Below are 144179 nucleotides of genomic sequence, written 5' to 3'. Positions count from 1 at the left end.
AATAAATACAATTACATTGCAATTTCTAGTGATTCACTTTTGCAAAGAGGACCTTTACTATATTCTGATGGTCTCTTAGCTGTCTGTAACTAATCAGGAAAAGATCTTGGGAATATAGCCGATTTCCCAATAAAAATGTTGACTCAGTATCTGGTTACTGTGAAAAGGCAAATTCCATGCTACAAATAATTAGCAAAGAGACTGGAAATTAAAAAGTCAACATTGTGATGCCCTTACACAATTCTATGATGTACCATGTACAATTCAGGTTATTCAACTATAAAAGCAACTGTTGTCAACTTTGTGTGTAGGGGGTGGAACTGAAGTATTTTCTTTCGTGAACTCTGGCTACGAGTCGCATATGGAAGCTCAGTAGGTGAATTTTCCATATAATCATCATGTCTAGTAGCCATTTATAGATCTCTTTTCCACAAACCAAGCAGCTATCTAATACAGTGATACCTTGTATTACGAACTTAATTCATTCCGTGACCAGGTTCGTAAGTAGAAAAGTTCGCGAAACGAAGCAATTTTCCCCATAGGAATCAATGTAAAAGCAAATAATGTGTGCAACCCCATCCCAAAAGTCACCCCTTTTGCCTTGCGCTGCTGGGAATCCCCTCCTCTGGATTTCCATTGCCAGCCAAAGTACCCATTCTTGCATTGCTGGGATTCCCCTGAGCCTCCCCTCACTGATGCACTAGTGTTGCAAATTGCCATAATAGGGAGACAGAAAGCATGATTCTCTGACTCTGCTCTCTCTGTTCTTTCTGCTGATTCACTGGGACTGATGTAGTAAGCTCTGTGTTAGTTGATGTATTTGTAAGCTTCAATGTATGTTTGATATGTAAGACAAAGACAAGCTTGATTTGAATGTAAAGACTGGACTGTATAACTTGACTGTGCTATTTCTAAAGTAAACACTATTTTATACACTGTAATGTATCTGTCTTGTATGATTGAATAATTACTCATATCTCCTGGGTATCTGCTGGAATCCCACGTTTCCTCTGTGCATGCCCTTGATAACTCAAGGGCTCTGCACACCCCTTAACACTGTGCATGCGCAGAAGCCGAGCTTTTGGTGCAAAGCAGTGTGCCCACATGGAAGCAAACCAGTGGCGAGGTAAATTAGAACCCACCCCACGTGTACAGTCAGGCTCATAAAGAGAAGAGTTGAGATTTGATGCACTTCTCTGATATCTTCGGGACCACCTCCTGCCACACGAATCCCAGCGACCGGTTAGGTCCCACAGAGTCGGCCTTCTTTGGGTCCCGTCGACTAAACAATATCGTCTGGCGGGACCCAGGGGAAGAGCCTTCTCTGTGGGGGCTCCGGCCCTCTGGAACCAGCTCCCCCCTGAGATTAGGATTGCCCCCACCCTCCCTGCCTTTCGTAAACTCCTTAAAACCCACCTCTGTCGTCAAGCATGGGGGAACTAAAACATCTTCCCCTTGCCCATGTTGTTTTGCCATTTGATTGATTGACTGTGTGCCTGTTTTTTATATATATTGGGATTGTTTTATGAATTTTTTAATTTAAAATTGTAATTAGATTGGTGGGAATTGGATTTGTTACTATGTACTGTTTTTATTATTGTTGTGAGCCGCCCTGAGTTTGCGGAGAGGGGCGGCATATAAATCCAATAAATCTAATCTAATCTAATCTAGTGTTCTGGATCCAAGTTTAATCAGATAATCCAACCAAATAAATAAGCAAGGGAGAATGTCTCCAGTGGTTTGTTCCACATAACATCATGGCAGATTCTAATACACATGCTTTATGATAGATCTCTTCCAGAAGCATCTTATTTTAGCATTATAGAGTACTAAATGTTTAACTGCTCCCCATGTCAGAGTTTTGCTTGCTTACATGGTCAGCCCTTCAGTTGAAGGCTAGCTCTGATAAAATTATTATTTTATTTATTTATTTAGTCCAATACATAATACACATTGAAGAGAATAGATATGTACTAATATAACTAAAGAAACGAATAGAAGAAAAGATATAAAAGTATAGCTGAACAAATTTGAAAGGAAGAAAAGAAGAAAAGATAAATGAGATAAGGAGAGACAATTGGACTTATGCACGCCCCTGTTCCTGAGGTGTTTTTTTCCCTATAAGAAAGGGAATTTTCTTTCCCTTCTCAAAGTTATGGCCAGACTCTACCCCACTCTACACCTCTGCAGTTTGCACTGCCTTAAAATGTGATTATTATTCCATCCAAACCTTTTTACCTTTACTTTTTCTCATCAGGCAAACAGTGACTCTGTCTTTTTCATTAAAATATCAGGCATCTTAAACTAACAACTATATTATCAAATGAAACATGAATGGATCATAGCCCATCATCAGATGCATGGTCTAGAGCAACATTTTAAGGGTGAGGAGATTTAATCCTGCCCCAACCTTCTTATGTGTTGGAGAAAACTTTGGAAATATTATAGGAAGATTTTTACAGCCTGTTTTTCATGGTGGGTGGAGGAATAAATAGAAGCAAGAGGCATATGAGAGGAAAACTACTTTCATTTTTCTCTTTCAAGTGGCATATAATCATGCTGTCAAATGTTGGCTCCTAAATGGGTGATTGTGATGATGTGATTTCAGTCTAATTTTCTATGCAGAGGTTTTAACCCTTTATTTTGCACATGGATGTTTATATATACACCCACAGGTGTACACACACAAGAGAACTCAATAACAATCTTAGGGTGGGCACTTGGGTGAGCTCTTGTTCATATCTTTGGTTTGCAAGGAAGGCAGATATATTCTGCAGAAATATTCATTCAGGTGAATGCCTGTTCACAATGTTTATATAGGGAACTATTGGATTTGACAAACATAATGCAGGGAAAAGCTTTAACTGATCACTTGGAATTTTGATTAGTAAATATGTCTTCTGATAAATCAGATCATCTTCCTTTCAAAAACAATATTTGAAAATGAGCAAAGTAGGTGATTTTGAAGTCCAATTTCCCCCCATGCTTCTGTGGCTTTATCCAGACATAAGGAAATTGGAGCTGTCCCAACTTACCGGTAACTTATCTCACTTTACTTCTGTACATAGTTAACAAGAAGTAGGTTATAAATGAGTCCATATATAGGTCTCCAGAAAGATGCACCAACTTCATGAGGCCTGCTGGACTATAAACAAAGCAAATTGTAGGGGTTCATAAGTCATGTTAAGCTTCCAAACAACGACAAGAAGTTAAAATTACAGTAACCAAGCTTCAGAAGTTGTGGCAATGAGGTTACAATTAATAGCCTAACTTGTTCTCTGAACTCATCTTCCTTCAGTTATGGACAAAGAATTGTGTAAATATACTAACCTCAACAGTAATATACTTCAACCAACTGGCTAAAAACATAATATCACATAGATAATCTCAACTCAAACATAGATGAATAAGAAAGTACACATACAGGTTGGCTAAAAAGGAATGCATATAATCGCCAAACCTCTAATTTCTTGCTGAAAAATCGTAGTCTGGTATTCAGTTGTCAGAAGGCCAGAATAAAGTCTTTATTTGACCCTTACAGTGGACTAAAATACTAAAACCAGTTGAAAACAAAAATACTATCTGTAGGTGTTAAATACTCTGTTTATGCCTGAGGTAACTGTTACCAGGGAAAAAATGCTAATAGCCAGCGCCTGATTGGTTAAGGCGCTGACAGCTTGCTTTGGCGGGAGGAAAAAATAGTATAAATACAGCCGGTTTTCCATTGCCCAGCTGAGACGCGTTCCAGCTGATTGTCACTTGCAAAAAGAGCTTAAATAAAGAACCGTCTCGTAGCTGTGTCTCAAGACTCTTCACCTGGCGACGAGAGAAGAACGAACCTACGCCTGCTGAAATGGAATCCCTAGCTGTCGGGAGAGCGCCGGAATACTTCGATCCGGAAAAATCTACTTGGGACGCCTACCTCGCGAAATTCGATGTTTTCCTCGAGGCTGCCGGCATGAGAGACGTGGTCGACGATCGGAAGAGAGCGATCTTCTTGAATTACTGTGGAGCAGAGATGTTCGACCTCGCGCAGACACTCACCGACCCGGCACCAGCGAATTCGGTTTCCTGGGAGGCTTTGAAAACGAAGCTTTCGGCTCACTTCAAGCCAACAAAGCCGGCGATCGTCTACAGGCACCAATTCTCCAGAATGGGCCAGACTGAATCCGAGAGCATCAACCAATATGCTACGCGCTTGAGAACCGTGCTGTCAAAATGCCGCTTCGAGAACCCGGAAGCACGCCTAATAGATGCCCTTATCTTTGGCATGCGGAATGCAACCGTCAGAAACAAGCTCCTTACTGAGGAAGAACCTTCCCTACAACAAGTCATCAAACTCGCTCAGACAGCAGAAGTGGCTGAGTCTGCAGCAAAAGAGCTGAAACAGAACGACAAGCAAGAAGTCGTGGCCCACATCTCTTCCCTGAATCAACCGGCCGACTCTCCGAATGCAATCAAATCGTCTACCAGCTCTGAAAACGACTGCTGCTTTATCCGACAAGCTTTTCCTCGACCTTTCAAGCAAGCACAACAATCTCTTCCGTGTTCTGGCTGCCGTGGCAACCATTCCCGTCACCGTTGCCCATTCCGAGATTCAAACTGCCACCGTTGTGGTCGCCGAGGGCACATCGCTGAGGCTTGCCGAGCCTCCCTACTGGAGGAAGCCTTCTCAACTCCTCGAGCTCCACGCTTCCAAAATCAACCGCGCGAAAACAAGGGGTTCAAAACTTCTAGTCACTACAATTACTCCAACTCTAACCGCGACTACTTAGGAGGTAACAGGGGAATTTCCATTAACAACACTGTAACTGCTAACAAATCTAAAATTAACATTTTTTTACTTTTAAATTCTCAACCTTGCCAGATGGAACTAGACACTGGCTCTAGCTATAGTATTATGCCTTGGTCTAAGGTCAAAATGTATATGCCTCATGTTACCATATCTGATTTATTGTATTCTAATGTACTTATTAAGGATTTTCAAGGGAAAATTATACCTGTTTTAGGCATGTTACCTGTTCCAATTGTACACAAAAAATTCGCAGCTACTCTACCTTTATTAGTAGTGTCTGGGCCCACCCACTCACTTTTAGGGTTAGACTGGATGTCTCCCCTTGGAATAGAGATATCTGGCATTCATAAAATATCTAATACTATGGTTCCAGATTTCGTCAAGGAATTTCCTGACGTTTTTAGTCCTGCTTTAGGGTCTTATAAAGGTCCCCCAATTTCTTTCTCCATTGATCCTAGTGTTCCTCCTATCCGACTAAAACCTCGTAGGGTTCCTTTGCCTTTGCTTCCTAAACTTGATGCAGAACTTGATAAGTTCATCCATCAGGGAATTTTGGTCCCTGTAGACCAAGCTCCATGGGAAACCCCTATTGTAACTCCTCTTAAGCAGGATGGCTCCCTGCGAGTCTGTGCAGACTATAAGTCCACTCTAAATAAAGCATTAAAACATCACCCCTACCCAATCCCGGTAGTGCAGCATTTACTCCATTCCCTTGGGGAGGGTAACCTATTTGCAAAGATTGACCTCGCGCAAGCTTACCAGCAGCTTCCCGTAGACGAACCTACCTCTTTAGCCCAGACTATTGTTACCCATAGGGGAGCTTTCAGATGCACCCGCTTACAGTTCGGTGTCAGTGTGGCACCAGGAATTTTTCAGAGTTTTATGGAGCGTTTATTGATAGGAATTAAGGGAACCTTGCCTTATTTTGATGATATTCTTATTTCAGGTAGGGATCAGGCCCAGCTAAACTCAAGAATACGGGAGGTGTTAACTAGGCTACAAGACAAGGGGCTTAAGGTTAAACCTGGGAAGTGTGTTTGGGGTACAAAGTGTGTCCAATTTTTGGGATATAATATAGATGGCGAAGGAATCCATCCTACAGGCGATAAAATCAAGGCAATACAAGAGGCCCCAGAGCCTAAAAACAAGACAGAACTGCAGGCTTTCTTAGGCCTCCTTAACTTCTACTCTGTTTTTTTAAAGCAGAAGGCCACAGCGGCAGAACCACTACACCGTCTATTGCAGAAAGAAGTCCCATGGAGTTGGGGGAACAGTGAGAGTAAAGCCTTTTCTCAAATAAAAAACCTTTTAACTTCTAAGAGTGTAGTGGTACAATACAGTACTTCGCTTCCCCTACGCCTCACCTGTGATGCTTCACCTTATGGGGTGGGTAGTGTTTTGGCTCATGTGCTGCCTAATGGCACTGAGGCCCCTATAGCATTTTTCTCTAAAACTCTGTCAAGCGCAGAAAGGAACTATAGTCAACTTGACAGGGAAGCTCTGGCATTGGTAGCAGGTGTTAAAAAGTTCCATCATTATATTTTTGGTAGACATTTTGATTTGATTACAGATCATAAACCGTTATTAGGACTCCTAGCCCCAGACAAACCAACTCCACCATTCATGTCCCCACGATTGATAAGATGGGCCATTTTTTTATCTGCCTATGATTATACCTTAACTCACAGGGGAGGAACTAGCATTAACCATGCGGATGGCCTTAGCAGATGTCCTCTTTCTGAGTTAGTACAAGACCCTGCCCCCTCTGCAGATGTATTGCTCATTGAGCTAGAGGATAAACCCCTGACTACTGCCACGGAGGTGGCAGAACATACCAAACAAGACCCTATCCTCATGAAAATAGTAAATTGTGTGCTACGGGGGTGGGATGCCGAGTGTAATGGGCCAGATATTGTGGAATTCAAAAACAAAAGGTTGGAATTATCAATTGTTAAAGGTTGTTTATTATGGGGTGACCGGGTCATCATTCCCAAATCTTTAAGACAAAAAGTGTTAAAAATGCTGCATGTTGGACATCCGGGTATTATAAGGATGAAGGGTTTGGCAAGGGGCCATTTTTGGTGGCCAGGACTGGATTCTGAAATTGAGAGATGAGTGGCAAGGTGTGACCCCTGTCAGGAGTCTAGGCCAAGGCTCCCTAAAACCACTCCAATGGATTGGGACCAACCAAAAGGGCCTTGGTCCCGAATTCATATAGATTTTGCTGGCCCCATTCAAACTAAGTATTTCCTAGTAGTGGTTGATGCATTGTCGAAATGGGTTGAGATTATTGTTCTACCAAACATTACTACATGTGCTACCATAAGAGCTCTACGCCATTTGTTTGCCACACATGGCTGCCCAGATGTTTCTGACAATGGGCCCCAGCTGACCTCCAGGCAATTTGAAATGTTCCTGGACCAATTAGGGATCAGGCATGCGCTCATATCTCCATTTTCCCCGTGGGCTAATGGATTGGCTGAACGGTATGTGCGTGTTGCCAAGGAGGCTTTAAGAAGGGCTGGCCCAGGAGAGGTGCAAGAGCACTTAGATGAATTCCTATTGGCTCAACATATAACCCCAAATGCCATAAGCCATAGAAGCCCTGCTGAAATTCTCATGGGCAGAAAACTCAGGTCTACTTTGGATAGATTGCACCCCATGTTCTGTACAACTAATGCTATGCCTGTTGATTCTGAGAGACATATGTTTATTGGACAATGTGTATTTGCTAAGAATTTTGACAAAGGCCTTAATTGGCTCAAAGGGACTGTACTGCAGCAAAAAGCTCCAAAAACTTTTGAAATATTGTTGCACGATGGCCGAGTTTGGACTAGGCACATCGACCATCTGCGTAAATGCCCTGAATCCGAACTGAATAGGGCTGCAGGAATTCCTGCAGGAGACAACGCAACACCAGCCGAAATCGAATTGGAAATGGACTCACCACTTCGTTGCAGCTCGCCCAGCCCATCGACCTTCCCTTCGACAGCCGAGAACAATGTGGTGCCCACTTGTGCTGTTCCAGAAATTGGAGCGCAGCTAGGCCCACTGGAGGTTCCCGAAGGAACCAACGATCCAACATCCTTCCTCGCCAACAGCGGAGATCCAAATGAACTGCGCAGGTCAGCCAGGACAATACAAAGACCGCAGCGATTGGCTGACTATGTCACATGGCTCTCTGTGTAATTGTATTTTTTTTATCTGAAAAGGGAGGGGTGTTAAATACTCTGTTTATGCCTGAGGTAACTGTTACCAGGGAAAAAATGCTAATAGCCAGCGCCTGATTGGTTAAGGCGCTGACAGCTTGCTTTGGCGGGAGGAAAAAATAGTATAAATACAGCCGGTTTTCCATTGCCCAGCTGAGACGCGTTCCAGCTGATTGTCACTTGCAAAAAGAGCTTAAATAAAGAACCGTCTCGTAGCTGTGTCTCAAGACTCTTCAGTAGTGTTTTGGGTTTTTTTAATAAGAGGGGGAATCCTGTTCCTTTCCCATTTGTGATATCTCCACTGGTTCCATCTTATTCTCTCTATAAGCTAAGGCTCTTTAGGCTTTTTCTTGAATATAATTTAACAATATAATTAATAGAATTAACAAAATAACAGAGTTGAAAGACACCTTGGAGATCTTCTAGTCCAACCCCTGCTCAGACAGGAGACTCTATACTATTCTGGACAAATGGCTGTCTAATCTCTTCTTGAAAACATGCAGTGATGGAGCACCCACAACTTTTGAAGTCAAGCCCTTCAACTGGTTAATTGTTTGTCAGGAAATTTCTTCTTAGTTCTAGGTTGCTTGTCTCCTTGATTAATTTCCATCCATTGTTTTCTGTCCTACCTTCAGATGCTTTGGTGAATAGCATGACTCCCTCTTTTTTGTGGCAACTCCTGAGATATCAGAACACTGCTATCATGTCTCCCCTAGTCCTTCTTTTCATTAAACTAGACATACCCAATTCCTGCAATTGTTCTCCATATGTTTTGGTCTCCAGTTCCATAATCATCTTCATTGTTCTTCTCTGCACTCTTTCTTAGGAATCTGGAGAGGTCAACCGTAGATAATCTAAGGGTAAAGTGTTGGGGGTTTGGGGATGACACTATGGAGTCCGGTAATGAGTTCCCCGCTTCGACAACTTGGTTACTGAAGTCATATTTTTTACAGTCAAGTTTGGAGTGGTTAATATTAAGTTTAAATCTGTTGTGTTGTTGTGGTTGAAGCTGAAGTAGTCGCCAACAGACAGGACATTGCAGCATATGATCTTGTGGGCAATACTTAGATCATGTTTAAGGTGTCTTAGTTCTAAGCTTTCTAGGCCCAGGATTGAAAGTCTAGTCTCGTAGGGTATTCTGTTTCAAGTGGAGGAATGAAGGGCTCTTCTGGTGAAGTATCTTTGGACATTTTCAAGGGTGTTGATGTCTGAGATGCGATATGGGTTCCAAACGGATGAGCTGTATTCGAGGATGGGTCTGGCAAAGGTTTTGTAAGCTCTGGTAAGTAGTGAAGCCTGCAAATGTGAAGCCTGCAAATGTGTTTTCAGCTACGTCTGGTCCAAAAGAATCACATCTGACTAGCAGGTACCTTAAATGACATTCTGGAATGCTTTCCTTAAGCACCCTCTTGCTTTTTGTTCTTCACCTTCTCTGTTTCGTGCTGCCAACGAGAGGCCCTTGGATCTGAACAAACATGTCTACTCTAATGAGCACCCTGTAAAATGGATCCTATAGCTCTGCCACCCTTATTTCCTCACAAAATCAATGGCACAGTAGGCTTACTATTTGAAGTCTCTTCTCCGAGGTCTTTTGTTCTGCTAGTCTGTTAAATTTCCCTGGTCTTCAGCCCATTCATGATGAATGCTTATGCCACTGTCAGAGAGCCCCCAGTCTGTGCTTTTATTGCTCAGATGACTGAGGTAATGAGGTCCAGATTTGCTGTGAAAGAAGATGAATGGCGTTTTGTTAAGTGGACACATATACAGAATGCTCAGACTGCAGACTTTGCAGGAAAATTACTCTCCTACTCAAAGCAAAAGACTGACAAGCATTTGCTCTTCTGCTCTTTAGATATTCCTGGGAAAGAAGCCAAAGATTCCATTGCCCCATAGGACTTCGGCAATGGAAACAAATAACCGGGTTGAACTTTGTGGCATATAAAAACTTCTCTAAGTTGTCAAAAGGTTACATTGTACGGTGATTGGTGAGAAAAAAAAAAATCTGTGAAAAGGTAAGATTTTTCATTACACCTTATCAACCTACCCAGAATTCTGTAGCTCAAAAAGCCAATTTATTTAAGTCCATTTGATATTATTAATTCGCTATGTTGCCAATTGTTGCCTAGTAAGCCATTTTTGACTTGTGCCTTCTTGCTATTATGTTTCATTCATTCATTCATTCATTCATTCATTCATTCATTCATTCATTCATTCAGCCATTCATTCAGCCATTCATTCAGCCATGTATTTCATTCATGTGATTCTGGGCAACTCACAATACAGTATATTTAAGACATGAGTTACTAAGAGTAGCATCTTTTCTTGCAAAAACAGTTGCAGTTGGTGTACAAGATGAAATGCCATGGAGTCCTTACTGGGCACAGATGCCACATGCTTATTGAACAGCAACTGTGAGTCCAGAAAGGCTCCCAAATTGCACCAACTCTGTCAGAGAGAAGGGGGTACAATCCCATCCATAAGAAAAAAAATGGTACATACCTAGATCCAAGAGAGTTCTAAAATCTAGAGTCACTCTGTCTGTCTGGGATTGTCTTGAAATCTGTTCTTCCCCATCCAGACTCTCACAGCCACCAAGACCTGGAAAAGAATCTTAATGACATAACTTGGGTGATGTAGGTAAGTAAATGAGTATTAGTTGCATACCCTGTGGTTTAATGTTAAATGGGAGAGGGCAGAGAACTGAGAACCTCTTGAGGTTGGGTTGTATACCCACATGTGTGGTTAGAATGAAGGAATAAGAGTAAGGGTATCCTATTATTCATTAGTATTACTCCCTGAACTACTGGACCTGGTTGCTATCCCAGTTTCAAGTACAGCTCAGGAATTCATGGACTCCATGGCAGCCATCAGCTTGTCCCAAGCCATCTTGTTTCTAATGATGTGGAAGTCACATGTTAAGTCTGTTTCTTAAAAAAAAACTTTGAGCAGCTGTTGCATGATCTGGATGTGAAGGACATTACCATTTGTCATATGTCAGTGATTTATTGCTGCTCCCTCTCTCCATAGAACTAAATTCACTCAAATGGTGTGCCTTGCCCATAGGGTTTCCAATAGATACTGGATGAACCACCAACAATCTGGCAGATGAAATGACCTGGTTCACCATTGGCAAGAAATATTATCTCAGACTTTTGATCTGGTCACCACAGAGTAATCCCTTGGCTTTCTGAGATCCTTTAGCAGATGTGAAGTTACAGAAGCCATGTCTGAGTAATGGATAGGTTTTAATTATGATTCATTATCTGCTGTTCCTCCCTCCAGGATTCATTCAACTACCTATCTTGTTCAAATGTCCATACAGACATTTGCAATTGATAAATTGTATCAAAATCAAATAAATTAAATTAAATTAAATTTATAATTACAACTTATGATTACTCAAGGAGAGAAGCAATCTAGAACTAAGAAGAAATTTCCTGATAGTTGTGCAGGATAGTTCCTGATACTGAACAGCTTGTCTCTAGAAATTGTGAATGCTCCAACACTGAAAGTTTTAAAGAAGAGATTGGACAACTATCTGTCTGAAATAGGTTCCCTGCCTGAGCAGGGGGTTTGATTAGTAGATCTCCAAGGTCCCTTCCAACTCCGTTATTCTAATTGGGACAATTTTAAGGGTTGCGATCACCCAATTTTGTGGCCCTTTTTTTGCTATGGTTGTTAAGTGAATCACCTGCAGTCATTAAGCGAGACACTGTGTTATTCTGACTTTCAATCTCCTGCCATCTTCCCCATTCACTTGCTTTGTTGAAAACTGTTGGGAAAGCCACAAATGATTGTAGATTGCTGCAATTATTGTGAATGAAAGCCAGTTGTCCAATGTCCAGATTGTGATCATGTGATTGCAGGGATATAAGTGTAAGGACAAGTTATAAATAGTTTTTTCAGCATAGTGGTGACTTTGAATAGTCTTAAATCGAGGAGGACTTGTAAACTGCTCATCCATACTCAACTGCAATGGGGAAAGGACCTGTGGACAGTCAATAAACACAGTAATTGGTTGGTTAGCTTGGATGCGTTTTCCTGAGGTTATAAAACATTCAACATTCAAAAAGCAATAGCAGTGGATCAATGAAAAAATGCATGAGAAAAAAATCAATAAAATTTACAGTAAGCCACAATCTGAGGGAAAATTGGTACAATTTGTTCTTCTGATGATAAATAACTCTGTCAACAATTTGCCAAAATGAATAAACCATACAGCAATAAATGTTGGAGATGCCACAATGAAAAAGGAAACAAGTTTTATCATATGTGGTGGTTATGTAAAAAACAATAGCAAAAGCCCCAAAGTACTGGAAAGAAATATATGGAAACAGCCAAAACATTCTAAAAATAAAATTTGAATTACTGTGTAGCCACAAATATTTTTATTAGGTATGATCGTAGAGAACAAATGAAAAGCATCAAAATATATTAAGATATATTGTGACAGCAGCAAGAATCAAGCTGTATTTTAAAAAAAGAATCAAGCTGGCACAATATTGGAAAAGAGAAACATTGCTGTCAATACAGGACCAGGAGACAAAAATTGAAAAATATGCACCAATGGAAAATCTGACAGTAGACATTCATAGCAGAAGTCTAACAAAATTCAAGCAGGAATGTTTCCCTTATATCCCAAACATATAGAAAAAGAAAGCATTTGGTTTTTACGAAAAAGAGAAACTGTTTTAAAGAAATAAGAATAGTAATATAAGCCTAAATAATATTGTCAAATTAAATTGAATAACAATGTTCAAAATAAACATCGAAAGAAACAATTAGTGCCTGCATGGGGGGAAGACAGACGAGAATGAAAGAAAGGAAGATTACCAGAATGATCTTTTTACAATTTTTATTTTTTATTTTCCTCAAAATTCATATACATATATGTCTACAAAATCTTTTTCTTTTTTTCTTTTATGTTTTACATAACTAATAAAAAACACAAAAGTTTTGGGAAATACCAAAACTTCAATAGTTTTTTTAGTTTACATTTTTTAAAACAAGAAATAGTATTTAGAAATTATCTTATTACTTTCAAGTTGTTGGAGCTGTATTGAAATTAACAATTTATTCCTTTCATTAATAGGTAATTATACGTACTAACTCAACTTTGAGATTCAATATTTTTAAATGTATATATTTAAAAATAGGAGAAGGGTGGCATAGAAATTGAATAAGTAAGTAAGTAAGTAAGTAAGTAAGTAAGTAAGTAAGTAAGTAAGTAAGTAAGTAAGTAAGTAAATAAATTATTTCAGTCACATGGGATTTGATAAAGATAAAGGAAATGGATTGACAATAAAAAGATGCATTTGTCAGCATCAGAAAAACAAACATTTGGCTCCATCTTTTCAGCAGTTTGAGGAATTGATTAATAGCTCAAACATGAATGACTATAAGGAATCATGGCCTCAATTAATTGATGAATATTCACCCTGTAAATATATGCTTTGTATGCTTATAAGTTTCTTCCCTCTCTTTTTCCAGCTTTTAAAAAAGTTATACATTTTTGTTTCATTTTTGGTACAGTATTTAGGTTATTGAAAAAGAAATTGATTCAAAATATGTGTTCATTATAAATTTTATTAATTTTGAAATGTCTTATATTCTATGAGGATGATGCAATGTTTTCAAATAAACATTGAATAAAATTCATGTTAATTTAATATTGTTTTATTTTTTTTGTATTGCTTTCTATTTCTTCTTCATATTTATTTAAATCACTGTAATGCATGCAGATTATTTTTAGCCACAAGCTCACTGGCATATTTTGTAATAGTAGCAAACATAGTGGTAGTTATTTTTCATCAATTAAAAACTTAAAGCTAGGAAGCAAAGTACCATATTTTTCGGAGTATAAAATGAACCTTTTTCCTCTCTAAAAGAGGCTGATAATTTGGGTGCATCTTATATTCTGAATGTGCCCCCCCCCCATAACTAGCTGCTAACAATCTTCCAAGCCCTTACCTTGCAGGCTCTTTCATTGTTTCTCTCTGCAAAAAATGTTTTCCAAGCCCTAAGTCTTTGCAGGGTTTTTTTTATTGCTCTAACTTGTTCTGAATAAGTTTCTTTCCAGCCCTAGCCAGGTGCTAACAATGTTCCTAGCTCTTATCTGCTTGCAAGCTTTTTCATTGTTACTCTATGCAAAAAATGTTTTCCAAGCTCTAAGTCTTTGCAGGTTTTTATTCCATTGGTCTAACTTGCTCTGAATGTTTCTTTCTAGCCTAGCAGCTAGCTAACAATGTTCCCAGCTCTTACCAACTTGCAAGCTGTTTCATTGTTACCCTCTCCAAATAAAGTTTTTAAACCTCTAACCAGGGGATAAAATAATGTGCTGAAGCTGATCAGACTAGGGATGCTAGCCAGATGAATACCTGGTAAGCAGATTCTTTTCCCTATTTTCCTTCCCCAAAATTAAGGTGCGTCTTATACCCTGGTGTACTTTATATTCTGAAAAATATGATAATCCTTCGATCAGCTTGATTAACACAAATCTAGCCATTTCCCAGCTACTGAACTGGACAGGATACAGCATTATGAATGTTAGGCTTTGTACAAATATTATGCTAAAATATGAATAGCTAATCTATGACTCAATGCACTATATAAATATTGTTTGTTACTTTAGGATTTTTTGATTTTAGCCAATTGGCTACTTCAGTAAGCCATGGCTTAGTGTGTGCATGGACCTAGCCATTATAGTAAGACACGGATATCCCAAAACGACAGTAAAGCATTTCATTTAAGCTTGTGTTTGCAAAATTTGATTATTAGTATGAGCTGGTCATCTGGAAACACTCTCAGCTAGGGGATTCCCCTGCTACCACACCACTTTTCTTTAAATGCAGAAGTCTTTTGAGTTTTTCATGACTGACAAGGTCTTCAAGACTGTGCTCAAAAGTAAAGATTTGAAGCTGAAAAATAACTGACATAAAAATGTCAGCATGAGTTTGCATACAACCTAAATGCAGAGCTCACGGCATTCCTTTTACTACAATAAACCATATAAAGTAAATATGGCTAGGGATCAATGCAATACTGTACCAATCTTAGCTAAATTCAATTTGTAAAGCTTCATGCTAAGCATTTGTTCTACTTTCTGCAGCTGCATTTGCTCCAGCCCAAAATGTAACCGGGTAAAGAGGGGATGCGGGAACAGATAGGGGAAGAAAGAAGCACTACAGTTGTCTCCATTAAAATTTAGATGAGAGGGAGGAAGCTGGAATGAATGGGAGTCTGTCAGGGTGATTTTCTCTTACCTTCCCTACTGGTTTGGAAGTGCACACATTGCATTGGGTTACATTCGGGTTCTGACCCTCTGCGCATGCACAGAAACTTTTGTTTTTCATTGCCAGCCACTTTCAAGCAGTGGCAACTGGGGAACTGGTTCGGGGGCATGGCAAGCGGTAAACGGGACCAAATTTCCGCCACCGGCTAGCATGAATCGGTCTGAACCAGTAGCAACCCACCACTGGGGTCTACCTGGCTCTTGATAAAAGGGAATTTCTGATTTTGTAGGAAAAAGCATAAGAGACCACCACCTATATTTCCATGCCCACAGAGAAGGCAAAGAACAACCATCCATAGAAGCTAAAGCAATCCTGTCTCCTAGCAAGAATGGCCACAGGTAACCCCAGTTAGAAGACTGAGACTGGCTGAGTTGACAGGACTAATGATTAAGTCATAAAATTCAAAGCCACACAGAATTTACATTCCCTGTCTTCCCCCAAGGATAGCCTTGACCTGGCTACCACCCAGTAAAACAAATAGGGACAATTAGAATACAGAATTTCACCAAATCAAGTAAACCCACCACGCACCTCAATCTCAAAGATCCCAAAAGGTATAAAAATCATCTACTTCCCATGCCATACTGTCAGCTGCCCCAGAACCGATTTCACTTCTGATTCCTAAATAAACAGAGACCTCCTTTACTGCAGCTTGCCTACAAATTCATGATTTCTGCATCTTTCTCCTGGCTTGGAAATGGACCGGACTTTTCTTCCAACACTATTCTGATTTTTTAAGTTGCTGGCACAGAGGGTATATGGAGCTGAAAGTAAGAAACCTTCAGCTGCTTTTGAATGAACACATAATAGTCCTATTTTATAATAAACTGATTCTGAGCAATTATTTGAAGTCTAAAATGACTTGATCCCAGATGATTGAGGGAAGAAGCGGATAATTTAATGTTCCTCCAAAGCAGTGTTTCCCAACCTTGGTCACTTGAAGATATCTGGACTTCAACTCCCAGAATTCCCCAGCCAGCATTCAATGGCTGGGGAATTCTGGGAGTTGAAGTCCAAATATTTTCAAGTGGCCAAGGTTGGGAAACACTACTCCAAAGGAATGCCTCAGTAGTAAGGGATGCTCATTGTTCCAAGGGTCGGAGATATCCCATCGTTCTTTTGTACACAATTTGAGATCTGGTGGAAAGGTTTTCCATGTCCCGGGAATGATGGAAGAGGCCTTAACAGGAGCAAGACAAAGACTCTCTATGGGAGCCTCCATCACTTGTGCACAGTGAGGGAAACCGTGAGGTAGGTAAAAGGCAACGGCCAGAAGCAGGCAAGGAATCCAGTGGGTCCAGAGAGAATTATGACAGAGACCCTGCAGCTAGGCACCCCACAACATCACCTGACCTATCACAAGTCTCACTGATGACTCACAGCTGACCCATCACATCAAAGGATCTTCACGTGACACACCCATACCTGAAGCCCTTATAAACAGAAGAACATTGACATCTCCTAAATTCCACTGCCGATGTTACCTAACCAGGTGACAAAACATTTGGAAACCAACCCAGAAGCTCAGAGAACAAACCTCTGCCCTCCCTCTCAATTGTGCTGTCTAAATATATGGAATTTGTCCATTTATTAAAGCAGAAGTGAATAATGGTGGCTCTTAGATGCTTTGGATTTTAAAGCCCATCAATTTTGGTCGGTGGGACCCAAAAAAAATGATTTGGTGCAACCTCCCTATCCCAAATATCTTTGAGTTCCCTATCTTTTGTGTGGAAGCAAAAATATTGCCAAAATCTCATGTGTGTGTGTGTCCTCTCATGCGTAGGAGCAAAATCTCACTGGGACACATGCACATGACCCAAAGCTGAGTATGCATCACACCAGTAGCGGCGGCAAGTAGCAAACCCCGCCTGCCACATACATATATGTATATGACATTAGATTATGTGTGTGTGTGTGTATATATTACATGCGCACGCGCGCACACACACTCATTTTATTGATAAAGAAATAAATGGGGACTAATATAGATCTATTTCAAGCTATTTAGCTCTCATTGGCTAGCCCTACCCTTCTGGGATTCGAACTTGGGCTGCTTGCTTATTAGGCAGTTACTTTAACCTCTAGGCCACAAGTTATTAAAATAGATCTATACTAGACTCCCTTTATTTCTCCTAAAATGTAAAGTTGGCATGAAAGTGATTGCCTGCACGGCCCTGGTGTGTGGATAAAAGGTGAAAGGAAGCAGTATGCTGCATCCCATATTTGGGTATACCAGGTGGTCTAGCAAAAGAAAAAAAACCCATTATATCATAATATATGATATATAATATTACAGAGAGGGGCGGCATGCAAATCTAATAAATAATAATAATGAGTCTTTGGAGAGGGGCGGCATACAAATCCAAATAATAAATAATAAATAAATAATAATAATAGAATAGAATAGAATTTTTATTGGCCAAGTGTGATTGGACACACAAGGAATTTGTCTTGGTGCATATGCTCCCAGCGTACATAAAATAAAATATACATTTGTCAAGAATCATGTGGCACAACACTTAATGATTGTCATAGGGGTCAAATAAGCAATGAAGAAGCAATATTAATAAAAATCTTAGGATATAAGCAACAAGTTACAGTCATACAGTCAACATGGGAGGAAATGGGTGAAAGGAATTATGAGAAAAACTAGTAGAATAGAAGTGCAGATTTAGTAGAAAGTCTGACAGTGTTGAGGGAATTATTTGTTTAGTAGAGTGATGGCGTTCGGAAAAAAACTGTTCTTGTGTCTAGTTGTCTTGGTGGGCAGTGCTCTGCAGCGACGTTTTGAGGGTAGGAGTTGAAACAATTTGTGTCCAGGGTGTGAGGGGTCAGTAAATATTTTCCCCGCCCTCTTTTTGACTCGTGCAGTACACAGGTCCTCAATGGAAGGCAGGTTGGCAGCAATTGTTTAATAATAATAATAATAATAATAATAATAATAATAATAATAATAATAATATATGGAAGTAGATATCCTACTGATATCAGGTACCATGGATTTCTTACTAACAGACAAAGCAATAAAGAGCCATCATGCAAGTCACATATTATGAGGGAGAAGTTAAGTTTCTCCAGATTATTCCTTGTTAAGGGGGGAAAATGTGATTATACAACTTTTGCTAGTTCATAGCAGTGGTTCAGAGCAGCATTGAATCATCTTTCAGAGCTCAATCTCTAACGAAGTGGCTAAAATCTACACCAGTTAGGAAGGAGTTAATCAAGACACAGTTAAATAAAAAATAATACATATTAGATTCATGAACAGTTATTTAGGGCTATGTAGGGCATCCAATGAATTCCCTTGTGGATAATTAGGCCTAGGCATTGTACAGCATTTGTCCCATTTAATGAGTATTTTTCTTTTAAGGTTTTTTTTAAAACCACACAGAAAGGAAAGTTTTGGAATTAATGTTCTGAAAATGGCAGACCATTTGCAAAGTTTTAAAAACAATACATTGGGGGGGAAATGCCCACTACCTCCTGCATTGAAGAAACAGGAATTATATCCTTAATTGTGATTCTGTGATTCTGAAACCACAAGAAAATAAACCCCAGAAGTATCTGCTTTAGTGGTTATTTTAATTAATTGGCAAACTCTGTGGTTTTGCAGCACATATTTGTCTAAAAATGGGGCTGCCTGAAGCATGCTTCAATTCACCAGAGATCAGTGTGTTGTGTAAAGAGAGCAGTTGATTTGTCAATCTCAACTTTCTCTTTAGGAGGGGAAAAAAGGCTTTAATGAAATGCAAGGGCATCTGCAGAGGAAAGGCAAAGTCAAGTGGCAGCTCTGACCATCCAACCAAAGTCCCACCCCTTTTATGTATGTTGTAGTGCTTCAATTGCTTGGTTGTGGCTGCCATCTTGAACTTTTTTGACACCCATCCCATTGGAGGCCCTTGGTGAAATGCCTTATATCTAGTGATGGGCGAACTGAACCCGCACAATTCAGGTCCATACCGAATTTTGCGGTGTTCGGTATGCTGAACACTAACCCAAATTTTTTTCAAACTTCGGGAAAAGTTCGGGGTCGTGTTCGGCATTCGGAGCTTTGACGTCACTGGCAGGTTGGTAAGGACGCCAAGGTGATCACTTCCTGGATTCCATTGAATCCAGGAAGTGATCACCTAGCATCCTTAGCAACGTGCCAGTGACGTCAAAGCTCCGCCCCCGGAATCTCTTCATGGGAGGGATTCCCCAGCTCCTTCAAAGGGAGGTCTTCATGTAAAAATAAACATTGTTATTTTTACGGAAAAGGACGCCGCAGCGGCACTGCAAGCAAAGGGCGGTCCTTTCACGTACAAATAAATGGTGATCACCTTGGCGTCCTTAGCAACCTGCCGGTGACATCAAAGCTCCGCCCCCGGGATCTCTTCATGAGAGGGATTCCCCGTTAGGGTTCGAGTTCGGGTTCAGCCGAATTTTGCATAAAGTTCGTCCGAACTTGCCAAACCCGAACACCATTGGATTTGCCCTTCACTACTTATATCAATTGGGAGGCCGCTCTCGTGAATCTTGGGGTTTCTCCAAACATTAGAAAAATAGACAAAACAATGGAAGCTCTGTTAAATGCTGCTTACAAGGTGCAATTTTAGTTGGCTGGTGGGTTAGATTGCATTCCTGCAAGAATGAATGCAAGTGTTCAGAAATAACTGACTGTATTCACAGTTAGTGACAATGTGGCTTGCTTTTATCTCAGAGCATAGAGGAAAACTGTTGTGGTTAAACCCAGGTTGATGACTTACTTTTCTGCAAACTGCAATCAATTATGGCTTATTCAACATTGTGGTTAAGTAAACTATGATTTAGTGCAAAGTTCAATCTAAGCTTTCAGGGAATGGCTATGTCTAGAGTTGAGTTGCCAATTAAACAACAAAAAACCTATCAGTCACCCCTTTTGGGGATTGTTTTGGAAATATGAGGCATTTCAAGGCAGAGAGATAAGCACTGTCATGGAATTAGAAGGAGCCCCTTAGACCTAATTCAGTACAGAATCTGAATCAGAGCATCATTGACAGATGGCAGTCCAGCTCTGTTTGAAAGGTAAACCAATCACTTCTTCTACAGGTAATTGATTCTGTAGTCAGACAATTATTTCTTTATTATGATGCTATAAAAAGAATAGGAAAATGGGATGAAAAAAATCTGGCAACATTTATGAAGCTGTTACAGATGCCACTGCTTGCCAATATATAGAATTGAAACACACATTGACAAAATAATAGGGTCCAGATACTTTAGCAGCTTCAGGGGCCTCTGGAATTCTAAGATCCTTAAGAAATACTGTCCTTGAAGCAAAGGCAAACATTTGGTTTTTATGTGGAATTAAAAAGTAGGATGGTTAGAATTTGCAATATATATGAAATGTGGAATTAAAATATTCACTGTTGGAAAATTAATGGTTCCAAGTTTCCAGGAATGTAAAATGTATTTCTTATGATTTAAGAATGATGTTATTGATCAGGAAATATTGCTCCATTGTTAACCAGCTTTTAAAAATGTTTGTTTTAAAACAGTTGGGTATTAGCAGAGGTAAAATGCTCCCGATTCGCTTGCTCCTGTCGGTTGTAAAAGAGCCAGACACGAAGGGAGCATGAGGCTCTGCCCACCCATCCAGACACCACCATTTGAGTTCTTTTGCCCTCTGCACATGCACAGAAGGCTTAGCGCATGTGCAGAGGGTAAAATAACCCAAATGTTTGCTCAGGTGGGTGGAGCCTCATGCTCCCTTCACAACCAGCATGAGTAAGCTGGGAGCATTTCACCTCTGGATATTAGATTGTGTGTGTGTGCGTGCGCACGCGCACATGTGCATTGATATTGCAAGTAATTTAAGGGGTCTTTGCTTCACATAATTTCATCTTGTCCACTCTTCTGTTTTAGTTTCAAGTTATTGAACCCAGTTATAGGAAAAATTAATAACTAAGGATATAAACGTGTTCATACTGCTTAAATATGGAACGTGACATTTTCTAAAGAGTTTTGATATTAAAGAAAATAATTTTGTGTAGATGTCTTTTCTTGATGCTAAGAAGTGGATTATGATTTGTATTTGCTACCAGTTTTGAAATCTATTTTTCTAGTTTCTTTCCCTCCTTTGTTAAGTTTACTATGTAGATTTTTATAAATATTGTAATCATGGATATATAGTTTTTGTCATACCGTAGTAGTAAATATTTAAAATATATAAAAGCTCCGAGTAGCTTTCTATGACAAAGTCATATAGGAGTTATGTGGGTCCATATAAATAGGTATAAGAAACTCAGGTAATTCTTCATAAGCCAGAGCTTCAAATGCTGGTGAATTGGTGGGAGGTAGAATATCAAATCTACCTGATGGTTTATGAGGGATATTGGATAACATGGTTGACTTTCCATTGTTTTACCCTAACATGCAGTAAAAGAGTGTTAATATGGCATGCCTCTTCTCCAAGTTTACACAACTCACCGGAGTTTTCATTAATAGCCTGACAAGATTTTCCATAGCCCTAAATATAAACAACTGACACAAACTCCTGAATGTTGTTGGAAACTGGATTTTGGCAACCAATCAAACATCATCTTTCATGCCTCAGGATTGGCTGAGGGAAAAGACCTTGTCTTGTAAAGCTGTCACTTAGAAGGTTACCATTGATGGAGGGCCACAAAGTCTTGAACCCTTGACCTTGTCTAAACCCATCCGTTACAGCTTCCCTGCTCCCTTTTGACAGAGAAAAGGGGATGCTTCGCACAGGCCAATCTGTACTGCAGAAAAAAACACATACATGTGGTGACAAGTCAAGCGATTCACGCTCTATTCTTGGCTCTGAAGTTCACTATGTGACCTTGGCACTTTTTTGCAAATCATTTTGAATGAGTCACATCTAACCTGCAGGCATTTGCAAAATGGATTTAATAAAAACTGGGGGAGGGAAAGTTATTGCTGCTAGAATAGCTGAGGGAACAAGAAATGATTAGGCAGGTTGAAGTTTTGCAAAATAAAAAAAAAAAGGAAAAGGAAAAAGATTTTCCCCAGATGAAAACAAAATCCTCAGCAATGTGGCTTGTTGTGTCCAGAGGACAGTTAAGTCTTGTATCCACCCCCTATGCTTTGGGCGGGAGAATACCGTAATGTGATTGGTTGGCTGAGCCTGGCAGCCGGGTATATATATAGCTGCCAGGCACGGCCATGTTGTCTTTGGTTTAGTTCAGTAACCGTTATTCAATGTTAAATAAAGAACCATTACTCACCATGAGAGTGCAGTCCTTCTTCCAGTAAGGATTCAACATCTGGCGACGAATGTGGGATGCAGAGAGAAGGTAACCTGGGATTCCCCTCAGCCACTTTTCACGGCACCACCACCGAGTTTCTAACTGCTGGTTGGCCACATAAATTTCTGGCAGCCAACCAACCACCAGGCCTTAATTGTACCAACCAAAGACCCTCATCACCACTATGGCGGGCCACGGCGCATTTCCTGCTTCCTTCGATCCATTTGACCCCGGTAACGACACCTGGGAAAGTTTCCTCGACCGTTTTGAATGCTACCTCAAAGCGCAAGATCTTAACAAACTTCCAGAAGCTCGCCGTACAGCATGTTTTTTGAATGCCAGTGGCAAACCCATGTTCCGCATGGCACGTGCCCTCGTGGCACCACAGGTGGTCCATGAGGTTCCGTGGGATGAGTTGATGGACAAACTTAAAAAACATTATGCTCCCGCTCCATCTTTCATTTCATGCCATTTTCATTTCCGCCGTCGCATCCAGGCAGAGGGGGAGTCAATCACTCAATACGTGGCTGCCCTCCGGGATGCAGCGCAGGACTGTGATTTCGAAAATCTGGAATGTTCCCTGTTGGAACAGCTGGTTTGCGGGGTGCGAGACCTTCAGCTTCAGACCTAGCCCACTCCAAGCTCACCCTAGCCATAGCCATTGATGACGCCTGTGCTGCGGAGACGTCATTTCACTCGTCCGCTGACATCCAATGCCGTATTCCGGAAACAGTGAAATCTCCTCCACAACCGAGCATTCACGCGACAACTTGCCCTTCTACTGACAACACCAACCAAGGTGAAACAGTCGCTCGACTTCGTACCACCACCAACCGCTGTGGCACACCAACCCATGGAACCAACCAGAGGACCACACCGACACCATGGCCGTCTTACCCACCGTGCCCCAGCTGCGGAGATCCACACCCACGCTCATCCTGCCAATTTCGCACGGCAACCTGTTACAGCTGCGGAAGAGCGGGTCATCTAGCAAGAGTCTTCCGTACGACCCCCAACCAAACCGCCAACTGTGCCACACCACCACGCAACACAAACCAACACCTGCCAGAACGCCGTGGCGACTGCTTCGCCACAAAACCTGATCGAGAGCTATTTGATGGAGAAGAAGAAGTGTTTTTAGCAGCTAGAGGTGGGACCAAAAAAATCTCTTTGGTTGTAACTATTGAGGGGTCACCCCTAGAAATGGAGGTAGACACCGGATCTGCCAGAAGTTTGGTTTCCTGGGACACATTTTCGCACCTTGTTGCAGACCCGTCCCAAGCCAAATTGGGCCCAACAAGTGTAAAACTGAGGGACTATCAGGGAAACCTAATTCCAACCAAGGGGAGAGGAAATTTCATGTTAAAAAAGGGGCATATTCCGGAATTCTCCCATTAATAATTGTAGCTAATCCCCTACCATCTCTTTTGGGGCGGGACTGGCTTACCAAACTAGGGTTGTCTGTCTCGGGAATTCACTCAGTGACCCCTGATGTATATTCTTGTATATTTGATGAGTTTTCTGATGTATTTAGCAACACTTTGGGTTGTTATGTGGGAACACCAATATCCCTTAACCTAGACCCCAAAGTGGCCCCCATTAGACTAAAACCCAGACGAGTTCCTTTTGCACTCAGGAAAAAAGTGGACGTAGAGTTGGACAAACTCATCCAACAGGGGGTTCTAGAGGCCACTGATTATTCCAAATGGGAAACACCGCTGGTAATTCCTGTCAAACCCGATGGGTCTCTCCGCCTATGTGGAGACTACAAGGCGACACTCAATCATGCCCTAACCTCCAACCCCTACCCGGTACCAGTGGTACAGCACTTGCTACATTCCCTCGGCCAGGGGTCAATTTTTGCCAAGTTGGATATGGCGCAAGCATACCAACAACTCCCGGTGGACGATGCCACTGCGGAGGCTCAAACCCTGGTCACCCACCGAGACACTTTCCGTTGTCGCCGCCTCCAGTTTGGCGTAAGTGTGGCTCCTGGCCTGTTCCAGAACATCATTGAGAGGCTGTTATACGGACTACCTGGCGTAACGCCATACTTTGATGACATTTTTATATCAGCCACCTCACAACAACAATTACTCACATGTGTCAGGGGTGTCCTATCCCGTTTTCAAAAGGCAGGCCTTCGCTTAAAATGTAGCAAGTGCCACATAGGAGTTCCCCGTGTTGATTTTTTAGGTTACACCATAGACGCTGCCGGCATTCACCCAACACAGGCTAAGATATCAGCTATCAAACAGGCACCTGCACCTGTGAACAAGTCTGAATTACAGGCTTTCTTAGGCCTCCTCAACTTTTACAACACCTTTTTACCACACAAAGCAACCATAGCTGAACCCCTATATAGGCTATTGGGAAACGACAGACCATGGGTTTGGGGAGACGTAGAACAGGCCTCATTTAAGGCAGTCAAGGACTTGCTGTCATCTGACGCAGTCCTTATCCAATATAATGACCAATGGCCATTGGTACTGGCTGCAGACGCTTCTCCTTATGGTATAGGTGCCGTTCTCAGCCACCAATTATCAAATGGCTCCCAAGCCCCTTTAGCATATTTCTCACGAACATTGTCCAACACCGAGAGAAATTATAGCCAGACGGACAAGGAGGCCTTAGCCCTTGTCGCGTCAGTAAAGAAGTTTCATGACTATTTGTATGGCAGACCCTTCGTTTTGCAAACGGACCACAAATCCCTATTGGCCATAATAGCGGGCACTAAAGAGTCCCCTCAATTTACATCCCCCAGAATGACCAGGTGGTCAGAATTTTTGGCAGCCTATACATACCAGTTGCAATATCGTCCTGGAAAAGATATGGCACACGCAGATGCCCTTAGCAGTTGTCCCCTACCAGTACCAGTTATAGACCCCTCACCTACATCACAGGTCCTCCTTGTAGAGGAACTTCATAACTCATTGTCTGCATCTGACATAGCTGCCCACTCCTCTTCCGATAACACCATTTCTCAAGTCATAGACTGGGTTAAACGCGGATGGCCCACAGGAGTTTGGCCCAGCGGATTTGCTCCATTTAAAACCCGACAGAGTGAGTTATCTACGCATAGAGGGTGTTTACTATGGGGATCACGAGTCATCGTTCCTCCTTCTCTACAGGATGTAGTGTTGCGCCTCCTCCACGAATGCCACCCAGGCATTGTTCGGATGAAGGCCTTGGCTCGCAGCTATGTCTGGTGACCAGGTTTAGACCAAGCCATCCAAACCTAGATCGCTGTTCGGAGTGTCAGAACTCCAGGCCCATGCCTCCAGAAGCTCGTCCAAGACAGTGGGAAATACCTAGAGGGCCATGGTCCAGAATCCACCTCGACCTTTCCATGGTCATCAGTTTATGGTACTAGTAGACGCTTATTCAGGCTGGGTAGAAGTAGACATACTACATTCCATGACATCAGAGAGTGTAATTAACATGTTATCTTGACATTTTTCCACGCACGGGTTACCCGACCAGTTGGTAACTGACAATGGACCCCAGTTCACATCCTCAAAATTCCAGGTATTTTTAGCCACCTTAGGAATCAGACAAATTTTAACAGCCCCTTGGCACCCTAGTAGCAACGGCAGGGCAGAACGGGCCGTGAGATCCACTAAAGAGGCCCTCGGCCGCCTCAAAGGTTTGGACTGGAGGAACAAAGTAAATCTTTATTTAATAACTCAGCATTCAACTCCCTGCCCCACCACAGGCAGGAGCCCAGTGGAGGCCCTTATGGGCCGACGCCTGCGTACTAGGTTAGATAGGATTCACCCCACATATACTTTCAATACAGACAGGGACACACCGAATTTCACGAGAGCATTTGTTCAAGGAGATCTCGTGTACGCACGAAACTATGGGGGAGGAGAACACCGTTGGGAACCAGGTTGGGTTTCTGAAGTAACAGGCCCTTGTTCTTATAGGGTCCAATTAAGTGATGGACGGACCTGGCGTCGGCACATAGACCAACTTCGACGCCGAACTCTAGAAGCTGCCACGCCGCCGTCACAAGCACCATCCCTTCCGTTAACCTGCACTACACCATCCGACTATACAGAGATCACTTCCTCCATAGACAATCAGTATCAAAGACCAATACCGCAACCACTACACCAGGAAATACACACAGAAGATCAACTACAACCGTTGTCTACAGAAACAGAATCACCCTGTCCTCTATCAGGGGCCGAACCCCGCCGTTCAGTACGGACACACAAGCGTCCCGCTTATTTAGAGGATTTTGTGTGCACCAACCAGGTGGGAAGGGGTGTTGTGTCCAGAGGACAGTTAAGTCTTGTATCCGCTCCCTATGCTTTGGGTGGGAGAATACCGTAATGTGATTGGTTGGCTGAGCCTGGCAGCCGGGTATATATATAGCTGCCAGGCATGGCCATGTTGTCTTTGGTTTAGTTCAGTAACCGTTATTCAATGTTAAATAAAGAACCATTACTCACCATGAGAGTGCGTTCCTTCTTCCAGTAAGGATTCAACATGGCTGGCTTACACATTACACTGAGCCACTGATGTGAGTTACTTGGCATGAAAAACATATGTAAGTGATGGCAAACCTATGGCATGAGTTTCACAGGTGGCACGTGGAGCCATATCTGAGGGCATGCAAGGCACTGCCCTATAACAGCTGCAAAGCACATGTATGTGCTGGCCAGATGATTTCTGGCATTTTTTGCCATTTTCACTCTCCCCAGGCTTCAGGAAAGCCTCCTGAAGCGTGGGGATGGTGAAAAATGGGGCAACAGGCCTACTGGAAATCTGGAGGCTTTGATGAGGCCTCTGCACATGCATAGGGGACAGCGCAGGGGTTGTGCATATGCACATAGGTGGAGGGCACTGCATAATGGGGGTGGGCACACACATGTGTGCTATCATGCACACATGCACCCTTTTTGCACCCAAGGAAAAAAAGGTTTGCCATCACTGACATATATGAAACTAGACAAGTCTGTTTCATTAAGCCTCCAATTTACAACCATTCATTTAGGCACCAAAGTTACAAATTCACTGCAAAAGTGACATGATTATGAAGTGCACTTTCCAAACTTCTGGTTTGCTGCTATGCTGTTCTTTCCACTCCAGAGCTTCAGGAAGCTTCCCTGAATTCTTAGGGGTGCAAAAAACAGCACCATGGCAAACAGGAAGTGAATTTTCTGAGCTTGCAGTTTGTCTGTTGTGCTGTTTTTTCCACTCCGGAGCTTTAGGAAGCTTTCCCGAACCCTTAAAAGTGCAAAAAACAGCACAATGGAAAACCGGAAGTACATTTTCTGAACTTAGGGTTTGCCCATTGTGCTGTTTTTTGTACTCCGTAGCTTCAGGAAGCTTCCCTGAATCCTTAGGGCTGCAAAAAAACAGCACAATGGCAAACGGGAAGTGCATTTTCCCAAACTTTTGGTTTGCCCATGTGGGCATTTTTTCCACCTACCAGGCTTCAGTAAGGCCTGTGCACATGCGCGGGGCCCAGGATGGGGTGGTGGTGGTGCGCATGCATGGGGAAGAGGCAGGGGTGGGCTACGTCCCGGACAGGGGGGAACGCAGTGGGGTAGCAAAAATGGAGCTCCACCCCAGAGCACCCAATTTGCACTGAAAGATGTTGAAAGAAAATGCAGGGTGTCCTACATAAGCCATGCCCACAGTGTGGTAGTAAAATTTTTGGTAACCCTTCACTGGGAAGAAGGAAGGGGTGGGGGAACATGCACACACACACCTTTTGGCATGCAAACCAAAAAAAGGTTCACCATCACTTACAGTAGGTAGTTTCTTCTACGGCAGATACCTCAATCAAACCAATAATAACATGATATAAATAGAGAAAGATATTTTTCCCCTCAGATTCTGTGGTATCAATTTGTGGGTCAAAAAATAAAATAAAAAATAGCAAAGAAAACAACAACAGTTAGCAGGACATGTGAATAAAGCAATATTGAATTTTAATGTATTATCTGTTAATGAAAGTTGTTGTCTAAATTCTTCACTATTCTTTACACAGCAGGATTTCTCAACCTTGGCAACTTTAAGACATGTGAATTTCAATTTGCAGAATTCTGGGTCAAGTTCCGTATGTCTTAAAGTTGTGGAGAAAACCTGCTTTACAGGCCAGTAGCTTCAAATGTATTAAACGGGAACTCCCAAGACTCCAGTTAAAAATACAGAGAATTAGAGTCCAAGACTTCGGGAGAGCATTACTATAAGTACCTAGCCAGATCCATTTGTAACATATATACTGTGGCTTAACAAGTGGGAAAATAGCCACCACAGATAAAATTTCAACTTAATACCTGCACTGCACCTTAAGCTACTTCTGCTCTGTACTCATGCTGGCTTGAATCTAAGCCAGTTTTAAAGAATCCTGTTTAGACTGAGATACTTTAGCAACAGTTTGCAAGATATTCAGTCCAGATTTTGCAGACTGGAGGAGCAAATGTTTTCCCACTGAACAAATCCTCTCATTAGACATTTCACCTACTGCTTAGTTGTCTCACCTTCTCATTACAGGAAAACAATGGCCATTTGTCTTCCTTCTTATGGGCAGGTGTTCCTAGAAATACATACCTCTCTCTCACATACTCACTCACACTCACACATACACACACACAGAGAGAGAGAAAATACATACATACACACACACAAAATTATTCACATATATACATAAAAATATAAATATTTAAAATAATGTTAAATTCACACGTGCATGGTTAAAGCATTTTTGATGCAGTACAATCTCTTGGAAAATAAAAATTATCCCATTGCCACTGTGTTGTGCTCTTCTGCAGTTTGATGGATCACTCATTAAGAAGCAATACACTCCCATCCTAGGAAAAAATAAAAATGTAGAAGAATGGGACTTCAGGTGGTGATGCGTTTTGAGTTTGAAATTTTGGCTGCCGCTATAAACATGACTGAGTGGTGGGAAAAAGGAGTGGCAGTATATGTACAAAGAGAGATTAAATCTAAAGAAATAAAGGTCGACCCTAAAAAAGAGACATAACAATAGAAAGAGAACGAGAAAAATATTGTTAGTAAATACAGTGATACCTTGTCTTACAAACTTAATTGGTTCCGGGATGAGGTTCTTAAGGTGAAAAGTTTGTAAGATGAAACAATGTTTCCCATAGGAATCAATGGAAAAGCGATTAATGCGTGCAAGCCCAAAATTCAACCATTTTGCCAGCCGAAGCATCTGTTTTTGCACTGCTGGGATTCCCCTGAGGCTCCCCTCACCTCCAGACTTCTGTGCTTTTGCAATGCTGCAGGGAATCCCAGCATTGCAAAAACAGGTGCTTCGCTGGAAACGGAAGTCCGGAGGAGGAGGTTTCCAATGGAGGGGAGCCTCAGGGGAATCCCAGCAGCGCAAAAACGGGTGCTTCGCTGGCAACGGAAGTCCAGAGGTGGGGCATCCCAGCGGCGGCGGTGGGTTTTGTAAGGTGAAAATAGTTTGTAAGAAGAGGCAAAAAAATCTTAAACCCCGGGTTTGTATCTCGAAAACTTTGTATGACGAGGCGTTTGTAAGACGAGATATCACTGTACTTATGCACCCAACAAAAACCATTTTTTTAACCAACAGTTACATGAGAAATTGGCAACAATTAATTATAAAAACATGTGCTTAATAGGAAATCATAATTAACAACAACAACCACAACAACAATAGAATTGGAAGGGACCTTGGAGGTCTTCTAGTCCAACCCCCTGCTTAGGCAGGAAACACTACATTACTTCAGACAGATGGTTATCCAACATCTGCTTAAAAATTTCCAGTGTTGGGGCATTCACAACTTTTGGAGGCAAGCTGTTTCACTGATCAAATGTTCTGACTGTCAGGAAATTTCTCCTTAGTTCTAAGTTACTTCTCTCCCACCCATTGATTCTTGCTCTACTCTCAGGTCCTTTGGAAAATAGTTTTCTTTGTGGCAACCCTGAGATATTGGAACACTGCTATCTTGTCTCCCCTGGTCCCCTATAGAATTAATTATATAATTAATCTTAGGAAAGATTATATGATGGGGTAAAAGGAAAAACTAAATAGATTTAACAATATTCTAGAAGAGCTAAATTTGCCTGATATATGGAGATTAATGCACCCTAAAAGCAAACTATACAAATTCCACTCAATTCCACACCAATCCTTCTCAAGAATAGATATGGCTTGGATAAGCAAAGAAATAAGTAACCACTTATTTCCAAAAAAATAAGAGACAATGTGAGATGAAGACAATGATATGAGACTATGAAAGCATACAAAATATTGTATAGTAACAAACAGCAACATTGAATAAAATTGGCTGTGGATCTGTTTTTAAAAAGTTTGATGTTTAAAGATAAACAATATTTTTTTAAAAATGTGGAAGAATGCATCTGTGCAATGTGTCAGTTAGAGATGAAGAAAATGTAACAACACGTACTTAGAAAGAGATAGGAAGTTACAAGATTTGGCAATCACAAGAGGATGAGCAACAGAAAACCTCAAGTAGAAATGAAGGACACCTAAAATTTAAGCAAGATATAACTCTATAGGGGCAAAATGACACGTAAGCTCAGTCGAGGTGCAACTCCATATGCAAAGGGACACGTAGGTGTAAATAGACACGTAGACTAAAAGCAAAGTAGAACTCCAAAAAAGGGAATAGATTTGTGAAATGTTACTTCCCTATTTCTGGAAATCAACTCGACAAAAGATTGTGCTATTCTATTGTTTGGGGCCTCAGTTCCCAAATTGGACTGGGACTCTTTTGCTGAAGTGTTTTGCAAAAGCTGTCTCTCGTGTTTGGCTCTGATTGGCTTCTGTGCCAGGCTGCCAATTTTTGGACAACAAGCTTGCCATTGAAGGAGTTCCATTGAAGGAGTTCAGTAATCATGACTTTTAAACCAACAAACTTTGATATACCAGGCTAAGGTCGCAATCACTCTGCTATTTCAGCATTGCTGCAATAGGGAATCTCCAAAAGATAGGACAGCTATTGGCTGAGTTCAGCAGCTGTTCTTTCCCCAGTGAGTAGAAGAATTGGAGAGAATGAGTTATCTTATGAGAAAGTAAGGTGGACAGGAACATTCAAGGGCTTTAAAAATTACAAGAGTAAAATGTCTTTGGGGGACAGTTTTATAATGTGGAGATGGTAAATACAATGTAAGGTTGTCCATTTTTGCCTTATACTAAGTTGCTGGCTGGCAACAGGCCAGTGAATAGGCCTTGTTGTATATGGAGCATCCCAAATCCAATCTTCAGCATTTGTAAAATGTTTAGTAAATACACCATGAGACCCAGGGAAATTAATATTATTAATTAGTACTAGAAAAAAAAAACAAAAGTAAAGGGAATCCTCATTTGGCAACCACAGTTGGGACCAGAAACTCGATCCTTAAATGAAATGGTCACTAAGTGAAACCAGAACTGTGATTGCAATCTTACTTCAGCTTTCCTTTGCTTTGTGGACCAGTGAAGATTGTAAATGCAAGAGTTGGCCAAAAGGCTGTTTTCTCATCACTACCAGAACTGTGAGGGTGGTAGTGTGCAAGTCACTTTTTATATAGCAGGGATGTTAAACTCAAGGCCAGATTCAACCTATGGGGTGCTTAGATATGTCATGAGGAGCTGCCCTAAAAAGAGTGAAGGCTTGCCCCTAGTGCCTCTGTCATCAAAAATGGAGAACAGGAGGGTCTTATGTGGCCCTCTTGAGCTTAGTTTTTGCTGACAGAGAGTTGCATGTGGCACAAAAATGGATCTTGGGAGCTCTGGCAAAACCCTCAGTCCACTACCTGTGCCTTCGACATGAGTGTCCACCCTGGCCAAACCTACCCTGGCCACGCCCACCCCAACTCGTCCTGCCTGGACGGGGGGGGGAAATACAGGGGGGGTAGTGAAAAAGGAGCTCCACCCCATAGCACCCGATTTGCACTGAAAAATGTTGAAAGAAAATGCAGGGCGTCCTGCATAAGTAGTGATGGGCTCCTACAGGTATAGTCAGGTACGCAGTACCGGTAGCAAAATTTTGGTCAGGTACACACTACCTGTAGCAAAATTTGGATTTTGGTATGTTTTTTCTATTGCAGTAAATGAGTATGAATGTGTATAATTTTAGAAAAGCTGTGTGTGTGTGTGTGTGTGTGTACATACACTTTATATAGTAGATAATCAGGGATGGGGGAGAACGCAGTGGGGTTAGTGAAAATGGAGCTCCAGAGCACCCAATTTGCACTGAAAGATGTTGAAACAAAATGCATAAGCCACGGCCACAGTGTGGTAGTAAAATTTTTGGTAGCCCTTCACTGCCCCTGAGGTAAAAACAACCCTGATGTGGCCTTCAATGAAATCAAGTTTGACACCCCTGCTATATAGGAATAAAGACAGGTACAAAACAGTGAGGTAACTATGTATTTGAGGGGAGTGTATGTACACCTATGCACAAACCAGCATTGCAGGGTATATCCCAAATGATAATTTGAAAATTAATTTAATTTAACTTAATTTAATTTATTAGATTTGTAAGCCACCCAATTCCTTCCGGACTCTGGGTGGCATACAACAGGTGAAAACAATAGAAAACAGTTAAAACCCCTAAAAATAAACTCATTCATTTCTTCTTGGGTCAGAGCTAGATGGTATTGCTCAATGACCTAAGGCCTGTTGGCAGAGACACATTTTAACAGCTTTCCAGAAGGCCAGGAGGGTGTGGGCAGTGCGGGTCTCCGGTGGCAGTTGGTTCCAGGGAGCTGGTGCCACCACAGAGAAGGCCCTCCCAAATGACATTGTCTAGCTGACAAGATCCAAAGAAGGCCAAGTCTGTGAGCTCTAATCTGTTGCTGGGAGGTATGCAGCAGAAGACAGTCCTGTAACAAAATCCTTAATTTGAAATAATGGTTTATGAACTCTGCAAGAGAAGATTCCATATCCTTCCTCCCCATAGGTAAGAGGCAAGTTAGGCCTCTGGTGGAACAAGAGAGTAACATTCATTATCAGCTTCTAGTAACTTGGACCTTCAATTGAGTTTTATTAGCTACTTTTTAATGGAAGCTAGCAGCTAGGAGCCAAATCTAAGCTCTCTTTTCCACCGAGGGAACCGGGAAGCAAAGAACCTTTATTACAGTTTGAGTCCCAGACTGTGTATATAAAAAAGGGTTCTGAAGATACGTACTTATAAAACTGACAACTATTATTAGGGAGGCGAAAACCTGGAGCTGCAGGTGTTCTCTCTGGGTCCCCAGACTGGGGTAATCAATCAGAGTCTGGCCCAGGCTCCTCCACCTGTTTCCTTTCTGCCAGCCTGCAGTACAAGAAAACTGATTTTTAGCAGAGGGGCTCTCCTGAAGTCAGAGCTGATCCAGGGGACAACTGCGTTGGCCGGGGGGGGGGGGGGGAGCGGGAAACCACAGAATTAGGCCCAACATTTGTTTGCCTTTTTTTCCCTGGCCTTAGCATAGTTTCTGCACTGACCACAATCCTGTAACCTGTTCTGCAGATGCTCTGACTGGAGACTAAATTTATAGCCAGCAGAATATCACAGGATTTGGGTGGGTGTGGTGTGGTGTGGTGTGGTGTTGTCATTTCTGATTGCTTTCTTCCAAGCCCTAATGGAAAAAATGGAATCTATTCTTAACATTCTCTAGGAAAAGAAGCACCTACTTAGTACTGAGCCTCTGCTTTCTTCTCTGAAGTTTTAGGTTACCTGTGGGAGAGAACACTGTACATGCTCAGTGATGGGAGAAGGGAGCTGGAGATTTGACTGGCTTTGGCTTTGGACCGTGGGCTTATGTTGCTCTGTTTATTCCAATAATGATAATGATGATGATGATGATGATGATGATGATGATGATGATGATGATAATAATAATAATAATAATAATAATAATAATAATAATAATTTATTAGATTTGTATGCCGCCCCTCTCCGAAGACTCAAATGGAAGAATGGAATAATAGCCATTAAAATGTTCTGAAACCATTTTATTGATCAGATCCAGAAGTACTGTAACTCGATCTGATGCCATTCATCTCCACAGCCTTCATGGAGTCAAAAAAGAGGCAGCAACTCAGTGACAATACATCTCTGTAATGTTGTCTGGATCCCGATGGTCTTGGAAATCTTGAACGTTTGAAAGAAATATTCACAATAAAGCTTAGATTGCGAATAGCGTCCATCTGTCCCCCAAATAAATGGAAATAAAAATAGAAGAATTGGTATAATGTCTCGTGCTTGAGCAGGGGATTGGACTAGATGATTTACAATGTCCTTTCCAACTCTGTTATTCTGTTTTAGTTCTGTTCTGTTTGTTCTGTTCTGTTCTGGACATCAATTGCACTATAAAATGCAATTTGAACTGACGTTAGATGATCAAAAGTACAAAAGCTCTAATGACGTTTTCCGCACAAATCCAACCCACATTGCCACGAGAGAAAAGCTCTTTCACACGAGAACACCAAAATCCTGCTGACCAAACCACTGGCTCCAAACTGAGTCTGACAGTAGAAAACATTTTGCGTGAAAATCATTCTCTACTTTCCCTTCTCAGGATAATAACTTTACTTCCTTGGATGGCAGTTTTCTCAGCTGTGACAGGAAGATGATGGACTACCGCAGTCCCTGTCTAGGTTTACTGACCCATTTCACTATATGACAGTGTCCACTCAAAGCAATCCGGCCATTATTATCCATAACATGATTGTAAATGAGTTATCTGAAAATTACTGAGATGTCTCAATAATTCCCTGCTCTGGGATAAGAGAAGTAATTTTCATGGGGCTCCTGTTAAGTCTTACTACAGCCATTCCAATTCTGATGCCTTTAAGATCAGAAGTGGTATTCATTCAGTAAGGACCAGTTTGGGTGAACTGGTGGTGCTATGCCATCCTATTTAGGCAAGTTTTGAAGCAGTGCTCGCGAGCAAAGTGCATTCGCAGAGGGTGTGCACACAACTGAAATGAGCGAGCATGCATGCTCACATTTACGAACCGGTAGGGAAAATAAGCAAATACCAACTCTGCTTAAGATGTATATTGGACTCAGACTTTATCATCTCCTGCCAGCACTCCAATATATTTCCAGTTAGTTTTCTTCCCTCCAAACACACAGAGGCAGCATTCCAGATCAGTTTTTGCAAGGGGGAAATTTTTTCTTTGGCAGTCTTGACAAGGAGCTGGCAGGTTGAGAGTAGTTTAAATGTTTACTCCAGAGCAGATTTCTCTTGCTGATGTAGTGTTTTGCAATGAAGAAGCCAGCTGTAAGATTTTCTCACATGTATTATTATGTATAGTCACTGAAAAGTTAATTGTTCCTTAGTTCTAATGCTCTTTAGATAATGTTCCCTGTTTCTAAGATACCTTTTAAAAAAAGGTATAAAAGGTATTAAAAAAACATCCAGAGTCATTTCATCACGAGATGAGTGGTAAATAAATTTAATAAATAAATATTCAGGTAACTGTAACTTGCCATAGTTAAAGCAAGCACTTTTTGTCATTTTCAACCCAATAATCCACTGGATTTTTGTTTCAAGACCTATTTCAGCCATACAATTTTGCCACAATATATTCCTTTACTAGAGAAACCTCCAGCACACTTTGTCTGAAATGATTCAGGATTTACTGGTTGTGCAGGGTGTTGGACTATTAGAAGATCTACAAAGTCCCTTCCAACTGTGCTGTTCTTTTATTGCCATTCTATTTATTTATTCATTTATTGATTGATTGATTGATTTTGTCCATTGCACAATGAGAGTTATATTGGGTATACATATAGTGAATATATAATAAAGTTTATAGAGGATATACTCATAGTAAAATGTATCTAAGAAAGAATAGAATAGAAGAAATAGGAATAAAATATATCAGCGAAAGAATAGAATAAATATAGGAAAGAAGAATGGTATAGGAGATATAGAAGAGCAATAGGACAAGGGACGGAAGGCACTCTAGTGCACTTATGCACACCCCTTACTGACCTCTTAGGAATCTGGAGAGGTCAACCGTGGATAGTCTAAGGATAAAGTGTTGGGGGTTTGGGGATGACACTACAGATTGACAGGAATTTGAATTAGTTCCTTTTTTTTGTTTCTATCACACACACACATTTTAAAGCCATAAATATGAAGGAGCACTCTGTCTTGTATCACTCATAACATCACCCTATATGACTAGTTCCCATTTCTATTCAGTCTAATCTTGATCTGACTGCCCTTTCATTCATCCCTTGATATTTCAAACTATCTAGGCATGTTAATATTCAAAATGTTTTACTGCTGGTATTTTTGCAATACAAGTATTGGAGATGTATGTATCCTTGTGAAAATTCTGAGAATGAAATATAAATATAAGAAAAAACTCCCCTCCCCCATTGGTAAAACACAATTTGAAAAAGGCAACAAGATCTTTTAGATAGATAAGATGGAAAACGAACTAAAATTAATACTATATGGTAACTATAACATGTGTACCTCACATGCAAAAAAATTCAGAAGTAACAATGTTTATTCAGAGATTAATTACTATAGAAGCAATTTATTGGAGTCTGGTAGCATATTTGTAGAGTATAAGATTTATTTTCACAACTATTTAGGCAGACATGAATAATTCATAGCATTCACATCCCAAAATTCCTGTTCCTCATCCCACTTCAGGAGAACTGACAGTCTTCCGTAGAGAGGAAAACCACTTTGTCCTTTATTTTTCAGTTCCAATCCAGATTGATTTGAAATGAACAAACTCACTCCTTTTTGGCCTAGTATCAAAACAAGAGAGAGGTCTCCCTCGACATGAAGCAGGCTCTCTGCCAAATTTTAGTTTTGTTTTATATTTCTTTTTTACTTGAAAAGCAAACAAAGGAGGATCTGGCATGTTACTTGCATATCACCTTGATTTCTATCTCAGGTTGAATTCATAGGCATTTTTAGAAAACAAAACTTGAAGGTGATTGCAGCTCAGTTTTTGGAAAGTTGTCCCCAAAAGAAAAAGTAAGAGCCAGTTTGAACCTGGGAGATTGTGAGTTCTAGTTCCACATTTAGCCATTCATTCTCTCTTAGCCCTAAAAAGCAGGCAATTGAAATCACTATGTAAATCTTGCCAAGAAAACTGCAGTGATTAGTCCAGTTGCAGCACTGACTCAAAGGCACCAAAACCCAAACCAAGCAAATGGAATAAGGGAGCAAAACTGAATAGGCAGAAAGCAAGAACACTAGAAAGCATTCTGATGTGTGATTGGCACAAATCAAAAACTATCCACAAGACAGTCATATCTCAAGAGGCTCCTGCTGTTCTGTTCGGGTCGTATGTGACCCGAAGCCAAGTTTGAGTCCCTGTAAAAAATTTTCCCTGCATATCTGAAACTTGAAATTTCATGCTGGTTCATCATTTCAGGGGTTCTCTCTATGAGAATTTTTTTGGGGGGGTGGGGGGCTTAGTTTTTGCTGGGCAAAAAAAGTTACAAATCTTATGTTCCTGGGTCACCCTGACCCGGACCAAAAACTCTTCATTTGCAGTGCTTATGTTTGGTCTTTTTGAAAGCTTTTTTCACTTGGAAAGTAGTCTGAACATTTCTGCACACAATGATATGAAAATTGAAATGAAAAAAGTAAATCTTATTGGTTTATTTTGCGGATATAATGCACGCCCCCCCCCCGTTTTTGTGAAAAAAATTTCAATTTATGGATAGTTTTGCTTGCAAAATGCATTCTATTTTACTAAAGTTGGTGTGGGATTGGTAGCTTGAACATTTCTGAATATAAGAAAAATATAAAGGAACTGAAAAAAATGATTCTTATTGGTTTTTTAACATCAGAAATAAGGCCTCCCCCCCCCCCTTGGCTGCTTGCAACCATTTTCACTTTTTATTTTTTTATGCTCCAAATCCGAAATATTCTTTAAAATATTAGGCATTCATTTACTCAATTTAACAATGCTGATCATCAAAAAATATTTTTGGGGTGGTGGCTAATTGTTTTCTGGGCAAAAAAAAATCATAACTTTGAATCTGTTTCTGTTCGTATGTGACCGGACCAAAAATATTTTTTTTAGGTACTTGAATTTGATCTTTTTGAAAACTTTTTCAACTGGAAAACTAGTTTGAACATTTATGAACATAATGATATGAAAATTGAACTGGAAAAATTGAGACTTATATTTTTATTTTGATCAAAAAGCCCCTCCCCCCATCCTTTTTTAATTTCGTGTCAATTTCTATTTTTTAAGGCTACAAATCCCTAAGGAATTTTCCCCCAAAAGGTTTGATATACTAAATTGAACATTTCTGAATATAAGAAAAATATAAATGAACTGAAAAAAATGGTTCTTATTGGTTTATTTTTGCCACAAAAGGGCCACCCCCCTCGGCCTTGCTGTTTGCCATTATTGTCACTGTTTATACATATTTGTCTAGAAATATTTGGAATATCCTTTTGAAAATCAACCACATTGTAGCCAGAGAACTAATTTTATGAAACAAATCCATTTTACTAAAAAAAAGTATGTAAGTTTGAAATTAACAGCATAATTTTTATATAAATTGAAATAATTGAGGCATACTTTATGTGCAAAATAAACCAATATGCATCAATTTTTCCAGTTCAATTTTCATATCATTATGTTCAGAAATGTTCAAGCTACCAATCCCATACCAACTTTAGTAAAATAGAATGCATTTTGCAAGCAAAACTATCCATAAATTGAAAAAAAATTCACAAAAACAGGGGGGGCGTGCATTATATCCGCAAAATAAACCAATAAGATTTACTTTTTTCATTTCAATTTTCATATCATTGTGTGCAGAAATGTTCAGACTACTTTCCAAGTGAAAAAAGCTTTCAAAAAGACCAAACATAAGCACTGCAAATGAAGAGTTTTCGGTCCGGGTCAGGGTGACCCGGGAACATAAGATTTGTTACTTTTCTTAACAGAACAGCAGGGTTAAGACATACAGATACTCTACATGGGGATACCTTTGAAGAGTGTCCGGAAACTTCAAATCATCTAAAATGCAGTCGCGTGAGTGGTTATGGGCCTTCCAAGTCATGTCTCTATTTCATCATCACTCCGCGGACTGCATTGGCTGCTGATTGGTTTCCGGGCACAATTCAAAGTGTTGGTTATGACCTATAAAGCCCTACGTGGCATTGGACAAGATTATCTCCGAGACTGCCTTCTGCTACATGAATCCCAGCATCCGGTGAGGTCCCACAGAGTTAGTCTCCTTAGGGTCCCATCGACCAAGCAATGTCAGCTCACGGGGCCTAGGGGAAGAGTCTTCTCTGTGGGTGCCTCTGGAATCAGCTCCCCCGGAGATCCGCACTGCCCCCATCCTCCTTGCCTTCCAAAAGAGTTTAAAAATACATCTTTGCCGCCAGGCAGGCCTGGGGACATTAGACCTTCCCCCTGACCAAATGTCGTTAGTGTGATTATTGAATGAATAGAAAAGAATGTTTTAAACTTAGAACTTTTAATAATCTTTTTAGTATATTAATTGGATAAACTGTATTGTTATGTTTTTGGTATATGCTGTGAGCTACCCTGAGTCCTTGGAGAAGGGCGGCATACAAGTCCAATTAAACAAATAAAATAAATAAATAACTTTACAACAATTCATTTAAGGAACGTTCAAAGTTATAATGGTGCTGGGGAAAAATGACTTAGAAAAGGTACACATGACTTTTTCAGCATCCCTTGGGTCACATGATCAAAATTCAGACACTTGGCAACTGATTAATGTTGGTATTGGTTGTGGTGTCCCATGATCAGGTGATCCCGTTTGGTGACCTTCTGGGTAGCAAAATCAGTGGGGAAGCTAGATTCACTTAACAGCCGTGATCCTAACTTAACAACTGCAGGAATTCACTTAGCAAAGTGGCCAGAAAGTCATAAAGGGGGGGCAAAACTCACTTGGCCATAGGTTGAAGACTACCTGTAATTTAAAATTTCCAATATGCTCACTAACACAAAATAACTAAGGATCTTGTTATAGGACATCTTCTCCCCTGGTAATTCTTGATATAATTCTTCTGTATGTGCGGATATGATTGAGCTAGTATGGTTGCCATTCCTTTTTCATGTTTTGAGTGTCTTAGCGTGGTTATAGTTAGATCTATGAAAACAGGTCTCTACTGGCTGGATAGGATAAGTTGGATAAGGACCAGAGAGACTTGATTCAAATCCAAACAATCTCGTTCAACCACACAAACTCATTTCATGACTTTGAGCAGATCACTGCCTCTTAGCCCGACCTACTTTGTGGGGGGGTGGAGGGGGAGCAGATTTGAAGAAAGGAGTATTGTATGCATTGCCTTGAGCTCTTGAAAACTAGGAGATAAAAATGGATCTGTTTTGCTATCTCACATTACTAGACAAGACAAGGCAAGATACTTTATTGGAGGCATAGCCCAGCTCAAAAACAGAATGGAAACTAAATACAAATTGCAAATTTTGAAAGAATCCAGGGATATTCAGTCAGACTAACCCCTCAAATTATAACACTCAAGACACAGAATATACTTTTAAGAATAACAGGACATTATATTGTTGGAAGAAATGCTCCGCTATAGTCCCATATCCTAATACAATTCCTTTTCAGTTTTGTCTGTTTGGAATTTCTTTTAAAATTAATTTCACAAAGCAACCCTGAATTCTCTCAATTGGAAAAGCCAGCACTTGCTCCCATGTCCCATCTACATGATATTCTCTACTCTTTTCCTGGATTTCCACCCCACCCACCCTCTCTTTCTGAAATGCTGGTATGTTGTGTCTATCAACACAAGCCCAAGTGGGTTTTTTTCTTCTCTATCCTTCAAACAACTTTTATCTTGATTTCTAAACTGGGCTTCTAATCCTTGCATAATAAATCATTTGCCAACACTCATGTTCACTTAGGCAGGCAAGGCTAGTCCACGTGGGGAAAAAATTCTGGACATTCCTATAAGCCAGCTTCAAGAAAAGGGGGATGGTTGCAATGTTATGAACTAAAAAGGATGCCTCCCTTTGCACTCCCCCTCCATAAAATTTTCAGTAAATCCTAGTATAATCCTACAACCCTTGGAGGACTTGGAAATGTCCCTGCCCCCAAATCTCTAGCATTTTTTCCCCATATGGCCCAGCCTTGTTTTTATCATTAGTGGAACCCTTCCATTTACCCACATATTATTAATAAGAGCAAATAGCAGAGATACAAGGAGGTGGTGTATTATTTCATGCATCTGTGGTTTATCACGGGGAAGGGGAATAACAGTTTCCGGAAAAAGTTTTCCCATTTGAATATTGGTTAGAGTATTATTACTTTTAAAATATTGTATTTTTTCCACACGAAATTCATAATATAATTTAAGACTGCAGTCTTATAATGGGATTAAGAGATATTAAGCTTCAAGTAATTAATCTTTGACAAGAGAGAGAGAGAGATAAAATATTGTATTGCCCAATATGTCAAAGTGGAAATCCTCTTAAAGGTTACCTGGTATAATCCTCTGCCGATATAATCATGAATTTTCTGCAACACCCATCTAGGATTGGTGAGTTAAACAAGACCTCAGAAATTACTAAATCTAAATGAAAAGCCTTTAGAAATAATGCCACAATCAAACAACAGAAATGATTATTGTACATATTTGACTGACAGAGAGGGTTTTTTTAAAAAAAACACAGTATATCAATATTATAATTGTAAATATGTTTGCAGATGAGTTCAAAAACAAAAGGAGACACAACTATTTCTCTCAAACCATTTTCTCCTCCAGTTGCTCAGGATTTTAATAGATTCACCGTAGCCTCTTTATTTCACCTGGCAGATCCTCAAGGGATACTTAGTTCCTTTCCTTTAAAGCAAAACCTCCATCTACAGAGATGTGGGGGGGGGAGTACAATTTTTTGAGTGATTACAGTATTTTGCTTGAAATTTGGGAGCCTCCCTTCTCTTAGAAAAGGCTATTATGCTTGCAGATTTCATTCACCCGCACTGGCAAAAGATAAAAAAGTTTAATGTTCATTATCCCATGTAAGCCTATATGGAGTATGCTAAGTTTCAGTATTTCCAAGTTAGCTGCAGTTTCAAATCCCAGTCAAAACAAGGCATGCTTGAATAGTCTGGGTTGATTGCCCCTTCCCCTTTTTGAAGTGCTGAAATCATATCCTTCCATGCATAAATGGTTTGTATTTGGTCCTATTTCCATCTTTTCCTGGGTACTTTCATCCCTTAATCAGTGGGGCTGACTGAATTTCTATATGACCATCCTGCATTTACGTCATTGTTACAGTACTGACTCATATTCTCTGGCTACTTTGAATTTTTTTAAAAAAGTATAATTGATCCACAATGGAACCAGTGAAACACTTGTCTTGAATACAAATGCCCAGAAGGAATAAATACCTTTTTCAGATCCAAAGTGGGTTGTGAGGAAATGACAAGTGTGCTGTATATTTTGCCACTAATTTTTATGCTGTAAATGATCTTGTCTGTGCCCAGTGATATTGAGCATCTCATTGCATAGCAATTACCACAGGTGAGGATCTTGTCATATATGCATTCAGAAACATTCTTTTACATCTTCTTTTCTCAGCAGTATTTCTCTCTCAGCCCCTTTTGCTAACAGGTGCTTTCTGAACTTCAAAGCCAGTTGAAGGGCATCTAAAGTGTCCTTTTTATTCTTATCTTTAAAGGTCCCTTTCCTTCTCTCCCCCCCCCCTGCATGATTTACATTACAAAACACAGAAAAAGGAAGATTTTTCTCCTCTTTCCCTTTTCCCTGTGTCACCTAAAGATGTATAATTGGGAGCAGCAGGGTAGGGATCAGACTAGGTGCAAAGATAGGAAGAAATTGGATGCATTAGAGCAATTACTATGTATACAGTTGAAATTTGAAAATGAGATAAAATTGATCTCTGAGCCAGGAATGAAAACAGTCTTTAAAAACTCAAGAACTCAGTAAAGAAAACTATGTATCAGGAAATCAGGTGGTATAATCAAAGGTTGGAAATTCAGACGGTAAATTATACAGTGGTACCTCTACCTCAGGACACCTCTACTTACAAACTTTTCTAGATAAGAACCAGGTGCTCAAGATTTTTTTGCCTCTTCTGAAGAACCATTTTCCACTTACAAACCCGAGCCTCTGAAACTGTAACTGGAAAAGGCAGGGAGAAGCCTCTGTGGGGCCTCTCTAGGAATCCCCTGGGAGGAAACAAGGCCAGAAAAGGCAAGGAGAAGCCTCTGTGGGGCCTCTCTAGGAATCTTCTGGAAGGAAACAGGGCCGGAAAAGGTGGGAGAATCCTCCATGGGGCCTCTCTAGGAATCTCCTGGGAGGAAACAGGGTCTTTACCCTCCCTATGGTTTCTCCAATCGCATGCATTATTTGCTTTTACATTGATTCCTATGGGAAAAATTGCTTCTTCTTACAAACTTTTCTACTTAAGAACCTGGCCACGGAATGAATTAAATTCATAAGTATACCACTATATATGGCTGGATGCACCATTGCACAGCAGATGTCATTCTGTGCTTTATCATACAACTGCAGAGAGATCTGACCCACATGGAAGGAGAGGTGTCAATACACAAATTTGAGAATTTGCTCTTTTGCTAAAACCCATGGATGCACCCCACCTCCAAGGTTATCTTTTAAAAGAGTGTGTTTTATGGAAACCTGAGGCTGGAATTGTAAAGATAGTCCTCTGTTTGGAGAAATCCAAGGGAATTAAAATAAATCAAATACTATATTTTTGATTATAGTTCAATTTTACATAGGGAAACAACTGGTCTTCCTAGTTTAGGATCTACACCTTGCTCTATGGATGACCATTGTCAGCACATGTACAATTTTGCATTAACACACTGAAAGGCAGCAGAAGGGAACTGGCTGCGCTGTAGGCTTTTTCTTACCTATTGAACATATTCATGGATTCTTTTTAATTTAAAGTTTCATTTATTATGAGATGCTTGGTATTCTGAATATACTGCCATGTTCTGATAGTCGCTAAATATAAATTATCAATCTGAGGAAAAATAATTTATGGGGGGTCCTTGGTGCTTTCTGAGCCTGTGTGGTTTGTGTGTGTTTGTGTGTGTGTGTGTTTTGCAGATGTTTCATTACCCTAATTATGTAGCATCATCAGTGCTAGTAAGGAGTGCTGTTTATTGTCAGTTTATATTCTTGCCTGTCTGTGTGAGTGGGGGTGCTCTTAGGGATTCTTTGGTTGGGCTCTTTACTGATGGCTCTTGATTGGGGTAAAACAATTTATGTCAAAATAAAGGTGAACTCCCAACAGATTTTCACTTTTCACAGCCAGATGTGGGCTGCAAAAACCCAGGTGGCCAGTTGATAGATAACCTTTCTCTATTTCTTTACTGCCATCTATCTCCCTGTTTCTGATGTCAACCATACCAAAGTACATGTCACTGATGGGAGACACCTCCTTTCATTCTGTTAAAGGGAAGAATTGCAGTCGATCAGCAAGTCTTTGTCTGCAAATTCGACTAGAAAGACACGAAGGAATAGGTAGTGCATGTCTCCATGAATGAGGTTGCTTTAGAGACCTCTACATATTTATTTTAAAGTTCTAGAAGTTAAGTTTAAACATGCTCAACTTAATGGATTTTTGTGTTTAGCCACATCTATAATACAGGAGTCTGAAAGCTACTTTGTCTCCAAGCAGAATCTCTTCAGCTCCAATAGAATATATTCTCACCCTACCTTCTAAAACCTCAATAGGAATCCTACGTGATGACCCACCCCCATCTTCTTGGGACATTTAACAAGTAGAATATAATCAGAATAAGTTTTGGACAGTGCCTTTTGTCCCCTTTCCTATAGTCTCTCCTATATCTCCTATATCTTCTCTTCTATCTCTATAACCTTCATTGTATATTATTGTGTATTGGACTAAATAAGTAAGTAAGTAAGTAAGTAAGTAAGTAAGTAAGTAAGTAAGTAAGTAAGTAAATAAATAAATAAATAAATAAAATGGAGATGAATATTGCTGTCTAGAGTCTGACATGACAGCACAGGGGACACTTTTACCTTACTTTTAATTCTAATCAAATTCCCAAAGCATAGGCAGGTCTACACTGACCTCAGGGGTGGTGAAAGTTGCGACCCAAGGATTACATTCGGATTCAATGCAATTGATTTCTATAAGTGAAACAGCTAGTAGTTTATCTTGGTCAGCAAAATGGAGCTTTGCTATGTTGACCCTCCCTAATGTAGTTATTTTCAACCCATACTATTTTTCCTTTTCCCTTGTGACTCTCCATTTTTCTTCTTTGAAGAAAACCACTGCAATGGGAACAACTTGTTGAGAGAAATCATGAAATAAACTCTGGAATATCTATCTTATTAGTTGAGAGGGAACCCCCCCCCCCAAACAAACTATGAATGAAGTATGGCTTGGTCCTTGGGGAGTACTTGAAAGTGGAAAAGTCCATATGTGCTTTTTTTCCTTGCTGAGGAGATTACAGATGGAGGAAGGTGAGCTGCAGCTATTGAGCTTTTGTTGTCCAAAAGCAACAAACCGATCTCAATGATGTAGGCAACAAGTCAACCAGGAGTTGGATACTTTCTGTTGCTTTGGTCTAAGCTGAATTTTGATGACTTTACAGCAAAGCATTTTTCCTATTAAATACATTTCCATCCACAACAGCCGGTCAGTTTGGAAAGAGACAAGCATAGATGAACATTGGCTTGCAAAGAAATGGTTGATTTATTTACGGTATATTCATTTCCAAAAAGAAATGGATGCGGAAATATCTACTCTGGGACTATTCAGGGAATAAATGAAGCACTGGTGGATCAACCTGAGAAATTAAACTGCCATCCATCATCCAGAAAGGACAGTGTACAGCTGAGAGCAGTGACTGTGGAAGCTGACAAACATGTCATAGGTCTTAATGTTGCATATGAGACTGAGAAACTTTAAGGAGGAAAGGCTGGGATTTCCAATCTGTTTTTAGAATAAGCTTTAGGTGATTCTAAGGTGAAGCCTGAATAAAATATACTGCATTTTGAAGTGTCTGTTAAGCATTCCAGTTAATTATGGATATTTGGTTAGCGAGATGGGTGGAATGTAAATTTAATAAAAATAAATAATCACCTTTCTCAACATTTCCATTCTGTTTCTCCATATTCCATTCCTCCCCACCCCTCCAATTATCTGTCTACACTCTGGTCCTCTTGAATATCTTTAAGCTCCGCTGAGTTATTTAGCAGAGATCTTCTAAAAAGTTTCTAAACTATAACAAAACTTTAAGATTTTTATTTTACAAATAAAATTACAAATGTTTTGCTAAGAAGGATTTATTTATTTATTAGATTTGTATGCCACCCCTCTCCGAAGAATCAGAGGATAGTGCTCTGAGAATCAGGTCACTCGATAACAGCATCTTGCAACTAAATCTTATAATGTGTCTTTGGTCTGCCTCTTTTGCTTAGGGGACTAGTGAGACAGACAGACAGACAGATGGACGGACGGACAGACAGACAGACACGACATTACATGAAGAAATGGCAGTACATAAAAGCATCTCTTCAATGGGGATTTTGCAGTCTGACAATGTCAACAGGCAATGACAAAAGTTTAAATATTTAAACATTTAAATTAAATTAAATATTTAAATATTTAGAGATTGTGATGTCTACTGTTTCTTTATTTATAACTATACCTGGAAATTGCAATTTTAGGACAATTCCAGATGTGTGTGTGTGTGTGTGTGTGACATATTTTTTGCTGATAAAAATATTTTTTTATCAATTTGCTCAACAAAAAATCACACACACACACACACACACACAAGAACTTCCTCTTGAATGTTGATCTACTTCTATGTGTATTTACAAAGAATTACTTTTGACTATTGAAACATACAAATACTTAGCATTAAAGTTGATGGGGTAGTAAAAGGTTTCTGAATGAAATTCAGTGTATGCTCGGTTTGGTCTGGAAGGAGGCATAAGTAGACAATTTGAATAAATTGTTTTCTGCTGCTACATGAACTGTAAGAGAGGTTAACTGTGAATTGTACTGCAAAGCTATTGAAAGCTACTTTTTCAACTCAGCCTTCCTACATTGCTTTTAGAGCTATTAATAATGAAATACACTGCCAGATTATGTTGTGTACCTCTCTAGCAATTAAATCTGCAGTATGGGGCTAAAAGCAATGGATACTATCACAAAACTTAGCTGATCTTCTGCACGATACAGTTCAAATATTGGTAAGCGACACAATGATTTCTGAAAAACACACTAGGGATTTGATAAGCAATTATTTTCATTTCAACTCTGTTGCAAGTCTGGCATAAACTGCTCTCTTCTAACCTCATCTCCTTCCAGGGTGGCTTTGTAATTTAAGAAAACAATTTTCAAAAGTTTCACACTAAGCAAGAACTAAGCATGAAAGAATAGGAAACTCTCTTCACTGGAAAGGGACTTGTTGCGAATAAAATGATGCACAGTCACAGCTGTGCATGTCTAGACTCCCATCTTTGAGGAAAGTTTGAAATAGTTTCTCAGTGCGAACCACAAAATTATCAGTGCAGATGGTGAGAGATTTCTTTTCTGACCCTTTTTATCTCTTTCTTCACCTCAGTTGCTTCATTCCATTCCTCCTCCCACGTAGTTGTCTCTTTTCTCCTCTGCCTCACCACCTGAAGGTTTGTATAATCAAATCCTTACTACTAGCACAATTCCCACAGCAAAGCCCTAAAAAAAAAGTTAGGCTTAAATTATCTCTGGTTTTACTTTTCTTCCACCTTGTCTTCTAATATTTTTATCTCCCTTTATCTTGGCCTCAGCATTCTTTAGAAGTAAAGAACCAACGCTGCATTTTTTGCAGAGAAGAATGGACGAAGTAAGCATAGATATTGGGGTTTTAGCTTGTAGTTTTTTTAACTAATTAGATTTGTTTGTACGCATTGTTTTATACTGTATCTTGTGAGCTGCCATGAGTCTTCAGAGAAGGGTGGCATACAAATCTAAATAATAATAATAATAATAATAATAATAATAATAATAATAATAATAATAATGATAGTGATAGTGATAGTGATAGTGATAGTGATAGTGATAGTGATAGTGATAGTGATAGTGATAGTGATAATAGTAGTAGTAATAATAATAATAATAATAATAATGGTGGTGGTGATGATGATGATGATGATGATGATGATAATAATAATAATAATAATAATAATAATAATAATAATAATAATAGAGTTATTGTGTTTCTGGGCATACACTTGCTGTACAAAATACTACCTTTAAGGCAGGAGAACACCCCTCCAACCATTTTTAAAAGAGAAAACACAGTATCTAAGAGCAGTTATATTTCATGTAAGGTGATCAGATTATAACTTTGGTAAAGCAGGACACCATCGGGGGGTGGAGAGGGGGAGAAACGACTGAAAAATCTCTACAGACTTTTACCTCAACGTTTGTTTTCGTGTATTGCTTCCCAGTCTGGCACTTCTATCAATTTATTATCTTTCCCATTTTTGAAAAGCATAAAAACAGTAAGACAAGGGAAGAGAGCAAAGTAGCTTGCCTGTTCTGCTTTCAGGCTGCTTCGTATACTGGAAGCAGCACTCTTTTCCCCCCAACGCCAGAGAGGGGTGCACTCGGTCTCTTCTCCAATCCTCCAATCTCTCTCTCTCTCTCTCTCTCTCTCTCTCTCTCTCTCTCTCTCTGTTGGGCATGCTCAAAGCAACATGTAGCCTGGACTTTATTTGCTCTGGACTGCCCAGAGTTGGTTTATGGAATTCACTTCCAGAAGAGGTCGTGACAGTTGTCAGCCTTGATAGCTTCAAGGCAGGATTAGACAGATTCATGGATGCCAAGTGTATCGGTGGTTATTGAAATGGATGTCCATATGCCGCCTCTATGTTGGTTGAGGCAGGCAGGGTTCCCTTGGGTGCCAATGTCGCTTGGCGGGACCCAGAGGAAGAGCCTTCTCTGTGGCGGCCCCAGCCCTCTGGAACCAACTCCCCCCAGAGATTAGAATTGCCCCCACCCTCCTTGCCTTTCGAAAGTTGCTTAAAACCCACCTCTGCCGCCAGGCATGGGGGAACTGAGATATACTTTCCCCCTAGGCCTTTACAATTTTATGCATGGTATGTATGATTGGTTTTTATATAATGGGCTTTTAACTGATTTTAATATTGGATTTTGTTATATATTGTTTGATTGCTGTTGTTAGCCACCCCGAGTCTGCGGAGAGGGGCGGCATACAAATCCAATAAATAAATAAATAAATGAATGAATGAATGAATAGATAAATAGATAAATAAATAGATAAATAGATAAATAGATAGATAGATAAATAAATAAATAGATAAATAAATAAATAAATTTGTTGGGGGTTAAGGGAAAGGGAGGGTCTTGCCTTCTCTTTCTGCTCAAGATCCCCATGGACAATTGGTGGGCCACTATGTGACACAGAATGCTGGACTCGATGGGCTTTGGCCTGATTCAGCATGGCTCTTCTTATGTCCTTATGTTCTTTCTCTTGGTGCTGAGAGGAGGAAGCTTCTCCCACCGCCCAGAGAAAGGAAACACTTTATTTACTCTGGGAAGACCAGAGGAAGGAAAATCAAGACTTTTTAAAAACCCTGCGGGATGCAGGACAAGTTATTAAAAATCGGGACTGTCCCGTCAAAAGCGAGATGTCCGGTCACTTTAATTTAATGGAGCTGGCTCTTGGTAAGTTAAGGGTGAGTTAAAGAGACAAATCAGCAGTAGTTTCTCTCAACTATCCCCTGAGTTTATCCAATAAGGGGTAAGCTCTGTGGAACATGAGATCCAGTGCAAGTTTCTAGTTCTACTTGAGAATGCTATAAGCAGGAAAAAGTGAAGAACACAGATTCCTCTGGAAATAGCACTAAGATTTTAGTTTGCTAGCTGTTGCTGCCTGTAGGGGGCAGTGCTCATCTCCATTTTTTTTTGCTGTCTGAACACAGTCATATGACCAGCACACAGAGCAATGTTTTTTCCCACAGAAATGGTACTTATTTATCTATTCACCTTTGCATGCTTCTGAACCGCCCCGAGTCTTCGGAGAAGGGCGGCATACAAATCTAATAAATTATTATTATTATTATTATTATTATTATTATTATTATTATTATTATTATTATTATGTTGGCAGGAACTGGAGCAAGGACAGAAGCTCAATGTGTCGTGTAGTGCTCGGGTCTTGAACCGACAAACCCAGCATCTTAACTACTGAGTCAATGTGCCACCACGCTAAAAAAGAAGAAATCAGACTAAATCAATTATGCTTAATCAATTTAATGAACTGCCTTAGGAGATAAATTTGATTAAAACACCAAGTAGAAGAAGCCAAGGATCCCAACAAGAAACTTAACTAAAAGTGGAGAATGTTTGACAAAAGCAGTCACCCTCGCTTCCTTGGTTTTCTTCTCCAGCAGTGTAATCTTGCTGGGGGTAAAAGGCAGGGAGCTGGTCAGAAATAAATGAGTCAAGTCGCTCTTTTGACACCGTGGAGAGTGGCATATATGGCTTGGGAGAGCTCCTGTTACTCTTGCTGCCCCACTCTAATTTGCCCACAATGTAGACAGGCTTGGGTTACCAACCACTAATGGATTTGTGACTGTATTGACAATTGTCCCTTTGCTATAAGACTTTATCTCTTATTGCTGTTGCTGGCTAGGGCCGATAATGGACAATGGTGCTTTTGCTATAAGCATTTTCCAGACTTTGCTGACAACTCTGTTAGGAATGTAATTTGGGCTTAATTCATTTCAGCTGGTGAGGGAGGGGACAGGGGCCATCCAGATCTTGGGACGGGGGGATCTCTTTCCAGACAGTAGGTACTATTACAGTGAAGGTACACTTCACATAACCACTGTTGTTCAAAAGAGCCATAAATTAAAGAAAGTATATCATGATTCTAGAGATCAGTATATATATTAGTATATGTAAAACTTTGTTATAATACTGTGTTCAGTTCTCACCTACAAAACGATATTGATAAAATTGAACTGGTCCAAAGATGGGCTACAAAAATGGTGGAAGGTCTTAAGCATAAAACTTATCAGGAAAAACTTAATGAACTCAATCTGTATAGTCTGGAGGACAGGAGGGAAAGGGGGGGGACATGATCTAAACATTTAAATATGTTAAAGGGTTAAATAAGGTTCAGGAGGGAAGTGTTTTTAATAGGAAAGTGAACACAAGAACAAGGGGGCACAATCTGAGGTTAGTTGGGAGAAAGATCAGAAGCAACGTGAGAAAATATTATTTTACTGAAAGAGTAGTAGATCCTTGGAACAAACTTCCAGCAGACGTGGTTGGTAAATCCACAGTAATTGAATTGAAACATGCCTGGGATAAGTATATATCCATTCTAAGATAAAATACAAGAAATAGTATAAGGGCAGACTAGATGGACCATGAGGTCTTTTTCTGCCATCAATCTTCTATGTTTCTATGTTTCTATTACTTTTAACTTATATCCATGCTTTGGAAACTAATATTTAACAATAATATTCAATACATTAAAACATAATAAATAAGGAAAATTGTGCAAATATATACATTTTGGTAATTATGAAATTCAAAAGAGTCATGGGTTGACCTTCATATTTAAAAAGAACTGTCAGAACCGTTATTGCGGGACCGCCTCCTGCTGCATGAGTCCCAGTGGCTGGTGAGGTCCCACAAAGTCGGCCTTCTCCTGGTCCCGTCAACTAGACAATGTCGATTGGTGAGACCTAGGGGAAGAGCCTTCTCTGTGGGGGCTCCAACCTTCTGGAATCAGCTCCTCCCAGAGATCTGCACTGCCCCCATCCTCCTCGCCTTCTGCAAGAGTCTTAAGATTCATCTATGCCGCCAGCTTGGGGCCATTAGACCTAGCCCCCTGACCAAACGAATGTAGTGTATGTTTGTTGTATGAATGGCATTGATTGAATTTTAATACTATTAGGGTTTTAGATTAATTGGATTATGATGCTCTTTTGTTTTTATATGTTGAAAGCCGCCTTGAGTCCTTAGAGAGGGGCAGCATATAAATCCAATTAATAAGTTAATAATAAATTAATAAATTATTAGAAAAAATTGTAATAGTTTTTGCTTTAAAACTTTGCAAACCAGCTCTCCTTTAGCCGCTCAGAGTCCATTTCAGAGTGAGTGGCATATAAATGCAATAAATAAATAAATAAATAAATCCACATAAGCGATTAATCATCGAAATGAAGGTATGGTTATTTATCATGGGACTTGATTGGTTTTGAAATCCAGTAACTGAGTGATTATTTTTCCTGAAAACTTCCCTAAAATTTTAGGAATTGTTGAAGTTTTAAAAAATATTTATGACTTTAAACCATATAGAATTATCAGTTCTCTAGGGCAGTGATTTTCAACCTTTTTTGAGCCGCGGCACATTTTTTACATTTACGAAACCCTGGGGCACATTGAGCCGGGGGGGGGGGGGGGGCTAAAAAAAGTTTGGACAAAAAAAATCTCTCTCTCTCTTCCTCCCCTTCACTCTATTTCTTTCTCCCTCCCTCTTTCTCTCCCTTCCTTCCTCTTTCTTTCTCTCTCTCTCCATCCTTCTTTCTTTTTCTTCCTCCCTTCCTCTCTTTTTTCCTCTCTTTCTCTCTCCCTCCCTATGTCCCTCTATGTCTTTCTCTCTCTCTCCTTCCCTCCCTCTCTTTCTCTCTCTCTCTCACTTTCTTTCTCTCTCTTTCTCTCCCTCTTTCTTTCTCTTGTTCTCTTTCTCTCTCTCTTGCTTTCTTTCTCTCTTGCTTTCTTTCTCTCTTGTTCTCTTTCTCTCTTGCTTTCTCTCTCTCTTGTTTTCTTTCTCTCTTGCTTTCTTTCTCTCTGAGCTTCGCGGCACACCTGACCATGTCTCACGGCACACTGGTTGAAAAACACTGCTCTAGGGGGTCACATAATAAAGACGTTTATATAATGAACAGGTCAAATAGAGAGCAGCTGCTATATTTTCTGTTCTTATTTTACTCTTTATTTTAAAGAGTTATATATTTACCCATATTGTAATCTCAAACCTCGGCAGCCCTCTCAAAACAATAAAAACAGCAAACACCCTCCAAACTATCAGAATAAAATCCAATAAAAGCTGAATGAAAACTTAGTGAGTTTCTTTTCTCTTTGCAGTTCAAGTACACATAGTCAAATCTAATTCAGGAAACGAACTGAAGGGAGAGGAAAGTTTTCTGTTCATATGATGTTGTACTATTCCAATATGTGATCTATTACATTATGGTAGCATTCCTACAGGAATATCCTTGAAACAGTCTCTGTAATTGCATTTAATCGTTTTTAAAAAGCTTAATAAATGTTCTCCTTATATAGCGATGCAGCTGGGCTGAGACTGCTGGGAGTTCTTGTTCAAAAACACTCCAAAAATATTTTGTCTTGAAATGAAACTTGTGTGCCCCCCTCCCCATGAAGACTTGAAGTAGATAACAGAGGAGCTATATGGTCCTCTATATGAAAGACAACCATTCTTTATGCTAAGACAGTTTTTGTTTTCCTTGATGTCAAATTTTCTTAGACTGAGGCTATAATTTTAAGTTGACTTAATATGCCTGTGAGAGCTTCTCCAGATCTTTCAGATGGGGGAATGAAAGGTGCCTGGACTATGTTCCATGCACATCTAACAGTCAGTTGAGAAACTCTCGATTCAAAAGTATTTCACTGGTAAATATAGGCCAATGTGGGAAATACAAGAGCCAATACAAGAGAGTCCAAGGCAATTTTTGTCTCTCTGAAGCCATCACAGGCTTCCCACACTCTTAAACTATTGTTTGCAGAATGAATCAGAATTGATTGAAAGCTGGCTCTTCAACCTTGTGGTAATGAAAGATCCTTAATAAAATGTACAAGCCATACTTACTGACTAAACCAGGAGTGTCAAACTCATGTTGTGGGTGGAGTCATGTGATGTATCGGGATTCCCACCCGCCCCTTTGTTACACCGGGCGTGGGCATGGCCAGTGAGTGACATATCTGACCTGCAGGCAGGGAATTTGACAGCCCTGGACTAAGCTATTTGAACTAAAGTGTCCCGGAGTTGCCTGATAATGAGATGGGTGGCATATAAATTTAATAAATAAATAAAATAAAGTTTAGCTTTATTATAGTCTTCCAGATTGTGGAAGTAAGGACTTCTATCTGGCTTTTTTTAGTATTGCCACTGGTAACTTTTCTGGAAACAGAAGTTAATAATGCTCAGATTATAGCATAAGCTGAAATAAAATGATGGGCACTTAAAATATATTTTTAATAAATTTATTTATTTATTTATTTATTTATTTATTTATTCATTCATTCATTCATTTGTCCAATACACAAGTACATAGGAAGAAAATAGACATGTGATAATATAAAAAGGGTGAAAGTGGGCTTAGAGGAGAGGAAATATGACAGGAAGAGAATATATAAGATAGGTGAAAGAAAGGAAAGACAATTGTACAGGGGACGAAAGGCACACTAGTGCACTTATGTACGCCCCTTACTGGCCTCTTAGGAATCTGGAGAGGTCAATCGTGGAGAGTCTGAGGGAGATGTGTTGGGGGTTAGAGGTTGACACAATTGAGTCAGGTAATGAGTTCCACGCTTTGATAACTCGATTGTTGAAATCATATTTTTTACAGTCAACTTTGGCGCGGTTCGTATTGAGTTTGAATTTGTTGCATGCTCTTGTGTTATTGCGGTTGAAGCTGAAGTAGTCATTGACTAGTAGGACATTGCAGCATATGATCTTGTGGGCAATACTCAAATCATGTTTTAGACGCCGTAGTTCTAGGCTTTCTAGGCCTAGGATTGTAAGTCTATTTTCGTAGGATATTCTGTTTCGAGTGGAGGAGTGAAGGGCTCCACTGATGAAATATCTTTGGACATTTTCAAGGGTGGTGATGTCTGAGATGTTTTTGTATACTACTTTGTTTGTTTCTAACTTATTTTCCATTCAAAATTGAATTATATTACCATATGTGTGAGATGAATACAGAAGATTCAGTCTTTTGGGGATCTAAAATCAATAGATAGATCACTGAATACTGTGTAGGTCATGATTTGCCATAAGTCAAGGGACAATACCATGCTCATCACTGTCTTTTCATCAAGGCCATATCATCATGTGTTAAAGTTTTATCATAAGTTCAAAATAAAGGGAATTATATTTCAAACTGCCATTTGAAATATAAAAGGAATTACCAGCCATCTTTGGACTGTATGAACCAGCAGATGGATTCTGCAGTTCTAATTGTGTTTGCACACTTGTTGTACCACCCAGGCACACCCCTACGGTAGAAGGATTGAAAGTGGAGGGGGGGGAGTTTCAGTCACTTACAAGCATGAAGATGATTTATCCTTTCAAAGATTTTGCTCAATATTTATTTTCCCACAACTAATGGCAGAGGGAAATCAGAGAACTCCACCTCAGTCAAGAGAGAGGGAAAACCGTTGATTTTGAAAGATTATGGTGGAGGAAGGGGGAGAAAACCTATGGTCTCGCCTTTCAATTTGGTGCAGATTTTTTTTTTTTGCCTGCCGCCAAGTGATTCAGCCCCCCATTCTTCTTCATATATCTACTAGTTTTTCACAGGGCTAGTTTAGTGTCATGATTAAGGCATCTGTATAGAATCCAGTTCTGCTCTTGCCTTGGGCAAAAAGACAATTAAGTTATGGTGGACCAGTCATACCCTTTTAGCCCTAGCAAAGAGGCAAGAACAAACTTTTTCTGAAAATGTTTACAAAGAAGACTGCAAGGGACTGCCCAGGCAGTTGCCAGGAGTGAACAATGATTTGAAGGTATACACATACAACCACAAAGTTTCCTATACTATTCAGAGTTAGAAACCAGTGATGTACTATATTCCATCCTGGAATGGAATGGACTGGGATGGGATGGGATGGGATGGAATGTGATAGGATAGGATAGAATAGAATAGAATAGAATCAGATTTGGAAGGGATCTTGGAGGTCTTCTAGTCCAACCCGCTACTCAGACAGGAAAACCTATGGTTGCCCAATCTCTTCTTAACAATTTCCAATGTGGGAGCATTCACAACTTCTGCAGGCAATTTGTTCCAAAAGAAAAAAGATTGAGGCAGAATTGCAGTGGTTCTGGGAACCAGATGTGCACTAAAAACAGAGGATTATCAGTCATATTCACCTGCCCTTAAAGAACAGTGCTAATATTGGAGAGATAGATTATGACTTGGCTCTGTTAAAAAGTGCTGTTGCTAACATGTTGTAAGCCTGAGTCTAAGAAGAAGGGTGGCATAAAAATCGACTCAATCAATCAATCAATCAATCAATCAATCACTGATTGGAACTGCTCACAGAGGTAGGAATAACATGACATGAAATTATGGCCTTAGTCCCTGCAGGTGCTCCAGTAGGACACCATGACTGATGCTAACAAATGCCTCCAGAGAGTTTAATAGAATCAAGAGGACAAACTCCTCTCCATCTAGGCCAGTAATTGTGAAAGTATGGCATAGGTGCCACAGGTGGCATGCAGAGCCAGACCTGAGAGCATGCCAGGCATTGCCCTATGTCAGTTCCAGCTGATGCCATTTTCACCCTTCCCCGCCTTTACGAAAGCCACTTGAACCCTGGGGATGGCAAGAACAGCCCAACAGGACAACCAGAAGTCTGGAGGCTTCAGTGAAGCCTGTGTGCATGGATGGGGGGGGGGCAGTGCGAAGGGTTGTGCACATGCATGGGGCAGTGCAGGCGTTTTGTGCATTCATGGGGGAGGGCATTGCATTATGGGTGTGGGCACACACATGTACGCAATCGTGTGCATGCACATCCTTTTCGCACCCGAGCCTGATCTAGGCTCAACAAAAGTCATCAACCAAAGCAAACAATGCCATTTCAGACCTATAACAATGTAAGATCCTCTGTTGCTTCAGGCCTGCATGTTCTTAATACAGCTTAAATCTCAAGATATTCTATATTGCAAGACTCCAGAAAAATCTATAGTTATGTATGTGAAAAGTAGCCTTAGCATTTCAACATTTTTTTGCAAAGATATAGGTAATTATCAACCATTATGATAGTCCCAATCAAATCCAAATTTCCAAATTAAATAATCAGTGAACCTGCCTGGGGTTTTTTTGTATCTAGACACAAGCCATTTTTTAAACCATTTTTAAATTTTTTTACCATTTCTATCTAGTTGAGAACATGCCATTGGTTTTTTCCCTCTCAATTATAAGGGTAATATCCACAAATGATGTATTACTATGGTTCCTATGGAGAGGAAAGGATAACTGTGCGATGATAGAGCCGGGGTGGCGCAGCAGGCAGAGTGCTGTACCACTAAAAAGCTGACTGCTAGATCTGCAGGTCAGTGGTGCAAATCTCATCACCGGCTCAAGGTTGACTCAGCCTTCCATCCTTCCGAGGTGGGTAAAATGAGGACCCGGATTGTGGGAGCAATATGCCGGCTCTGTTAAAAAGTGCTATTGCTAATATGTTGTAAGCCACCCTGAATCTAAGGAGAAGGGTGGCATAAAAATTGAATGAATAAATAAATAAATAAATGATTAGTTTCATGAATGTTTTTATTAGAGAGAGATAACTTTGGGAGGTGTAAAAGCCATATTAATCTTGTGTGACCAAACAAAATTAAGATGCTATATTTCTGTTCATTGAATATAAGGGATTTTAACCATAAGATTTTGATTGATATTTTCAATTATCTGTATTTAGAATAATATTTGTAAAGGAAATCATAGCATGCTTTCCATGCCAATAAAGGATCTTGATTTTTAATTTGGCTGAGTGCCTACCATCCCTTTTTAACTTTTAACCCAGCCAAATTACACAACAGCACAAAGAATGTGCAGCAAGGAAATACACTCAGTGTATTCTTCGAAGATTGCTCGAGTCATTCCTTCAATTAATTAAGCAGTGGACTAGCAGACATTGTTTCCAATCAGGAAACGTTTTAGCAAGTATTTTATCATCCTCAGAGATCCTGTAGAACAATTGAACATTGTACAGGTGGAAGAATCCTCTGATCCTCAGACTCACCCTTGCTCTGTTTTCAGACAGTAAAGTGATCCTTGTACAGAACTTGGCAGATTCGAAGACACCAGGCTCGGATCAACTTTCATGCAGCAAGAAGTGACAGAATAAGAACCTTTGGGGACCAGACCCAAACCAAGCATAGCTTGTAAACAGATTATAATCTGACCAGGTTAATCATTTTCAGTCCTTCAGAATTTGAAGTTATAACTACTTTAGGATAAGGGAAGCTCCATCATGTCTGTCAGCTTGCCTCTGATGGGACTGAGAGAGCAGTAATCCTAGGTCTGGTTTTTGTTATCACTACTACTGCACAGTTACTATAGCAACACACTAGGGCGCAGAGCAGATTTTCACTTCATTATGGTATATATCTGAGGATCAGAGGCACAATTCCATACTGAAAGTACTGTTAGACTATGGGATCCATTTCCTGCCCCCTGTTTTTCTTTCTTGATTAGTTTCCATACTTACAGACATCATACGCCTCACTATTTTTGCTTAGGAATTCAGAGAAAAGAGGTATGTTTATTCCTTAAAATAATAAAATCCATGACTTGTAGATGAGCTCAAGAAAGCAATTAGTGCTGGATATCTGCAGTTCCAGTCCATATAGGAGATCCTGAGAGATTTTTTTAGTCTATTATGACCACAAACAGTTCATATTAAGAATCCTGGATGTGAACATCCATAGCAAAGCATTGAATTGATTTTGAATCGATTCACACACACACACACACACACACACACACACACACACACCTGATTGATGCTGATATAAGCTGATATGGGAGGCGAGCTTGTAGCCTAGAGGCTAAGGCCACTGTCTTACAAGGCAGAGCCCCAGGTTCAAATCCCAGTAAGAGTGTGGCTACTTGATGAGGGCAAATAGTAGTCTCCCTTCCTTTTCATTATCAGCAAAAATATGTTACATACACACATACACACGTTTGTATGTATGTAGATATAGATGTAAATCCATATACTGTATGTATGTGTGTGTTTGTGTGTGTGTGTGTATGTGTGTATATATATATATATATATATATATATATATATATATATATATATATATATATTCTCGTAGATTTTCACAGGTACAGGTATGACGGTCTTGGTATATTCGGGTTTCTTCCCGTGTAGGATTTGGAAATTTCTGGCGACGTTTCGACGAGGTCTCACTCGTCATCTTCAGGCTGGTGTTTCTGTCCTTGTTCTCAGGCGAACACTGCGAGACCTGGGCTGCATTCCTTCTATAAATACTGGTGGCTGGGTGTGGTTTGATGGCTCAGCAATTGCCTGCTGTGTAGAAACTTCCTGGTGAGTCAGTGGGGTAACAATTGGGGTCGTTGATGTAGCTGAGGTATGCTGATTAGTTAATGGTTGTAGATTAGGCGTGATATCCTGAGTAGTTGGAACTTGCAGGCTACTTGATTGTTTTACAATGTGTGCTCTGAGTCTGGTTTCTATGGCTGGGATACGTTTGAGGGCTGGTTTCCAGATGTCTGGTAAGCGAGAGGTATCATCCCGCTTGTTTATATTTTGGGGATGTTTTTTTATCTCGATGGTTTCCATGATTATTCTTTTGCTGTAGTGTTCTGTTTTGGAAATTAATTTGGTACTGTCGAAATCAATTTCATGTCCTGTAGTTTTGAAGTGTTGGAAAAGGGAGGAGGTTTTTTCTTTTTTCTTTAATGCATTCTTATGTTCTGCAACACGTGCATTTACTCTCCTGTTCGTTTGTCCAATATATGTGGCTGGGCAGATTTTACACGGTATTTGATAAACTCCCTGGTTTTCTAGTTGGATATTGTCTTTCGGGTTTCTTAGGATGTTGGCTATTTTTTTATCTGTACCAAAGGCTGTCTTGATGTTGTGTTTGCGGAGAATTTTACTGATTTTATCTGTGGTGCCTTTGATGTAAGGGAGGAGGGCGATGCCATTGTCCTGTTCTGTGTCTTGGTTCTTGGGGGGTGTCTCTTTTTGGATTAAGTTGTTGATTGCCTCTCTTTGGAATCCATTGGAAATTAATACATTTGTGAGACTGTGTAATTCAGGTTCCAGGTGGTCTTTGTCGGCTAGGCGTTTGGTTCTGGAAATGAGGGTCTTGGCTACGGAATTGATCTGTGCGGGGTGGTGGTGGGATTTTGCGTTCAAGTAGCGGTTGGTGTGTGTCTTCTTCTGGTAGACGGTGTGTCCTAGGGAGCCATCGGGTTTTTTGTAGATTAGGACATCCAGGAAGGGAAGTTTGTTGTTGGTTTCTATTTCCATGGTGAATTGTATTTTGGGGTGTAGGCTGTTGAGATGTGTGAGAAAGCTGTCCAGTTTTTCTTTCCCATGTGGCCAAATTACGAAGGTGTCATCTACATATCTAAGCCAGAGTTTGGGTTTGTATTCAGATTTGTCCAAGGCATTGGTTTCAAAATATTCCATGTATAAGTTTGCGATGACGGGTGACAGGGGTGATCCCATGGGGGCTCCTTCTATCTGTTTGTATCTTTGTCTATTGTGGATGAAGTATGTATTCATCAGGCAGTGGTTGGTCAGGTCTAAGATGTGCTTCGGGGGGTTGTATTTGTTTTGGATGGCTGTCAGGGCTTCTTTGATAGGCACTTGGGTGAAGAGAGAGATGACATCGAAGCTTACGAGAAGGTCACTGGGTTGTAGGTTTTGTTCCTTTATGATTTCTATGAAGTGGAATGAGTTTTGTACATGAGACATGATGGATTCTGTGTAGGGCGGGAAGAAACCCGAATATACCAAGACCGTCATATATATATATATATATACACACACACACACGTATACATACATACATACATACATACATACATACATATATACATACTTACATACATACATATATACATACATACATACATACATACATACATACATACATAGAATTTCAGGTAGATTTCTAAGTACATTTCCATGGCAGGAAGTCCTATTGAATTCTACTGGATATAATGCTGAATATACTATCTGGCCAGGTTATATATTTTTAAATTTAAACTTAATTAAAGAAATCATCTCAATTCACTTGATGAAACCTAGGTTTTAAGAAAACATTGGCATATCTTTTTGCTGTAAAAGAGCTCCTAAATTTTGAATGATTTTTGCCACATTCATTAGAATCAAACAAGAAAGAAAATAACCCAATATTGTGGTAAGTGGCAGTTTTGAAAGCATGCTAAACATGTAGAAAGGAAATAATTGTCACAGAATTTGTTACCATACATCAAGAAATGGAACTAGTTTCTTAATATGATATAAAATAAAAAGAAAACCCTCCATTTTTCTGATTACTAACCTCAATCTCTTCTTTATTAAAAATGTTTCATGGATGCAGACTTAAATGGAAGTAAAATTAAGGATTAATAAAAGACATTCTTCAAATGTATAATAAGCCATAGTGTTAATTTTATCATTTTTCTGTGAAACATTTTCTAAACCATAAATTCTATTTCTTGTCTTCTTTTAAAAGAAATTAGGTTAGGTTAGGTTAGGTTTAGGTTTATTGGATTTATATGCCGCCCCTCTCCGCAAACTCGGGGCGGCTCACAACAATAATAAAAAACAGTACAGTACATAATACCAAATCCAATGCCCACCCATCTAGTTACAATTTAAAATTAATAATCTCATAAAAACAGTATATATAAAAAAAACAGGCACACAGTCAATCAATCAACAAAACAACATGGGCAAGGGGGAGGTGTTTTAGTTCCCCCATGCCTGACGGCAAAGGTGGGTCTTAAGGAGTTTATGAAAGGCAGGAAGGGTGGGGGCAATCCTAATCTCAGGGGGGAGCTGGTTCCAGAGGGTCGGGGCCCCCACAGAGAAGGCTCTTCCCCTGGGTCCCGCCAGACGACATTGTTTAGTCGACGGGACCCGGAGAAGGCCAACTCTGTGGGACCTAACCGGTCGCTGGGATTCGTGCGGCAGGAGGCAGTCTCGAAGATATTCTGGTCCGGTGCCATGAAGGGCTTTATAGGTCATAACCAACACTTTGAATTGTGACCGGAAACTGATCGGCAGCCAATGCAGACTGCGGAGTGTTGGACTGATATGGGCATACTTGGAGAAGCCCATAATTGCTCTCGCAGCTGCATTCTGCACGATCTGAAGGTTCCGAACACTTTTCAAAGGTAGCCCCATGTAGAGAGCGTTAGAGTAGTCAAGCTACTGTATTAGCAACAAAAATATAAATTTACCTTACATAGTGTACAATGGATAATGTTTTTAATCTACATACTATTAAACTCCCATTGTTATGACCGTTACTTGGGCAAAACGTCCATCATACAGCAACAATTTCTGAATCACGGTGCCTCACTTAGAGAATGTCTCTAAAATTTGGGACCCATGATTCCCAAGGGCATAGAAATTGTGACTATTTCAGGGCTACTGGCTGTTCTTGTGCTACTGTAGAAATTTCAGAGGCTATCTGAGGGCCTGCCCCATTCTCACCTGGTTTCCAGCAGCTACACAGGATCATGTCTCATTTTTTTGTGTGGGTTCCACAGGTACCAGAGGCTGTGTGGTACCACCTCACTGAAATCACTTCAGAAAACCCTCCAATGCCCCAGAGTTGCCTTGAATACCCTGTAGGGAGTCTCAAGAGAAGAGGAAAAACCCCTGAAAGTAAGTGGCACTTGGGAGTGGCAGGCCAGGTAGGAAATCATGCTGTTTCCAAGGTTTGTGTATCTTTGAGGCACCATGAGGTGCCTGGAGGCTGTTGGGGCCTGGATGGGTGTCAGCAGACTCAAACTCAACCCAGACAAGACGGAGTGGCTGTGGGTTTTGCCTCCCAAGGACAATTCCATCTGTCTGTCCTTCACCCTGGGGGGCAAGTACTGACCCCCTCAGAGAGGGTCCACAACTTGGGCATCCTCCTCGATCCACAGCTCACATTAGAGAAACATCTTTCAGCTGTGGCGAGGGGGGCGTTTGCCCAGGTTCGCCTGGTGCACCAGTTGCGACCCTATTTGGATCGGGAGTCACTGCTCACAGTCACTCATGCCCTCATCACCTCGAGGCTCGACTACTGTAATGCTCTCTACATGGGGCTACCTTTGAAGAGTGTTCGGAAACTTCAGATCGTGCAAAATGCAGCTGCGAGAACAATCATGGGCTTCCCTAAATATGCCCATGTTACCCCAACACTCCGCAGTCTGCATTGGCTGCCGTTCAGTTTCCGGTCACAATTCAAAGTGTTGGTTATGACCTATAAAGCCCTTCATGGCACCGGACCAGAATATCTCTGGGACCGCCTTCTGCTGCACGAATCCCAGCAAAAGGTCCCACAGAGTTGGCCTTCTCTGGGTCCCGTCAACTAAACAATGTCGTCTGGCGGGACCCAGGGGAAGAGCCTTCTCTGTGGTGGCTCCGACCCTCTGGAATCAGCTTCCCCCAGAGATCAGGATTGCCCCCACCCTCCTTGCCTTTGGTAAACTTCTTAAGACCCACCTCTGTCATCAGGCATGGGGGAATTGAAACATCTCTCCCCTTGCCCATGTAGTTTTTGTGTATGATTCGATTGTGTATTGCTTTTTATATATTGGGATTTCTTTTTTTTTTTGACTTTTTAATCTAAAACTGTAACCTAGATTTTTAAATATTAGATTTGTTACTATGTATTGTTCTTCGCCATTGTTGTGAGCTGCCCCGAGTCTGCGGAGAGGGGCAGCATATAAATCCAATAAATCTAATCTAATCTAATCTAATTTCTGAGCAGCAGTGGCAATACTAGGACTGAAGTGGAAGCCTAGAGAAGTGGCAGCTGCCTGAGGCCATTGCCTCTCTTTCAGGCACATCCTAAGTATTGTTGCCGATTGCTGCTGTTCAAGGCAGCCTAGATGAGGGGGAGATAGGCAGGAGGGAAATAGATAAAGTGATCATAAGGAAGGTACATAGTCAAGCAAACAAATGTTGACCACATGCTCACAAGGGTGCTGCAATGTTTATAATTTCAGGTAAGGTTCATAATTCACCATCATCATTTTGAATGGTCGTTGAATGAATGCTCCAAAGGCAATGACCTGTAAGTGATTGCAAAGCAATCTTTCTTGAATAATTTCCATTGATGCACCAGAAAGAATGGGGAAGACGTTTGTTACCATCTTGATCCCCACTAAAGTTAGGGAAGGTGTAGCTATTGCTGCAGAATCATCCCGTTGATGATCGATGTCTGGTGGCAGAACACCACATTCAGGATTCAAGATAGCTCTCAGTGAATGAAAATGTGCATTGCAACATTGGGGGGGAAAACCCTTCCTTATTGTAAATTAACTACAGACCAATCTCTCTACCGTTCCTGTCCTAATGTTCCCTCTTATCAGTGCCCATCTTATGTATAGAAATTATGTTATATCTATATATATTACCAATACGTACTTTACAAATAAATAAGAATAATTGTGTCGACATGCAAGGCTTATCGTCAGGGATATAAGTCCCATGATTAATAGATTTGAAACTGTGGGTTGGTCTGCAATATATGTGGCAAGAATGAGGTCATTAGGGAAATTTTAACCATTTGCTGTGGTTTCCTTCAGCTTCTACTAGTTGTGAAAGGAGGAAATGATGCCGATGTGAAGAATTCAGGCTTTAAAAAAAAGCATAGTTTGCAGTTGGAGAAACTTTGTCAAGTTGCAATTGCAGATGATTGTGAAAGAACTTCACAAAAATCTCACCGTAGCAAAATGAACATTGGTGCATTCAAAAATGGCGTTGCAATTATTCCAAAGATTACACTCATTTTATCAAAAAGTCATGCTTTGCTCTCACTATATATAAAATACAAAGACAGGCCATGGAGAATGTGCTGATTTATCTGGATAAACTAGTATTCCAGCATGATCAGCTATATGTCACCTTCAGCTGAAAAAAAGAAGAAGTGAAAACATTAGAGCATTCTTAAAGAATGGCAGATCAACCACAAATGTTATTATAAAAAGTGTCCTTTGTTAAATGAAAAGCATCTATATCTGTCTAACTATGCATATTTCTTCTTTAATAAAACAATGCTTTCTTTCATTTTTAAAGCCAAAACAGTAACAACCTATCCATGCTAATTTCTGTTTCTCAGTTTAGGTAAGGAAATATCTCTAAAAGTATTAGCCAACAGGTCATAGGTTGTTTATTCATCCATAAAATTAGAATAGAATAGAATAAAAGAGTTGGAAGGGTCCTTGGAGGTCTTCTAGTCCAACTCCCTGCTTGGGCAGTAGACCCTACACTACTTCAGACAATGGTTATCCAACATCTTAAAAACTTCCAGTGTTGGAGCATTTACAACTTCTGGAGGCGAGTTGTTCCATTGACTAGTTGTTCTAACTGTCAGGAATTTTCTCCTTAGTTCTAAGATGCTTCTCTCCATGATTAGTTACCACCCATTGCTTCTTGTCCAACCCTCAGGTGCTTTGGAGAATAGCTTCACTCTCTCTTGTTTGTGACAGCCCCTGAGATATTGGAACACTGCTATCATGCATCCCCTAGTCCTTCTTTTCATTAAACTAGACATACCCAGTTCCTGCAATCGTTCTTCATATGTTTTAGCCTCCAGTTCCCTAATCATCTTTGTTGCTCTTCTCTGTATTCTTTCTATAGTCTCCACATCTTTTTTACATCGTAGTGACCAAAAGTCAACACAGTATTCCAAGGCATTATAAAGTGGCCTTACCAAGGTATTATAAAGTGGTATTAACACTTCCATGTGATCTTGATTCTATCCCTATGTTAATGCAGCCTAAAACTGTGTTGGCTTTTTTGGCAGTTGCTGCAAATGGCTGGCTCATATTTAAATGGTTGTCCACTAGAACTTAAAGATCTCTGTCACAGTTACTACTATGGTATACCACATATACCATACCTAAGCATTTTGTTTTACTTGCCTTGATGAACATATCTTTTCTTTTATGTACACTGAGAGCATATGCACCAAAGACAACTTCCTTGTGTGTCCAATTACACGTGGCCAATAAATAATTCTATTCTATTCTATTCTATTCTATTCTATTCTATTCTATACCATTCCATTCCATTCCATTCCACTCCACTCCACTCTATTCATCCCATCCCATCCCATCCTGTCTATTACTTCTTTTTATACTTTGTGCCGTTCTATTCTATTCTATTCTATCTTATCCTATCCTATCCTATTCTATTCTATTCTCCATTTGCACAATGCAGCCACACTTTTAAAGAAACTGATCAAAGGAGCTGTTGCAGGACTAAACCAACCAGATACAGTACTGACTAGTGCTTGGTTCTGCATTATGTACCTTAAGTACAAGATGGTGCATCTTCATCTGCAAGTTTTTATGGTTGAAGACAATGAATTCTACTGTATGGGGCAATTATACAGTGCATTAAGAATAAAATCCCTAAGGTATTTTCTGCAGAAAATTTTCAGCAGGGAAAATGATGGTGCATATCATTCTAAAATAAATGGTTAACAAGCATGGTTCTTTTTTCTCATCATTCCTTTTGTTGGTTTTATTAATTTCCACACAGAAAATGAAACTAGAATTCCTAAGGTGAAATGTGTCTTATTAGTGTTTCCCCATGGATGATCTGCTGTTACCTTAGGTTGAAATGATTGACTGTTTTTTCCTGATTATCCTTCCCATTCTTTATTTTGTTTTCCCCCATGGCTCCCTGAGCCCTTTTTCCTCCAGGGCTCCCTGATCATCCCAGTTTCCTTGGTCAAGCCCCAGGCTGATGATGTTCAAGCTGACTTTGTGCCTGTTTATTTATCTTACAGCGAATGTCACTAGTTTTTATTTGAGAGTATTCATAGGTTCCAGGATTTCCGGAGATTGTAGAAAGAGATTGTAGCTGTACTGGTGCATATATCTTGTTTCAGTGGTGAGTTCCTATCGGTGCACCAAGGAGCACCATTCCGGTAGGTCCCCGTGGATTGCGCAATGTCAGCGCAACAGCTCCAGTGTTGTCTTTGCCGCGCCATGCACACCTTCTTTTTTAAAAAATGTTCGCTGTTTTCCTCTCTCTGCACATGCACAGAAGTAAAATTGTCCTTATGTGCATGCACAGAGAGCCGAAATTGTGAGAGGATGCGTGCTCGGTGGCAATGGGCACCGATAGTGAAAGGTAAGTGCAACCCACCCCTGCCTTGTTTGTTTCTAATTTAGATTATTACTGTAGTCTCCTGGGCTTCTTCCTTTTTCTTTCCTCCATATCCTGATTGTAGTTTGGAATAGTACCATTCAGACTGTACTCAGTGAAGGGCTACCAAAATTTTTACTACCAAACTGTGGGCGTGGCTTATGCTGGACGCCCTGCATTTTCTTTCAACATCTTTCAGTGCAAATTGGGTGCTCTGTGGTGGAGCTCCATTTTTGCTACCCCACTGTGTTCCCCCCCTGTCCGGGCAGTAGCCCACCTCTGGCTATACTGGATTTTCTACACAATTATTATGACTTGCTTTAGGGGTTCATTGGTTTGCTATCTGAGCCATAGTTCAGTTTAAGCTATTCATGTTTATCTTTACAGTCCATTATTATTATTATTATTATTATTATTATTATTATTATTATCAATTAGATTTGTATGCCCCTCTCTGCAGACTCGGAGCGGCTCACAAGAAAAACAGTACAAATCCAATACCTAAAAACACTTAAAAACCCTTAATATAAAAACAATCATGCATCTCATACAGACCATACACAAAGCGGAAGCAGCCCAGAAGAATCAATTTCCCCATGCCTGGCGACAGAGGTGGGTTTTGAGGAATTTGCGAAAGGCAAGGAGGGTGGGGGCAATCCTAATCTCCCGGAGGAGTTGATTCCAGAGGGTCAGGGCCACCACAGAGAAGGCTCTTCCCCTGGGTCCCACCAGACGACATTGTTTCGTTGACGGGACCCAGAGAAGGCCAACTATGTGGGACCTAACTGGTCGCTGGGATTCGTGCAGCAGAAGGCGGTCCCGGATATATTCTGGTCCGATGCCATGAAGGGCTTTATAGGTCATAACCAACACTTTGAATTTACTCATGTACACCAGGATTTGGTGGCTATTTACTCCTCCATTCTTTCTTTCTATGGCAGGAGGAAGAATCTCTTTCCCAGAGGACAAAGAGTCAGGAGAGAGTAAAATGTCTGCTAGGCAGGAAGAGGGCAAAGGCAGATCCTCCCTAATATTTATGCAGATAGTTGTTTTAGTATGGCAAGATTCTATTAACAGGTAAACAACAATAAAGAACTACTCATAAGTAACTCCATCTGCTGTTATTGGTGCCTTAGGCCTTTAAGTATAGCTACTGGTACCGATACTTTCACATTTTTTAAAATAATGCTACTCTTCCTTCAGAGGTGGGCTGCTAAAGTGGAACGGCAATGTGTGCTTGCCCCCCATGGCTCTGAGTGCTAGCAGAGTCCAGTGCAATTATGCTACTGCACCTGGGCAGGTAGCAGAATTGTGTGCAGGAGACGCAGGAGATGCCCATGCGCCCGAGACACAGGTGTGCGCACAGAAGCAAAAAACTGCACCAAAACACAGGCACACCTGCATCTTCACAGCTGCAGTAGCAGAATTGCACTGGACTCTGCTAGCACTCAGAGACATGGGGGCGAGCACATGTCACCGTTCCACCTTAGCAGCCCACCTCTGTCTTCCATTCAGTGTACTGTATATTCCATTTTTGTATATTCATATTATATATGTCATTATTTTCTGGGTATATGTAAGTAGGATTGACAAATGTTACATAGGCTAACAATTTATTTCTTATTCCTGAATAGCAACATCAACATCAACATCAACAACACCACTTGAATACCACCAGCATTGGCAAAATCACCGTCAATCAATTGCAAAAGGCAACTTTACTTGGAAAAGTTTATATCCTCCAACAATATCTTTAATACCAGCAAATAACAGCCGAATATTCCAGGTCCTTGGAAAGTACTTGACCTGTGGATAAAAATGTCATATCCAGCCTGAACATCTGGCTGACTGTGCAACCAACCATAATAAAAATAAGATTAAAAAAAGGCCTGGAGACAACAGAAGAGAAAGAACTGGAGAAAAATCAAAGAACACAAAGACCTGCAAATAGAAGTAGAATTATTGTAAGCAAGGAAAGCAAAAATAGCACCAATTGTAATAGCCGCCTGGGGTGCAGTCCAAAGCAATAGGAACATCACCAGCATTTACAAAAAAGAATCACCATCAATCAATTGCAAAAGACTGGTTTATTTGGAACAGCTACATCCTATGATAATACCTTTAATACCATCAAGCAGCATCTGCCTACCCGGGTCCCCAGGAAGAACTCCATAGGTGAATAAAAGTACCAAATCCAGTCTAATGATCTGGCTGTGTGATGAACCATAATAATATCTTATTGGGTTTGCAAATCTAGTGTCACAAAACTGTCTAAGTGAGAGCAGCCTCCTCCTGTAATTCAGCTCAACAATTTTGAGTTGGAAATTTAAAATCTGGAATCATTGCCTTCCTCCTCAGCATGCAGGGTACAGGGTGGATTGCAAAAATGTATCTATAGTTGTGCTAACTTCTATCCCTTTGAAAGAATATGAGATGGCTAGGGGGAATGGCGGAGTTGAAAGAAAGTATCTGAGTCACTAAGGGCTTAATTAGATCTTTTAACAACCGTTGTGCTGTTTGCCCTCCGACAGAATGAGGCTGGTGGATGGAGAGAAGCAAATTAAGGAAGGTGATGAAGTGATGAGGACCTTCCAGGCAGTTATAGTATATCTGAGGAAAAGGAATACAGGTCAAGAGAGGTATCATAACTCTACATTGGGCCTTTGCAAAGAAGAGAAAGGGTTTTAGACAAGAGAAGAAATCAGAAGGAATCAAGATACTCCGTGTCTTATCAGCAGAGAGTCAGAAAGCATCATATATAGGAAGTGTTGATAAGAAAGACTCTCTTGAGAACCAAAATAAGAACATTATCAGGTGGGTTCAGGAGATGGACAATGTGAGCTTTCAATTGCAGGGCATTCACACACCCCATCCCTGTCAGTTTGCTTTTTTTGCATATGCCTGAGTGGCCACAGGAGGGATGCTTCTTTGTAGAAAGCTTCTTTGACACAGATCGATGAGTGATGTCTCATCACCTCTACCATAGATCATGAGGTGCTATTCCATCACTTAGAGACAGACACACTTATGGTGTGGGGAGGGGAGGGTCTTGAAAATGCTAATTGAGAGAAGGCAGAGAAGTGTTAACGAGAAAGCGTTAAATGAATACTTTGATCCTCCACTCCCATAGAATTCAAAGAAATTGTTCCTTAGGAATAAATTGCGGATGATTCCTGGCTTGTTTTATTTTTATAAAATACAGCTACAAAGAATGTGATGGCATATATGGAGTTTGTGTTTAAGATTTTTTGCCCCTTGAGGATTCTTATATTTCCTTTGCTAATAATTTCCCCCAGAAATTACTTGTCCCTCAGTATATATGTGTGTGTACCTGTATATGTATGTATGCACGTACACACACACACACACACACGTATGTATACACACACACAAACACAGACACAGACACAGACACACACACACACACACACACACACACACACACACACACACACACACACACACACACACACATATATATATATATATATATATATATATATATATATATATATATATTTGTTTTTGTAGATTTTCATGGGTATAGGCAGGGTGGGCTACTGCCTGGATGGGGGAGAACGCAGTGGGGTAGCGAAAATGGAGCTCCACCCCAGAGCACCCAATTTGCACTGAAAGATATTGAAAGAAAATGCAGGGCATCCTGCATAAGCCATGCCCACAGTTTGGTAGTAAAAAGTTTGGTAGCCCTTCACTGGGCATAGGTATGTATATATTTTTGTATGTATATATATATTCCCATTTTGATTTAAAATACAATTCAGCTGTATTTTGAAGAAGAAATGCACCAATTACTATGTGTCTATAGATACCTTGTTTCCCCGATAGTAAGACCCCCCCGATTGTAAGACATATGGGGGGTTTCAGGGAGGTCGGCTAATATAAGCCGTACCCCGAAAGTAAGACATATGTCTTACTTTCGGGGAAACACGGTACTAAAAGCGAGGGAGGCGTCCGCTACTCCCGCCGCCGCCTTTGGTCTCCCCGCCGCGCCTGGGGCTGCCTGCCTGCCTGCTGCCGTAGCCGGGCTGGGCGCGGGGCATCCTCGGTGTTGGGCAGCAGTGGGAGGAGCTGCAGCCTCCGGAGCCGGCCAGCCGGGCGCCCCCAGGACGCGCATCGCAGACCGGCCCCGCCGCGGCGCAGGAGGAATGGAGGCCGGGCCCGACGGGCAGCCGCGCCTGCCGCGCAACGCCTGCCTGCTGCCGTAGCCGGGCTGGGCGCAGGGCATCCTCGGAGTTGGGCAGGCAGGCAGCCCCAGGCGCGGCGGGGAGAGCAAAGGCGGCTTCGGCCCGGGCGAGGCCTCTTCTCTGGGCAGCCGCGCCTGCCGCGCAACACCGCCTAACGCCGTCCGCCCGGAGGAGAAGAGGCCTCGCCCGGGCCAAAGCCGCCTTTGCTCTCCCCGCCGCGCCTGGGGCTGCCTGCCTGCCTGCTGCCCAACGACGAGGATGCCCCGTGCCCAGCCCGGCTATGGCAGCAGGCAGGCAGGCAGCCCCAGGCACGGCGGGGAGAACAAAGGCGGCTTCGGCCCGGCGCGGCGGGGAGAGCAGGCAGCCCCAGGCGCGGCGGGGAGAGGAAAGGCGGCTTCGGCCCGGGCGAGGCCTCTTCTCCTCCGGGCAGCCGCGCAACGCCGCCTAACGCCGCCCGCCCGGAGGAGAAGAGGCCTCGCCCGGGCCGAAGCCGCCTTTGCTCTCCCCGCCGCGTCTGGGGCTGCCTGCCTGCCTGCTGCCCAACGACGAGGATGCCCCGTGCCCAGCCCGGCTATGGCAGCAGGCAGGCAGGCAGCCCCAGGCGCGGCGGGGAGACCAAAGGCGGCTTCGGCCCGGCGCGGCGGGGAGAGCAGGCAGCCCCAGGCGCGGCGGGGAGAGCAAAGGCGGCTTCGGCCCGGGCGAGGCCTCTTCTCCTCCGGGCAGCCGCGCCTGCCGCGCAACACCGCCTAACGCTGCCCGCCCGGAGGAGAAGAGGCCTCGCCCGGGCCGAAGCCGCCTTTGCTCTCCCCGCTGCGCCTGGGGCTGCCTGCCTGCCTGCTGCCGTAGCCGGGCTGGGCGCGGGGCATCCTCGGCATTGGGCAGCAGCGGGAGGAGCCGCAGCCTCCGGAGCCGGCCAGCCGGGCGCCCTCAGGACGCGCATCGCGGACCGGCCCCGCCGCGGCGCAGGAGGGATGGAGGCCGGGCCCGACGGGCAGCCGCGCCTGCCAAGCAACGCCGCCCGCCCGGAGGAGAAGATGCCTCGCCCGGGCCAAAGCCCGAAGATGAGCCGGCCCCGGTGCCCGGGACAATATAACACATACCCCCAAAGTAAGACACAGTGGGGCTTTTGGGGGTAAAAAGATAGTAAGACACTGCCTTACTATCGGGGAAACACGGTATATGCCCACTAAAACCCTATTGTGTATTGGACAAAATAAATAAATAATAAATAAATAAATAAAATTAAGGATAAGCTACTAGGGCTCATGAAATTTGTTCCTCAGGAGATGGGAAAGGACATCTTATGGATTTTTTCTAGATAATGGCAAACATTTTTTAAAAAGTTAGATAATTCATTTGAGTCTGATATGGTAGTAAAATCTCTACAAAATGCCAGAGTCTAATAAAAAGTAATGTTTTATGTAATATTTGCAGTTGTTCAAAATGATTCCTCTATATTAGTCTTTTTCAAATTTGGCAATTGTTCAAGATTTGTGGATTTCAACTCCTAATATTCCCCATCCAGCCTGCTTCCTAACTTCAATCCTACTCCTGATTGAAATCCCAGTTAGCTGCTTAGTGTAGAATGAATTTATGCTTTTAAAAAGGCATTTCTTTCCTCACCAAGGCAGTGTGTGGCATTAGGAGACATCAAGGGTAGTGCTGGCAGCATTGATAGTGTTGGAACAGCCTACCAATCATTGGCCACTATAAAAAGACCTCAGAAGGCATGTACATAGTCCCTGTGAATTAACCATGCAGAAAGGATACCAGACACTAAATATTATTCAGTGCTCACAGAATCACTTTCTATAAAGGTTCCATCATTGATAAAGTAGTTGGTGAGAAAAAGAGTACCTTCCCATTAACAAAATTATTAGAATTTCACTGCTGGGAGATGAGATGTAATGGTGGGGAAAAGACATCTGACATTCCAGTTCTTACAACTAGGTGAGATTGAAACTGACCTAGGAAGGATTAATATCACATTTCTGACAAGACTGACTTTTCTAGAGTGGCAACTCATCAAGGGAACACTATACTTTTCCCAGGAGGCTAACGGTTAGGAAAAACTTCCAACCTCCCTTCTTTCAAAACAACCACACTCAATGTACAATATCAGTACATTTTTACAGACAGAAATCTGGATTTCAAAACTAAGAAAAACAGATGTGCTAAGAACTGGAACCTGCAGGTGCAATGTTATTGATAGAAAAATAAAGAATTTCTAATCTATTTCTTCCATAGTTATGAAGTGTCTGCCTTGTACTCCTGTCATAAATACAGTTGATATTATAGACACTGTTTTCTGTGTAACACAGAGCAGGAATTGCCCTTTGGAAACCTGCAACCATTGACATTTTCAACCAGCCTTATATATTGTGTAGTGGAACAAGTTTGCATATAAACTGAGCAAGTTCCTGAATTTCCATAGCTGTTTCTACCCACGGATTCTTTCCTGCTGCTCAGTCATGTCCAATCTTGTAGATTGACAAGTCCCCATAGTTTTCTTGGCAAAGGTCACTCAGATGACTTCATGACTGAGATGGGATCAGGGCTCACGGTCTCTCCCTCCCTCCCACCCCCTCATAGCCTGATGGTTTAACCACTATACCACACTTGCCCTTCCTGCTTTCATTAGCAAATTGCTTTTTCTTTACTGCATCATGTTTAAAGGGATAAAGATCACGAAACACAGCACAATTATTCTTTCACAAAATGTGGTCTATTTGCATCCTTCACCCTTACTGAAATCCTCAGAAAAATGTCAACATCTCTTAGATATCCTTGAAAAACTCAAAGTCAAATAACACTATCTTGGCCAAACCATCTTCTCTCCAGTTTGTTTTGCAGCTTCATTTGTCTAATCTCTAAGTTTTAGGTTGGAAGATTAATTGATGGTATTGGAGGAAGCTTATTATAGGACTTGGAAAAAGTTTTTTACACCCACATATACTTGTTATTCTATTTCCTCCTCAAGAAAACATTGTGCAAAGCCCAGAAAAGAAGTAAGAAATAGTAACCCCCCCCCAAAAAAAAAGTTAAGAAGAAAGAGAAAAAGAAACAACTAAATCTAGTTTACACCAAAATTTCTTGGTAAGGCTGTATTTTTAAATATATATATATATATAAATCCCTAAAGGAAGATCTGCCAATTGCTGGACAGAAATGGACAATTTAGATGGAGCAAGAAAACATAAAGTTGTCAAACAAGAGTCAATGCCACTAAGAAAAAGATTATATTTTTCTTTCTCTCTCTCTCTCTCTCTCTCTCAGACTTCAGAAATTGTCATCTGCAAGGATCTCAGAGTTAGAGGAATGCTATAGCAAGTAAGACTATCAACAAACAGGCTCTGACCTGCCTGTTTTTTTAATTTTTTGCTGCCAGCATCCTAGGTATCAACCAAGTATATTCTTAAAATATATGATGTTCCAAGTAGTGCAGTTTTTGGCAGTTCCACTGGTGTTATTGCAGGAAGCTGCAATTTCTTGAGGTGTTTTGTGAAATTCTTGGACATGGTATCAAGTGCCCCGATGACAATGGGTATCAGTGTTACATGTTTTATCCATAGCTCTATAGTTTCAATGGCCAGGTCATAATATTTTGTAATTTTTTTCCTCCTCCCCCTCCTCCTCTTCCTCCTCCCCCTCCTCCCCTTCCTGTTGTTGTTTGTTTGTTTGTTTGTTTGTTTGTTTATTTATATGCTGCCCCTCTCCAGAGACTGTTGCTATTGTCGCTGTTGTTGTTGTTGTTGTTATTATTATTATTATTATTAATATGTGGAGTCTGAGAGATGGCATTTAACTTCTTCCCTCCTTGGGTGAATGTTTATGGAAATTCTTGTATGTTGTTAAATTCTTGCTATTGGTGAACTTGTTCAGTCAATTAAGATTGGAGTTGCATATAAGCCCAGTAAATAAATAAATGCGTAGAAATGGAAACACAAATTGTAATCCACATGCTCCATTTATGGCTTTATTTACTTTATAGTTTTCATAACTTGCTTGCCTCAACCAAAACATTCTGTGTATTATCACAGCAAAGCAAAAATACAAAAATAGAAATAATTACTCCAACACCCCCCCCCCCCCAATCAAATGAATGCCAGCAATTTTCTATTAGAGTTGAAGGTTCTATGGATGAAGCTATTTCACTAATGCTACAAGGAGTGGAGCTTTATGAACCTCTGGGGGTAGGGAGCTTCAAAACGTGCTGGCTGCCACATGGAAGACCTGGGTACCCATCCATGTCTCATACTTTCAGTCAGAGGTCCTTCTTACAACATTCTCATGAGACAAGTGGGGTTGGATGCATAGTTCCCTCTAAGCTGAGCAGTGAGCAATCGCTCACTTAAAAATCATCATCAACTCAGAGTTTTCCAAACCTGCCCAGAAGCCGAGAGGGAAAGAGTGAGAGGGAAGGAGAGAGAGAGGAAGAGAGGAAGAGAGAGAAACAGATAGAAAAAAGAGAGGAAGGAAAAGAGAAAGAAAAAGAATGGGAGTAAGGAAGAGAGAAAGAAAATCAAAATCTAGTTTGAAACTAGCTCAACTATTTAAGTGGCATTTTGATATTGATAGAGTTGCCCTATTGTGAGCTCACTGTTATAGACACACAGTACAGTATTTTATTTTGAAATTCTCTGAGGCAAAACAGGGTGGGTTTTTTGTTTGTTTGTTTGTTTATTTATTTATTTATTATTTTTGTGCCGTCTAGTTCCGAAGGGACTGCCGCTCAGACACTATACTTTTCCGCCCACCCACCCCAAAAATTAGAGGGAACACTGGTTGGATGTGGAAAGTAGTAGTAGAAAGTAAAAAGATCTGGTGCCCGTAGTGGGAAATATTATGACTAGGTAACAATTTCTTTGCTCTGGGGCTATATTCGAGGGGAGATTGGCCCTTCTTAGGTGGGGGAAAACTTTGAAGTCTCAATGCTTTAAAAGATTTGCATGTACCATAATACTGTGCTACATAAATCTGAGAAGTATTCTGGAGACTCTGAGCTTATATGTCAGGATAAATCCTAACTTTATTGTTTAGAAATGTCTATAGTCTTAAGGGAAAGAATATGTCTCGTCTGAGAGCAAACTCATATAATCAATATGTCTGTGGTAATTTACCTACAGCTGGGATCAGACATGTGTCAATTTTAAAATGTGCTTTCTTTCCAAATGCAAATATGTGAATAATGCGGGAACATATGGAGAATATATTCCTTTTCCAGTAAAAGTAGGTTGTCATAAATGAAGAATTTTCCATCCCATTGAAAAACATTCAACAATTAGCTTGGCTATTATTTATTAATAAAACTTGTCATTTCTGAAAAAGGAAAGGAATTGCAAGATACTGGCATTGATGAACAAAGTAAAGATATTAAATAAAACACACACACAAAAAAGGAATTAAAAGGGCCCAAAGCTGGACAGATTATAGTGTGATTATTTGCTTATATTTCTTGCAAATTTGGGAGGGGGGGTGTCTATATTTCGATTACCCCAATTTTAGAAGCACAGACAATCCATAGAAATTATCATCAAATTTAATGTTAATGTTCTTGTTGGAAAGAAAGCAATACCTCATTAACCAATATATGGCTTTCTGGTACAGAGGCATCACATTAGGATAACCCTATATGTCTTGAAATGCCATGACTGGTTAGAACATTCAGTTGTGTCAAAGAGGTTGGAAGGAGATGGGGTAGATGAAGGCAAGAAAACTTCCCAGGGGAAAACCTCAGAATATGATTTCCCCACAAACATAGTCTACCAATGTAGTCTGAGTGTTTTTAAATGGCATACAGTAGCTTCCCCTCCACTGGAATAGTGGGATTTAGAAATGGATACTATGTACAGATGTAGTAGACCTTCCTTCAGACTGGTTAAGTGGGATTTCAATTATTGCAATCATTGTGTTGTATATGGGTCTCATTCTGAAGAAATTACAACTAGTTGACAAATATGGCAAAGAGACTTCGAATTAGGACCAAGTATTGTGAAGATAGTATGTAAATCCTCTTTCACTTGCACTGACCTTTAAGAAGAGGCAGGACAACCACTTTTCTGGAATGGAGTAGGGTCTCCTGCTTGAACAGGGGTTGGACTATATCTCTAAGGTTCCTTCCATCTCTTTTATTTTGCTATGATCTGTTATGTTACATAGCTTGTTTTTCAGCCAATTCAAACTGCTGGTTTAATCCTGCAGAGCACTGCAAGAACAGGAAGGCCAATATCATGTAACTTCCATGGACAACTTGATCTAGGCCAAGTGTGTCCCACAAGCTGGATGTATCATACGTTGGCTATCCCCATCCCAAAGTTGCGATAAATCACGTGACAACAATGTGGCACTGTGAGCTTGACACCCTGATCTAAGCTGAATTTGGCCGCAGGACATAAGATATTTTTTGATGATATCTCCTCAGCAATGAAATATTGCTCTTCAGGGAAGCTTGCCAACACCTACAATAGATTGCTATCATCTTAGTTTCAGGCATCTCAAGTAGCTTAATTCTTAGAAATATATTTAAGGTGTGTATTTTAGTTGCCAAAAGTGTCTTTAGCTGCCACACCTTATTGTTTTAGTTTCTAAATATATATAGTACAACATTGTTCATTATTCTCTATTGCTCTATTTGCTTTTTTAATTGTGATCAATGTTATTTCAGCATTATTGTAGTTTTGCATTTTTGCCTTTAAGGTATTGTTTTAAATTGCAAAGTATAATGCTTATCACAATCAATTGTGTGTAGGGCTGGCAAAACTAGAATCATTATTGAGCAAATTTTAAATTTAATTGCAGGTCCCTGTGCTATTTTCATCCAAATGAAGAGATTGCTGTGCACATTTAACTACAGAATTTTTCCCCCACTTCACACACTTTTCAGCTGGGAAGATAAGTGACTGACCTTGGAATAATTGAAGGACCTAGCTTCACTGACTGAAGGCATACCCTAGCAGAGAATAAAGCAGATATAACACCCCATCCCCTTTTCTTGCCTTTAGCCAATGTTCCTACAGTGACTTTTTTAAAAAGCAAATGAGATCTCTGGCTCATTAGCAAAGATGGGGAGATAAAAATATAGTAGCAGTTGAAGAAGGTCTGTATGGTATTGCTTCTCTGAAGTTACTGAAAATGTGGCTGGCCAGTCTGGTCCTATTTCCAAAAATGGCCCAACTGGTCCTTTTTCAGTGGTCTTGTTCGCTCCAGCATTGCATCCTGAATAGAGCTGCCATAAATAGAGTGACTGGTCTAATATGAGTTGCTTTTCTTTCTTTTTCTTTCTTTTTTTTAATAAACAAAAAAACTACCCTACACCACTAAAAAAGAATGACTGTACAGTGAAGAAATGAATCTTAAATATAATATAGTGATTAATAAACAGTTGACAAAAAACTAACAAAAGTATTAACTACAGAAAAAAGTATAAAATTAATTAAATTCTTAAGCTGGTCATAAGACCAGAATATCGCCGGGACCGCCTTCTGCCGCACTAATCCCAGCGACTGGTTAGGTCCCACAGAGTTGGCCTTCTCCGGGTCCCGTCGACTAAACAATGTCGTTTGGCGGGACCCAGGAAAAGAGCCTTCTCTGTGGCAGCCCCAACCCTCTGGAACCAGCTCCTCCCGGAGATCAGAACTGCCCCCACCCTCCTTGCCTTTCGTAAAGTTCTTAAGACCCATCTCTGCCATCAGGCATGGGGGAACTGAGACATCTCCCCCGGGCCTATACAGTTTATACATGGTATGTTTGTGTGTATGCTTGCTTTTAATAATGGGGTTTTTAGTGTTTTTTAAATTATTAGATTTGTTCTTACATTGTCTTTGTTATTGTTGTGAGCCGCCCCGAGTCTGCAGAGAGGGGCGGCATACAAATCTAATAATAAATAAACAAACAAACAAACAAACAAACAAATAAATAAATCTTGACCAAAGGTGTCAAACTCACATCAAGGTGGCATCACATGACATAGTGGGACTTTCCCCCTGTTTGCTAAACTGGGTGTGGGTGAGCATATTACCTGTGGGCCTGGAGTTCGCATCATCTTCTCATTTTTAAAACAAATGAGTTTTTCAAACCTGGATAATAGGCTCCTATTCTGGATCCATTCCTTATAACCAGAAGAGCATGCTCCAATTATGGAAAATTATCATCATTACTCTTTCCCAAGCTCACGTAAACCAAAACTCTTCATGAAATGAAATATTTCATATTTTTGGACTATAGTTCTGTATCAGTTAAGATCCTTAAATATAAAATATCCACATGCCTTTCCCAAAATTATTTAAGAAGATTAATTGACATAAAATCATAAGAGTAGTTCGCATTTCTTACCATTTAGAGATCTACTGATTCTTCACAATTGGATATGCGGTTCTGAACATGGAATTTTCTTCTCCCTTGACAAGTTTGTGTGCTGTTTGAAAACATGAGATTTATATTCTGAATAGTTACATATATATATTTTACCTTAATGTGATTCTTAGCATCTGTCTAGCACAGAGGTCCCCAACCGCCGGTCCGCGGACCAGGACCGGGCCGTTGGGGTTTTTCAGCCGGTCCGCGGCGCCGCTGACAGCTAGCTCCGCGGCCCTGCGCCTGGTCAGAGCTCGCGTGGAGGCTGCCTGTCTCCTCCTCCCATATTTCGCCCCCCTCCCAGCCTCCTGGCCCCATTCACCTTCCTCTGCCACCTCCAGCATCCAGCTCTTCCTCCGCTTCTCGCTTCTCTACATTTTGTAGAGTCTACAAAATGACAGCCGAGTGGCGGCCCGGAGGCTGGGAGGGGGGCGGAGCACTTTGAATCCTGGCAGAAGCTGCTGCCCGAGTGCTCTTGGCCGGCGGGATTCAAAGTGCTGGGGTGGGGGGGTGTCCCAGCGGGAGGCGAAGCCCTGGGGTGGGGGGGCTGTCGGGACACCCCCCACCCCAGCACTTTGAATCCCGCCGGCCAATAGCACTCGGGCAGCAGCTTCTGCCAGACACGGGCAATGAGCGGGACAGAAGGGCGGGGAGAATCAGGAGGCTCCTTTGGCAGCTGGGGACTGCCTGGCTTTGTGATTTTGGCTGGGGGGGGGGGAGTTAGGAAGGTCCTACTTCTCCCCCCCCAGCCAAAAACTCAAAGCCTATCTGCTGGATACGGGCAATGAGCGGGACGAGCAGCGCGGAAGCCGGTGGCTGTGGCAGCTGCTGCAAGAGGCTTCCGCGCCGCTCTGTCCCACTCATCGCCCGTATCCAGCAGATAGGCTTTGAGTTTTTGGCTGGGGGGGGGAGAAGTAGGACCTTCCTAACTGCCCGAGTGCTCTTGGCCGGTGGGATTCAAAGTGCTGGGGTGGGGGGGTGTCCTGACAGCCCCCCCACCCCAGTGCTTTGCCTCCCGCTGGGACACCCCCCACCCCAGCACTTTGAATCCTGCCGGGCAGCAGCTTCTGCCAGACACGGGCAATGAGCGGGACAGAAGGGCAGGGAGAATCAGGAGGCTCCTTTGGCGGCTGGGGGCTGCCTGGCTTTGTGATTTTGGCTGGGGGGGGAGTTAGGAAGGTCCTACTTCTCCCCCCCCCACCGGGCCATGGAAAACTGGTCTAGCTTAAAGCCGGTCCCTGGTGCAAAAAAGGTTGGGGACCTCTGGTCTAGCACATCTACATGAATACTAAATCTATAAAGAACACATAACTCTTGTACCAAAGTCTGAAAGTAGTTTTTCTATTGTGCATATTTGTCAGAATATTTGAAACAGAGGTATGGCTCGAGAAGGGCTTAAAAGCTCTGCCCAGTTATTGAGTCCACTTTATTTCCCTGACTTAAACTGCAATACCAAAGACATGAATACAAATAAACTCTATGGAATATTAGTATTTGTGTTCTTCCTTGCCCTGTGACAAATAGATAGGATAGCAGAGACAGACACCACATCATTTCTTCCATAGACCCAGCTAACTTGTTCCAAACTAGAACTAACATCAAACTTGTTCAAGTAATCTCTGGGGTAAGGATGAGAGCATTCAGGTTTAGATGGGGAGCTGTCCAACGTGACCCAGAGTGATTGCTGCAGTGGCAAAGCAGTGGCAAAGTTCCAGTTGAAGAGCTGTAGAGCTCATCCTGTTGCCATCCCACTTTTTCTTGTCATTAGGGCTCTAATTCAGAGTCTACCTCCTCCCTGTAATTAGAATTTAGGTGTATTTGAGGTATTGCCAAATTAATACTCTACTATAAAACCCAGAGTCTGGAAGGAGTTGTGTGGCCTATAAATTAATTAAATTAAGTTAAATTATTTTAATGGATCTTGGTTTAAAACTCTTTGGGTGCAATGGAGTTTTATTTTCCATTTGGACTTCATCCTCATTAAAAAGAATACGAATTTATCCATTTCTTGCAAATGATGCAATTTCTATTAACTACCAAATCATGCTAATGATTTAAATTGATGCAAATTATATACCTTAAGATTTAAGACCCTCTCTGAATGATCTGTTAAGGTTGAAATGTAGCTGTCAATTCTAGGTCTCTTCCTGGACCCTTTATCATTTTTATTCCAGGGAAGTCATCCAAGTGGATGAAGAGCACAGAGTTGTGATCTAGCATTCTGCCAATACTACTGCATGCCCTCTTTCAATGATAGGCTTGCATCTCTTGAATTCAGAATGATTCAAATGTCTTAGAGTAGAATAACAGAATTGGAAGGGACCCTGGAGGTCTTCTAGTCCAACCCCCTACCCAGGCAGGAAACCCTGCAACACTTTGGACAAATGGTTATCCATCTTAAAAACTTCCAGTGTTGGAGTATTTACAACTTCTAACCGTCAGGAAATTTCTCCTTAGTTCTAAGCTGTTTCTCTCCTTAATTACTTTCCACTCATTGCTACTTGTTCTACTCTCAGGTACTTTGGAGAAGAGCCTGACCTCTCTTTTCTTTGTAGTAGCCCCTGAGATATTGGTCTTCATGTAAAATGTCAGTGTTTTTTCAACAAATAATTCACATATTCTACAATGTGTGTGTGTGCGTGCATGCGCAGGTGTGCATTCATGCACATGTGTGTGCACATGAGTGCTTATCCTTGAGTTCCTAGCTACATTACTATGTCTCATCCCTGATACCCACCAAATGTGATAAATCAGGAAATACCAAATATTGGCCAGAGTAGCATCAAATAATGGCAGCTGTAGCCCAAGATTTCTTTGAAAGCTTTGAAAGAGTTTATGGGGCTGTAACCTTATGCCTTTCTTTTTTCTAAAATGATTCATATATGCAATGGACATTCATCTTTGTTTGTAAGTATCGTTGGTGTATACTTATATATCAACAGGAGAATTATATTTGTGAAACGGGAAGGAGTGGGGGAAATGACATGAATATAGCACCACAAAATGAAAATCGGGAATTTTTTTATGCATTTGCCCAGATATTTTCTTTTTTATTCTTTCATATCAGGAAAAAAAGAGATCAGATAGTTTGTCCTGCAAAACCTTTATGCGAAAATGAAATACAAAAGTAGGCTTTGGGGAATATTATGCTTCCCTAATGTGCTTCATAATACAACTAGAGGATTTTACCCAGGGGAAAGAGCCAAATTTATCCATTTCTGAATTAGCATCAAATCTGTCTCTCTGAAATAAAGAAAATAAGTGCTTGGTTGAAACGGCAACCATAGCATGTGTTTATAAGATTTAAGGAACATATCAAATGAAGACTTGACAATTTAATTAGCTCTGATATAGATCTCTGGATTTCTCTCTTGCTCTCTGTTTTGTATAGTTTCTGATGGAAATTTAATGCACTGGTTTTCCAAAAAGATTTAACCTTTAACAAAAAAAGGGCAATATACTCTACATGGGCCTGTTTTTCAAAGCTTCAACTGCTACAGAATTCAGCAGGACAAGCATATGTCTGTACCTAGTGAAGGGCTATCAAAAATGTTACCACCACACTGTGGGCGTGGCTTATGAGGATGCCCTGCATTTTCTTTCAACATCTTTCAGTGCAAATTGGGTGCTCTGGGGTGGAGCTCCATTTTCACTATAGTTATAGTTATAGTTTATAGTTTATTAGATTTGTATGCCACCCCTCTGTGAAGATCCGGGGCGGCTCACAGCATAACAGTAATACAATATATTACAAATCTAATAATAAAGAATTAAATCCATTTAAGAAGGCATTAATAACATAATAAAACCCCTAACTATGCAGCCATACACATTCAACCTAATCTATCATACAGTAAGGCCAAAAACGTAATAAAAAAGGGGGAAAGATGGTAATTATCCCTACGTCTGGTGACAAAAGTGGGTCTTCAGCATTTTATGGAAGGCGAGGAGGGTGGGGGCTATTCGAATCTCTGGAGAGAGTTGATTCCAGAGGGCCAGGGCTGCCACAGAGAAGGCTCTTCCCCTGGGTCCTGCCAGCTGACATTGTTTGGTTGACGGGACCCAGAGAAGGCCAACTCTGTGGGACCTAATCGGCCCCTGGGATTCGTGCGGCAGGAGGCGGTCTCAGAGATATTGTGGTCCGATGCCATGAAGGGCTTTATAGGTCATAACCCAACTGCATTCTCCCCATCTGGGCAGTAACCCACCCCTGTCTATACCCCTAGAACAATACATGTATGTCTCTGCTCTGAGAGCTACGTTGGTTGCCAATTTGCCCTTGGGTCCACTTTGAGGTGCTGGTTTCAATCTTTAAAGCCTTTCATGGGCTTTAAGACTGGACTTCAGACTGGAGTAACTGAGGAACTGCTTCTCTTTGATTACATCAGCTCACCCCATCAGATCTTACAGAGAAAGTATGCTAGGAGCACCATTGGCTAGAAGTCAGCATTTGGTGTATCTCAGAAGAGGTGTCTTCTTTGACACTGAGCCCGCCTTATGGAATATCCTCCCCCTCCCCAAATTACATTGGCCCCATCCCTTTTAATAACAAATGATTGGGCAGCCATTTGTCTGAAATGGTGTAGGACTGTGATGGCAAACTTATGGCATGCATGCCACAAATGGCACGCAAAGCCATATTGGTGGACATGTGAACTCATGCATGCACTGGTCAGCTGATTTTTCAGGTCTTCTGGGCCCAATGGGAGTTGGGGAAAGCCCTTTTCCAGCCTCCAGAGGTTCATTGTTTGTTCTCCCCAGGCTGCAGAGCTTTTCTAGGAACTGGGGGAGGGCAAAAATGGTCAATTTTTTTGCCTCTGAAGGGTGTCTGGAGGGTGAGGAAGGCCGTTTTCAGCCTCCACAGGCTCCTAGAAAGGCTCTGAAGCCTGAAGAGAACAAAAAAAAATGAAATTCCAATTCGATCGCAACTTGGGGAATGGGCCATTTTCTGTCTTTGGAGGGGAGTCCAAGAGGGGAGGCCATTTTTGCGCACCCCAGGCTCATATAAAGGCTTTGAAACCTGGGAAGAGTGAAAAATGAGCATGCCATCTTATGCCGGGGGTGGGGGGGAGTCACATGCAGGGGGGATGCATGGAATTATGGATCTAGACACACAAACTCATGCCCCCCCATGCCCTCCCCTTTTGGCACTTGGAACAAAAAGAGGTTCACCGTCAGTGGTGTAGGATCTCCTGCCTAAGCAGAAGGTTGGACTTAGAAGACCTCCAAGGTCCCTTTCAACTCTATTATTCTGTTCTGTTCTGTTTTCCGCACCCAGAAGGAACTTTCAGTGGAGAAATAACTATTATTTTGAAAGGACCACCTAAACATTATGTGACTACAACTGGGTGCCCACTCCATTGTTTAGGGGATATATAATATAATATATATATATATATATATATATATATATATATATATATATATATATATATATATATATATATATATATATTATTCTCCTTTCACTTAGGGTTTGATTTTATGGGGTATTAATAAATCATAAATAAATAAATATTTAATAATATATAAATAAATAAATATGATTTAATAAGTCATAAATAAATATGTATTTATGATTTTTATATTTGTATTGCTGTTTTTATATTTATTGTTTTTATTGCTATGACCCAGAGTCAACATTGGTGAGATGAGTGTATAAATTTGACAAACAAACAAGTTGCTTACTTTTAGATCTCTCATTTTCTACTTGTTATAGTCTTGAGAAAATCTTGATAGAGCTTTGGAACTTTTACTTTAGATAATCAGGCAATTTAAAGCTGTATGTGACATTAGCCTTTTCCTTTTTAACAGACAAAATATTGCTTAAGAGGGAATTGCTCAGAGGTCTGGTTTGTGTAATTTATTAATTGAACAAAAATATGGCAAAACATGGCACAATTTGCACATGTTTATAATTTCTAGGGCCATTGGCTTCCTCACTGCAGTGACAAATGCTTTTATAATAAGTGTTTATTATTGTAGGGTCAGAAAGCATTTGTGTTCAGTTTTCTAATAAAGGTTAGGCCAAAAAAATTACAAACAGAAATACATCATTAATCATAAACAAGTTCCTTACAGGCAAGGTCAACTTTTAGAAGCATATAAACTATATATGATAAACCTCTCCCAAGCAATGTACAGCAAAGCTTTAAAGTTCATGAAGCATAGCAAAGATCACTGCTAAGAAGCCCAAAAATGACATGCTAGAAGTTGAAAACAAAACACCATATATAGAAAAGCTAAGTCTCCTTCAAGTTGACCTTGACTTTTGGTAACTTAATGGACATGTCAATGCTATTTCCCTGGCAACAGTACAGAAATGATATGTCCTTGTCTTCTTCTAGGATGCTTTTCAATTTCTCAGCTTGGTTCTCAGCTCTGCATTTCCTGGAGAATCCAAGTATTAACCATGCTTGGTCTTGCTTAGTTTCAGAGATCAGCCAGGATCAGCCAGGGATGGCATTTTGCCAACTCCCCAATCCCCTGCCTCTAACAGTATTGCCAACTCCCCTACCCCCTGTGTCTAAAATAGCCTCTAACAGTATTGCTAGTCTGTCCGTAGTGGCATTCACTTACCTTCGCTACCAGTTCAAACATAAGAGTGCATGCAAGCCTTGCACATATGCACACCCCTTCTCTCCCCCCATGCCTATGCACCCCCATGCACTGTCCCCCACGCATGCACACAGGTCTTAGTGAACATGAAAAAAATGCCCCAATGGGCAAACCAGAGGTTCGTAAAATGCACTTCTGGTTTGCCATTGTGCTGTTTTTTGCACTCCAGGGTTTCAGGAAGCTTCCCTGAACCCTCTAGAGTGCAAAAACAGCACAATGGCAAAAGGGAAGTGCATTTTCCCAAACTTACAGTTTGTTCATTGGGCAATTTTTTTTGTCTCCAGACCTTTAGGAAAGGTTCCCTGAAGCATCCAGAGAACCCCAATGCCAAAAATCAGCTGGCCAACGTGCGCATGTGTGCTGGAGTTGACATAGGACAAAGTCTCGTGTACCCTCTGAAATAGCTCTACGTTCCACCTGTGGCACACGTGCCATAGGTTCACCATCATGGTCTTAAGGCAATGCTAATGTGATGTTTACACTGTTCCTGGATGATTTCCATACTCATAGAATCCTAAACTATTGCCTTTGTTCAGCAGCTGAACTGTTTTGTTTCTAACTCGGCTACAGTTCAGAATGGAACACATTGAATCCAGTTTTCCATATCTGAGTTTCCCAAACCTTGGAGGCAGACTATTATTTTATATTAGTAGGCAATTCTACCCCTTCCTCACAGAGATAGCAACTCGCCAGCATTTCCTATCTGCTTCAAATTGTGCAAAGGAAAAATACTTTGGCAGTGTTGCAGCCCACCCACTCTCACACTGCAAATGCTCAAATGCTTTTAAAACATCAAATGCCCACCAAGAAATCCTTGGGTGGTGCAGGATAGTGGCAGCATCCTCATATTCATGAGATGTCAGTTGTATTGTGGTCTCTTGTGGCGCTTTCTGTGTTTGGTCATCAATAAAGAATTTAGCACAGGGGCATCAAACTTGATTTTATTGAGGGCTGTATCAGGGTTGTGTTTGATCTTGGGCAGGGGGAGTGTGGCCAGGGTGGGTGTGGCCAGCTTAATGTCACTCGTGTCAGCGATGCCTGTGATGGCCTGAGTACTCTGTCAGCAAAAATGAGCTCCAGGGCTCCATTTTCAGCTGCAACGACCCTCTGCTAGTGAAAATGGAGCTTGGGCCTTGAGTTTGATGCCCCTGATTTAGTAGATGGCTTGAAAATTATGACGATTGCCTGGTGGATAGGGGCTCTAACTGGCCTGGAGGTTTGTATGGTTTAAGATTTGCCCCAAAACTTCCACGAAGTCTTTAAGTGGACTTAAAGGAGCCAGGGTGGCGCAGTGGTTGAAGTGCAGCACTGCAGGCTACTTCAGCTAATTGCTAGCTGTAGTTCAGCAGTTCAGATCTTACCACTTGCTCAAGGTTGACTCAGCCTTCCATTCTTCCGAGGTGGGGAAAATAAGGACGCAGATTGTTGGGGGCAATAGTCTGATTCTGTGAAACCACTAAGAAAGGGTTGTAAAAGCACTATGAAGAAATATATAAGTCTAAATGCTATTGCTATAAGTAAGAAATAATGGATCAAGTAAGGCATAATGGTTTGTCATCTTTTTTAAAAAAAAATATGCAATCCAACTCTTACTTGCAACCCACTAGGTAAAGCCTGAAGATTTTGGGCCACGTGAAAATATTCTAAATCCTGTAGCTAGAAAATCTAAATGAAATGGAAATTTTACAATTAAAGTGTGTGGAAAGTTCAGTTTACAAACTACTTAGTGTAGGATTTTGGATCATTTTGCCTGCTACAGAATCCTATATGTGTTTCACCTAATGGTAGAGCTGGGTGCAAACTGTGGCAGGATTTTATAACACATCGTGTGAATGTTCATTGATTACAGCATGTTAATAATAACTGTCATGCACATTTGTCAAAGAGAAGGTTTTATGCTGGGAGCAATAGGGACAAGGTATTGCATAATGATATTTTAAAAGCAAGTAAGCAGTATACAAAATTATGCTACTAGGCAAAGATTCAGCCACATAGTCAGATTTCATAGCAGAGTAGGACTTTATCAATTCCTTTAATGCTAATTATGATTCCTGAGCTATATTATGACAGATTTATGTTTATCTAAGTCTGAACTGTGTAGACATTAATGACTTTGCTAATTCAGGATAAGGACTCATAAAACACAACTGTTCTTCCAAATTGGCTGCTTTTGTGAACTCTCACATAGCTACATGCAATTGCATACTCAGGTTACTGTTCCCCAATCTAATAATCTTTTTCTTAAAAAGAATAAAGAAGACCCAAACAGAAAGGTGGACCTCATCTACCCACCAGTAGGTAGCAAGTGAATAGAAGATGGTTCAATAAGCTTGTCAGCCTCCCATACAACCCTCCCCTTTCAGGTCACATTTAGCACAATCCAATTATCACTTAGACAGTGAGTAAATGCAATTTACAATAACTGCTTGAGAAAAGAGGCAGCATCTTTATAAGGGAAAAGATGGGAAGGCTATAGGATCCAGCTGAAGGAAATGGATGCCATAGCTTGATGCTCTTCTGATGGATGAAGCATTTTATTTAGTTATGATGATCTGGGCAGTTGTCATCCATCATTTCTACTTTCATGCCTTGTACAACAATTATAGAGTCAGACCAAGAATCCACCTCACACATTTTTCTTTAATCCGATTTTAATAGGTTTGCTAAGGGCTAGTGGATACTAGTTAGTGTTTAGGACCCTCATTTCCATCTGGGAAAGGTGAGGGGAACATTTGACTGGGTAGAGGTTATGGTTTAGCATATTTGTGTGATGATATATATATTGATTTGTATAAAGATTTATATCCCTCTCTCCTGCCCTCATAAAGGCATATGAATTATTTAAAATGTCTTAGACTCACAGAGTTGTAGTATTGCAACAGGCCATTTAGGCTACTGAGTTCAATCTCTTGCCCCATGGTAGAATGCAAATTAAGGATCCCTGACAAATCGATCTGCTTTGTATTGAAAAGATTTACAATAGTTAAAAATCACACCAAAAACATCACTACTAAAATATATTGCATAAGAATAAAAGCAATGCCCAGAAGATACATTACCTGACTAGCCAAAAGCTGTCAGAATAGAAGTCTTCCTTACTGATAGAAAAATAGTGGAGAAGTTTCTTTCAGCAATGCCAATGAAAAGGCACTCCATAATACTACCACAAACTTTAGGAATGTCTTATGTTTTTGCCCCGATCAACTAGGTTTCAGAATTCCTACTTGGGGATTGTTTTTTTTTTATTGTTGAGGTAGGCCTCTAAGTATCTTGAATCATATTATCAAAATATAAAACATAGTACAAAAAGCTTAGATCCCATTGCTGGAAAGTTTGTATTAAAAGTCTCAGCTTAGCATTATTATTCTTGATCATACAACTGCTTCCTCCCCCCTCTCCACCCACTGTGTGTGTGTGTGTGTGTGTGTGTGTGTGAGAGAGAGAGAGAGAGAGAGAGAGAGAGAGAAGATTTATATTTTGAAGTTTGGGAGAACTTTCACTCCACTTTTCCTCTCACACATCATCATTCTTTCTTCCCTTCTCCTTCTTGCTCTAGACTGAGACAGACTTCTCCATCTCTGATATATTTATCATTTAAGAGTGAGAATGAAAGGAACCTTATCAGGCAAATAATTCTGCTGTGGGCTACTGCCAAGTTTCCCAACTCCTCAAGACATGATTATTCTTCAAATTGATACCAAACTTTGTTTCTGCCCTAATCCTGGCTATGAAAGGGGTCCATCATCTACTGATATCAGGAGGTGGCCGGACAGCTAACAGGCCTGACAAGTCCTTCTGACTGATTTATTTGTTTGGGCTGCTGTTTGATGTCAACCCGTCAGCCATCCCTGCCAGGAAGGGGAGGAGGGGATGGTCTACAGGATATTGCTGGGAAACAAACGCTAAGAATATTCCCTGTCAGAAATGATGGATTAGATCTGAGCAAGAACTGAAGCAAAGGGAGGAATATAACAAGAATAGGTGCAAGCTGGAAAGTTCTTCTCATCCTGCCTTAATAAGAACAGGAAAACTCCCTGTTACTATCTCCATGGTATAACCCGAGGAAGCCATGGGGAAATGAAGACGTCTGACAGGACAGCCCAGAAACAAGGAGCTAAATTAAAAAGTGAAATTTGAAGAAAGCTAGCAGCAATCTGTAATAAAGGAAAAAGTCATCCTGCTGCTTTCTGTGAAGACGCCTTGAAAACTGGCAAGCAGATCATAAAGGGGAGCTGCTTATTTTATTTATTTATTTATTCATTTGTCCAATACACAAATACATAGGAAGAAAAATAGACATGTGATAATATAAAAGAGGGTGAAAGTGAACTTAGAGGAGAGGATATATGAAAGGAAGAGAATATATAAGATAGGTGAAAGAAAGGAAAGACAATTGGACAGGGGACGAAAGGCACACCAGTGCACTTATGTACGCCCCTTACTGGCCTCTTAGGAACCTGGAGAGGTCAATCGTGGAGAGTCCAAGGGAGAAGTGTTGGGGGTTAGGGGTTGACACTACTGAGTCCGGTAATGAGTTCCACGCTTCGATATCAGCCTCTGGATATGATTTCAAGTTCCGCCAGTGCCCCCCAAATTCAACTGTAGTAAATAAAAGGCACAGGAGGATTGTTAAGCCCTTAACTAGGAGAGGCAGTCTAGCCTTCTTATCTCTTTTTAAATCATCATTTACTTATCTTTGGGAGAACTTCACAGTGCCCTGAAGTACTCTCATAGTCATATGTTCTTCAATTGTGGTAAAAATAATATGAGGGAACAGCAAATATAAACCACAGTGGGGAGTGGACACAGTGACGTGCTGGATGAAATATTCAGGCTATTTAATTATTCCTTTGGAATAAGAAAGTGCTCATGAATACAGTTTCCACTGGTATTTAACATCACACTCAAGGGGCCTACCTGCCCTCAGAATAATAATGAAAAATCTCTAAAATCAGTTTTAGACCAATTCTATTCTCAACAGGCCTCCTTTCAAGTTCCTGCTATGCTCCTTATCTTACTGCCTGTCTCCATTTTTTTTTCATATGAATAATTGCAAGGTTTATACCTGCCTTCAGATTATATATTAACTCAGTCAGATTTCTCAAGTGCTTTCTATTGCTGAATGCCATCCAAAGCATTTAAAGATGCAAGTTGAGAGGCTTTGAGTCCATTTATGTCTGGATATAAGGGGTTTTAGGGAACATTCTCTGCATCTTTCCGTGAATTGAAATTGTAGGGTTTGGTCTAATTCTTCTTCATGGCCTTGCGACTAAGGTTAGCATCCCCTAATAACTCTCTACTTGCTTGCAAATTATAATAATCCAAGAGATCCACAAGCTGAGAGCCTTGGTGGTGCAGTGGTTAGAGTACAGTACTGTAAGCTACTTCTGCTGATCACCGGCTGCCAGCAGTTTGGCAGATCTAATCTCAGGAGGCTCAAGGTTGACTCAGCCTTCCATCCTTCCAAGGTCAGTAAAATGGGGATCCAGATTGTTTGGGGTCAATATGCTTACTCTCTGTAAACCGCTTACAGTTTGCTGTAAAGCACTATAAAGTGGTATATAAGTCTACTTCATATGCTTCCTTCCACTTCTTTTGACCATGGGAACAATTTTGGAAGAGCTTCAGATTGACCGCCAGGGTGGTATAGTGTTTGAAGTGTTGATCTGGGAGACCCAGGTTTAATTCCATCATCAAGTTCACTGTGGCTTTGGGCATCTCCTTCTCTCTCAGACCAACTCCATATAAAATATGTTATGGAGAAAACATGAAACGTGAAGTTTATGTATGTTGCCTTAAGCACTTGAGAAAAAGTGTGGTAGAAATTATAATTGCTAACACGAATGACAATTCGTGTATGACAATGTACAATATATACAGTTACAAATGTATAGAGACAGCGGCAATACAATATTAGAACACAGAGTTGTCCATTTAATAAGAGGCATGGAAATTCAGGACAAGCAAAGCAAACAAAGTCAAAACAGTTTAGATAATTTTAAATGAATTCTTGCAGGATTCTAATGTAGCTTTACAATAAAGTAGAATTAGATTGTCTGGTCATGTTTCCTGTCTGGTCTATCTCATAAGACTGACATCAATTTTGCAAGCCTAAAAATCTCTCTCTCCCCCCCCCCATTTCCTTTATAGCCCCAGAAAATAGGGAGGATCTCTTCTGGGCCTCTTGCCCTACCACATTCCTGCTGAGGATCATCTGCCTTTTATCTGACCATTCTCTTAACTGGGCCTTTTTACCTTCTTTCCCAAGGTGCACACACCATTACACCACACATGCCTGCTTGCTGCAACTCATTGGCTATCCCCAACTTCCTAAATCTTTTTCTAAGATTGGCTATGTAATAAAGTAAAAGAAGTAACAGTATAGGAAAAAAGGTAAGATAAATGCCCCTTCATTCTTAACCCATATCAATTATCTAGATAATACTTCTACATGTTTATTTAACAAGCAAAGAATCCTACAGCCTTAGTAAAAATTAACTTTCCTTCCACCCAACTATAATACGTAAGGTAAGCTGGTGTGAAGGAGATATAGAGGCTGGGACTGATGATGATGATGATGATCATCACCACCACTACCAACAACAACAACACAATTTATTTTATTTATTAATTTTTTAATTTTGTCCAATACACAATGAGAGTTTTAGTGTGTGTGTGTGTGTGTGTGTGTGTGTGTGTGTGTGTATATATATATATATATGTTAAAATGTTTTCAACACATACAGAATATAGTTGTCGGCTATAAATATATTAACTGCCTTGTAGTGGTCCTGGGTTGGGCCTAGAGGCAAAAAGGAGCTGTGACGTTCCTTAAATATACCAGGGTGATCCGACTTAAGAAAAACATATATATATATATATATATATATATATATATATATATATGACGGTCTTGGTATATTCGGGTTTCTTCCCGTGTAGGATTTGGAAATTTCTGGCGACGTTTCGATGAGGTCTCACTCATCATCTTCAGGCTGGTGTTTCTGTCCTTTTTCTCAGGCGAAGACTGCGAGACCTGAGCTGCATTCCTTCTATAAATACTGGTGGCTGGGTGTGGTTTGATGGCTCAGTAATTGCCATCAATATACCAAGACCGTCATACCTGTACCCGTGAAAATCTACGAAAACAAATATATATATATATATATATATATATATATATATATATATATATATATATATGTTTTCGTAGATTTTCACGGGTACAGGTATGACAGTCTTGGTATATTCGGGTTTCTTCCCATGTAGGATTTGGAAATTTCTGGCGACGTTTCGACGAGGTCCCACTCATCATCTTCAGGCTGGTGTTTCTGTCCTTGTTCTCAGGCGAACACTGCGAGACCTGAGCTGCCTTCCTTCTATAAATACTGGTGGCTGGGTGTAGCTTATATAAAACATCAAAACAAAAATGAAGAGTAAAGATGGCCAAAAATGACAAATCTAGATGGAAAAACAACAAGAGAAACCACACAATCTAAAGGAAGCATCCTTTTCACAGAAGTTTTGGTGAAGTTGCAGCTCTTCTGATCCCTTCAAAATGCCAGCAGCATTTTGGAGGATTGTTTGGATCTTTGGGGGGAACCTTCTTCTTGAAGGAAGGTGCTGCTGCAGAGAAGGCAAGCTTCCAGAATCCCAATAGATGACATTGTTTAATTGAAGGAACTTGAATGTGCTAATCATGCCCAATTGGATTAAACAGGATCAGTGGAAGACAGGTGGCCTCTCAAATAATCAGGTCCTATGCCTTGAATCTCACCAATTAGTAATCTGGCAACCAGTGCAGCTCATGAAGTAGAGATGTTACATGAGCATGCCAAGGCATACTCATCAATGTCTGTGTTCTCAGCCTAGATTATTTGAAACTTCCATGTTGTCTTCAGCACTAGTCCTACCTAGAGCACGTTTCAGTACTCAATCTGGGAAGCAATCATGGCATGAATAACTATCTGAAGGCCCTCTGAACCTTTTCCTCCAAGGTTCCCATCAACTGTAAACCAATCATTTTTTAAACTTTCTTGTAATTGAAAGATATTTCAATACAGAAGGCTATTTCTACCTTCTGCTCTACATTTTTATAAATAGGCAATTTCCCCATTCCTTGGAAAGTCTGAGACAGCTGTTGAATGTGAAATGTAGAATTATGATCTGAATGAGACCGCCAACTATTGCCACCAACTATTGACTCAGTAGAAAAATACCTTAGTGGAACAAGAGTATTTTGCATTCTAAAAGATTACTTGAGGAAGAGAAAGGAAATATTGTATAAGATAACTATATGATATCAGCCTCTCCTGCTGGAATGTCCTCCAGACTTGTTGGAGTTTGATTGCAATAAGTTCCAGTCTCCATGATCAAAAGCTTCACTAATCAAAAGGAGGAAAGGCAAAATCCATGATGATTAGAAGGTATAGTTGTTCTGCCAGGCTCTCTGGTATGAGCCTCCCGAAAATTCAAGTATACAAATTTCAGACACATACAAGTTTGAAAATTCAAAACAATGTTCTTTATCACAAAATTCAAAATAAACTGAGCACTCTTTTTGTATTGCAAAGAGCATTCATCCCAAAACAACCGGGTAGTCTATACAATTTCCCTTAATCAGTCTTTAAGTACTTAGCTAGCAGCTGTGAAGAAACTTCACACCCTTCTTCCATGAAGTGAAACACCCACACCCTTTGCTCTGCGTTGGTTTCAAAGACGTGAAAAATCAACAAACAAAGTCAAGGCACGATTCCTGAAGAACTGCGATCAGATACTCTTCCATAATGGCCAAACCCAGACACTGCTATTTATAGCAGCAGCCCTAATTACTGGAGCCCTACCCAAACACAGGTGGCCTCTCTTATCTCTGGTTATATGTCCTTACTTGGTCTCTTCTACGCATAATTCTGTGTTTGCGTGGGTCCAAGAAGTCTTCATCCGAATCAATGGAAGATAATGGAGATTGACTGCCTGGGCTATGTGCCAAGCCCCCCTCTTCTAAGTCACTCCCATCTTCTTCTTCGTCCAGGGAAACTAAACTCTGAACTGACTCTGTCGGCAATAACACAGGCCTATGACATGTTGAAGTTTCCCCTGCATCCACCTCCACATTCCCTGGGGCAGGAGCTGGGCCGGAGCCAACCACAACAATAGTATTTAGCAGGGGTGAAATCCAGCAGTTTCTGACAGGTTCTGGAGAACCAATAGAGGAAATTTTGAATACTGTAGTTTGGATAACTGCCTGGCCCCAGGGTTGGGGAGGAAATGAGGATTTTGCAGTATCCTTCCACCAAGCTACGCTCACCTAGCCACACCCACAGAACTAGTAGTAAAAAAAAAGGATTTCACCACTGATATTTAGAGAAGTTACTAAGCTAATTAAACCAATAATCCCTTCCTGTGAAAGTCAGCTCTATTAAGATTCATGAATGTTAACATTTTAAACCTTGGATAGACTGGTTCAACCAATAGGCTTTTTCTTTTTTCTTTACCTCCTCAGTTATTGCTAAATGAGTGACATGGAAACAAATCAAATACAAATGAGCCAATACAATTGGGCCTCTATATTTAATACTTTTATTTTTCAATCTCAAAGCTGGAGGTTCTTCGGAGAGTCCATTGGAGTTTTTCTTTTTTCCTTTCCAATAAATGGAAAGGAAATACTGACTTTCTAATACTGACTGAGAGAGATCAAACTTTCACCTCCCAGTTGGCCTGAGTAAATTACCCTTTCCACGCCAAAGAAAACTTCAGTGTCAGGAAGAACCAGATGTTTGCAATTAGCTGTCTCAGGTTCCTTCTGCCCTCCTGGCATAGTGCTTCCCAAGTCCTGGGAGGAACACTTACATCAAAAATGCAGGTTTTAAGCTAGATTGGTCCAATGTCAAATTGCAAGTCTGTTAACAGTCTTGGAATGAAGGACACCAAAGGAGTTCTAGAATGGACTGGGTCTTCCCCTTGGAATAAGGGACTCTAGTCAAATGAGCAAAAGTTAGAAGGGATTGGTTTGACATTAGCATTGTACTTGAAAGTATGTGGGATCAAAAGGGAAGCAGCTTGGAAGGAGTCACCATAGTTGATTGCATATTTAGTTACGGTTACCTTATTTTATGGGTGAACCCATGAAACCAAGATCTGAATTTTCCATTTTGAATGGCAAAGACAAAACTTACATTGAATTTAATGCTATTTAAATATAACTAATACAATTGAGCCCCGTATATTTAATACTTTTATTTTTCAGTCACATTACTTTTCCTTGGCAACTGTTGAATTGATGCTGAGGATCCAAACAAATCAAAGGATTTGGAGGACCATATGCAGCTTGGGGATCTCAGCTTTCAGATTCTCAGGTCTCAGATTCCAGGTTTCTGCCACAAAACCTATACTTAAGAGGAGTCTCTACATATACAGAATTTCCATCAGATGTGGAACCTTATGAAGCAAGCTTCTTCAGATCAGCATGTAGATGTTTGAAAATGTTTTTGGGTCTATGGCCATATTTTTCAGTGGTCCTCAACCTTTCAAGCTCTGCAGACTGGTGGCAGCAGTAACATTGGTGGCAGAGGGGAGGGAAGAAGTGATAGTTCCGTGCAAATAGTGAGCACATATGTTTGTGCCCACACCCACCGCTCACCCAAATGGACTTTCATGCATTCACCTGCTTGCCTGCCACTTGCCTGGGAAGTTGAGCACCCCTGATATGAATTAAAAGTTGGCATAAGAATTAGTTTCTTATGCCAGCAGTAGAAAACATTTATTTATTTATTTTATTTATTCAATTTTTATGCCGCCCTTCTCCTTAGACTCAGGGCGGCTTACAACATGTTAGCAATAGCACTTTTGTAACAGAGCTAGGCTATTGCCCCCACAATCTGGGTCCTCATTTTACCCACCTCGGAAGGATGGAAGGCTGAGTCAACCTTGAGCCGGTGATGAGATTTGAACCGCTGACCTTCAGATCTACAAGTCAGCTTCAGTGGCCTGCAGTACAGCACTCTACCTTCTGCGCCACCCCGGCTCTATTGCTTTGGTATGAAGATTTTCTTTAAAATTGGACTAATGCACCAGATCGTTTGTATGTATTAGTTTTTGCAAAAGAAAAAAGTCATTGAGGAAATAGTCATAAAACCATAACAGAATGAATGGAGAGCAGTGGTGGTGCAATGGTTAGAATGCTCCATTGCAGGCTAATTGTGTTTATTACTAGGAGTTCGAACCTGACTGGCTCAAGATTTATTCATCCTTCCATCCTTCCGAGGTCAGTAAAATGAAGACCTAGATTGTTGGGGGCAATATACTGACTCTGTAAACTGCTTAGAGAAGACTGTAATTCACTATGAAGTGGTATATAAGTTTAAGTGTTATTGCTATTGCTAATATTATAGTGTTTGGTGAGCAAACCTAGGTGGCATGGATTGCTTTGATGTTGTACAAATGAACAAAAGCCAAATGCCAAATGTAGCAAAATGTCCTAGTTTATTTTCTTTCTTTTCCTATTTGTCATCATATGCACACACAGACAATCTTCACTTGGGCAAGCTGCACTCAGTCTCGAAAAAACACGAACAGGGTTGAATTCCCTGAGTTTCCACACCGATTTACATGGCAGCGAGCTATGCTTTCTTACCTGATTTAAGATTGCTGTGTTAGTATAGCGAGTACAAAAGGAAACATGACACATATGGGGGGGGGGAGAAAACCTCAAGCAATTTGGCAGCAAATGAAAAGGCATTTCGAAGGGGGCTGGCAATTACGGAGTTCTGTTCAGAGTTCTGTCCTCCAGAAAAACTTGCGCAGTCCTTAGAAATTTGCACAGCCCAAATTGAATCCACATTGTCCAAGAATTCAGGCAACTTGTGTCATATGAAATATGTTTTGTGTTAGCTATAAATCTGTTGCAGGAAAAGGTAAATTGCAGAGATGATCCCAAGACTATATTCTCTGACCACCATCCAGGGTGAATTTCACCGTGAAACTCTGGGTGACCATTGCCTGCCTGCCACGTTGTCAAGAGGTCCTAGAGATAATAAACGGAGGCTGACATACGATCGAGATAATTCAAAACCAAGCCTCACCAAACAAGAACCTGTTCCATTCAGTCTGTATTAACATAACAAGCCCCTTCTATCTTTTGTTTTTGTAAAGGCAAAACCCATAAGTTATGTGATTAACAGTTCTGCTTAGATGACACACTTCTACAATACAAATATGGAAGAATAATAGTAAGTTCACTAGCCATGTATTAGTTCTTACTAAGAACACATGCAGTATGACATTCCATTGGCACAGCATCTGATTTGACAGAAATCAGCTTTGTTTAATTAAGAAAGGCAAGACAGAAAACTGCCATGGTAAGCAATTTCCACCTCCTCTCAATTTCCAGCCTTGCAGGAGACTGGCAATCCTAACATATATGCTTACTGGAACCCATTATCTAATCTGTCGAAGGAAAGATGAAATGCTTTGGTGTCAAAGACACAAAAAGAAACATAATTTTAAACTGCCTTAGGGGGTCTTCCTATATTAGTTTAGGATGGGTATTCTGTTAATTAATAATAGCATTGATCAAAAAGAGCAAATAGAAACAAGGAAAAACCAAGTTTAAACATTTGAGATGGAACCCTATCAAATGATTGGCAGAAGTTCAGGAGGGTATTTTTACTTTATTTTACATGCAATTTCCATGACCACTCTGATTTTCCTGTGCTATTGATATTAGTGGGAATAAGTGCAATTCACTTTATATGGCTTTCAGCAACATTTAAAATGTACCTTTTTGGGGGGGGGATTTGGGACGTTGATTTTAAGACTCTTTCTCTATGAGCACTTAAATGTCAGGACTTCACCTCCCTGCTGTTCATCGCTTAGCTTTAATGTAACTCTTTCAATTGTTTTTATACTTATCTTTTTTAGTGTTAGTAAGCCACCCAAAGTTGCCCTATCAGTGAGATGGGCACCGGAAAAATTTAATCAGTAAGAAATGCAGATGAAATAAATAAATAAATGACAATTTGAAAGGTTCTATCAGGAATAGTGAAAGTGAATCAAATATGAGATGTCTTTCTCCAAGAATGTTTCATGGTGTGTTCTAAATTAAGGAAAAACAAAGCAAATCATGAGAAAGCCGGTGGTTGCAGAAAATAATACAAAGTAATTCTAATGCAATTATTTTACCTGTTTCGGCAGGAAGCAGCATATTTCTTAGCTGCCATTGAGCAGTGTGATATTAATAGATCTGTTAAGGCTAAAATTAGTTTGTTGTATACCTCTCTAACTCTTAGCAACACAACAAAGGAGCATATAATATTCAGGTTTTAGGAGAAGGGTGTAAATTTATCTTCTTACATTTTGGAACTGAAAATGGACTTTTGGTATTGATCAATTACCCCAATAATTTGTTTCCATATTTTTCATATGTCAACTTCATCAATAATATTCAGTGTTTCTTAGCCTGAGCAACTTTAAGATGTGTGAATTTCAAGAATTCCCCAGACAACTTGAAGTCCACATATCTTGACAGAATAACAGTTGGAAGGCAGGGGCGGATTGCTCTTACCTCCTGCTACTGATGCGCTGTGTGTGCAGCATATGGAGATCTCGTGTGTGCATTTATGCTACATATGCGTCCCCAGCATGATTTTGCTTCCGGTGCATGCATAGGAGGCAAAAACGCACCAAAATCTCTTGAAGGGATATGTGTGTGAGAGAGATTTCTGAATTTTTTTGCTTCATGCATGTGTGGAAGCAAAAAATTGCTGAAAGTTTGCATGTTCAAGTGTCCCCTCGTGAAATTTTGCTTCTGCGGATGCACAGGAAGCAGAAAATACCAAAAATTAAAGGAAAAAATGGCAGCGCCCAAAGGACTGGCATTGGCATGGTCGTGTACAAATTGCGCAATTTGGTAACTGCTACCAGTGCGCAGTCATCTACCACACTGATAGCAATCAATCCCTGTTGGAAGGGATGTTGGAGATCTTCTAGCCCAACCCCCTGCTCTGGCAGAAAATCCTATAACATTTCAGAAAAATGGTTCTCCAATCTCTCTATAAAGACCTCCAGTGTTTTCCCCAGAGGTTATTCCTTTGGTGTCTACTTTTGTAACTACCATATTACTTTGTTAGAGTGATATCCAATTTTTCCTTCAAGAGCTCAATATAGCATATAATCTCTCCTTCAGTTTTTCCTAAAACAATGCAGGTAGCTTAGATTGAGGGAAACTGACCCAATGTCCTATGGTAAATAGCACTTAGCAATAGCACTTAGACTTATAAATACAAATAAATAAATGAATGAATGAATGAATGAATGAATGAACGAACAAACGAACAAATGAACAAACAAACAAACGAATGAACGAATGAATTAACGAATGAACGAACAAACAAACAAACAACTTCACATTAAGAACATAAGAAGAGCCATGCTGAATCAGGCCATCGAGTCCAGCATTCTGTGTCACACAGTGGCCCACCAATTGTCCATGGGGATCTTGAGCAGAAAGAGAAGGCAAGACCCTCCCTTTCCCCTGACTCCCAACAAATGGTACTCAAGGGAATCCTGCCTGCCTCAACCAACATAGAGGCAGCACTTGGACATCCGTTTCAATAACCACCGATACACTTGGCATCCATGAATCTGTCTAATCCTGCCTTGAAGCTATCCAGGCTGACAGCTGTCATGACCTCTTCTGGAAGTGAATTCCATAAACCAATGAAATTAGTGCTTTACAGCCCTCTCTAACTGGTTTACAGAGTCACAATCTAGGTCCTCATTTTACCAACCTTGGAAGGATGGAAAGCTGAGTCAAAGTTCCATGGCAGTGAACTTGAACTGGTCCTTCCTGGTCCTAGTCCAATAACTTAACTCCAACACCTACATTACTACATTGCATACTACTTTGCTTTAAGCTGCCCTGAATCCCTCGGGAGTGGGCAGCATACAAACTAAATAAATAAATCGTTAGATAGATAGATAGATAGATAGATAGATAGATAGATAGATAGATAGATAGATAGATAGATAATTCAATTATTGATTCTCAAAGTACATTGCAGCTGAGTCCATTGACTACTACAGGCAAATAGGAAAAATGAGAAAGAAGGAATAATGAAAGAAAATTGTATCAGTGGCATCCATATCCATGGGGTGACAGAGGAGGGAAGAGTATGAGGGAGATCAAAGCGATGCAAGCCCTACTCTTTCCTATGAGCATTGCGTGCATCCCTCAAAGGAATGCTCGTCAACATTGGTTTCATCATTGTGATAAAAATAGTGAGAGTCTGCAGACGCTGTTGGTTCTTCCCATCTCAGAATAATTGTAGCATTTCCAACCTGATGTTTAGATTTTCCACACCCTTGTTCCAAGCTCTGAGAAAATAGTATTTTTGAAAACACTCCTCCTCAATAACTGAAACAAGAGTGCATTGTTTTGCCCATTTTTGAAGTCGCATATATTTGGCAGTCCCAAATTCTCCAACCTTGATAGACTTGACCTTCTGTTTTGTAAAATGACACAATTAATTACCAGAGGTTTTTAGGCAAGAGCATATAAATACAAAACAGGGAACATTGAAGGGAGAGAGTTACAGCCATAGGCAAAGTGAGTTAATGGATGTAGTTGGACAATAAAGCTGAAAACTTTCAGAGAGCAGCAAGACACTGAAGGCAATTCCTACAAAGCAGTGGGAGATCCAAGAATTCTGAAAATCTAAATATGAAGTTCTGGTAATAAAGTTCATCAATGAAAGCAACTAAGGCCATTCTGAAGAAATCCTTGAGAATTTAACAAGACAACCTCAATATGAGGGCCAGAGGGGACATGATAGCTGTATATAGGTATATGAGGGGTTGCGACAGAGAGGAGGGGGCCACTCTATTCTCCAGAGCACCAGAGGGCTGGATGAGGAACAACAGCTGGAAGCTGACCAAGGAGAGATTCAACCTAGAAGTAAGGAAGAACTTCCTGACGGTCAGAGTGATCAACCAGTGGAACAACCTGCCTGCGGAGGTTGTGAACTCCCCAACTCTGGACAAGAGGAGATTGGACTGCCATTTGACTGGGGTGCTTTAGGATTCCTGCTCAGGCAGGGGGTTGGACTTGATGACCTGCATGGTCCCTTTCAACTCTAACAATAAATAAAATAAATAAAGAAAAATAAAATAAATAAAATGAAGAGGGCCTGATTTTTGCCCTGGAAATCCACCTAGATAGTCTAATAATTTAATTTAATTTAATTTAATTTAGTTTAGTTTAGTTTAGTTTAGTTTAGCTTAGCTTAGCTTAGCTTAGCTTAGTTTAGTTTAGTTTAGTTTAGTTTAGTTTAGTTTAGTTTAGTTCAGTTCAGTTCAGTTCAGTTCAATTCAATTCAATTCAATTTGTGTCCCACTCCTTCCAGACTCGGGTGGCGTACAACATATAAAAACAATATACAAACAGTTAGAAAACCCCTTTGAAAAAATTAAAAATCATTTGTATCTTGGCCTGATCTAGATGGTATCATACTCAACAGCGCCAGGCCTGCCGTTCAGAATGCCAGTAGAGTGGGAGTAGTGTGGGCCTCCAGGGGTGGCTGGTTCCAGAGAGCCGGAGAAATAAGCTCTAACAGCAGGAATGTCATTCTAAACTTAGGACCATGTTAGAATCATAGGAAACATTTTCTCAATGGCTCAATTTAAATTTAGGTTGAGTTGAATCCCTGTACAGCAACCACCATTTGGGATAAGATGAAAAATTCAGTTTAACTATCCTGAATTTCTTTTTTAGTCTTGTACACCAGAGGAGCCCCACAACTACAGGTCTTTCACCCTTGTTTATAAAGAATTAATGTTTTAGAGCACTCTACCTTGCCTTTCATGTTCCAGGGTAAAAGAATGTCATTCTTCATAAGAGGAATATGCTTGTATTCTAGCGTATTTACAAATTTGTGGCTGACCTGAATGACATTTTCCATCTTGTCAATTCAACTTACATTAGTTCATGTCTATCACTCACAGGAATGAAGGCAAACAGGCCTGGTGGGATTTTATTGTAAGGAAAAATGAGAAACAAGCTCACACACAAAAGAAAAGTCAACAAATTGGATATGTTACAAGATAGTGGCTTCCAGAAAGTGTGTAGTAGTTTCACCCACCCACTTCCACCACTACACCCAGAATTCCAGGCTTCTACTTCAGGGGTCATCACCATAAGCACATGTTGGGTTGCTACAGTGCTGGAAAGGTGAGCTGTAGGAGATCAACAAAAAGCAAAAGTTCACTAAGCTTAGAGAAACAGGCTGGGGAAAGTTTGAGCAAGTGTCATTTTGAGCTCCATCTTGCAAGAGATATGGTTGGAAGTTACAGAAGTTGGGAATTATGGAAACCAAATGCCAAGACATTTGTAGGCCCTTACTTTTGAAGGGGTGCCTAAGATAGTGGGAAGTATTGGGGATGCTTCTGTCATGACCAAGCAGAACTTTTTCTGGTCCCACCTCAATTAATGCTGGGCAAGTTACCTTGGCTTGCTGGGCATTTCTTATTAGGGACACTTGCAAAACAAGAGGGGAGCAAAATGTTTATTTTATAAACAAAAGTAAACCAACCACTTCGGTCTTCTTGCAGTTTTCTTGCAATTTCCAGACATCTGCCTCAGGGGAAGCAGGCAGAAGCCTGTTTCAGAATTCTCGTTGCTGTGTTGTTGTGCCACTTCCCAGAGTTGTTTGGTAATCACAGTTGCAGCTAATGCAAGAGTCATGTCACGTCCATATTGTCATAGAATGGCTCACTTTCCAGGAATAATAATAAAAAAAGAAGTTTGCAAAGAAGGAAGCATTTTAACCTTTCTTCTGATTCTCTTCAGGGCATTTCCATTATATTAAATCAAACTCCGTAGATATTTTTTAAAAAGTGGCTGGAAAGACATATGATTATTGTGGTTTGTTTTAATCATGATTTGTTCACTAGTGCTCTTTGGCTAGGAAAAAATATGCTGGATTGTGGTTTGTTTTTGTGGAAAAGCCACAATTCACATCCTATTGTCTATTCTGTTGCAGGCCTTCCAACTTCTGTTGCCTTTTAAAATTTATTCCTTATATTTATATGATTGGGGAGCTCACAAAAAGTATCTTTGGCTGGCATACAATACTCACATAAAATGACAAATATGTAAAAATGATCATTATAAAAATATAAAAAATCATTATTACAAATAGAAGTGTTACCTAACATTTAAAATGTATATTTAAACAAATCACACTAAGACAGTCAAAATCTCAGCCTTTAGAGTTGGCCTGTGCCATCCCTTGGATAAGTCTTTCCTTTTGGTTTACCATATCAAGAATGGTAAAGGATTTATTAATTAATTTATTCATTTATTAGATTTGTATGCCGCCCCTCTCCGTAGACTCGATGCTTTCCTCAAAGGATGCTTTGCTTTTGTGAAAATTCATGCAAGGCATTTACTTCACCTTTTTTGCAAATGTCATCAGTTGTTTCATTGCATTTCATCATCCCCAATATTTAAATCTGCATTTAAACATTTTGTGTCTTTTGTTTGTAAGCAATAGATAATTTTGACATAAATTTCTAAGATTTTCATGGTTGGTGCTATTGCATTTTCTAACCTTACTAAACATCATATTCAGATCATTTTAATTGCCACATTTCTTATTATCTGAAGCATAACGTTCTTGTAAGGAATGCTTAACAAATTTGAGGAGACTGCTCCAATTAGATGTATTTTAGGTCATTAGTCTTAACCCAATCATCTAAATCAAAATGTACCATATATGTTAGCTGTATGGCTGCAATTATAAATTATCTACTGTGATCTCATCCTACAGTTTAAAATAGTAAAATAAGCATTTTAGGAGATTTCTATGTAATCTGAGAAGATTGTACACAAACAGAATTTAAGCCACCTCTATTTCATGAGGATATAGGATGTTGAATGTTGGAAATTATGCCCTTATAATTGCTCACATTAACCAGAATCGGTCATTCTTGTTTTAGATGTGATTTTTTTAAAAAAAAAAAATTCCCTTCAGAATTTTAGCCTCTTATGTGTTTTTGGATTGGGGAATGGATTAGGTTATAGAGAAATGTGAAACATAAGACATGTAGTTAATCTATATCAACTATATTTGTTTCTATTCTTTCTTGACAAATCCATAACAACTGGGAAAACTGGAAATAATCAAAAGAGCTATCCCTCTATTACATCCGGCATCTGAGGATAAGAACAGACACATTTCAATTTTCTGCCATGTTCCACTCATTGCCTACAGGACCTCCTGAAATAACTTCTAGATGGGCTTTTTTGAACTTAGTAAAAGCCAATTATAAGCTGGGAAAATATCTTAATCATTCAAAACTGTGAATAGTCCTCAGGTATAACAGATCTACCACTTAGCATTTGTAAGTAGATTTGTACAGAATTCATACTTATGTTTACTGTTATTATTTTTAATTGCATTATTATCTTTTGTTTAGAAACAGTTTACATCTAATGGACAGTATCAGTGCAGCATCAGGATAACAGAGGATAAATTGGGAGGTGAAGGGCTGTTTGAATAGTTCACAGGTTTATTGGGTTTTGGAGAAATATTCTTGGTAAATAAGTAAAAGAAAAGAATGACAAAATCAAGAATGAACTTCCGGAAAAAGTTGATAAGGGCAAGAATCTCTTATACATTTTTGGTGGTTATTTGTGAGATGGAGACAAAATACATTTTACTTCAGCAAGATCCAGATGCTTCATTTCTATTCTTTCTGAGGTTACATACTAGACCATGTAATCCATGTAATTAAATCAAGGGATATTTCTCTAACTTGATACGATGGCCGTAGTCACAAAGGTGCTGAAGGACAGCACAAAGATTATCACAATACTGCACAGGGTCCCCAAAGTAAATGAGCAGGTTGTTCAGATAAATTATTAAAAATTGTCCAGAAAATCATGAAAAATATGATATCTAGTTCTTTTATATGTATCTGGAAAACCAGTCAAACCAAAGGGCATGCCCATATATTCAAACTTCCCATAAGTAGCAAGACATGTTATTGAGCATTCATAGCCCATGTTCATGCCAACCAAATCAAGGTACAACTTTGTGAGTCATTACTTCTGCAAACAAGAATAGAGTGAAGTTATCTCTAATAGCTATGGAATTAAATCAGAACTATAAAAAAGAAGAATAGTGAGTGCACATTGGCATAGGGAGGGAAAGAAAACAAATAAAATCTCCTGGTAGAGTTCTGTAAATAAAATTGTTCAGATGGGCCAACTCAGATTCTTCCATGGGATAAAAATGAAACATGGGTAAGTGCTACATTTTTTAAAAAACATAATACACTTGAAAATATGATAAGGTAACTAGATTTTTTTGGGGGGAGAAGAGATCTATCATTTTAAATGGCAACAAACATGCTATGATTCTTGCATATTATTTATTTTATTTATTTATTAATTGGACTTGTATGGGTTTTGCATACTGGAGAATTATTGGTGATATAATTAAGGATTGAAGGAAGTGTTCTATTTCATAGTTGCTGGCACCCACTTGCAGTAGCAGAAATATTTGCTACAGTTAAAACAAATAGCAACAGACAGGAATGTGGATTTAATAGCAGAGAGTGCTTGCCTGAAAAATGCCAACACAGTCCAAAAACCAAAAACATAATCCTAATAAATTTCAAGAGTCACAGAAAGCCAAACCAGGTAGCTAGCTGCTTTATTTTTTTTGTCTTTCAGATCTATCAAAATCGAAGGGTCTTGAACAAGAAGCAAGAACAAGACTCACAAGATGGAAATCCAAAGAGCTGTTTTCAACAAAGACTGCAAGTAAGCAGTTACCTAAATATTTCTACTGAAAGTAACCTGCAATCACTCATATCTCGCAATTGGCTTAATATGAAGTGAAGAGCATTGTTCTGCTTGTCTTTGTACACATCTAGGTCTTAGGAGGGTTATGTCTCCTCATCAGACTGCTCCAACTGAATAGGAGATGCCTGTGGGTGATCAGCCTGAATTGAATCTTGCTGAGACTTGATGCTGAAAATTCTGAAGCACAGGCTCAGATGGAGCAACGTTCTCAGATTCAAATACAGTCAGATTCTGAGTTGTGGCTCACAATGGGAATATGAAGTCTACAAGGGGATAGTTAATCCATTCCTAAATTACTGAAATTCAGTCCGGTATTTCTCAATGAAGTTCAGATGATTGCCAATGATGGATAGTTCAATGATCTCAATGATCATTGAATGATCTCAAGTCTGAAGGATAAAGGTCAACCAACTGTGATTTTCATAACAATAGGAAGTTGGGTAGGTTGGGTAGGTATGGTGTTTTGTGTTGTGGATTTATCAGTGTAGTTGCCAGTAGCAACAATAATCCACTAAGGCCTGAAATCAGATATCCATGCCGTGGTTATCAACAAAACCAAAATAAGGAAATGATTATTAACTCCATGTGTTTGGATTCCTTGTAGCATAGTTTCAGGCAATCCCAACTTTAGATCTCTTGGTGACCAGAAGTAAGCTGTCATATTCCCTGGACAGAAATGACTTGGATAAAGTTTCCCAAAGATTTGAAATTATCCATCTAGAACTAATTATCGTAACTTACAAAAAATAGCCATTATGAACAGTTAACGCTCTCCGAGTAGCTAGGGCTGGTTCCTGCAATGTAAACTCTTCTTTGTTCAAATGTAGTGCTCTTTCCCCCCTCTCTCTGTGTTATGGATTCTTAGTGGAAGTTTCTTGTTTACCTTCTGCACATTCCTACTAAACAAACCCTGACACTGCCATTTCGCAGTAACACTTCAGACTTGAGCTTGATGGCACACTTACATATATAATGGTTGCCCTTTCCAAAATACATATTCCAATACTTGGAATGGGTATTCTGTTCTGGAAAAAATGCCTTGGTAAAAGTCTTTCCTATAGTATGTCATCTTATTTATCCTTTGATTTTTCAAAGCATGTATTCATCAGTTACTTTACCACCTAATGCTATATAAAAAAATTGTGGGAAGTGTTTCCAGTACTCTTTATTTCAGTGAGGTCCAGCATTATTTTGATTGTAGCTTGAAGGCTTGATTTAGAAAGAGAATCATAGAATAGAATACCTTAGAAGTAATTTTACGAACCCCATTTGATGCAGGTTCCATCTCTGGCTAATGATCTTCCATTCTCTGTTGGAAGATCTCTAGTGCATCAAAGCCAAACTCTCTGTAGAGTTTGTCTGTAAACTACAGACAGCTTTATATAGTCAGAACATTCATCCTGAAGTTTAGCATGAGCCTCTTTCCTTGTAGTTTTAGCTCATTGGCTCTGTTCCTGCTCCCTGGGGCAAAAGAAAATAAACTCAATCCTTCTTCTGGGTGGATCTAAGTATCTTTAGATATTTGAAGGTAGATATACTGACATTTAGAGAGCATGCTGAGATGTTTATTTTCCAAGTGGGATCAGAACTGGTTGAATTGACTTCAATTTTAGCTACAAGTATGAAATTAATAATTGTTGATGTAATGCCAAGCTGAGATTTACACATATAGTAGCTCCACCCTTGCCTGATCCTTGAGTTTCTGATAAGGTAGAAAAGAAACCCTCAAAATACTTTTATTCACAACATAAATGGATGGATAGATATGTGCATGGATGGTGATGGACTTTATAATATTGCACCTTACTCAGTCTCTTGTTTTTCAGGCTACAGCTTCCACAATGTTTGGGCTTTATGGACAAATCCAAAAGATCTTGAAGTCACCAGATCTGGGAAGGTTGAAAAGAAGAATGGAGCCCTTGAGCAAAATATCATTTCCTTGCTGTCTCTCATCAGGTTTTCATTGTTAAGCCTAAAAGTCAATGATCACTGTTTAGTTTTTATCATTCTCTATGCATTCTGTTTACCTGACATGTGCACACAAGTAAACTCTGATTGTCTTAATAAGTTCTACAATCAATCAAGTTCTAAATAAAAAGTTCTACAATCTTTAAGGGGTGTGCATAAACACACAAGTATGCCTACTGTCCCTGTCCTAATGTTTCCTTTTATTTGTATCCATCTCATGTATTCATAATCATGTTTATACTTGTATCTGTCTTCTAATACATGCTAGATGAAATTAAAAAAAAAAACAAATTTAGGAGTAAAATTAATTATATGGAATTCTATGTAATGTTCTCTTGATGTTCATGCCATTTAACTGCAGGGCCAATGAAATATATAAGAAGAACGAAGGGGAGGAAATGTTCAACTTTTTGACTGATAATTTCCTACAGAAGAATAATTGAGTCTGTTGTCTGCACCTCTATAACTGTCTGTTTTGATTCTGCAATCCCAACAAGACAGATACAAACTTCAGAGGATAATCAGATCTTCAGAAAAAACTATTACTGCCAACCTGCCTTCCATTGAGGACTTTTATAATGCATAAGTCAAAAAGAGGGCCGTGAAAATATTTATGGACACTTTGCATCTGGGACATAAATTGTTTCAATTCCTATCCTGAAAATGAGGCTATAGAGTATGCACACCAAAACAAGTAGACACAAGAACAGTTTTTCCCCAAATGCCATCACTCTGCTAAACAAATACTATTACTATCATTTTATCACCCATCTCATCCCACTTATGACTGTAACTTGTTGCTTGTATCCTTACAATTTATATTAATATTGTTTCCTGATTGCTTTTTGTACCCTATGACAACAAATGTATATTTTCTTTTATATACACTGAGAGCATATGCACCAAAGACAAATTTCTTGTGTGTCCTATCACACTTGCCAATAAAGAATTCTATTCCGTTCTGTTCTGTTGTATTCTATCCTGAAAGGTATTTCTTTTTCCAATTCAATCCACTTTTATTTATTTATTTATTTATTTATTTATTCATTCATTTATTCATTCATTCATTCATTCATTCATTCATTCATTCATCCATTTATTATTTATTTATAGATTGCTTGATTTGATTTGATTTATATGCCACCCCTCTCTGAGGACTCGAGGAAGCTCACAGTATATAACAATACAACATGGAAGGCAAATCTAATTAAATTTAAAATTACAATCTAAAAACCCAATATTTAAAAACAATCATACTGATTCAATCATATAACATGCATCTAATTTCACTGGCCAGGGGGCTTTTGTCCTTGTAGCAAACAGTAAAGAAAAAAGCAAATAAATATAATTTTTACAGTATTTGGAAATATTAAATATTTCTATTCATAGCCCAAGGTCAGGTCTAGCTGTTGCTCAATATTGTGGATGTGGAAATTTTATTTAATCAATGGAAGCACCAAAGAGAAAAAGTTATACAAGGGTCCTGACACCCTACCTGAGATGATCCAGCTCCTGATTTCCATTAGGATTACATTTAGTTTAAACTATAATAGTGTGCACAACTATTTTTTTAAAAATGTTTCAAATATTTCACTGATTTCTGAGTGTAACAATAAATTGTTAAACAGAATTAAGTGTCCAACTCAATACTATATGGGATATGAATCTCCAAACCAAATTTAAAGTATTACTTTTGAAGTTTAAAGATACAGTATTTATTAACTTCAAGGATCATAACATTTGAAGAACCACCTTTTTTTTTAATCTGAAGTGAGTCTTACATCTATTCACTTGAGCAATTTTTTTTTACAAAACACACAATTGAGTGGGTGCATCAGATCTGGCCCAGTTGGAAAAACAAGACTCACCAATTCCAGCAGTGCCTGATGTTAATTAAACAAACCCAAGTCTGGGAGGCACCTCCAAAGCTTGGTAGGCATCAGAGATCCCTTTGGCTCTGGAGACCCTGACAAGTATTGATACCAGCCCTAGAGGTATTGTTTCTGTCTTCAGGGTCAGTTATGTCTGTGCATTACGATGGGCACTGATTCTTAGATGACTCCTCATGAGACAATCAGTGCTTCTGTTTCTGCCACAAATGTATTCCTAGACAAGTTCTCAGAGAAGAATGGCTGCCTGGGGCTGGAGTTCAGCATTAATTAAAAGCAGGATACTATTTAATTAAACCTTTCAAGTTACACTCAGGAAAATTCTGAAGTGTTAACCTCATGCCCTTGTTACTGTTCCCTCCTAAGTCTGGATTTTTTTCGGAAATTTACACATATTTTTTTTAAAAAACAGAAGGTGAGGAGGGACAGGGAAAACAACTAGCCATCATGAAATGAGAGATGATGTTATTTCCTCTCCAGCTGTCATAGTTGTAATAATGATAATGATTCTGCAGTAGATGAATGGAAATCAAAAGGGGAACAATATGGAGTATTGGCTATACCATCCCTTTGAATTGCTGGGATGGAGCAGGATCAAGTTCCTGGAAGCCATCATGAAATAGAGCAGTTAATGATTTATTTTTTTTAACCTCTGGGGAGCAAAGCCTGGAGCTAGATCTGAATGTTATTTGATTCCAGTTTAACCTTGGGAAGAGCAAGCGGTAATAGCTGTTTCCCAAAGACCATCTTTCTCTGCAATTTGAGTGGAATTCTGGAACAGAGTTCAATCACTGCTTATCCCTTAGAAGACGTTCCATTTTGGATTATGGCCATGTGGACAGACAGTTAGGTTTCTCATTCCATCCTGGGATATTCTCCTTCAGCAAACATCGATCTCTTTGTGGCTGATTCAAACAAGTGCAGTGAAATTGAAACAAAATGGCCAACAGCAGTTATGACCAGGGAATAATCTGAATAACATCATTGCATGATTTGGCTTTTACAATGGAGCTGACACCACATTTGTACCTTGGAAGTTCAGAAAACTGACTCTCAGGAGAAAGATATACTCTTTTTCTCATTATTTCAAATAACCAACTAGGCAAAGTAGTCAGACTAGATGAATATTTATTTTTTAATTAGGTTTTATGTTGCCTTTATTACTTTATAATTAACTCAAGGTGGCGAACATTCCTAATATTCCTTCCTCCTATTTTCCTCACAACAGGCTGTTGGGAGGTGAGTGGGGCTGAGAGGGAGTGACTGACCCAGAATATCTCAGCTGGCTTTCATGCCTAACTAGAACTCATCGCCTCCTATTTCTAGGCCAGTATTTTAACCACTGCACAAAATGGCCAGGGGTGTGTGTGTTCTAACTTACCTCATTGCCAGTTCACTTCCTCCCATACCACGTGACTGTGCCTCATTGGTGCAGACACACATGAACAGTCCCGAAAAATCCAATACAAATAAAAATTAAAGAGCCAAAAATAAGATGGTGGACTCATGCACAGTGCTGGACTGGTTCGGGCCGGCACCAATCGAACCAGTTCCATGACATTATCATGACATCTCCAGCAGGTCACTACTAATTCAGGTGAACCAATCTGAACCGGGAGAAAACCCACCTCTGAAACTGATTCTGTTTAATCATCTGTTTAATTCTGAGTCCTTCGGGTTTGGGCAGCATAGAAGTCGAATAAATAAACAAATAAATCATCTAGTCTTAAATTATCAAGCGGCAAATCCTAGAAATTTACCACTAACTTGTAGCAGAGCTTCCTACTCACCTGAGATAGATTTTTCTTATTCTGTATGTGTAACATCATCATAGAAACATAGAAACATAGAAGACTGACGGCAGAAAAAGACCTCATGGTCCATCTAGTCTGCCCTTATACTATTTTCTGTATTTTATCTGAGGATGGATATATGTTTATCCCAGGCATGTTTACATTCAGTTACTGTGGATTTATCTACCACGTCTGCTGGAAGTTTGTTCCAAGGATCTACTACCCTTTCAGTAAAATAATATTTTCTCATGTTGCTTTTGATCTTTCCCCCAACTAACTTCGGATTGTGTCCCCTTGTTCTTGTGTTCACTTTCCTATTAAAAACACTTCCCTCCTGGACCTTATTTAACCTTTTAACATATTTAAATGTTTCGATCATCATCATTGTTTTCTGTATAAAGTCCGGCAGAAAAACATAACATAATATAATTTCATTGGGGATAACATAATGATGAGAATAACAGAATTGTTGAATTGTAAGGGGCCATCTGCAGTATTGCAAAAAACTAGAAGAATTTTGCTTGCATAACTCAAGAAATGGAAATCTATTATTTCTCTGGGGTGTTGTCTTAATTCTGTGAGACATGATTTTGAAATTTTTAATGATAAATTATACCCTATGGTTTCAGCCCACTCCATTCAATCCAGAAGTGGCATGCTACAAGACCCATCAATCACAGAGTTTCAGCTGGTGATGATTGAAAGATGAGTCTTTTCTTCTGTTGTCCCTGCTCTTTGGAATATCTTGCTGCCTGAGATTAGGCCTGCTCTTACTTCCTGGAAGGACATTCAGCATGGTTCTGCCTGTTAACCTGGAGTCCTAGCAGGTCATTCTTTATTTGAGACAGTTGGTCAATTAACAGCAAAAATGCTAGCACAATACCAATCTTGCCTTTGGATTTTTGTCTCTTTATTGAACGTATTTAATATATTTACCTTTATAATTTTAATTGTAAGCCACTCAGAGTTGCTTTGCAGAGTAAGATGGGCGCCATATAAATGTAATAAATAAATATGACTAATATTTAATATTAGTTTAATAATAATTTTAATAATATTTAATGACATTTTGTTGGAGTTAAAGTTTGCCAGACATAAATATACTATTTGCTTTTAATTACCGTACTTCCAATGATGAAAGATTCTCAGTTCCTTCTAGTCTCCTGATCATTCTCGTTGCCCTATTTGGAGTATGGGATTTTTTTTTCACTTTGTCTGAAAATACTTCATAAAATATAGCACTCACAATTTGACACAATATGAAATGGGGTCTGAATAATTATTAATTTCCTGTATATTTCCCCCCTCTCTCTCCCCCTTCCCCCCTCTCTCGCTCCATCCTTGGCATTTGATTTATGTTTTCTAAGTAAAGAACTTTGCATTATCTTTCTCATCCAACCATTTCTCTAATTTTACTATTATTCCATCTGCTTTTCTGTCATTACAAATTTGATTAACATTCTTTTAAGTGATGAATTTTTCATCAACTTTTTTTAGTAAGGATGTTCATGAATATATAGTCCAGGAATGAAACTTGTAGCATTTTACTCAATATTTCACTCCAGTTTAATGAAGACCCATTGATAAGCATATATTTTCGAGCCAGAGAAGTATCAATGTAATTATCATGCCATCCATCACACCCTTCAGTGTCTGTTAATCAGAATGTTGTGTGGTACTTTTTCAGATGCTTCGCTGTATAGCATTGCCACAAACTGCTGATGAAGTCACCTGATCAGAAAATGAGATAATGTTAATCTGGCAAATCTTGAAAAATCAATGCTGACTTCTGGTAATAACCACATTGTTTTCAAAGTGCTTACAAATTGTTTTATGATATCTTCTACAGTCTGCCAGAGTCTCTCCAGTTGTGGAATTCACTGGTGGCTGCCTTCTCAAGTAATTGTGTGATATGGCAAAACAAAAAAATAAATAAAAACCCTAAACTTTAATGTAAACAGATTGGTTGAATTGTAAGCAATGATAAACTCCCTCTGTATAAACAAATCCAAACAGACTTTATTTCCTGTGTTTTTCTTGGGCCAGTCCAAATCTCTTTTTCTCTTTCTTACCCACCTTTGGAGGCTACAACATTTCTGCATACTTTCCTTCAGTGGTGTATGAAGCATTGTTCTTGACTTAAGAACTTACCTTATCCAAATGCCCTGGCAGTTCTAATTGAACTTTTAGAATATAATTTATCTAGTCCCAGATATTTAAACTTATTCAAAAAATTTTAAAAGATATTATTTGATCCAGTGTTTCTCAACCTTGGCAACTTAAAAATGTGTGAATTTGACACTTAAAGTTCTGGGGAATATTGGTTGGGGAGTTCTGGGAGTTGATGTCCATATACTTTAAACTTGCTCAGGATGAACCCTGCTCTGACCAATCATTTTCAACTATTCAAGATTTTCTAAACTTTCATTGTTGTGTTTGATGTCTTCATGGAGCTACTAATAGCAAATACAGATCTGCTTCTCATTTAAAGGTAGTCCTTGACTTCCAACAATTCATTTAGTAACTTTTCAAAGTTACAACGGCACTGAAAAAGTGACTTATGACCATTTTTCACACTTATAGCTGTTGCTGTATCCCCAAGGTCATATGATCAAAATTCAGGTGCTTGGCAACTGGTTCATATTTATGTCAGTTGTCATCTCCTGGGGTCATGTGATTAACTTTTGTAAACTTATGATAAGCCAAGTCAATGGGGAAGCCAGATCCACTTAACAATTGTGACAGAAAGGTTGTAAAATGAGGCAAAACTCATTTAACAAATTCTTTTGCTGTGCTGAATTCATGCACTTTACTTCTGAGAGTTATTTTTTCTAACACTATCTCCACAATTTTTCTGTCCCGTTTTTCACCTTCAGTAGTCAGCCCAGTATAAATCATAACATAAAATCATAAATCACAATAAACTCTATCCATGCCAATAAATGTGTGTTCTGATTTAAAATTTATTTATTTACTTATTTATATTTATATGCTGCCCATATACAGTGATCCCTCGATTAGCGCGGGGGTTACATTCCAAGACCTCCCGCGCTAATCAATTTTCCGTGTTATAGTGGTGCGGAAGTAAAAACACCATCTGCGCATGCGCGCCCTTTTTTTTCCATGGCCGCACATGCGCAGATGGTGGAGTTTGCGTGTGGGCAGCGGGGAAGACCCAGGGAAGGTTCCTTTGGCCGCCCAACAGCTGATCTGCTCTGCAGCGCGGAAGCAGCGAGGAGCCGAAGATGGAGTTTCCCCGTTGCCCAGGCAAAGGGGAAACCCCATCTTCGGCTCCTCGCTGCTGCCGCGCTGCGGAGCAGATCAGCTGTTGGGCGGCCAAAGGAACCTTCCCTGGGTCTTCCTGCTGCCCAGGCAAAGGGGAAACCCCAAGAGAGCCAAAAGAGCACCGGGCCGGTTGGTTCCCAACCAAAAGAGTTTACCCCGCTTGTCCTCGGTGGGGGAAAACAGCGCGTCGCCAGGCTCCCCATCTTCAAGAGAGGCGCGACGGCTAGCCAGGATCCACGCAGGGGAGAAAAGGCGCGCGCTCCCAGCCGCTGCGCCCCGCTTGGAGAGCAGCGGCGAGCAGAGCACAGAAGACGACGAGGCTTTCGAGGGCTCCAAGGCGGGCGGCGGCGCATCCTTCGAGCACGCCGGCGGCGACCCCAAGCTGAAGGCGGCCACCACACACACACACACCGCCGCCGCCATCCACCCCGCCGGGTTCCCCGCTTGCTACCTCTTCGCCTTCTCCCGCCTCCGAGGCCGACCAGCCCAAGCCGCAACAGACACACACACACATACACGCACTCCCTCTCTCGCGCTCACACAGACGCACTCAGACAGAAAAGAAAAAAAAATCCCCAAAAGAGAGGGACAAGAGGCAGGCACAAAGCGGGGGCACAAGGGGAGCTGCCCGGCAGAGGTTGCTTTTTTTCTTCTCGTGGGCAAGTGGAGGGGGGGAGAGAGAAGGAAAGAGAGAGAAGGAAAGAAAGAGATGAGAGAGGGAGGAAGAGAGTGTGAGAGAGGAAGAAAGAGAGAGAGAAATGATAGAAAAAAGGGGAGAAAAAAAGAGAAATGAGAAAATGATTGAAGCAGAGAATGACAGGAAAGAAAGAGAAAGAGACAGAGAAGTGACTCTTGGTGATGACGTATGACATCATCGGGTGGGAAAAACCGTGGTATAGCAAAAAAAACGTGGAGTATTTTTTAATTAATATTTTTTGAAAAACCGTGTTGTAGCGTTTCGCACTAATTGAGACCGTGCTAATCAAGGGATCACTGTATATATATATGGAGAGCTGAAAGGATCAGGTCTGGTGGCTCAGCTGTTAATTCTCTCATTCCATGGGCGGAGCTTTGATGTCATGAAGACGTCCTTCCTGGTCGGCCAAAACGTGGCCTCCAGGAAGGACGTCTTCGTGACATCAAAGCTCTGCCCATGGAATTCCCTATTGGGATTCTCCACCTCCGTTTCAGCCTCCAGATCGGCCAAAAACGCCGCTGCCGATCGCAAAAACGGCACTCTGCCTGGCGCCGGTGCCCAGCTGTAACCTTCTGAAACAGCCGGGCGCTTCTCGGCGGCCTCCGGAACCCGAACCTGAACCCGAACTTTTGCCGAATTTCCAGGTTCGGAGTTCGGGAGAATGTCCAGAAGCGCCCGGCTGTTTCAGAAGGTGACAGACGGGCGGCGGCGCTTCTCCCGAATGCCGAACCCGGAAGTTCGGCAAAAGTTTGGGTTCGGGTTCAGGTTCTGGAGGCCGCCAAGAAGCTCTCGGGTGTTTCAGAAGGTTACAGCTGGGCAGCGTCGCCCAGCGGAGTGCCGTTTTTGTGATCAGTGGTGGGTTCGTAAGGCGAAAACAGTTTGTAAGAAGAGGCAAAAAATTTCCGAACCCCGGGTTCGTATCTCGAAAAGTTCATATCACGAGGGGTTTGTATCACGAGGTACCACTATATTTGACAAATGTTTTTTAGATCCATATACAGGTAATCCTGTGGGAGCTTGTCCATTATGGCCATAGGTCATGACAGTAATTAAACAAGCAAGTACATGATTATCTTGTTTAATCACCACAATCTCTGCTCTTAATATTATGGTTGTTAAGCAATTGTGTGGATTGTTAATCAGACAACTGAGTGTCGTAGAGGGGTTGGGGGAGACCCTGAGAGGCCTGGCACAGGCCAAGGCCCACATTACGGGCCCTACCCAGTTCACTCGTGGGTGCCTTAGGCCTCCCACCCTTAGATCTCCCACATTACGGGCCCTACCCAGTTCACTCGTGGGTGCCTTAGACCTCTGAACACCCTGTGCTCCACTTTCTGATTCACAGTATTTTCACAGGCTTTGGAACCGCTTTCTAACTTACTGGGCCCTATGCTGTCTTTCTCCCCACTCATCACAGTGTGATTCACTTGACTTTTTCATAGAATATCTTTGTGAAGAAGCAGCCAATTCCCACTGGTGTACAGTCACATAATCTTTCACTTATTCAGTTTGTGAAATATTTTTTCAACAATTTGTAATTAAGAACCAGCAACACTCTGAGTCTGTTTTATAAGATTTTCAAATTCAAGCAAAACTTTAATTATCCTACCTTATTTCTGCGGTGCTTTTGTTACTTCTACTACTGATTTGAAGGCACAGAAACTGGTCAGAAAAATTTTGAATGGATTTCATCTTTTCCTTATTAATAATAAAATCGCGCAATCTATGAGAATTGTTTTCTATCGATTGAATCTATGTCTTTCTTCTGTATGAAAATAAAGGTTTTGTAACAAAACAAGGGGGACTATTTTTTCTATATTTATCTACAACTTTCAATATACTGTCTATTATTTTATTATCTCTTATAAATTGTTTCTTTGGAGGGACATGAAAGGAACTTTCTCAAAGATCACATTATTTTTGGCAATTGGGCTTCCCCTGAGCAACGGTGATGTCCCCAGCAAATCCTTTCAAACTGGAAGCATCCTTCTGTTAGCTTTGTAGGTGCTTCTGACACAAAAACAGACAAACTGTTTCTATTTGCATCAAATCAGAAATAATTATGCAGACCATCTGAGAATCTCCCACTCTATATGCCTTTTTCAATTTCTAGTGCTAAAGATTAGATGGGCATATGGATCAAGTAGGCACAAAATTAAGGCAAGTCTGAAATTAGATAAAGATACATTTCTATCTCCATGTGTAGTAAAATTTTGCACCAAGAAACCCCTGCAGAACGTTTTCTTCTTCTTCTCAAGAGCACAGAGTTTTATATTAACTTATATTCATAGTATGAAAGCATTGCATGTCATCACACATCAATCTGCTTCCTGAATGAAACCCTTACTACATTTGCCCTCATAGGAAACAGAGATCATGCTTGCTTGACTACTCTTCTAAGTCAACACAAGCTTGTTATATATAACTCCCACAATTATTTCTCCTAAAGTAAAGTGATTCCTATGATCCCGGATCCCATACCATGTTTAATCCATAAATAAAATGTCTAATTTTTTTCTTCTACCTCCATATTTCCCTAGTAAAATAATCAATTTGCATGATGTTTCAAAGCCATTCTTTCCCCTAACTCCCCAATCTTCTTTTGGGGAGCTTGTATTATTATGGTTGGTCACATAGCCAGATATTTAGATTGGTTTTGGCCTTTTTGTCAACTTGCCAAATTCCTTCTGAGAATTTGGGATTGACAAATCTTAATCGATGGTATGTTATCTGTTCACAACAATATGAAGTCAAGCTGCCAGTTCTTAAGCTGGTTGGCCTTCATCAGCATGGAGTTCTTCCCAAGAACCTGGAACATTGCTGTGTATTGGCATAATATATGTGAAGATCCACTCCTACCTCATACTTCCCTATAACCAATAAGAGCCCACAGAGTCAGCCTTCTCCAGTTCCCGTCTGCCAAACAGACCATTTTTTTGGTATGGCACTCATACCCAATATTATATAATACAGTCACTCCAAAAGGCTCTGCACAGCCTACAACATATAAAAATGTATTATTAAAACAGTTAAAACCAGGACAACAAACATAGCATCCCAGATACGAAAGCTGCCATACTGATAAAAACAACCTAACCAAAAAACAGGACAGATATTCCACAAGCATCCTAATCCCACCCCAAGGGGCTTCTGAAACCCTAGGAGACTGGGCACCATGCATATCTCTTGGGGGGGGGGGTTACTATATCAAGGGCAGAGGCTGCTACAGAGAAGGAATACTTCCTCAGTTTTATAGATTGGCAATAATTGAAGGGACCGAGAGACCACTTACTCTGCCTAAATGAATTAGTAGAAGTTATTGGAAGACAGGTCATAACAGCCTTTATGGGTGATGACCACCACCTTGAACTACATCCAGGAGCAACTGGCAACCAATGAAACTCCTGGAGCAGTTTTGATATTTTGGCGTAATCAGATGTGCCTGTTATTGTTTGTGTCACCTTGTTTTGGACCAGCCATATTTTTGGGATGGTCTTCAAGGGCATTGTGATACTCCAGTCATAAGGGGATTGGGTTATCAGTCTGAAGGACCTCCTGATCAAGGGAAAGGCGGAGCTGGTACACAAAATGGACTTGTGCAAGTGATCTCTTGGCCATAGTTGCCACCTGCTTTTTAAATGAAGTTGTAAATCCTCTACCTCATTTCTTTATATCATAATTTTATTAGAGTTTACAATACAAAGATAAAAGACTAATACAAATAAAGAGAAATATATAAATAGTAAAGAAAAAGAAAAGTTCAAAGAGATAAGAAAAAGAAAATGAAAGTAAGAAACGAAGATATATCATAGATGACTCTACCTCTTGCCAGACTGATATACATTATTTCAGTAATTTAACACCTTTTAGAAACATTTCAATAAAAAGGAAATTTCTTCGTCCCATACTTCCTCCCTTAAATTAAACTATAAAAATGTATCATTCAGTTCCAATCCGTAAAATCTACTGAGCTACCAGAAATAGCAACATATTATATCTTAACCTTAATCTAATAAATCCATTTTGTATTTTAATTTATCACTTTTTCTAAGAAAAAAAGCAAAAGAAATCTCTCCACCTACAAAATCAGATCTGTAAAGCTTTGTCATAACCCTAATCAAAAAGAAATTGCATTAATAGCTGTCATAAACTACAACATAGATATTTACCTTGATAAAATAAGTCCACTTGAATGTCTTGTGTTTACTGTTCTTGATCTTTAATCTTATCAAACAATGGCCCACAAGCTAATTTCTTATCATTTTCTCTTTGTCTCCTTTTAGGAATAGCTTCATTAGTTTAACACTTACCTTTTGTAAATCCAAGATAAGAAGGATTTCCAAATTACTCTTCTGATTTATTTGTATGTCCCTTTTAATTATTGAGACATCAGTAGGTTTCATTTGTAAATCCATTGTGACATCTTTTTCTATATTATACTGTGGCATATTTAATTCCATTTCTGGGTCCATGGCTTCTTTTTATGTTACTTTTATCATCTGGCATTTAAAAAAACACAAATCCACATTCAAATCAGGCTCAGTTTCTGTTTTATCCAATGAAATCTGTTATTCTTCTATATCTTACAATCCTATATCTTACTATTACTTACAGTCCCAGATAGTTTGCTCCATTATAGTAATTGGTTTCTTTAATTATAATTGAACTCTGGTTCTCTCTACAAGAGTTAACCTTCAAGTCATCTCTGATCCTCTATTTACTTTCCAATCAACAATGTTCAACAACTTACTTTCCAACATTAACATTTCTTAGAATTAAATTTCAAAATCTTCATGTATTATTTTTACATTTTTAAAAGTATTTTAGGAAATGTTTTTCTAAGTAAATCGAACCCCTTAACTTAAAAAAAATCAACATTCTAATCTTCCTTTTTCTATTCCCCCCCTTTTTAAAAAAGGTCCTTAAAGTTAGAACTTTAAGGACAAAGATTTTCCACCATAATAAAACCTATCCTTTTGAAGGTCCTTAATATCTAGTTCAATAGTTAAAAGAGGAAGTAGATAAGAACCTTGTGGTGCAGTGGTCAGAGTGCAGTACTGCAAGCTACTTCTGCTGATCACCAGCTGCCAGCAGTTTGGCAAATTAAATCTCAGTAGGCTCAAGGTTGACTCAGCTTTCCATCCTTCCAAGGTCAGTAAAATGAGGACCCATATTGTTGGGGGCAATATGCTGACTCTCTGTAAACCACTTAGAGATTGCTATAAAGCACTGTGAAGCAGTATATAAGTCTAAGTGCTATTGCTATTGCTATAAACCCAAAGTCCCTTTGAAGGTGACAAACCATAACATAGGCAAGATGATTCCCCTACTGGCTCTTAGAGCTCTCAAGCCCATTGGAGATCTTTATTATATGATCCCTTTGCAAGGAGGTTCTGTATGGAGCAAATTTATGGACGATCCTTGTACTCTCCTTGATCCTTAGATGAATTCCATTAACAATTCCTTTTTTTTTTCTGCCATGATTGTCAGATTCTCAAAAATAGACTGTGGGTGCTGAAGTCTCAAAATGGCCAACTGCAGTTTACTATTGCTGTCCCCAGAAGTTAGTCCTCTGCTTCATTTCTAGAAATTATTTACCATCCTACACAGGAAAAAATTCATTAAAATATCACTTAGACTTAGAGTATTTGGAGAACCAGAAGGCGGAGAAAACCACTTGACTGAACTGGAGAAAGGATTAAATCCTCCACCATTTCCCAAAAAATGAAGATATTGTTCCTAGTATGAACATGTATCAGCTTCTCAAGACAGGATTCTATGTTGAATTGAATAATTCAGTATTGAAATACCGTATAACTTCTAAATTATAACTGAATAGAAATCTGGGAGTTGTAGACCAATACACTTTTAGGACCCCAAAACTCAGAAAAGCTGGCTGTAAGATTTCTGTTCCTGAATGATTAAATCAGTGAAGCAACATTTTTTTTAACAAGGGCCTGAAGTAACCTGAAAACAAGGAAAAGGGAAAGGGAATCATTTCAAGGAATCACAGTTAAAAATGTGAACATTACTAAATCTTCATTCCTGCTAACTCTTGGAAGTTTAGACAAGCCACTTTCTATTGTTTGGGATGTTGGCAGACTCTGCTTAACTTTTTCTCTGCTTCATAAAATTAAGAACATTTTCTAAAATCAAATGAAACGTAAGCTGTGTTTTGTGGATGCAATTTTTTAATGTTATAATTGAGTGGGACAGTGGAGGGATTCCATGTTTATTCAATGGCTGTTCGGAGCATATGGAATATATAATATCTGTCTTGAAGAAAAGAGGCAGAAAGTCTATTAGAACTGCCGGGCAGAGGTTTATGTAGTCTGAGAACGCAGTCTGAAACTTTTTATGTGGAACATCCCATACACTGGATAAAGCACAACACACACCTTTCTTTAGTTACTTATTGTAGCTTGCTAGTCAACTGGGGGGTATATACCATATTGAATGGAAAAGAGAGCAACACATGTGCTGAACCTAGTTGGCAATAAGCAACCAATCAAATGGATTTAAAATACCATCTGCAAGACTTCATAAAATTCCACTTTCATAGATCTGAGAGATTAGTCATCCATCCACTCCATATTTCATACAGACAGCTATAAAAAAATCCTTCTAAATACCTTCTAAATACTTACTATGTTCTCATACTGTTTGCAATACATCCAACAAACCATCAGTAGATCTTAGGGACACCATTTTTAAAGACTCTGAAATGTCTCAAATAGAACATTGGTTTGAACTCTCTACCCACGGAAAATTGTATTTCTCCATACCTATCTACCAAGGTACCTGTTTATCCAGGTTTTTTTTTATTTAGACCACTGGGAGAAAGTGGACTTGTAAATGTGAATAGGTGAAAAATCCGAAATACAGAAAATGTTCCACATTGTATTTACCTTATTATTTTAATTACCTCTAATGAGAATTATCAGACTATATGGTAATCCTAAATAATGAATCGTGTTTTCAGTTGTAGCCCTTTCTACATTTGTTCCCATCGTCTCTCCTAAAAAAGATTCTATAGCAGATAGATGATCCAATGTGCCCTGGCCCTCTTTCATAGATTGTGATGCCTTCATATTTGTACTTAGAATGGTCCCTTAAATAATATTTTCCAGTGAGTTACTATTCCACTATTATTTCTAACATGAATGAAAATGTATGCAGATGGATGAATCAAACTCTGTCCTTTGTACACTTCTTTAATTTTCATATGAAAATTATGCTCTCTCCCTATGACTAAGAATATTAGAGAAGCTGAAGAAATGATGTATTTGGTGATGTAAACTGCATGCATTTGTTGATGTAAACTATATCCACAAAAAGTTATGTCAAATGACCTTTTGCAATTATGTGCATAAAGTGTTAACTGGACACATACACAATCATGTGTATCTGCATCAGCACCTCAAGTGGTCTGATCAAAGATGTCATGAGAAGATAATTCTATGAGGTTGGCCCTACTTTCTACAGAAAGGAACTCAGAGCAGTCATGGGATTAAAATCCTTGGACAGATCTGTAAAATACTGTAAGAGTTTTTTTCCTTTTTAAAAATAATATACAGCATAAAAATTCAATATCTATATAAACAGTGTGCTGTCTGAGTATAATTGTCTTTGAGATATAATAATCAAAATAGTAACCTTTGCCGTCAGGCATGGGGGAACTGAAACATCTCCCCCGGGCATGTACAATTTATGTTTGGTATGTTTGTGTGTGTGCTTGTTAGTACATTGGGGTTCTTTTTAAAAACTTTTTTAAATATTTAAATTTATTTGACTCTATTTGGATTTGTACGATTTGTTTATGCTTTGTTGTGAGCTGCCCCGAGTTCGCGGAGAGGGGCGGCATACAAATCTAAATAATAAATAAATAAATAATAAACTAATATTCTTAACATCAATAATAATCACATAATTATATTAACTTGTCCATTTTAGTACATCTTTGTTGTAATTAATCCTTCTCTTATACTTTTAGGTTTCTAACTTCTGTTTCTGCCATTGATAAAACAAATCCCATGTTAAAAAACTATTCAGTTTCTCCCTTCTCCTTAATGTTAAGTGTTAATCTATCCATTTCTGCACATTCCAATATTTTTCTTATTACAATTTCACCTGTAGGGATCTCTTCACTTTTCCATTGTTGTGCAAACACAACTCTGACTGCTGTTAACACATGTAAAATTAAATAAGTACAGTGGTACCTCATCTTATGAACTTAATTCGTTCCATGACGAGGTTCGTAAGTAGAAAAGTTCGTAAGATAAAACAATGTTTCCCATAGGAATATGCAAATAATGCATGCAATCCCAAAACTCATTCCTTTTGCCTTGCGCCGCTGGGAATCCCCGCCTTCGAACTTCCGTTGCCAGCCAAAGCGCCCATTCTTACACTGCTGGGATTCCCCTGAGGCTCCCCTCGCTGGGATTCAAAGCAGCGGTGGCAAAAATGAAGGGAAGCCCAGCGAGGGAAGCCTCAGGGGAATCCCAGCAGTGCAAGAACGGGCGCTTCGGCTGGCAATGGAAGTCCAGAGGCAGGGCATCCCAGCGGTGGTGGCTTGGGTTCGTAGGGTGAAAATAGTTCCGAAGAAGAGGCAAAAAAATCTTAAACACTGGGTTCGTATCTCAAAAAGTTCATTAGAAGAGTTGTTCATAAGACGAGGTACCACTGTATTTCCTTGATTAAATTTTTCTGGTAAAATATTTCTGGCTTTAGATCTATATGTTACTTTATTATTTTTTCTAGCCATGCATGTATTTTTGTGCAATATTTTTTTGCCTTTGGGCATGTCTAGCACATATGATAATATGAACCTAGTATCTGGTTATATTTCCAATACTTAGCAGACATATTCTTAAACGTATTTGCTAATCTTGCTGGCAGAAAATGCCATCTATAAAACATTTTATATAAATTTTCTTTGTATGCAGTTGACATTGTTAATTTATAATTCCTATACCACAATTTCTGCCACTTATCTAACTTCATAACATAACCAAAATTCTTAGCCCATACTATCATTGTTTCTTTTATTGTATTTTGTATCTTCTGTTTTAATGCTCAGTCAGTAACTACAGATTTTTTAAATTAGTTTTTCATCTGCCCCTGTTAATGCCTGGTCTAGTTCTGTTGCTTCTTTATAGAAGACAAGAATGCTCCATTTCTTATATAGTATGTTTTTACAAACACTTCAGTCCATTCTCCAGCTATTCATGTCTACCCAGAGTCATTTTTTAAAATTGTGGCAGAGTACCAATGGCAATTAATCAGTTTATTAATTAATCTCCAGCCTTTCTAGCTGCAATCCTCAGTAGCAAATTAATCCTTAATACCATATTTACTGGGGGGGGGGGGGGGGTAATTTGCAATTATTGGAAAATGTGAATTTTCTACCATATATACCAAATAATGAAGGTACTTTATGTTCTGGCTTATTAACTTGGCTGCTCTAATGCAAGCAGCAAAACATTGTTAACCATTCAAAGTGTCTGCATAAGGAATAAACAGCAGGATCAGAAGGAAATTGAATATGGAAAGCACCAGCAATGGCAGATTAATAAATGTTTTTGGGGGTGGGGGAGTGTACTAACTAGAACCGGTCTGAACGGGGGAACCCAGCTCTGTGTTAATTGAAATAAACTGAGAATAAAATTCCAGGTGCTATTAATGTAATGATGAATGTTAGTAGTAAATGTAATATAATTATGTAGTTATGTAGTTGTCTTATCATCATTGGTCTCTACTTTCTTCTTCTCATTTCCCTTTGACAACACAACGTCTCCCAATCATTAGAATAGAATAGAATAGAATTTTATTGGCCAAGTGTGATTGGACACACAAGGAATTTGTCTTGGTGCATATTCTCTCAGCGTACATAAAATAAAATATACATTTTCAAGAATCATGTGGTAGAACACTTAATGATTGTCATAGGGGTCAAATAAGCAATGAAGAAGCAATATTAATAAAAATCTTAGGATATAAGCAACATGTTACAGTCATACAGTCCACTTTGGAGGAAATGGCTGATAGGAATGATGAGAAAAAGTAGTAGAATAGAAGTGCAGATTTAGTAGAAAATCTGACAGTGTTGAGGGAATTATTTGTTTAGTAGAGTGATGGCGTTCAGAAAAAAACTGTTCTTGTGTCTAGTTGTCTTGGTGTGCAGTGCTCTGTAGTGACGTTTTGAGGGTAGGAGTTACCCCTATATATCACTAAAATTCAGAAAAATTATTTGTGTCTCTTTTGGATTGTATGCCACACCAATTTTGGTAGTCTTTAAACGGCAAAACTCATTTTCACCTTTGTAACAACATACAGCAGGATAGTTGTGGTATGCAGACTGTGAATTTTTGTAAATGCCTTTCCATTCCCACCCCCACCCATTGGATATTTTAACTGAACAAGACTCTCATGCTGTTTCCTTACTAGGCCATAACAAAGAGATGATTACCATAATGCAAGTATATAAAGGGTAATGATTCTTACTTGTATTTTTAAAATACACAAATGCTTACTTAGCAAAGGGACTTGGTTCCCTAAATGAATTTGTGAAATAATATGTGGCACCTAATTTGACTCCTCACAGACCTAATCTCATAAGCATCTTAAGGGGTCCTGCTGACATTAATTCAGAAACACAATAATGCCTTAAAACACTACAGGGTTGGCCTGCCAATGTAATCTCTTGGGCAGTTTACACTGCAGACAGCTTAATGCCTTACAGAAGTATATAAGTTCAAAGCATTTCAAAGAACTTGAGCACTGGTAAAATCAGATTATTTTTTTAAATGGCTTACAATGCTACTCCACATATCAAAATGTCTCATATTAGTGAGGATCCAGTTCATTATCGGATCATTGTATTGATTGCTTTTAGGTAACAGCTATGGGATAATAACTTATTTCAACATAAATGAGAGGTTGCATGTTCTTTTATCACATTACTCAGGGGTCATATGTTGATAATGTCTTCGGAGAGGGGCGACATACAAATCTAATAAATTATTATTAATTATTATAATGATCAAATTTTCAAATTATTAAATGGGTGGCTCCAAACAAGCTGTATCCCTCCAATCACCCTCTTTGGTGTCAATCATGTAATAAGAGATGACGTATCCATTCATTCAATATCACACTGGAGATGCTACATTACTTTGATTAATGTTGATCACTAATGAGCAACACTTTTTTAAAAATGGAGTTGGTGCATCTTTAAAACAGAATTAAATAAATTAAAGTAAATTAATATAATTTAATTGAGATCAATTTATGGTTATTGTTTATGGCCAATGTTTATAAATGAAACCAAATAATAGCTGGATGCAAGAATTTATTTGTTTGTTTGTTTGTTTGTCTGTCTGTCTGTCTGTCCGTCCGTCCGTCCGTCCGTCCATCCATCCATCCATCAATCTATCTATCTATTAGATTTGTAAGCCACCCCTCCCTGAGGACTCATATAATATATACAAAATAATATAACAATACAATACAATATACTGTAATATAATATAACAATATAATATATATATAACAATACAACCTGGAAGGCAAATCTAATTAAATTTAAAATTACAATCTAAAAATCCAATATTTAAAAACTGTCATTAAATTTCTATAGCTGTCGATCTCTTGAAGATGACTGTGGGAAGTATACAAGTATCAATAAAAATAATGCATTTACAAAAATGCATTAAAAATAAAAATCAACATTAAAAATAAAGATTAATAAAAGCTAAAATATATACAAGATTAATATGAACAAGTAAAAATAAGATGAGGAGATATTAATAGAAAGATAGTAGCCAGATCCCAAGAGGGTAATTATCCCATATGATTATGTGCTGCCCAATGTGTAGCTGAAGTGTCTAGCTCAGTTTTGCACACTCCATGTTAATAATAATATTAATGTATTACAATAGTGTCAGAAGAGGATAATCCGTATGGTGAAGGATCTGGAGGTATTTAAGTAAAGGCTGATTAATTAATAATTAACTATTTGGCTAGTTATCTCTAGGAAAATTAATCAGAGTTACCTTCAGATTGCACTAGAAAACTGCCATAACTGCACCAATTCTAAAATTATATTATTCTGATATCCTAAAATGTCCATGTTTATTGGAAACATGCCTGTCCCATATTTAGAGATGAGATAATGAGACTGGGACTATTATAAGATGGGAATAAACATAATGTTTTAAGTAGCTTTTGGTGCACTCATGGCATACCAGCTACAGTATTGGCCTCAGGTTTAATCGGCTGCAAGAAATAATTAATTCAGCTTTTTTCCAGTTTAATTCTTTTTAGATTTATTGTAACCACAATATTTATTTATTATTTATTTATTTATTCATTCAATTTGTATGCCGCCCAACTCCCTAGGGACTCTAGGTGGCTCACAACCAAAACATACAAATAATATTAAAACCTGTAAAAGCAATTTAAAAACAATTTAAATCCAACAGCTAAATATTTATTTATTTATTTATTTATTTATTTATTTATTTATTTATTTATTTATTTAATTCAATTCAGTATCAGAATTCAAGTCAGCATTTCCCATGTAGAAGAATTCAGGCTTATATAAATTTATTTTTAACAATCACAATTGGAAATAAAGACAGTTCTGAAAAGTTCTTTCTGTTCCTCGTGTTCTGGTTGTGAGTATCCAGAACATGCTGCCGGAAAATGATATGCAGGATCTATCTTAATAAGGTAAGGTGTGCTGATAGATAAAGTAGCTGATAGATATAACTGAATGTCCACTTTCCATCTTATTTATCTTCTCATTTCTTCAATAAAAATATTTAAGAGGATCAACAGTTTGTCCACTTAACCTTACTTTTCTGGTATTTGGAGTTCTCAAGGGAAACTCAATTTGCAAGAGTTCAACATTCCTTTGATTAGAATAATTTTAACAAACAAAGGAGGAACTGGTAAAAGGTATGCACGCTTTAAAAAAAATGTCAAACTATTATTTTCAAAGTAATAGCTGCCTACTGGAATTCATGTGGCCTTTTAACCCTTGGTGTAGAATTGGAAGAGACCATTTAGACCAGGAGTGTCAAACCTGAATCATCACGGTGATGTCATGGCGTTCACGTGACATATCAGGACTTTTTTTTCTCTTCACTAAGTCAGGCTGGGGGGGGGGGAGCATTTAGTGATGCATCTGGCCTGCAGGCCGCAAGTTTGACACCCCTGGTTTAGACCATAATGTTTAACTTTTGCTCATTTCAGGAACCCAACTTAAGATATCCATGGCCAATGGCTGTCTGGTTTCTGAGTGAAAACCTCCAGTGAAACTGGAGCTATCACCAGCATCCAAATGTCAAGCTGTTCTTATTGGTAGGAAATATCTCTTTGAGATGTTTCTCTTTGAGATACACGCTTTGAATTCTATTCCTTGAGAAAGGCATTTACCGCAATGCTGGTTTCAAAATGGTGGTTTTTCTCTCAAAATGTAGAAGAAAAGATAACTTTCACTGCCCCGAGTCTGCGGAGAGGGGCGGCATACAAATCTAATAAATGAATGAATGAATGAATGAACGAACGAACGAACGAACAAACAAACAAACAAACAAACAAACAAACAAACAAACAAACAAACAATGTTCATGGGCAGGTTTCCCTTTCCTTCCAGTCTGAGACTTCTCAAATGACTCAAAATTTGTCATTAATCACATTTGCTGTAAATTAGAAGACATTGTAGTATTTGTTTCCTAATAAAAGACCTTCGGATATGTCATCAGTGAGCATTTTCAAAGTTACACTGGTAAGACAAACAAACAAACAAACAAATATCTTTATCAATCAGTTCCCTTAAAAAGGAAAAAGAAAGAAACTGTTCTCAGATTAAAAAGTATATTTTTGAAAACAACTATTGAAAGTTAATTCTTCTTTGGAGCAAAGGATTATCATACAAACTGGCAAATATTATTTGAAAGCCCTTGGCAAGATGTTCCTCCTGAATCACAGTAAATAGAAAATAGTTTTATTTGCTAATCCCATCCCCACTCCCCAAATATAGCTCCAGGAAATATTAAATAATTTTGGCTACTAAAGAAGAAAATGTTGTTTTTTAATGTTATTTGTTCTTACATTTACTATCTGTTCCTAAACTTAGAAATTACTCCCATTTTGTTTGGGAAATGTCTTTTCTCCCAATAAGTATTGGGAGAAAAGTATAATAGGCTTGCAGTTCTATTTCTTTCTTCGGTCCCACTTCCCCCAACTCCCCCAAGCAAATCAGCTGAGTTACTGAACAAATACTTCCTGATAACCTGACTAGGTAATCGTAAAAAAACTAACTAATTCTATTTTTAAAAGCACTGTAAAATATGCATTGTTTGGGAAATTGATTAGGAATCATTAAAATAGTTGTTTGTTTCTGAAATAGAGAATGTAGTCTTGTATTAAGATAGAGAAGACAATTTTTCCGCAGGAAATTAAGAAAATGGCAGAAAATATGCAGTGTTACCAAGATATATAGACTTCCCACTATTGACCTCTCCCAATTCCTAAGAGGTCAGTAAGGGGTGTGCATAAATGCACCAGCGAGCCTTCTGTCCCCTGTCCTTACTGTTCCTTTATTTTTACTTGTTGCGTGTACTTGAATATTCAGACATTTACTTGTACCACGTATTTTAATATTATTGAAAAAATAAATAAAATTTATAAAGAAATATATTCATGACTTGGTTCCTGACCAGGCAATTTCTTTGACCCTTTTTATTTTTAAAGAATGAGGAATCAAGATTTCTTAGTTCTTTTGCACCATCAGTGCAGAACTGCCTGAGATATGGAGCAACTTTTACTATTACTCATTACTATTCTTTCATTCAACCAAATTGATTCTTGTTCGTCACCTTTTCAATCTTCTACATTATGAGGAAGGCACACTGAAATATCACAACTGGCCCCCTTTATCTCACGTTTTACTTTATATTCTTCTCTCATCCTACCCTCTGCCAATGTCTCATTCTATGGAAGCTTTTTTTTATGCTAAATAATTTTTTTCTTTTCTTTCTCTGGGTTACTCATGCATGAACACTCTGAAACACATACAAACAAATCCATACTCTGAAATACACACACACACAAACACACACACACAAAAACACACCAGTGATCAGTTGTAGAGACAGGGCAGATGTACTAATAAACAGATTAAAGGATATAGCACAGATCTGGGTAGACCATCAAGTGGAAACCTATGCTGCAACTTTCAAAACTAAAGAAACTATTGCCTGCATCATCACAGCTCCTAGTTTTAAAATCTGTCTGTACTGCAACAGGCAGCTGTGAAGAAAACAATGAAAATAATGTTGGGGAGCCAATAGATGGCACTCTTTCGTGTGAATAAATATGTTAATACCCCTTTGGCATATGCCAAAGTGGAGACAGAAGTGCTATTTCTTTAACAATTTTGCTAATACTTCCTTGCCATTGAAAACTTTGCTTTATATGTCCTTCTCTAAATTTCTTAGCAGAATTCTTAAACAAAAGGCGGTGTGCAGGAAATGTTTGTGATGCTTAATGGAAGTAAATTAAAGTGATTACTTAATCTAGCATCTATAGTACCCCGTATTGTCAAGTGATTTCTCTGCTTGCAATCCTAACTATAATTACTATAGAAGCAAGTACACATCAATACCTTCACACACATCAAGTACTGCTATTCTGCTTCATTTTGAGGGAACTGTGTTCCTGGGAGAATAATCAAAAAATTCCAGAAGTATATACCAATAGTTTACACTCCTAGAATATTTGCATATTGATAAAGATACGGTAATTCCAGTTGCCCAGTTAAAGCAAGTAGGCGCCTCTCCTGGGCAAAAGCCATATAAGATACTGGAGGCTGATTATCACTTTAGTGACAATGGCAAAGGCAGCATTTAATACTGCAGAAGAGAAAAATAATAATAAATCCCTCTTGTATTTTATAAAGAAAACTATACTGGCAGACAAAATAATGTAGAGCTGGATGATGGGCCCCTCCGTTCAGATGACACTCAACGTACTGTATTACTAAGGAAGAGCTGAGGGTTTTGTTTTTTTCAAGTACTAATGGTATTTATGACATGGTTAAGTTAAAACCTATCAAGATGTTTTGAATTTAATTGAAAGGGAGCCAGAAAACGATGAAATGAAATCAAATATATTGTTAAGAGTGAATGTTAAAACAGACTGCTAAAAACTAATAAATAGAAGAAACCAGACAAATACAAAGAAATCTTTTTTAAAATTGAGAATGAAACTTAACACAGAAGTTCATAAAGTTGCTAGAAGGGATAACGAGTGGTATTACAATAATATTGATAAAGCTATTACAGATGGAAACCACACTCACTCCCAGAGATACATGTAAAAGATTTCTGAACTCAAAAGTGGGTTACAACCTTAAATTGGTGTGCTAAAGAATGCCAATGAAAGACAGTAACTGATTAAAAGATGATTAAATAAAGATATGGAAGGATTATTCTGTATTCTGTAGACATGTCATTATTCAAGATACTTTAGCAGGTATTCCTTGTTTACAAGAACCTCTAATACTAGTTAGATTGGCACTCCAATCATTCCCAAGTTGAAAATGATTGGAAACTACAGGAATTGATGGAATATCTACAGAAACATGGCGAACAGTAAAGGAAGAATCAATAAAATTCTAACACCAAATTATTAATTTGGTGCAGCCTTACATGGGAATGAAATGAGTCTTCGGAGAGGGGTGGCATACAAATCTAATAAATTGAATTGAATTGAATTGAAACGTTAGATGTTCATTTTAGAAAAGGCAAAAGAACAAGATAAAGAACTGTTGACTCATACTGGATAATAAAGAAAGACAGAAGGATACCAAAAAAGTCAATCACTATTTTATTGATTATATAAAGGCTTTCAATTGTGTTGAGGATTGTCAAGTTGTGCCATTAGGTAAAGGTAAAGGTTCCCTAGAACAGTGTTTTTCAACCAGTGTGCCGTGGCACATTAGTGTGCCGTGAGACATGGTCAGGTGTGCCGTGAAGCTCAGCAAGAGAGAGAAAGAGAGAGAGAGAAAGAAAGCAAGAGAGAGAGAAAGAGAGAGAGAGAAAAAAAGCAAGAGAGAAAGAGAGAGAGAAAGAAAGCAAGAGAGAGAGAGAAAGAAAGCAAGAGAAAAAGAAAGAGAGAAAGAAAGCAAGAGAAAAAGAAAGAGAGAGAGAAAAAAGCAAGAGAGAGAGAAAGAGAGGCTGGGAAGGAGGGAGAGATAGAAAGAGAGCAAAAAAGAGAGGAAGGAAGGAAGGAAGAGAGAAAGAAAGAGGGATGGACAGAGGGGAAGGAGAGAGAGAAAGAGGGAAAGAAATAGAGCGAAAGGGAGGAAGAGAGAGAGATTTTTTTTTGTCCAAACTTTTTTTAGCCCCCCCCACTCCCCCCGCTCAATGTGCCCCATGATTTTGTATATGTAAAAAATGTGCCGCAGCTCAAAAAAGGTTGAAAATCACTGCCCTAGAACATGCATTCTAGTCATTTCCGGCTTTCGACGGCAGTGCTCATCTCTGTTTCTAAGCTGAAGAACCAGCACTGTCCAAAGACATCTCTGTGTTCATGTGGCTGGCATGACTAAACACCGAAGGCACACAGAACACTGTTATCTTCCCACCAAAGGTGGTCCCTATTTTTCCACTTGCATTTTTTAAAGAGCTTTGGCAGAAACTGGGACAAATAACTGGAGCTCACTCTGTTACACAATGCTAGGGATTCGAACTGCCAAACTGCTGACCTTCTGATCCAAAAGATCAGCGTTTTAGAAAATAGATATCCCAGAACATCTCACTGTCCTCACGTGAAGCCTATGCATAATAAAGGAAGCAACAGATGGAACGTGAAAAAACAGACTGACTTGAGGTTGATAAAGAAATGAGACAAGACTGTATTCTCCTCTCTTAATTTATTCAGTCAATATGCTGAAATACTGTATATATTGAGGGAAGCTGGAGTGATGTGATTTTTAAACTAAAGGAATGAATATTAGTCACCTGTTAATGACATGTATCTGATAGCTGAAAGTATAAGTGCCCTGCAAACTCTACTAACGACAGTCAAATAGTACAGTGAAAAGACAGCATTCTTTAAATACAAAGAAGACAAGACTAATGATAGCAGATAGAGCAACCAGTATTAGAAATGACAAAAAACAGTGAAGTGGTGGAAAACTTCTGCCTTTTATGATCAACTATCAACAGAAAAGGAATCAGCCGTCAAAAAATAGGCTTAGAAGACAAACTTGGTAGGATACACAATAAGGGCCTTGGAAAATATGTATATTCATATACCCTGATATGTTTGTAGGCAGTAGTTTTCTCTGTGACAATCTATGGAAGTGAAGTTGGACTTTGAAGAAGCAAAACAGAAGGATTATTTCTAGTGCACTTGCGCTTCAAGTGCAAGAAATGAACAAATAAAATACATTTGAGCTGAGTAAAAGCGCCATGATTAGAATGCAGTATTGCAGGCTAATTCTGCTGACTGCCAGCAGTTTGATCCTGACCGGCTCAAGGTTGACTCAACCTTCCATGCTTCCAAAGTCAATAAAATGAGGATCCAGATTGTTGGGGGCAATATGTTGATCCTGTAAAATGCTTAGAAAGGGCTGTAAAGCACTATGAAGGGGTATTTTAAATATCCAAATGCTAAATGCTGTTATTGGCATTTTTGAATATAGTTGTTAGAAAAGACTCTTGACAATAACTTAGCTAGCCAAGAAAAAAAACAATGGACCACAGAAGAAATCCATGAAGAATTTTTACTCAAGGCACAAATGAGCAGCTCAATCTATATCTTTATGAGAGATTATCTGAAGATCGTATTTCCTTGAGAAGTCCCATTGCTGCAAAAAGTGGAAGGAAAAAGAAGAGAATGAGCAGCATCAAGGTGAATGTTTAAGATGTCATAGAACTACATTGTAGAACTACGACGCCTTAAACATGATCTAAGTATTGTCCACAAGATCATATGTTGCAAAGTCCTGCCTGTCAAATACTACTTCAGCTTCAACCACAACAACACAAGAGCACACAACAGATTCAAGCTTAACATTAACTGCTCCAAACTTGACTGTAAAAAATACGACTTTAGTAATCGGGTTGTTGAAGCGTGGAACTCATTACCGGACTCCGTAGTATCATCCCCTAACCCTCAACATTTTACCCTTAGACTATCCAGGGTTGACCTCTCCAGATTCCTAAGAGGTCAGTAAGGGGCGTACATAAGCGCACTAGAGTGCCTTCCGTCCCCTGTCCTATAGTCTCTCCTATATCTCGTATTTCTTCTCTACTATATCCTCTATAACCTTCATTGTGTATTATTGTGTATTAGATAAAATAAATAAATAATAAATAAATAAATAAATGAACTTTATTATATTACTGATATAATCATATTGCATATTGGGCAATTTGGAGAGAAATTATTCTGGAGAAGATCTATCAATGTGGTGTATAAGAATCAATATTAAATTGATGGAGCCCAGTCAATCAATCCATATGGAAATAACTGTTGATAAATGTGATGCACATTTTTCATGACCATTCCACAAATTTTTTACTTTGTCTTGTTTTGGTTCAGCAATACTATTTGTTTGTTGGCTGAGGGATTTTCTTCTAGGAGAGTTTGATAACGTGCATTTGTTCTAGAATCTAAGTTTTGAGGAATTTGTCTGTGAAAAAAATCAAATTGCATGTTGATCTAGAGGGGGAGCTTTGGGAGATTTTAACCTACTATACTAAAGATGAGGCCTATAAGGATATAACTTTAAATGAGTGCCTGGTAGCAAGATGATTCACACTTTTCTGATTATGGAACCATAAGTGATCCAGATGGTTGCCAAGAAGTAAATGTGTGTGATTAGGGTAAGTTGACTGTTGTTTATATGATTTTTAAAACATTGCAGTTGTTGACAAAGTTTGACTTTGCTCTGTAAGCACAGGATGTGATCCAGCTGGTAAGAGGAACATATTTTTGCAGTGATATTTGGGATATTAAAATAAAGAGATGGCTATCGTGTTTGAATCAAGGTAAATACTGGTCAAAGCATCAGACAGCCTCTTTTTAATGTAGATCGAGAAAAACAGCAGAACGTATGTGGTGAACACAAAGGGCTTGTGTTTTTCAAGCAGGGGAAAAAAACCTGGTTGTATGTTCTCTGAAAGTCCAAACATCCCTGATTATTATGGGATGTTAGGCAGTATTCCCTCTGCTTCCTATAAAGAGACTGGGTTGTATTACATTGACAATTAGTGGACTTTTATATTTTACATATTGCAGGAAGAGACAAAACAGTATGGTCCTAATCAAATATATATTGTAACACTGTTTTTGTTAGTGAAAAATAATAGCTATCTTAATATTAATAAGAAGAAGCATCTGGAAGACTGGAAGGATTTTTACATCTATATTGACTAGGGAAAAAAAGACTAAATGTATGCCACCCAGACTCTGTGTGTGTGTGTGTGTGTGTGTGTGAGAGAGAGAGAGAGAGAGAGAGAGAGAAAGAGGTGGCTTTATACATTTAATAAATAAATAGAAATTGAGTCTATTGTTGAAAGACTGGCCTGCAATAGATACTAAATACAATTACACTGGTGCAGACTCAGTGTCTTACCACCCATAGTGACTGTTCTGGCTGCAGTTACTGATTGTAGTATTGAAGCAAATTTGTTTTACTTTGAGTTTGAAATATAGTGGGAAGATGTATTAATAGTTGCTGAATGTACTGTAGAGAGCCAGCTTGGAGTAGTGGTAAGGCACTATGATAGCATTTTCTGAATATTTTTTAAAAGGATAATATACCTACAATAAAATAGGATGTGGAAAACTATCCCAATCTTGAAGAAGAATATTCATAGATAGCTGTTTTGGAGTAGAACCACATCTAGAACATCTGGAAAAAATTCTTTCCAGAATCAGAATGACCTCTTTTATGGCCAAAATAGAAATGACCCATTTGAAGCTCAAATCTTTTCCAGGACAATGGGAACAATCTCTTTTTGAGTTGAAAAACTCTGGGACCGAATAATTTTCAGCCGCACAGTATAAAAGCTTCAGGTTAGTTTCAGTCTGTGGAAATAAATATATATGTATAATAGTAGTTGTGGGATTACCCAAAAGATATTCTAAATAGGTGGGCTTGGAAAAATGCCTAAAATGTGCTATTGCCTTGCAGACAAGGGATATTGGCCTCACTCATCCAGTGTAAGATCTTCCCTTCTTCCCCTTTGCAATTCTAACCTTTTGCTGGTCCCTCAAATTCCCAGTCACTTGAAACTTAACGGTCCAGATGTGAGACAAGAAGAAAGATCACATCAATTCAGGGTTTACTGGGCCAGGAAGGGAATGAAGTAGGAATCTAGAGAGTCCTATCTGCTAGAGTTTTAGTGTTACATAATGTGGGATTGGTTTTTAAGGTCTTGGGTAAACAGCCTTCAGCTGTTTGAGTAAAGGTCCTCTTGAATATGTTTCCGGCAAATGTCATGTGGGAACAGCGGTAATTCTATAGCAACAATACTTTCTCTCCTTGTTCTCCAGAGGAAAAACAACATTATGCATGTTACTTAAATGAGAAAGTGCATGAATGATTTTTATACATGGGACATCTATAGTTTAAAACATAATTAAGACTGTGATTGAGTGCAGTTGTAAGTCAAAGGCCATTTTATATTGAAAATAGCAATCACTGTTTTTGTTATGACATTAGTAGGTACATTTTGCAGAGTTCTACTCTTTGTGGAAAGGAGCAATGAAGTAAAACAATAAAAGAGAAGCAAGTATGGAAACAAAGATTTAATGAGCATATGCAGAACATATATGGTCTGATGATGCTATTGACATTATTTCAAACATGTCATAAATATATAAGATTTGCAACCTAATATATTGCCATACAGTGATCCCTCGATTTTCGCGGCCTCGATTTTTGCGAAACGCTATACCACGGTTTTTCAAAAAATAATAATTAAAAAATACTCCGCGGTTTTTTTTCTATACCACGGTTTTTCCCACCCGATGACGTCATACGTCATCACCAAGAATCACTTCTCTGTCTCTTTCTCTTTCTTTCCTGTCATTTTCTCTCTTTCTCTATCTCTCCCCCTCTTGCTCTCTCCCTTTTTCTCACTTTCCCTCTCTTTTCTTTCTCTTCGCCCGCGGGCGGGCGGGCGAACGGGCGAACGGGCAAGCGGGCGTGCGGGCGTCGAGCGGGCGAGCGTCGAGCGGGTGAGCGGGCTGGTGAGCGTCGAGCGGGCGGGCGAGCGTCGAGCAGGCGGACGAGCGGGCGAACGGGCGAGTGGCGAGCGGGCGGGCGAACGGCGGGCGGGCGGGTGCCTACGGGTGATCGACATTAAATACAACCATTGCCAGCCTCCGAACTTTCGTCGCTCCCCGCCTCCACCATCTGCGCATGCGTGGCCATGGAAAAATGGCGCGCATGCGCAGATGGTGTTTTTACTTCCGCACCACTATACCGTGGAAAATCGATTATCGCGGGAGGTCTTGGAACGTAACCCCCGCGATAATCGAGGGATCACTGTACTTCAAATGCATAATTTTATATGTTTTAACCATAGAAATGCTTTTTAAACATTTGCATTGTACTATATATTAAATGTGAATACTATTTATAGTGACATTTATGTTCAAATTCTAGCGCCTTTAAAAGATACTGGACAGCATTCTCTTTCGGACAAGAAGCTGGTTTCCAGCTGTCTCATGTTTTGATAACAGACAGATCAGATATCAAGTTAAATTCCTCTGACTTAGTAAGAACTAACTCTCAGACCATCCAACTGGTTGTATTGACAAATACTGTGTACCAAAAAGGATGGAGAGTTTATCAGTGTGAGCTTATGGCCATATTTGGTCACCCATATATGAGCTGGGGTGGCGCAGCAGGTAGAGTGCTGTACTGCAGGCCACTGAAGCTGACTGTAGATCTGTAGCTCAGCGGTTCAAATCTCATCACCGGCTCAAGGTTGACTCAGCCTTCCATCCTTCCAAGGTGGGTAAAATGAGGACCTGGATTGTGGGGGCAATATGCTGGCTATGTTAAAAAGTGCTATTGCTAACATGTTGTAAGCTGCCCTGGGTCTAGGGAGAAGAGCGGCATAAAAATTGAATAAGTAAGTAAGTAAGTAAGTAAGTAAGTAAGTAAACAAAGTGAATAATAATTGCAATCATCATAATGAATAGCAACCAACAGATTACCAGCATATTTTGATGAAGGATAGACATCTGTTGAACAGACTTGAAGATATCCTGGCCCTAAGCCATTTAGGGCTCTAAAGGTAATGACCAACACCCTGAATTGTGCCCGGAGATCAATAGGCAGCCAGTGTGGCTCACCGAGGATTGGTGTAATGTGAGTGTACCTAAGTGCACCCACAACAGCTCGCACAGTTGCATTCTGGACGAGTTGTAGTCTCTGAGCACTCTTTGAGGGTAGCTCCATGTAGAACACATTGCAATAATCTAATCATGAAGTGACAAGGGCATGATTGACTGTGAGGAGTGCCTCTCGATTCAGGTAGAGTCACAGTTGGTGCACAAGATGAACTTGTGCAAAAGTCCCTCTAGCAACAGCGGTCAAATGTTGATCTAGTTTTAGCTGTGAGTCTAGGACACCCAAATTTTGAACCCATTCTGAAGGGGACAATTTCTCCCCCCATCCCCAAGAGCCAAGGATAGACAGTTGACATAGACTTTAGAAGGCAATATCCTCAGCCACTCGGTCTTGTCTGGGTTAAATCTGAGCCTGTTTACTCTCATCCAGATCCCCAGAGCCTCAAGGTACCGGCACATCACATCCACTGCTTCACTGAATTGATGTAGGGTGGATATATATAACCCCAAATCATCAGATGATCTCACCCAGTGGTTTCATGTAGATATTAAATTGGAAGGGGGAGGGGACTGAGCCCTGAGGCAACCTACAAAGGAGGGGTCTAGGGGTTGATCTCTGGCCTCCTACTAACACCGACTGAGATCGAACAGAGAAATAGGAGGAGAACCACCATAACACGGTATCGAAAGCAGCTGAGAGGTCAAGTAGCACCAAGATTGAGGAGTGACCCCCATCTCGGGCTCACCAGAGATCATCCATCAGTGCTACCAAAGCAGTTTCTATGCTGTAGCCAGACCTGAAGCCAGATTGAAAGGGGTCCAGATAATCTGTTTCATCCAGTAAGAGCTGGAGTACCACCACGTTCTCAACATCCATTCCTACAAAGGGTAGGTTGGAGACTGGATGAAAATTCTCTAAATCAGCTGAATCCAGGGAAGGCTTCTTAAGAAGGGGTTGCACAACTGCTTCCTTTAATGGTTGTGGAAAGGATCCCTCACTCAAGGACGTATTAACTAATGCCTAGAGCCAGCCTCATGTCACCTCCCTGCTGGTTGAAAGCCAGAAGGGGAACAAGTCCAACAGACAAGTGGAGAAACATTTTGCTCCTACTGCCTTGTCCACTTTCTCAGGAGTCACAGATTCAAATTCATCCCACACAATGGGACTAAGACACACCCCTGTTATCTCAGTCAAAATTGCCCAATCAGAGTCCAGGCCCATCCGAGTCTGAGCAACTTTATCCGACAGAAACTTCATAAATTCCTCAGCTCCGCTCTGCAAGGGCTCCTCCGTTCTCTCTACATTACGGAAGGAACGAGTCACCCTAAAAAGAGTGTCTGTGTGCAAATCAGTGGATGCAATAAGTGCGAAAAAATGTGAGCAAGGAAAAATGCAAACAGGGAAAAATGCAGGGAAGGCATGGAAGGCATATGTACTATCCCCCCAAACCAACATGGGTTTGTCTTTTCTGGAGGGGAAGGTTTTCTCCAACTTCAAGATTTTATGTAGCTGTTTGTCATAGTAACAGGCCTCTGGGAAGTTGGTGGTGTAGAAGCCGATGGCAAATCCCCCAGTAAAGATGGCGCCTATGTCAGTCAGCAACCACCCCAATGAATTGAAGCCATCTTCCCTTGAGGAAGCAGTCCGTCAGAGGCTCATCAATGACCAGGAGCAGCTGGAACTTTTTGGTTGCTGCTGAAGTTTTGGCTGCTGTTTGATGTTGGTTAGTGAATCTGCTTGATTTTTTTCAGCGAGTTCAGGACCATGGTCCATGTCTCGTCCCCATTCAACTGCACGGGGATGGATGGTGGTCATAGCAGCTCTTTGGAGTCCTTGGCACTGGGGCCAATGCTAAAAAAATGCCCTCAAGAAGAGCAACCAGGGCACACAGCCACTGGTCAACCAGCATTTGCAGCTCCAGCAAGCTGTTCTTGGGTGTTCTCTGATGCACCACCTTTTGGTGGTAGATAGCTCAGTGGCCAGAGTGACCCTGCTGGCAGAACTGCAACAACTTCTTCTTCAGATGGTGATACATAATCCTGGGCAGCATAGATTGTGAAAAATGGTCACTGGCCTTTACAGTGAAAGCAAATGTTTTAAATTGGACAATGTTTTAGAAGAGACATTGTGGATTGTGGTCCACAGTAAAAATGCATTTTAGAGACTGCTGTTCTGACTGCAGACTCTTTGTCCTTGACTGAAAAGTTATTTGGGATTCCAGAATAGCTGTGTTATTCAGTTGTAGCCAAAACAACAAAGAAAATTGTAGTGCTGTGTAGGCTCAAACAATTATTGTGGTTTCAGATTTTTTAAAATTCCCTTTGGTCAGGATCACTTCACCAGATCTATGAGTTGGTGACTCAGTATATATATATTCTGAGAACAGAGGAAAATATGATGGCAAACAAAATTGAGTAAAACAAGGGATAACTTGTAGGTGCAATGCACAAATGAAAGCAAAATTCAGTCTGATTCAGATTACTGGTAGTTATTGAGTTAAGTAAATTATTCATTTATTTGATAAAGGAAACCTGTCTGGAAAAGCTATGCTGCATGAAATGTCACACCCAAAACTCCTGACTCTTTTGGACTATTCAAGGTAAAAAAGATAATCAACATGGAGCATATTCTTTGAAAAAACAATGTCAATTTTTCACGTTAAAATAATCTAGGATTTTATACCATATAGCTGATAGTTTTAATGCATAATCTCAATCCCTGAAATATTGTTAAAGCAATAAAGAAAAGCAACTGTTAACAGTCTTCAAATAACAAAATATTACAACAGTATGCAATATTATTTATTATTTTTAATGTTCATCACACAGTCAGCTAGTTGTTTAGAGACTGGATTTGGCAGTTTTATCTCCCTATCTATTCCCAAGGACCTGGGATAGGCAGATGTTGTTATTTTATGGTTCTAAAGGTATTGTTGCAGGATGTAAGCTTTTCCAAATAATGCTGCTTTTTGCAATTGATTGATAGTGATTTTGTGAATGGTAATAGTGTTTATTGTTGTGAGCTGCCCCGAGTCTACGGAGAGGGGCGGCATACAAATCTAATAAATAATAATAGTAGTAGTAGTAGTAGTAGTAGTAGTAGTAGTAGTAGTAGTAATAATAATAATAATAATAATAATAATAATAATAATAATAATAATAATAAAGTAATACAGTACTCCAAATGTTTTGGATTTGCACCCAAGGTGCCTAACGCTATTGGAATTATTTTTGCTTTCTTTTGCCATAAGTGTTCTACTTCTCTTTGCGGGTCTTTGTATTTTGTGATTTTCTTCAATTCCTTCTCTTCTATTCTGTTGTCTCCAGGTACTGCCATGTCCACTAAGCAATGTTTTAAAACTTTCTTTTTAACAATTTAGTCTGGGGTATTACATAGTAGGTGCTTGTCTGTTTGAATTCTAAAGACCCAGACCACTTTGGCTTCTTC

Source organism: Erythrolamprus reginae, chromosome 2 (assembly GCF_031021105.1).
Source record: "Erythrolamprus reginae isolate rEryReg1 chromosome 2, rEryReg1.hap1, whole genome shotgun sequence".
Lineage (NCBI taxonomy): Eukaryota > Metazoa > Chordata > Lepidosauria > Squamata > Dipsadidae > Erythrolamprus > Erythrolamprus reginae.
The sequence above is the reverse complement of the archived record's forward strand: the minus strand, read 5'-3'. Positions refer to the sequence as shown.